Here is a 108,155-nt window from a genome sequence, read left to right as displayed (position 1 = left end):
TTCCCCTCCAGCCGCACTCAGAGCATAACATCCCCCACCTCCTTGCTGGATGTGCTGGCAACAGGGCTGCATGGGAGCCTGGCACAGCGAGTAGCAGCATTCTTCCCATGGGAAGGTCCTTAGAGCCGAGCGTGAGCCAGTGCTCAGACACGTATTGTGCTGTAAATGCTCATCACCTCCAGCCAGGTTCGTGGTGTGATGCTGTGTCATGTCACAGAGATTCCTCACTGAGTTCCCCATGCTCACCTGCTGCCAGGAGCAGCCCAGAGCAGGGAAGGGAAAGCTGTCTGGACTGCCTGGAATCCCCTCTGCAGCAGTCATTGCTCTGGGGATCTCTATGAGCCCAGCTCAGACACTTTTGTCCTAATTTTGCAGAACATTCAAGCCCCTGAACTCACTGCTGAGCCTGCCCCGCAGATCACCCAGCAGCCTCGCCATACTTGGTGCTCGGCATGACTAGGCACTGCGTGACTAGAGCTGTCTGTAGCGGGAGGTTTCCCCACAGCTCTCAGCCTGCTCACCTCAATTTCCTTCTCTGCTGTGGTTGTAGCCTCCAGGTGACAGTGGAAGGTTTCAAAGACAGCCATAGCCAGCCCAGAGCCTAGGAAATGCATCTCTGCCAAGCCCTCCACTGGGGAGCCTGCCCTGTCCCCTGGCCACGTCTGCGGGAGCTGAGGTGTGGCAGGGACAGCAGAATGGTTGGGGAAAAGTCCCTGGCTAGGCATCTCACCTGTGGGGAGGAGGAAGCCAGAGCAGAGGATGCAGGAAATTCGCCTCCATTCCTGTCAGTATTTATACGCTGGGAGTGGCCAGGGCCCCTCTGCACTGAGCACTGCAGAAACATATCCAAAGACATGGTTCCTGCTGCAGCGAGCTTAGCCCCAGCTCCCCTCCTCTCCAAGGCTGGGGCGGGAGCGATCCCCCCCCAGCTCCCTCCGTCCTGGACGGCACGGAGAGTGCAGTCGCTTTTAATCTCCACTCACAACTCCAGCGCTGGGCTCCTGTGGCCATGCTCCAACCGTCCCTCGCTGCACTCCGGCCGGCACCGTGCCCTGAGGGTCCGGCCGGCACCGTGCCCTGAGGGTCCGGCCGGCACCGTGCCCTGAGGGTCCGGCCGGCACCGTGCCCTGAGGGTCCGGCCGGCACCGCGCATGCAGGGCGGCTCCTGTGGACTTCTTGGGGCAGAGCTGAGAGCTGTGGACGTAGCACCAGCACTGAGGCCTTGTCCACACTATCAGGTTTTGTTGCCAAAACTGCTGTTTGTCGACCCAGACAGTGAGTGCGTACACACTGCGAGGCGACTTTTGTCGGGAAAAATGCCCCGTTTTGGCGGCAAAATACATCCACCCTCACAAGAGATTTACGTCTTTTTCCTCTACATTTTTGTCAACAAAGTGCAAGTGTAGACACAACGCTTGATTTCATCACTTTAATTAGCCTCCAGGAGGTGTCCCACAGTGCCCATCCTGACTGCTCTGGTCAGCAGTTTGAACTCCCCTGCCCTGCAGCCAGGGAAACAACTGTCTACCCCTCCCTCTTAGAAGCCACAAGAATTTTTGAAATTCCATTTCCCCTGGCTCGGCGTGGAGAGCTCTCATTGCATCTTCCTAGGTGACCATGGCGGGTTATTGCAGCAAATGCGCTCCCGCTTGGGCTACTGCAGAGCTGCTGGATCTGCTCAGTGTATGGGGAGAGGAGGCTCTACTTCCCAGCTGTACTTGAGCCATAGGAATCGGGACATCTATGGACACGTTTCTCGAGGCTTGTGCGAAAAGGGCTATGATCGTGACACACTGCAGTGCAGAGCAAAGATAAAGGAGCCAAGGCAGACGTGCCATAAGGCAAGGGAGGCAAACCGTCGCTCAAGTGCTTCACCTAAGTCCTGCCAATTCTATAAGGAGCTGGACGCTATCCTGAATGGTGACCCCATCTCCATCGCCAAGAGCCCCGTGGATACTTCAGAGGGCACGGAGGCGGCGGAACGAGGACATAACCCGGAGGATGAAGTTATTGGTGAAGAGGTGGAGTTAGATGAGGATGTGCAGCTCCCGGTGGGGCAGGCAGCCAGGAACTGTTCTCCACTCTAGAGGTGTCTAGCCAGTCTCAGCAGTCGTTCTTCAGTGAACAAGAAGAAGGAGATGAGACACCTGGTAAGTGGCTGTGGCTTGTGTAGTCCAGAGGTGGGTTCAGGGCATAGAAATGTGGGAGGCTGGCTGTGCTCCAGTGAGGTGGACATTTCCCTGTGTAGCTAAGCAGTACGGCAGAACAGGGTGTTAATCCACACTGAGCCCTCGTGGGAATCCTCCAGAGAGATCTCCAGGAAAGGTTTCCGGAGGTACTCGACCATCCTCTGCTAAAGGTTCCATGGCAAAGCAGCTTTGTTCCTTCCCCTATTGTAGGAAACTTTCCCACGCCATTCACTTGTGCAGGGACCAAAGCAGCACATAGGCGAGCAGCATAGGGAGCAGGGTGGAAGCCACAAGCATGGAGTAGATGTACCCTCGTTTCCCTGCTTACCCTTTGCAGTGAGATGTCTGCTAGCATTACCCCGCCTGTGGAAAAATGTGGGATAATTTTAGAATTTGTTCCCTAGAATGCTGCACCATGACCTTTTGCAAAGAGTGTGTGCTCTTTTCCCCATGTGGAGCACCCCCCCGCTCCCCATGCCAACACTCCCCATGCTTTGGCTGTTCGCAGAGATGTGTGCCTGGCTAGGGTCAGGGAGAAAGTGATGTCAATGTTGCAAAAGGTGTATTTAACTGAAATGTTTCATGCTCTGTGTGAACTTAATCCTGCTTCTGTGCATCATCCCCTGTGCTTCACCCAATGCAGCCTTGAGGGACACCCCACGCGCCCCGGCCGAGCGTCTCCACCAGATAAGAAAGCGCCCAAGATGCAGCAAAGAAGACATGTTCCGGGAGGTCCTGCAGTGCTCCAATGCAGAAAAAAGGGAATGCAAGGAGTGCTGGGAAGCCGAACGGCAGGATAGAAAAGAGAATCACGCGTTTGTTAAGGACGCAACTGAGCAGATGATGATGGTCCTGGAGGGGCAAACGCAGATGCCGAAGTCATTAATGGTGCTGCAGACTGAGCAGATCCGTGCGTGCCCTCCCCCACAGCTCATTCTGCGCTCAGTCCCGGGCCCCCCAACTCCGCTCACCCCGTCCTTTCCGGCACGCCTGGCTTCCCCTTCACTCCACCCCCTCGGACAACTTTCACAATGAGAGCCGGGCCTGCACGCGGTGCTGGAATCTGCCCTTCCCGGGTGCCTCCTCTCCCAGAGAGCGTCTGTGTGCTTGTGCGCGCTGTTTCTTCCGCAATAAAAAGGAAGTTTTATAAGGGTAAATCTTCTTCATTTTTTTTCTACAAGGTGAGCTTGCGGGCACTGCCAATACGTGCCTGGGCATTGTAATCACTTTATCACTGGAATATAGGCCCCAAATGTCACCATTGGCCCCTAGGAAAACGGCATGTCATGTAACATTGAAGCAACTCAAGCAGAGATAATAGCTCCCCTCTGGGCTCCTCTGGCAGCCCTGGGATCTGGCTGCTCAAAATCAGGGGCCAAGCCGTCTGCCTCAGCACTCCACCCCTGAGCAAACCGTTCGCCCTTAGCTTCACAGAGATTATGCAACATACAGCATGTAGCTAGGACCCTAGGAATATTATCCTCAGTGAGGTCCCACCTGCATTGCCAGCTTGTCTTTAATCTGACAAAGTCACATTCAACCGTCATCCGGCAACTACTAAGCCTGTTGTTGAACCACTCCCTACTGCTGCCCAGATGTCCCATATAAGATTTCATGAGCACGGCTGTAAGGGGTACACAGGGTTCCTCAGGATCACCGTGAGCATTTCGAAATCCCCCACTGTAATCATCTGGTTAGGAAATGAAGTCCCCTCTTGCAGCTTTCTGTAGAGGCCTGAAGATGCGTGTGTCGTGCACCTTCCCAGACCACCCCCATTGATGTCAGTGAAATGCCCACAGTGATCCATAAGCACCTGCAACACCATGGCGAAGCACCCCTTTCTACTGATGCCCCGTCAGTGACAGTGCTGCCTGGAGGCTCCTGGGCACTGTCTCGATCCTGCAACTTCAGGGTGGGGAGTGGTTGTCTGTGGTCCATGGGAGCAGGGGGGCGGTGACAGGGGGGCTTGTCAGTGCTGGCTGCTGTGTCCCCTGCCAGTGAAACTGCCCAGAAACTGCCCCCCTGCAATCCGGGGAGGGGAGGGGACATGGCGTGGTTTGGGGGGAAAGGGGCAGTTGTGGGGCAAGTCCGGGTGCGAGGTGGGAGCCGGCGGTGATGCCCTGTGGGGGGTGCAGGAGAAGCAGGGTGTTAAGGTGAGGGGTGGTGTGGCAGGGGGCAGAGGGAAGGAGGGGAGAGTTTGGGTTGAAGGTGGGGGTTGGCTCAGTGTGTGGGGGGTAGTAGAAGGGAGGGAGGTGACAGCACTGGGGTGAAAGTTGGGGCGTGGGGTGGGCAGTAGCAGGGAGATTGAGAGCCTTTCTTTGGGGGATAATTGTGTGGGGTGGGGACAGTAGGAGGGATGGGGCTGGGGCGGGGGCAGAGAGCCCACGTGTGAAGGCTGGGGTTGGAGCTTGAGGCTGGAGTGTAATAGCCTTTGTGGTAAAGTCTGTGCGTGTGTCTCAGCGGCCCTTTCGCTCTGCAAAGGACGGGCACCAGCCATCTTCCTCGCCAGTGTTCTGGGGGCATTATGGTACCAAAGTAGAAAATGCAGCTTTCAAAAAAATGTGTTTACGAAACATAACTTTGGGTGGTGGGGAGATGCAGGTGCGACTCCGCTGACTGCCACAGCCGGCCTTACTATGGCTCATCAGTGTGCGACCTCGCGGCCCCACGCAGCCCTGAGTGTTTAAACAGCAAAGATAAAACTAACAACCACCCCCCTTCCCCACAAACCAAAGGCAGCGGTATTCTGGGTACACGGATGTTAGCCCAGTTTGCTCGCTGTGGGCTGAGTGGGGTCTCCAGCAAGTGTGGCTTCAAAGATCTTATTTCGTTTGTGACTAAATGTTTTCATCCCACCCTGGCCACACCACCTTTCCTATGGCATCAATGACACTGTTACTCGGAAGGGGCCCAGCGCCACCACGTGGGGGCCCACAGAAGGTTAATCCGGCCCTGCTGAAAGCTGCTTGCCCAAGGGGCTGGGTGGCGCTAACTCGCATTCGGCCCCTGGGGCTGGGAAGGTTTATGCAGCGATTTTGGTTGTTAAATTCTGGCCGAGGGGGCTGCCTGGGACAGGCTGGTCCTGCGAGTGCCCTGGGGACAGCTGCTTGCTGGGGCTGTTGGGAACACACAGGTGATATCAGCAGCTGACTCCAAACCTGGTGGGGCCCAGCAGCAAACCCTCCCACTCCCAGCCTCTCCGCTCATGGCAGGAGCCAGAGCGTTTGTCCAATCATCTTGTCTCTCCTGGCCAATGAGTGTCACTGCACGAGGGACACGCCGAGAGGGTGCTGCACGACCCTGCCCCACCCATCGGCTTTGCCTTCCCACCTTCCCTTTGTTCTCTGTACAGCGCCGAGCACAGTGGGGCCCTGGCCGACGCCTGGGGCTCTTAGGTGCTATGGTAATGCTACCAATAAATAATACGTATCCAGCCCAAAGTGCGAGACACACTGCTCTGGGGAGCTGGCTGCAGGGCGCCGGGGAAGCCATTCCCAAAGGGTCGTGGCTCAGTTGCCGGCTGCATAAGGTCCAGTGCTGGTGCGCACCGTGTGTGTCCAGGCACCCTTCTGCCACAGGGTCCACCTCGCCGGGTGCCCCGGGGCGCCGCCAGTGGGGCAGGGGCTGTTGTCAAGGGCTGCCAGGGTGTATGGCAGTGCACGACCTAATGAAATACTGTAGAGTCCAAGGCCAAGTGTGAAACCCTCTGTCCTGGGGTTTCACAGCCCGGCCTTTCTCTGGCTGCTCAGCTGGGCTGCAGTGACTCATAGCAGATGAGGAAGGAAGTGAGGGTGAGGACGTCCTTCAGGGATGTTGCGTAGTGGGGGGGGCGGGTACACGGGGGAGCAGGCTGAGTGCACAGGCCACCACAAGCGCCCTGGCTTAACTTTCCCAGCGGCCCCTGCAGCCAGCAGCGTCCAGCGCACGCGGCCGCTGCTGAGCCGCCGGCAGGAGAGATCAACCCCCAGCGCGCGGGGCTGTTTCACTTCTCGTCAACAGATTTGGGCCTGGCAGGGGTAAAATGATTTTTTGGGCATGTTTTACCTTGGCAGTATCAGTACCGTGGGCCCAGCTCCCCAAAGGAAACAAGTGAAAGTTTGGCACCTAAATCCCCGTGGCTCAGCACCTGCCACTGGTTGCTGGAGGACCCTGGGTTTGCGAGGAGCCCTAAGCCGCACGGCTGAGGCACAGCGGGCAGGCGTTGCTCAGCCTCCAGCTACTGGGCCGTCAGCTCAGGTTGTAGCAGCATCTGCTGCCAGGCCTGGAGGTGCCCCATGGAGGTCCTGGGGGCTGGCCCCGATGGTGGCTGTCACAACACCCCTTATTGGAGAAGCAGGGGATGGGTCCTTGAGCCAGGATGTGAATTAGCTGCTGGAGCGACAGGTGTTAATAAAAACCAACCCAATGGGTTCAACCAGCCTGAGGCAAAGCCCCTTCTCCCTTTGATCTGCCCTCTTGGCTTGGGCTGGCCCCATAGAGCCTTCCAGCCTCGACAGCACTAACATCTAGGGTAAAGCACAGCAGAACCCAGCCCCTCTCCGGCCTCTGCCCTGTCCTGCAGGAAGAAGCAGAACTGGCCCAATCCCCCCTTGCCCACACAGCTCCTTGGCGAAGGCAGCAGGGACCCATGTCCCCTGCCCCCTCACCTTTAGGAGCATACTGAGGCCCAGGGCAGCCTGTGGTCACACGGCCATGGCTGGCTCCCTCCCCTTCAACCAGGCCAGCTCCCTCACCTGCACCCAGAGAACTGAACACGGCCAGCCCCCCTCCCCGCTCCAGCCTTCTTCCCCTGCCTCTGGGAACTGAGCACTCCCAGCCCCCGACCCACCCACCCTGGGGACTGAGCACTCCCTGCCACCCCCCCTCCACCACCCCCACCCATCCTGCAGGTAGGGTTGCCAGGTGTCCAGTTTCTGCGTGGCTCCTGGAAGCAGCAGCATGTCCCCCCGCCGGCTTCTACCTTTTCATGCCTCCACATGCCGCCCCCGCCCCAAGCACCAGCTCCTGGCCAATGAAATCTGTGGGGGCGGTGCCTGTGGATGGGGCAGTGCACAGAACTGCCTGGCAGAGCCTTTGCATAGGAGCCGGTCCCAGCTCGGAGCACCCTCCGGCACCCCAAACTCCTCATCCCCAGCCCCACCCCAGAGTCCGCACCCCGCGCCGGAGCCCTCAACCTCCCCACACGTCAACTCCCTTCCCCAGCCCAGAGCCCCTCCCACACCCTGAACCCCTCATTTTTGGCCCCACTCTGGAACCCCCCCCCCCAGCCCAGAGCCCATACCCACTCCTACACCCCTGCCTCAGACCGGAGCCCCCTCCCATACTCTGAACCCCTTCAACTCCCAGCCCCCAGCCCAGAGCCTCCTCCTGCACCCCAAACCCCTCATCCCTGGCCCCACCCCAGAGCCTGCACACCAAGCCAGAGCCCTCACCCCCTCCCACATCCCAACCCCTGAGCCAGCCCGGTGAAAATGAGCAAATGAGTGAGGGTGGGGAGAGCAAGTGACAGAGGGGAGGGATGGAGTGAGCGGGGGCGGGGCCTCAGAGAAGGGGCAGGGCAGGAGTGTTCGGTTTTGTTGAGTAGAAAGTTGGCAGCCCTACCGGCAGGGAACTGAGCCCTCCCATCCCCTGCCCCCGAGAACTGGGCACTCCCAGCCTTGCCCCAGGAAAGATCTCAGGATGGTGTCCCTTGGCGGCAGAGCTGCTGGGGGGGGGGGGGGGGGAACACTGCTGGTAGCCAGACAGGGAGGTTTGGGGAGGGGCAGTGGGTGGGGGGATAAACAGCCCAGCCTGAGGTGTTGGGCTGCTGAAGTTTCCAGATCGCAGGCCCTGGTTCTAACTGGGGACTTCAATCCCCCTGACATCTGCTGGGAGAGCAATGCAGCGTTGCACAGACAATCCAGGAAGTTTTTGGAGAGTGCAGGGGACAATTTCCTGGTGCAAGTGCTGGAGGAACCACCCAGGGGCCGTGCGCCCCTTGACCTGCTCTTTACAAACAGGGAAGAATTGATAGGGGAAGTAGAAGTGCTGGGGGAGGGAGAGCTCAGTGATTTGAGCATTGGCCTGCTGAACCCAGGGTTGTGAGCTCAATGCTTGAGGGGGCCATTTAGGGATCTGGGGCAAAAATTGGGGATTGGTCCTGCTTTGAGCAGGGGGTTGGACTAGATGATCTCCTGAGGTCCCTTCCAACCCTGATATTCTATGAAGTGGGTGGCAAACTGGGCAGCAGTGACCATGAGATGGTTGAGTTTAGGATCTTAACAAAAGGAAGAAAGGAGAGTAGCAAAATATGGACCCTGGACTTCAGAAAAGCAGACTTTGACTCTCTCAGGGAACTGATGGGCAGGATCCCCTGGGAGGCTAAAATGAAGGGGAAAGGAGTCCAGGAAAGCTGTCTGTATTTTAAAGAAGCCTTATCGAGGGCACAGGAACAAACCATCCCAATGTGCAGAAAGCATAGCAAATATGGCAGGTGACCAGCTTGGCTTAACAGTGAAATCTTCAGTGAGCTTCAACTCAAAAAGGAAGCTAACAAGAAGTGGAAATTTGGACAGATGACTAGGGAGGAGTATAAAAATATTGCTCAGGCATGCAGGAGTGAAATCAGGAAGGCCAAATCACACTTGGAGTTGCAGCTAGCAAGAGATGTGAAGAGTAACAAGAAGGGTTTCATCAGGTATGTTAGCAACAGGAAGAAAGTCAAGGAAAGTGTGGGCCCCTTACTGAATGAGGGAGGCAACCTAGTGACAGAGGAAGCTAATGTACTCAATGCTTTTTTTGCCTCTGACTTCACGAACATGGTCAGCCCCCAGACTACTGCACTGGGAGCACAGCATGGGGAGGAGGTGAGCAGCCCTCAGTGGTGAAAGAACAGGTTGAGGACTATTTAGAAAAGCTGGACATGCACAAGTCCATGGGTCCGGATCTAATGCATCCAAGGGTGCTGAGGGAGTTGGCTGATGTGATTGCAGAGCCATTGGCCATTGTCTTTGAAAACTGGTGGCGATCGGGGGAGGTCCCGGACGATTGGAAAAAGGCAAATATAGTGCCCACATTTAAAAAGGGAAGAAAGAGAACCTGGGGAACTACAGACCGGTCAGCCTCACTTCAGTCCCCGGCAAAATCATGGAGCAGGGACTCAAGGAATCCATTTTGAAGCACTTGGAGGAGAGGAAGGGGATCAGGAACAGTCAACATGGATTCACCAAGGGCAAGTCAGACCTGAGCAACCTGATTGCTTTCTATGATGCGATAACTGGCTCTGTGGATATGGGGGAAGCGGTAGATGTGATATATCTTGACTTTAGCAAAGCTTTTGATACGGTCTCCCACAGTATTCTTGCCAGCAAGTTAAAGGAGTATGGGCTGGATGAATGGACTATAAGGTGGATAGAAAGCTGGCTAGATTGTCGGCTCAACGGGTAGTGATCAACACCTCGATGTCTAGTTGGCAGCTGGTACCAAGCGGAGTGCCCCCGGGGTCAATCCTGGCATAGGCGCCGACTTCAGCTCCTGCCAATGGGTGCTCGACCCCCCTCTGCCCCCAGCCCCGCCCCCACTCCACCCCTTCCATGAGGCCCCGCCCCTTCCCACCTCTGCCCTGCCCCAACTCCGCCCCCTCCCTGCCCCTATTCCAACTCCTTCCACAAATCCCTGACCTGGCCCTGGCTCTTCCTCCTCCCCTGAGTGCGCCACATTCCTGCTCCTCCCCCTCCCACCCAGCATGCTGCCAAACAGCTGTTTGGCGGCGACCAGGCAGGAAGCGCTGGGAGGTAGGCGGAGGAGCAGGGACGCAGCGCACTCAGGTTGGGGGAGCTTGGCTGCCAGTGGGTGCAGAGCACCCACTAATTTTTCCCTGTGGGAGTGGGGCTGGGTTCTGGGGCTGGTTTTGTTCAACATCTTTATTAATGATCTGGATGATGGGATTAATTGCACCCTCAACAAGTTCGCAGATGACACTAAACTGTGGGGAGAGGTAGATACAATGGAGGGTAGGGATAGGGTCCAGAGTGACCTAGACAAATTGATGAGGTTCAACAAGGACAAGTGCAGAGTCCCGCACTTAGAACGGAAGAATCCCATGCACCGCTACAGGCTGGGGACTGACTGGCTAAGCAGCAGTTCTGCAGAAAAGGACCTGGGGATTACAGTGGACGAGAAGCTGGATATGAATCAGCAGTGTGCCCTTGTAGCCAAGAAGGCCAACTGCATATTGGGCTGTATTAGTAGGAGCATTGCCAGCAGATCGAGGGACGTGATTATTCCCCTCTATTGGGCACTGGTGAGGCCACATCTGGAGTATTGTGTCCAGTTTTGGTCACTGCACTGCAGAAAAGATGTCGACAAATTGGAGAGAGTCCAGCAGAGGGCAACGAAAATGATGAGGGGGCTGGGGCACATGACTTACGAGGAGAAGCTGAGGGAACTGGGCTTATTTAGTCTGCAGAAAAGAAGAATGAGGGGGGATTTGATAGCAGCCTTCAACTACCTGAAGGGGGGTTCCAAAGAGAATGAAGCTAGGCTGTTCTCAGTGGTGGCAGATGACAGAACAAGGAGCAATGGTCTCAAGTTGCAGTGGGGGAGGTCTAGGTTGGATATTAGGAAACACTATTTCACTAGGAGGGTGGTGAAGCACTGGAATGTGTTACCTAGGGAGGTGGTGGAATCTCCATCCTTAGAGGTTTCTAAGGCACGGCTTGACACAGCCCTGACTGGGATGATTTAGTTGGTGTTGGTCCTGCTTTGAGCAGGGGGTTGGACTTGATGACCTCCTGAGGTCTCTTCCAACCCTAATCTTCTATGCTTCTATGAGGGCACAGGGTCTGGCGAGCCCCAGGAATCACTGTGCTCCCCAGACTGCATTTGGCACCAGGCTCCTGTCTGGCGAGAGGCAGAGCGTCGCCTTGGTCTGCGATGCACAAAGCCCATGTTCCAGGTAGGGGGCCAAAGCCAAGCAGAGGACTGGGACCTAACCCCACTCTGCACAGGGAGCTCAGCCTCCAAGGTGCCTGGCCCCGCTGGCCATCCACCAATGGGCCCTGCTCCTGGACTTGGCTGCTTAGCCATTTCTTGTGAGGATGATGGAGGAGCCTGCCCCACACCACAGAAAACCACACAGGGTGGCCACAGCCTGATACCCATAGGCCATGGCTAGTTCCCTCACCTGGACTATGGGTGACCCAGGGCAATTCCTCCCTCCACTTGTGAGACAGAAAGGGTTGAACAGGGGTCTCCCCCACCAACTAGAGTGCAGGGCTCGGCTGGGGTGGGCCACCCTCAGCCCATGCTGGTGACGCAGTTCCACTGTGGATCCTGAATGGAAGAGTCACTGGGCCAGAGCAGGAGAGCGAGTGAGGGAACAGCTCTGGAGCTGGGTGGTAGGGCACGCACCTGGGAGAAGGGGGCCCAGATCCATCCTCTTGGTCCCAGCTCTTGCTCAGTGTGTAGCCAGCAGGGAACAGGGCAGAGAGGTAGGACATCCCATAGCCAGGTTCCTATGAGGTGTGAGATGCCTCTTCAAAGCGTTTCTCCCCCTCTGGCAGAGGGTGGATTGGATGCAGGCCCCCATGCCGGGCGAGTGCCCAAGTCACGGGACTAAACCTGGAAGGTGGGCAGCAGCAGCCACACTTGGAAGAGGCCACACTTGGAACAGGACCCAGGCCTGTCAGTGGCCCCGACTACACCTACCAGCTCAAGCCCACGAGCAAGAGGGGCAGCTGAAAACCTGTCATGCCCTGGGGCTCAGTGGCCCAGACCCTCCAGGGAGGCAGTGTGAATTTGGAGTAGTGTGGATGCAATTCGATGGTATTGGCCTCCGGGAGCTATCCCAGAGTGCTCCATTGTGACCGCTCTGGACAGCACTCTCAACTTGGATGCACTGGCCAGGTAGACAGGAAAAGCCCCGCAAACTGTTGAATTTCGTTTCCTGTTTGGCCAATGTGGCAAGCTGATCAGCAGAGGTGACCATGGAGTCCCAGAATCGCAAAAGAGCTCCAGCATGGACTGAACGGGAGGTACTGGATCTGATCACTGTATGGGGAGATGAATCCGTGCTATCAAAACTCCGTTCCAAAAGACAAAATGCCAAAATATTTGAAAAAATCTCCAAGGGCATGAAGGACAGAGGCTATCACAGGGACCCACAGCAATGCCACGTGAAACTTAAGGAGCTCAGGCAAGCCTACCAACAAACCACAGAGGCAAATGCCCGCTCGGGGTCAGAGCCCCAGACATGCTGTTTCTATGATGAGCTGCATGTAATTCTAGGGGGTGCCCCTACAACTACCCGACACCTGTACGTGGACTCCTGCAAGGGAGTCTCATGCAACAGCGATAAGGATTTTGGGGACGAGGAAGATGATGAGGAGGGGGAGGTTGAAGATAGCACACACCAGGCAAGTGGAGAAACCGTTCTCCCCAACAGCCAGGAACTATTTATCACCCTGGAGCCAATACCCTCCCAACCCGGGCTCCTGGACCTTGAAGGCAGAGAAGGCACCTCTGGTGAGTGTACCTTTGTAAATATAATACATGGTTTAAAAGCAAGCGTGTTTAATGATTAATTTGCCCTGAAGACTTAGGATGCATTCGCGGCCAGTACAGCTACTGGAAAAACGTGTCTGGGGATGGAGCGGAAATCCTCCAGGGACATCTCAGTGAAGCTCTCCTGGAGGTACTCCCAAAGCCTTTGCAAAAGATTTCTGGGGAGCACAGCCTTATTGCATCCGCCATGGTAGGACACTTTACAATGCCAGGCCAGTAGCACGTAGTCTGGAATCATTGCATAAGAAAGCATGGCAGTGTGTGGTCCCAGTGTTTGCTGGCATTCAGGCAACATCCGTGCTTTATCTCTTGTGTTATCCTCAGGAGAGTGACATCATTCATGGTCATCTGGTTGAAATAGGGGAATTTTATTAAGGAGACATTCAGAGGTGGCAGTTTCTGCTGAGATGTTTGCCTGTGTCTGAAAGAAATCATCCCCGCTGTTAGCCACGCGGTGAGGGGAGGGGTGAAGCGATCATCCCAGAGAATTGGGTGTGTGTGTGTGGGGGGTTAGTTGGGTCTGTGCTGCATGTTAACCTGAAAACATCAGCCCCTCCTTTTAAATGGCCAGTGTGTCTCTTTCAGTTTTACTCTCCCTTTTTCCCTCCCACAGCTGCAAAAGTTTCAACGCTGCCACTAGCATCTCTGTCCCAGAGGGTAGTGCAGATACAAAGTCGAAAAAAATGCACTCGCAATGAAATGTTCTCTGAGCTCATGCAGTCCATCCAAACTGACAGAGCCCAGCAGAATGCGTGGAGGCAGACAATGGCAGAGTCCAGAAAGGCACAAAATGAACACGAGGACAGGAGGGACGCGTGAGAGGACAGGTGGCGGGAGCAACAGGAGAGGTGGCGGGCTCAAGGGGAAAGGTGGCAGCAGCATGACGGGAGGAGGCAGGATGCAATGCTGAGGCTACTGGAGGATCAAACTGAGATGCTCCAGCATATGGCTGAGGTGCAGGAAAGGCACAGCCACCACTGCAGCCCCTGTGTAACCAACTGCCCTCCTCCCCAAGCCCCGTAGCCTCCTCAACCAGATGCCCAAGAACGTGGGGGCGGGCTCCAGGCACCCAACCACTCCAATCCAGAGGACTGCACAAGCAGCAGAAGGCTGGCATTCAATAAGTTTTGAAATGCAGTGTGGCCTTATCCTTCCCTCCTCCCCCACCCCTCCTGGGCTACCTTGGCAGTTATCCCTCTATTTGTGTGACGAATTAATAAAGAATGCATGAATTTGAAACAACAATGACTTTATTGCCTCTGCAAGTGGTGATCGAAGGGGGGAGGGGAGGGCGGTTAGCTTACAGGGAAGTAGAGTGAACCAAGGGGGCGGGGTTTCATCAAGTAGAAACAAACAGAACTGTTACACCATAGCCTGGTCAGCCATGAAACTGCTTTTCAAAGCTTCTCTGATGTGCAGCGTGCCCTGCTGTGCTCTTCTAACCACCCTGGTGTTTGGCTGTGCGTAATCAGCAGCCAGGCGATTTGCCTCAACTTCCCACCCTGCCATAAATGTCTCCCCCTTACTCTCACAGATATTGTGGAGCGCACAGCAAGCAGTAATAACAATGGAAATTTTGGTTTCCCCGCAGTCTAACCTAGTCAGTAAACTGCACCAGCGCGCTTTTAAACGTCCAAATGCACCTTCTACCACTATTCTGCACTTGCTCAGCCTATAGTTGAACAGCTCCTGACTACTGTCCAGGCTGCCTGTGTATGGCTTCATGAGCCAGGGCATTAAGGGGTAGGCTGGGTCCCAAGGATAACTATAGGCATTTCAACATCCCCAATGGTTATTTTATGGTCTGGAAAGTAAGTCCCTTGCTGCAGCTGTTCATATAGACCAGAGTTCCTAAAGATGTGAGCGTCATGTACCTTTCCCAGCCATCCCACATTGATGTTGGTGAAACGTCCCTTGTGATCCATCAGTGCTTGCAGCACCATTGAAAAGTACCCCTTGCGGTTTATGTACTGGCTGCCCTGGTGGTCCGGTCCCAAGATGGGGATATGCGTTCCGTCTATTGCCCCACCACAGTTAGGGAATCCCATTGCAGCAAAGCCATCCACTATGACCTGCACATTTCCCAGAGTCACTACCCTCAATAGCAGCAGCTCAGTGATTGCATTAGCTACTTGGATCACAGCAGCCCCCACAGTAGATTTGCCCACTCCAAATTGATTCCCAACTTACTGGTAGCTGTCTGGCGTTGCAAGCTTCCACAGGGCTATCGCCACTCGCTTGTGAACTGTGAGGGCTGCTCTCATCTTGGTATTCATGCGCTTCAGGGCAGGGGAAAGCAAGTCACAAAGTTCCATGAAAGTGCCCTTATGCATGCAAAAGTTTTGCAGCCACTGGGAATCATCCCAGACCCGCAACACTATGCAGTCCCACCAGTCTGTGCTTGTTTCCTGGGCCCAGAATTGGCATTCCACGGCATGAGCCTGCCCCATTGCCACCAGGATGGCCAAATTGCCGGGGCCCGTGCTTTGAGAGAAGTCTGTGTCCATGTCCTCATCACTCTTGTCACTGCACTGCCATCACTTCCTCGCCTGCTTTTGCAGGTTCTGGTTCTACACATACTGCAGGATAATGCGCAAGGTGTTTACAATGCTCATAGCTGCTGCGGTGATCTGAGCGGGCTCCATGCTTGCTGTGGTATGGTGTCTGCAGGAGAGCAGAGAATCATAGAATATCAGGGTTGGAAGGGACCTCAGGAGGTCATCTAGTCCAACCCCCTGCTCAAAGCAGGACCAATCCCCAACTAAATCATCCTAGCCAGGGCTTTGTCAAGCCCGACCTTAAAAACTTCAAAGGAAGGAGAGCAGAGTTGCAGGGGAAGTGGTGGTTGGATGACCAGTTTTGCAGGCCTACTGCAGCATCTGCTGCCAGGACACAACGGCTGAGCGAGCTGCACGCTTGCCGTGGTGTGGTGAGACACGAGCAGCCGAGCAGAGTGGCCGCGGAAGTGACCAATGACGATGGTCATATAGAGGACCTGTGAGGTGGATTCATAGCACCAGGAGAGCAGGAGAGCAGAATGGCCGCGGAAGCGGTTGTTTGAGATGAGGGTTTGCAGCCCAACTGCACTGTCTGCTGACAGCAGTATGGCGCCTGCACGGAAAGAAGGCGCGAAACGATTGTCTGCTGTTACTTTCCCGAAGGGAGGGGCGACTGACGACATGGACCCAAAACCACTCGTGACAAAGTTTTTGCCCCATCAGGCATTGGGAGCTCAACCCAGAATTCCAATGGGCAGCGGAGACTGCGAGAATTGTGGGATGGCTACCCACAGTGCAAGGCTCCGAAAGTTGACGCTAGCCTCGGTACTGTGGACGCACTCTGCCGACTTAATGTGCTTAGTGGGAACACACACAATTGACTGTATAAAATCGCTTTCTAAAAGATCGACTTCTATAAATTCGACCTCATTTTGTAGTGTAGACATACTAAGGAACTTGAAACACCCTCTTTTCCTGGCTGGGTTTGGAGCTGGCCAGTCAGGGCAGGAAGTGTGGCTTCCAGCCGTGGTGACTGATTAATGAACGAGGCACTGAGTTACTGTTCAGAGGAACAGTCCTGACAGCAGAGCGTTTGTTCACCTGAATATTGGCGGAAAGGAGATTTCAGGCCCATGGCTGAGGTTTGTTTGATCAAGACACTAAATTCATTTTGCGGCACAAAGAATTTTGTTTTTGTTGGCAGCGTGAGCTGTTTTATAAAGATGAGCTTATCCAACTGGGGAACCATGCAACATAGCTGACCATAGTTTTGACTCATACAAACAGCCAAGGAATAATCCAGAGGCATAAAGCTGGTCACAAAACTCATTCAAAGATTTGGAATAATGAAGAATTTCATTCATGGACACACCATCTGGAACCAGGGCTAAATTAGCTGTTTGCCACAAAGGGTTTGGGCAGTTTGAATCTCCAGCCTGGAGCTGTGGGAATTACTTTATGAATAACCAGCCTGACAAATGTAATCCTTTATTTGCAAATTATCCACATCCAGACTGTGATTTTTACAGCGTGTTTGTTATTTCTTTGTAACTGGTGAGGAAATCCTGTGGCCAGAGGGCTGCAAACCCATCACCCAAGTCAAATGTTTTTATGCACCTTGACTGGCCGGCAAACTTTGTAATCAAGAGAACAGCAAAAAATAAACAACTTTGCATGTAGCTAGAGGACCTTGGAGGAAGGATACCCATTCCCACACATTCATGCAAACGCGTGTTTAACGCAAACATTCATGACGATGGACTGGCACCAACCTGCCCAGCGTGAAATCGAATGAATGCTCACAAGCCCAGTTTTGCAGCATTCACCCAACACTCTGGCAGGCCACGGTGCAATGCGCCAGCAAGGGAATTTTAGGGTTGATTAAAAACAGCATTTTTACTTGTTAAACTTCTTGGTGGTGGAGAGGTAAATTTTAAAATGTCCCAGTGGTCACTCTGCCCCGGAGGTCTAGCTCCTTTGATTAGAGCAAGTAGGTCATGACTGAAATAAAGATAAATATGCCCAGGAACCTATTAAATGAACTTTCTCCATTGCTGACCTTGGGCCGAGCCAGCGCTCATTTGAACTGATGGGAGGACTCCCCTTGGCTTTATCGGGAGTGGGTTTAGACCCTGGGCTCTTCCTGTGGCCCGGAGATCTGGTTGCAAATTCCTCAGGCTGTGCGGCCCATGGAGCGCTGGTTGAGAGATGGTTTGTCCGGGACCCTGCTAAATGGGTTCCCTTGCCCTTGCAGCTGAGTGTTTTCCATTACTCTGGGAGTGCTGCACATCCCCTGCTCCCCATGAGGGCAGCCCCATGCCCTGCTGTTCCTCCTAACTGCCACATACCAGGGTGGGCTCATGTGTGGAACCTGCAGGAGTGTCCTACGGAGTCAGCGGCAGCCATGCACTCAGCTCTTTTTGCCCTTGGAGAGCAGGGTCAGGTTGGTAGTTTGGTGCTTTGTCCTCCCCTCCCCCTGGAAGGACAGCAGCTTTCCCTTTTCCTGGTTGCAAAACGCAGCTCCAGCCCTCAGGACTTCAGAGCTTTGCCTGTTGGTTACTGCTCGTGCCTGGCCCTTCAGCTGGGCCCATGGATTTGCCAGCTTCATGCCAGCGTCCACGCAGATGGCCAAGATGGCCTGGTAACGGCCTGCCTGCTCTGCAGGGAAGAGCTTTCTGCAGCCAGCACCGGGCGGGGGAGACCTGTCACCAGACGCTGGCAGCCTGGCGCCATACAGGAAGTGCTGCTGTGGGGTGCGCTGGTTCTTTTCTGCTCACAGGCGAACTTCAAATATTGTAGCTACTGCTGAGAGAGCGACCATCTAGCTGGGACCGGGGGAAAGGACGACGCCAGGCTTAGCTGAGCTGGCAACCAGAACAAGGCTGCAGGGTGGCCAAGATGGTGCCAAGCAGCCTGGGGTGCCAAGGAGCATGGGGAGCCCCCTCGCTCCAGTCGGGGTGGCATGGGAAGGGACACCCCCCACTATTTCCACCATTGTCTCCTTCCCCTCCACCCTCACTTAATGAGACAGGAGAAAGAGGCTCTAGGGTGTACCCGGAGTCTGCTTGAGGGAGGAACAGGGGCAAGGGAAGGATTCCCAGCAGGGCCTGGAAAAGGAACTGGCCCCTCGTGATGCAGAGCAGAAAGCGAAGAGCCATCTGTGGCCACCAACAACCAGAACTGCCACATTTGCCTGTTCCTCAAGTCAGTGTCCCCTGCGGGGCTGCCTAGACTGGGCAGGGCTACGGGAGGAGTCAGAGTAGACCCAGCGCACACCTTCCCATTGCACATCTTTCTGGGCTGGGGGAGGGAGAAAGGACAGGTCTCCTCCCCCTGCCCCCCCGCGACAGAGCTGCCAGACTAGACAGTCCAACTCTGCCATAGAGGGGGCTGGCGTGGCAGGGACACCCCCGCATGTCACGTGGGTGACAGATGGGGACATGGGGAAGTCAGGGTGGGGCAGGAGCCTGAAGGGAGAGGGCAGGTGCCCGCCTGCCCATCTTGTAGCTGCCCAGCATGGCAAGCAACTCTGAAGGAGGTTTGCAGAAAGCAGAGCGAGATGCTGGAGCCTGAAACCTTGGGAGGTTGCTGGTTTTCGGCCTGCTGAGGGGGACAGGGCAGCATCATGGACAGTGCCGGGCTTGAGGTGCACACATGCTCAGCCCATCAGCCAGCCAACAGCGTATACCTGAGGGCTTCTCCAGGGCTCCCAGGAGCAAGGGAGAGGCTGGCTTCAGGGTGGCCCTAAGCACAGGGCTGTCTCCACTCTATGAGCTGGCTAGGATCCTGCCCCTCTCCCTCCCAATCGGCCCCACGCTTGCCAAGGGCAGACAGATAAAAGTGACACCAGCTGCTTCGCTCCCGACACCGCAACCTGCCAGCTCAGTGAGCAGAGAGCACGCAGCCAAAGGCCTTGGCTCAACACTGCCCCCTGCTGAACACGTGGGTCTGTGCAGGCTGCCTTGGGAACCCTCCTGGCAAGGAAGTCCCTGGCTCCCTCTGAATGCTTTTGAAATATGAGCTTGTCTCTTACAGCGCCTGCCTGACACCCCAAGCTCCCCTTCCTTTGGCAGGCACCCCTCATACAACCATCTCCAACTTCCCCACTCCAGCCTGAATCCTCACTTCCCCACTGTGTCCCCCTTTGATCTGGCTGACCTGCAAAGCCTCACACAGGCTTCCTCCAGCCACCCCAGTGCCTCAGCCCTGGAGTGCTTTCTCCTTCCCTGCCCTGCCGCTGCAGGAGTGCGAGTTGCTCAGCCTTTGGATTTCTAGCCAGAGATGCAATAGCAAAGGGCCACATTTCCAAAGGATTTCAGGACAGGTTTCTGGGTGCTCAGCCCTTGCAATCGTGGCCTGCACCTTGGTGGTACTGAGCACATCTGTTGCTTTAGGTGTAGAGCTATTCCTGCCTGCATTGCTGCCACTAGACAGAGCTTCCACATTCCTGCCCAAGGAGGAAGATTCTTTGGAGCAGTTCCTGGAAAGACAGGGTCTAAAAAGCACGTATCAGATTAATACTTGGCAGAGCCACTTAGAGCAGCAGTCGCCAAAGGGCTCAGTGCACTGGGCGCACGTTGACATTCAGAGGCCCAGTCGCACAATGGGAGCAGAGCAGTCTGGCCTCAGTTGTGAGTGCTGTCCCCTGCTTTGGATACGTAGTCCATAAACTATTGCTCCTATGGCAATGAACACTCACAGGCTGGCCCAAAGACTGCCTCTCAAAGGCAGCATTGCCCAGGCTTTTGGGAGCTGAGCCCCTTTCAGGAAAACAAAGATTCATTTGGACAGAGGGTCAGAAAATGGAGAAGGGCAATTACTGTTTGAGAACACTCCATGATTGACACCATTCTGTGCAACTGGGTACAGGCCATGAGCCCAAGGCATAGGAGGCAGGATGGGAACAGCAATCAGACTTACTCTTCTCTCAGGGTGGAGCATTAGCCAGCCCTGCTAAGCTTAGGGCCTCCAACGACAAGGGCATTTTGCAGTGACAAAGACCTTCAATGCAAATGCCCAACTGCAGCAGGGCTCTAGGTTGGGAACGAACACACTAAACTCCAAAATGGCAAAATTTGCATTTAATTTACAATGTAGTAAAGGTTACAGGTAAAAAGCTAAACAGAAAGTGTGAAAAGGCCTATTACACAAATGTACAAACTTCTGTACAAAGCCCATGGGTTTCATGCCATCCCCTCCTTCCTGGCCTGTAATAGCCACAGAGCTCTGAAATAACGAGAGCTTGTACAAACCCAACGAGGAGAAGAGCTTCAAGACAACAAGCAGGAAAGTTCCCTTTCCCCAGGGAGATCTTGCAAAGAGTCACTTGTAAAATAAAGTCTGTTCAACTTTTACTTGCCCCAACTGGTCACATCCTAAAGAGTTGCCTTCATAACACAGACTGGCAGGAAAGAGAAAAATCCTACAGCCTAGGAAGAAGTAGAACTAAAAATCTAGGGAGGAAGTCTGTAAGTGGACTTTGGAGGATTTGGAATAGGAACTAAGAAGGAACACAAGCCATTTAGCATGACAACCTAAAACAATGTAACACACCATCATACCATGGAGAAATGACACCAGAAAAAGCTCCAGCATCTAGTAGTTAGAGCCAGATATGGTGGAGAGGGGGAGGGAACCAGCCAGGCCATAAGGGACTTCAACCAATCCTGGTTAGGGTAGTTACTATCTCATTTTTATGCCACAAACATGATAGAATGTGTCATTCTACAGAAGCAAAAATTACACTGATTTTGGAACATCTGTCCAGAGCAGTTCAAGGGTGTATGGCCAGATCGGATACATTAAAGGGCACCATATGTCTAATGGCCACACTAGTTTGCCAGGTAATTCCTCACAATGCACTACTAATGACCTGCCAGGGATGTTACGTCAAATGTCAGTGCACGTATTCTGGAGGAATTCCCAAAAATAATACGGTGACTAATTAGATGAATTGTTTTATCACACAATTTAAAGGCTCCTGAATAAGCCTAGGGCAAAGTATCGCTGCTTTCTCTGAAGCAAAATATTGAATGAACTTAAAATTTCTGTTTTAGAAACTACAGATTGGGAATACGCCTGCAAATCCTCGTCAAATTTCTCATTTTGTTCAACTGAAAGAAAACAGAGGTCAAACCAGAATGCTGTGTACCCAAGCTTGGAAAAGTGCTTCTGTTTAGATGAGGCAGGATTTTACATTCCACTGAGAAACTACCATCATTTCAGGAATCTGCTGCTTGTCTTTAACCCCTGCCCTCAGCTGTTAGCAGGGGAAAAGGACAACATACAGAAGACTGCACACAGTTTTATTCTTTAATCATTAAAACCCATGTAGTTTGCATGTGACCAACCCATGGCTGCTGGCTGGCTAGCTGCTCCTAATCACAGACCTGACACCTTGTATGATCACAAATCTTAAGGCGCTGTGTGTGTGTTTGTTTTTTCTTCAATAAAAGATATTTCATTTCAGCTGAAAGATTAAAAACCATATTTTAAAAAAACCCAAGTATCCTTATCTGTGTCCTTTGTAACACCTCAAATATCAGAGCAGAGGGTTTTTTAAGAAAAGAAGAGTTCACACTAACCATTTCTTTGCTGTTTGCCTTTTGTGTTTAACAGAGGGTGATGAGTAGAAATCGACTAGTCAGTTTCACTTTTATTTCTTGTCCATTTCACCTCCAGCTTCTCAAGAGCTACCCAGATGCTGCAGTGTTTTAGGTTGCAAGTACAAGGGAATGTTTACAGCCAAACTAAAAGCCTTTATGTGATTTTGTAACAGTAAAACAATAAAAGCCATTCCATGTATATTACATTTTGTAATGTTTTAAAGTTACACACAAAAGCCTGATTTAGTACTGAATTTAGGCCTGCTCCGGCACACTTACTCTTAAGGTAGGGCATACTGCCCTGAGCAGTCTAGCTGGAGCAAGGTTACTCATAGTAGTAAGCACTACACCTAGTTGATGTGTTTGCAGGATCAGGCCATAAATTTGGGGGTTGAATTACTTGACAGTGTCCCTTTAACTTATGGAGAGTAATGGCTAAGGGAAAAGGATGCTGGCCTTTGGATTCAAAAGGAGGTGGGAGATGTGTTTTTTACAGACATATAAAAATGTTTTGAAGACAGATCTTTGAGGGACATTTCACTCTTCCAATCTTGATATTACATGTGGTTAGGACACAAACTTTAAAAGACGATACTGCACGGGAACAGTTTCTCAAGTTCATCGCTCCCACCCCCAAACAAAGCCCATCTCAGATCAGTAGAGAAGGGGTGGGCTTCTTGCCTGGCCAGGCCTCCTTTGCATATTTCTTCTTCTTCGGTTCATTCACAGCTTCAGGATTAAAGACGGCTGGGTTGGGAGCAGGGTTCATGCTAACTGTCGATGGCACAATGGGAGTCAAGTCCACCTCTGGGGCAAGATTGGGGTAGGGCATTGGCAGGCCTCCAATGAGTGCTGTCCCATGAACACCATGCGATTGGGAACCTGCCTCACTGTGAGTGGGAGGCAGGCCACCATACAATCCTCCGCCGTAGGGGAAGTTCTGCATGCGCCGGGTTACAGACTCGTCCATGCTCAGCGAGCCTGGGTTTTCCATCCGTTTCTTCTGCAATTGGAGGGAAGACGGAACTGTTTAGTGAACGGTTCACAGCATGGAGGGCCAGAACAAGAAGCCACTTTAACTGGATCCCATCTAATTCTTTCACCTTCTCACACACCACAAACAGTCACCATGCATACCACGGTCCTATATGAAGGAGTTACACAGACAGGTGATCCTCTTTCCCATCACCCCAGCTGGCTTTCCTTTGGGGCTGCCACTGAAGTCACTCCCAATGCGCTCTCTGATGCAGAGTGCAGGACAGACTGAGGGCATGTCTACATGACAAACTTAGGTCGACTTAAGTTAAGTGGAGACAGTCACTGCACTAATTACTGTGGTTTTCCATGTCCACCACTACCCTCCTCCTGTCGCTGGAGCACGTCCTCCCCAGGAGTGCTGGCACTGACTAAACAGGGGCAGCGGGGGGGGCTGAGAGCACAGGCTCAGTTCTTGGTGAAGCTCCCCCCTGGGAGCCTAGAGGGCAGCCTGGCCTCAGAGCAGAGGGCTTCACCTGCCCTGGTGTGGGGTTCGCAGCAGGGAACCTTCCAGCCTCTCTGTCAATTTCACAGCTCCAGCATCAGCAAGAAATCGACAAGAATGACAGCCAACAGCGGATGTAAGTAATGCTGTGTCTACATCAGAGGTGGGCAAACTCTGGTCCAAGGGCCACTTCTGGCTCATGGGACCCTCCTGCCTGGCCCCTGAGCTCCCGGCCAGGGAGGCTAGACCCCGGCCCCTCCCCCACTCTTCCCCCGCCACCGCACAGGCAGCATGGCTTGTGTCCGCCCACCTCCCAGGCTTTCCAATAAGCCTGTCCTGCCGCTCTGAGCGGCCTGGTAAGGGGGCGGGGGGAAGATTGGATAAAGGGCAGGAGGTCCCATGGGGTAGTCAGGAGGCGGAGGCTCAGGGAGGGGGCAGTCAGGAGACAGGGAGCGGTGGGGGCCAGGGCGTTGGATAGGGGGAGCAGTTAGGGATGGGGGTCCCAGGAGGGGGCAAGCAGGGGACAAGGAGCAGGGGGGTTGGATAGGTCGGGGGTTGGATAGGTCGGGGGTTCTGAGCGGGTCAGTCGGGGCAGGAAGGGGTGGATGGGGGCAAAGGCCAGGCTGTTTGGGGAGGCACAGCCTTCCTTACCTGGCCCTCTATACCGTTTCATAACCCCGACGTGGCCCTTGGGCCAAAAAGTTTGCCCACCCCGGTCTACGTGGACACTATTGCCCTCACTACACTGATGCCTCTTGTGGAGGTGGAGTTAATATGTTGGTGTAGTAAGGCACCTACATCACCGGGAGCAAGGCTGTAGTGTCCACGCTGACATAGTTAGGTTGACATAAACTGCCTTACATCAACCTAACTCTGTAGCATTGACCAGTCCTGGGTGTTGAAAGCATCAGGTAGGGTTTAGTTTATGGAATAGACTAAACTTCCCATCTTTGCCTCCTGAGCTTGCTTGCCCAACCTGCCTGCGTCCAAAAGGCATGGCTGAGTGGGTGTGGTTTCAAAACGACAAACAGGGCCATCTCTGGATTATGACTGGCAGATTTTATGTCTTGCTTTCGATCACCCAGATCTTTTTCCAGAACAGTTATAATTAATTTAGAACGTAAGTGATCTTAGAGTAACTCAAAGTATTCCCATGCGCATTACTTTGTACTTGTCAATAGGAGATTTCATCTGCAATCACATTGTTAGGCTATTCTGAAATTCCTCAGTTTTCTTTAGTCCTGAGTATCCTACACAATGATGCCATCTGCAGACTTGCCCACTTCTTTGTTCCCTGCCTTCCCACAGAAAAAGTGAACGTACCAAACCTCACCAGTCCTAATATGGGACCTTCTCTGATACCCACGTTAACCTTTTCTCGTGTAGAAAACAGACCATTGATTCCTACTTGGTATTTTCTGCCCCTTAGCCAGCTTCTAATCCGCTGGCGGGCCGCGAGACAGTGTTTACATTGACCATCCGCAGGCACAGCCGCGTGCAGCTTCCTGTTTCCAACCAATGGGAGCTATGGGAAGCAGCGGCCAACACGTCCCTGTGGTCTGTGCCACTTCCCGCAGCTCCCATTGGTTGGGAATGGAGAACTGTGGCCACTGGGAGCTATGGGCGGCCGTGCCTGCGAATGGTCAGTGTAAACACTGTCTTGCAGCTTGCCAGCTAGTTACCCTGATGGGCCACAGGTTGCCCACCACTGCTCTAATCCATACAGTACTTTGTCTCTCACCCCATAACTTCTTAACACCAAAAAACAGCCAATTGATTTTTAGAAAAGCATTTGGGGACATTTCTATTGATCTTCAATTTTGAAAATGCTGCCTAAATTATGAACCTGAACAGACCTGCCAGTTTCCCTTTAATCCATCTGAACACAAAAAGAAAACACTGACAATTCCCGCACCCTAATGCATAGTATTTAAGACAATAATTCACGCTATAGATTACAAATTACAGATGAAGAGTTTTGGTTAGATTTGGAAGTTAGTTTGTACCTTAACTGGGACCACTGCTGTCTGTACCATGTTTCTGAAACGCCCAACCGAAGGGTCCACGTCCTCTGTAAGCGTGAGAAGAATTATGCTTTTAGTACAATGGCTACAAGAGAGGGTGTACACTGCAGTGTGCCCACGGCATGCAAGCGCATCTCTGTATGGAAGTGTCGTATCCACCTTCCCTTCAGAAAGCTGCAGTTCAGAAGCTGTGTGCACACGGGAGAGAAATTAAGATCCTTCAAACTGCTGGGGCCATCTAGTGGCAGTGGGCTCCCAATCTATTTAGGCTGGGAAGAGCTGGAAGAACTGTTGACGCTTGGGGATGGGGGTGTTGATATTCTGTAGGTTACAGTTGTTCCAATGGTTAATTTACCTTACCCACCTTCCTTCCAGACGGACTTTGTCAAACTTCCAGACAAACAAATTCAAATTGGAAATAAGGAACCTGAACAACTCATGTTAGCTGATGAGTGAAGTGGGATGTAAAAGGTTAAATGGTTTAAGCATTAGGCTTACCGTTAATCCCGCCCCCCCCCCCCCCCCCAGCCACCCATGCAGTGCTCAAAGCATCTAGGGCTAGATTTTCAGAAACACTCAGCTCCCACTTAGACACCGAAGTAGGAGAGCTCAGCACGTATGGTGTTGAGCTGTTGAAAAACTGGTGCAACTGTGAGTTTGGAGCCCTTGGAGGTCTGGCCGCTACCGCCTCAGGGGCTTTGCCTGGGTGCGCAGCAAGCGGCACAGGAGCTGTAGGGGTTGAGGGACCTCATGTGCCTCCCGGAAGACAGCAACAGTACTGTTTAGCTGGAAGGTGCCTCGGAGGGCACAACACCGATGTGGAGAAATGTGAGCGCTTCTCTGAAGGGCCAGTCCCCTTGGAGTCTCCAACTCAGATTTCTGTGTTTTTCAACTGACTGGCCGGCTGGCCATGGGCGGGATCTCCAAATATAGGATATTAGCACGCAGGCTCTCAGAGGGGTGTGGGGGCGAGGAGATGGAGGGGCAAGATACACATGATCACCTGGATTAATGATCTCGTCATCGTCGCTGAACGTCACTCTGGAGTTCTTCCGTTTTCTCTTTGGTCTCTGAATATCCAAGTTCCCTTCCTCTATGGTGAGCGTGGAGATTCTCTTGTTGTGGGCTGTGTTAAACTCTGTCAGGTTCTAAGGACACAATCAGGGAGGAAATGGTCAGTGCAGCTATAACGCACAAAGCTGCCATCTGAGGGCTGAGAGTTAACAGCAGAGCACAGCACATGGCTTAGCCCCAGCCTTAAACCTCAAGGAAAGAATGGGGCAGAAGTGCCAGCTGCACTGGTCTGTGTCCCTCCTGGCCTGCCCTCCACTAGCAGGTGATGGGGCTACAGCAGGCATGGCTTGTGAATGAGCAGCAGGGCCGGGGAACTGCCAGCGACCTGGTGTGGGTTTGGCTGGGGTGGTAGAACATGGGCTGTTATACAAGAGGTGCTGGAAAGAAGCATGAAAGCATCCTATCCTAATGGCATGAGATGGCCTGTGAGTGCCTGCCAGCAGCAGACACCCCTAAAACCATCTACAGCACCAGGGAAATGAGCACCCCAAGCCGACGGTGGGGAGTGCTATCCAGTAAGAGGCACAATGCTTCATGGTGCTCACATCAAGCTCGGTCTCCTCCTCTGGCAGGCCCAGCAAGCCCTTGAGCTCCTCATCATCACCACCCATTTTCTCATCTCCTTTAACTGTGGACGGCAGCGTCTGCGGCTTCTCTCGCAGAGTGTATGCCCGCGTAGAGGCACCAAATGAAACCGTGGAGTCAATGGGAATCTGTTGGGGTTTGTGAGGTTCCAAACGAATATGACCCAAGAACGTGCCATGTGCTGAGGAGAATATCAGAATGAAAAAAAAAACCAGACGGTCACTAGGGAACTGGAACACTGCCAAAAGGTCAAAACCCACGCGTGGATAGCTGGATAGATACATGTCACTGCAGTAATGCTATCACCCTAACATCCCATGCAGGGGTCAGCACTCCCCATATAACTAACAGAAATGACAAGCACACTTTGGTTTCAGGCTTCCTCTAATATTTCTAGTCACCCCCTGCTTGTATCCATCTGCATGGAACAGGCTGGAGCTCCCTTGAGTTCCAGATCCAGAGAAAGTGCCCTACACAGTGGAGATGTAGCTTTCTAACCAGAAGTAGTTAAAAAAAAGATTATAGTTTTGAAGTCCCTCTGGAACCTCACTGCCATGCCACCAATCTGATCCGCTCCAGAGCCTGGAAATGCCGTCACCAATCGCTGAATGAGGGAGGGGCACTGAGTGACACAAGGAATCCCTCTAGCCCCAGCTTGTGTCAACTTCAGAATGAGCGTTAATTCATATCCCAGATGGCCATCGTTTCCCCACATGGCAAAATGTGACTGGAAAGGAATATAGCTCTGGGGATGTTCAAGAGGGTTTGAGCATTGGGATGTAGTGCACTGGAAGTGTTACAAGGTCTCAGTCAATAAGAAGCTAACACAAACTCAATCCTCATGCATCAAACATCTTCAAAATCCAACCAGTCAAACTATCAAATCAGCCTACACCCGCTCCCTGGTTAAATGCCAAGTTACTTACTGCTGTTAAGGTCTATGAGAAAAACCCTCTTAAGATGTTTGTGATACACCAAGGCAGCATGGACCCGAGAGCAGGACTGGTGATCAATGGTAAAATCACACAGATCAGGGTTTCTCCCAAAAAGATAATATTTCTTCTCATCAATGATCAGTTTCTGAGGTAGAATATGAAATAAATAGCAGCGTTACCTTATCAGATTTATACAAACTCCCAGATCTTCCTAAAAAACATGGACTCTACAACAGAAGTGGGCAAACTACAGCCTGCGGGACCGTCCTGCCCAGCCCCTGAGCTCCCGGCCAGGGAGGCTCACCCCCAGCCCCTCCTCTGCTGTCCCCCTCCCCTGCAGTGTGCCACGCTGCCAGCGCTCTGGCCCGATGCTCCTGCCAGGCAGCGTGGACGGTGTGGCTGGCTCCAGCCAGGTGGCGAGCTCTTGCTGCTCTGAGCAGCATGGTAAGGGGGCGGGGAGGGTTGGATAAGGGGCAGGGGGTCCCAGGAGCAGTCAGGGGATGGTTGGATAGGCGTGGGAGTCCCATGGGGGCTGTCAGGGAGTGGGAGCAGTCAGGGAACAGAGAGCGGGGGTGGGGGGGAGGAGTTGGATAGGGGTCAGGGCATTCAGGGGACGGGGGGGGGGGGGTTGGATAGGGGACGGAGTCCCGGGAGGGGGCAGTCAGGGGACAAGGAGCAGGGGGAGTTGGATGGGTCAGGAGTTCTGAGGGGGGCAGGAAGTGAGAGGTGGCGGGGGCCAGGCTGTTTGGGGAGGCACAGCCTTCCCTACCCAGCTCTCCATACAGTTTTGCAATGCCAATGTGGCCCTCAGGCCAAAAAGTTTGCCCACCTCTGCTCTAGAACATGAAGCAAACAGATCAAAACCCAACACAATCACACAAATCTTTAGCAAACTAGTAGAGAAAGGAAAGACTATGCACGACATAGGAAGCGACACACGGTCTCAGCATATTAAAACCTGTTGGATAACATTTCAATGTTGTCTTGACCCACTCAAAGGAAATTCAAAGGAAGCTCTGCCTTATAGAAACAGAGCAACTGGAGATGGAAGAGACCAACTGGGTCCTATCCAGTCCACCTCCGAGGCCAGTGCAAAACACAGTTTTGGAAGGGATAAAACACTTTTTATAGCTCAGGGCTTAAACCAATCTAACTACTAGGTACTAGGATGAGGCCGGGGGAAGAGATTATGCCACATGTGCCTCCTGTAGGGTTTCTCACACCTTCCTGTGACGTACATGGTACTGGGCACTGTCAGAGACGGACCTAGGGACCAGTGCAGAATGGCAGGTCCTCTGTTCCTATGCATGATTGTACCTACATTGTGTTCTCCAGAGCTTTGTTTGGCCTAGTTGGTTTCTCCAGTGTGTTTTCATCCACAACCAAATCCACCTATCAGCCCATTTCTTCTGTTAGACATCTTAGCTTTTCCTTCTTACTCCGGTTCTCCATACTTATTGTATAAACAAAGTATTTTGTTTAAACTGGATTAAGGTTGGGCATGCATGGCATCCCCTCTATGTAAACCCTAAAAAAGCAAGGTACCAAGTTATGAGACACTATGGTCTAATGCCAATAGAGCAGAGGTGGGCAAACTACAGGCCGCGGGACCCTCCTGCCCAGCCCCTGAGCTCCTGGCCTGGGAGGCTCGCCCACAGCCCCTGCCCCGCTGCTCCCCCTCCCTCACAGCCTCAGCGTGCCATGCTGCTGGTGTAGTGTATTAAACTGCTCTGCGTAGGAATGTGCTACGGTAGCAGTTACGGAGCGCAATTTACTACACGACACCGGCACAACGCTCTGGGTGGTGCGGCTGTAGCGCTGCCAGCCACCGGTGCTCTGTGCTGCACGGTAAGGGGGCGGGGGAGTTTGGGGTGGTGGTTGGGGGCAGTCAGGGGCAGAGATTCCGGGGTCCTGCCCCCTCCCCTCCTCCATCAGGGAACAGGGGGAGGGGAGGGGGCAGGGGTCCCAGGAGGGTGGGGGGTGGATAGGGGGCAGGGGCAGCCTGGCACAGCCTCCCCTAACCAGTCCTCTATACAATTTCCAAAACCTGATGTAGCCCTCAGGCCTAAACGTTTGCCTGCGCCTGCAACAGAGTGTATTTCCATTGACAAGTGACATATCCCCGAAAGGAACTTCCTTCGGCCTGCAGATAGTAAGGAAACACTAGCCGCCACCACATTAACCTTCCTCATGGCATAACAAATTAGAACTTAATTAGAACTGCAGCAACATCAGCTGATATTCAGGGTTGACGCATGCATAGGTTAGGTGTGTGCTGTGCCTTATGGGGGAAGTAATTTAGATGATTAAGGGTCTGGATGGATTAAGATTTAAACTACAGTGACTCAAAAAGTCCCCATGCCCTTTTAAGTCATGGAACTTAGAAACCTCCAACTCAAACACTGGAAGATCAGGAAATGCTCACTTAAGGTGCTGCTGCACACCACACAACTCCGCCTCTGTGTGGACGCATATAGGAACATCACAGCACCCTGGCCAACAAAAGCTGACATTTTCCGTGTGCCCATAGCACCAAGCTAGGGTTCCTATTCATACAGTCTGATGTAATGGGCAGTGGGCTGCATGGCAACATCACAGTTAATACGAATTCATAATTATTTTAAAAAAATGTTTTTAAGTTAAATTAAATAAAATTAAGCAGTACTTTTGTTGCAAAGTCTAAAATAACCTGGTCAAACTAAATTGGTGGAAGTCACTGTCCAAGCACCTGGAACCAGAATTTGCTGAAGTGTTGAACAAGTTTTTGATGGCAGTAGTCTCTTCTGTAGGTTCAAAGATATTTTCTTCAGTTGAGTTTATTCAACTAGTTCAGTTCAATGATAAGTTCATTCAAAGTTAAGAAACCAATTGGGAGTTGAAAAAGCAGGAAAGCTTGGTTTCCCCTTCCAATCTATGACTAAAAACTAGGTTTAAGAGGATGAGATCTACTAATTCTAAAGTAATGAAGGACATGGAGTATTGTAAGCAAGACAAGAGAAGTAATTCTTCTGCTCTGCTCTGCACTGATTAGGCCTCAACTGGAGTATTGTGTCCAGTTCCGAGTGCCATATTTCAGGAAAGATGTGGACAAATTGGAGAAAGTCCAGAGAAGAGCAACAAAAATGATTAAAGGTCTAGAAAACATGACCTATAAGGGAAGATAGAAAAAATTGGTTTTAGTCCGGAGAAGAGAAGACTGAGATGGGACACAACAGTTTTCAAGTACATAAAAGTTTGTTACAAGGAGGGAGAAAAATAGTTCTTAACCTCTGAAGATAGGACAAGAAGCAATGGGCTTAAATTGCAGCAAGGGCGGTTTAGGTTGGACATTAGGAAAAACGTCCTAACTGTCAGGGTGGTTAAGCACTGGAATAAATTGCCTACGGACTTTGTGGAACTCCATCATTGGGAATTTTTAAGGACAGCTTGGAGAAAAACCTGTCAGGGATGGTCTAAATAATATTTAGTCCTGCCTTGAGTGCAGGGGACAGGACTAGATGACGTCTCGCAGTCCCTTCCACTTCTAGGATTCTATGGTGACCAGAAACAATTAGTTCCATTCAATAACTACAGATAATACTTCCTTTGTTTAATAAATCAGTTTTATTTGCAAAGCATGTTTTGATAAATGTTCTGATAAGAAAAAAATTTATGTAACCAGCACATTTAAGGTAGTTTTATTGAACTAATAAAAATACTTTAAAATGCTGTTTGTGTGTATTTTAATTGAATTTTCATCCAAATACAGCTTAATGCAAATTGCAAGTTAATAATTAATCTGTTAAAAAAGTATCATTCACCATTTTCTAATATAAAATGTGAAAATTAAGAATCTGAATAAATTTAAATTAAGTTACATAATTTCTTAAATGAGCATGCACAGATATAATTTATTCTCCTGGTCAGCAAAAAGAACCACCAAATTTAATGTAAAGGCTATATTTAGTAGCAAATCAACACATTTTAGTGGTTACCAACCAATGAGAATCATCCCTTCATTAGCAAAAATTAAAAAGTATAAAGGTAAAACACGATTCAAGTCAAGGTTTCTGGCTTGTTGATTTAAAGTCGCTTTGACTTAACCTACCCTGAGCAGCACTGATGTGGGGAGATGTGCTGCTGATTGGTGGTGCTCACACTGACTTGCCTTTTCTCCTTACTGCCACCTGCACAACCACAATTAGAGATGCTAACAATACATTAAAGATCTTAATACATTTTGATTGTTGTTCTGCAATTTAGCCAAATATTCCCCACCTCCCAAAGAATGTTACAAGGAGTAATGTCCCAAAGAGGGGCTGCATTAAGGTTGTATTGTGTGTGAAGCAGCAGCTCAACTTGGGAGACCGTCACTGAGCAGTTCCTCGTTTCCAAGTGCTTACGGCTGGGGTTCTGAAGTCCCATGTGGCTGAAGAGCACAGAGACCTAAAGGCCCTGTGCAGCAGCAGAATCCTCAAAGTTTCTTGTAAATGAATGCAGCTCTTCAAATCACTCAACTTAATTCCTCCAGCTCCTCATCATTTAAGTTGCTCTTCCTGCTCTTTTGTTTGTTAATCTTTCGTGTAATGTGGATGCCTAGAACAGATCTCAATATTCCATAGGCAATCTTCTCAGGCCTATAGTTGGAGGGCCTGGGGAAGGCAGACAACGTCTGTGACTAAGCACCAAGACACATGGTGAGGGACAAAGCCAGGAACAGGCATCTTGACATCTATTCCTGTGCCTCATCAGATACAAAATTGCACTGGGCTCATTTTCTTTGCAAACCTGCCTAATTAGCTGTCCATTATCACCTTTAGTCTCTTTCAGCATTACTGATATTCCGGTTTTTATTCTGTTTCAGATTAAATTTCCCCCTTATGGATTAACTCACCTTTTCCAAACTGAACCTCGTTTTGTTTTCTGCTTTTGTTTTTAAGCGCTCTATCCCATTTGTATTACGTATTTCTCTGCTCGCATGGCATTTGCGGCTTCTCACAATTTAGTATTCACTAATGAATGTTTAGCAAATTTCATGTGTTTATTCTCTTTTCTAGATCATTACCCAAAGACAAGGCACAATAGCAACCTTCAACTACCTGAAAGTGGGTTCCAAAGAGGATGGAGCTCGGCTGTTCTCAGTGGTGGCAGATGACAGAACAAGAAGCAATGGTCTCAAGTTGCAGAGGGGGAGGTCTAGGTTGGATATTAGGAAACACTATTTCACTAGGAGGGTGGTGAAGCACTGGAATGGGATGCCTAAGGAGGTAGTGGAATCTCCATCTTTAGAGGTTTTTAAGGTCCAGCTTGACAAAGCCTCGGTTGGGATGATTTAGTTGGTGCTGGTCCTGCTTTGAGCAAGGGATTGGACTAGATGACCTTCTGAGGTCTCTTCCAACCCTAATATTCTATGATATGTCCTCTGTCAACTCTACATGTTACCATTTATCATCATCCCTTACCATCAGGCCTGCAGCCAGTTTTCAATCTACACAATAGTGTTCATATCAGAGTCAATTTGAACAAATTTCTGAGCATAATTTCACGAGACATCATCAAATGCTTTGCCAAAACCCAGAACATATCACAACTTCTGCATTCTATTCACCCACCAATTGTGCCATCTGGACCTGTTGATTGGTATATGTTCACATTGTTCATATATTCCCTTACCTGCTCTTTGTAAACAGCAATTTTTACAAGGTCTTCCCTTATTTCCAAGTTAACCAAAACATAAAAGTTTGGACAAGACAGTTTTAGAAGAAAATGGCTCTCTTAGCCACCTCTGAAGCATTATTTGGTGCTTTTTTCCTCCACCACATACACTTCTAAGAAGAGCTCTTCCCATTCATATTAGCCTCTCTGGATAGTATCTTTTTGCTGCCCTTCTCTTTTTCCTGCAAGTCTTAATGGATTCTGGTTTGTTTGGTTACATCAGTGTTTCATAGAGGTTTTTCTCAAGACCTCATTTTATTTGAGCATTTCTTTGCAAAGCCATATTGTCTGCTTCTTGTTCTTTTAATTCTGAGGTCAGCTGCACTTTAATCATGGCAGGTTTTAGGATTCCCCAAATTTTTCCACCCCAATGGATTTATTGCTTCTTCCAAAAGTGTCTTACTCACTAGATTCAGTTCCCCAGGTGGTTTTCCTGAATTCAATACCTTTGTGGAGCTGCATTCTGTGATCCCATTTCTTATTATGGAGAGTCAAGGAGCTGGTGCTTCCTTGTACTAAGTTTCCCTTTTATTCTCACATTCTCAACGAACTCCCTCTTACTGGGAGAGCAGAACCAGACATGGGTATTTAAAGCCCTATTAGCACCGTATCCTGTGGCTTCAAGTACTGTGGAAAAATTCCTAGGTCAGTTCTTATTCTTACTTCTAGTCCCAAGGGGGTGGAGAAGTGTCGATGCAATTTCTCATGTACACCAGTACTAAGTGTAAAACGTTGCCATTCAGACTTGGCAGTGTTTGACACTCACTTTGCATAGGTGTAATGACTTCACAAGGCAGTGGCAAATCAATAACAACGAACACTAATTTTACAGCCTTTATCTGACCACGATGAAGGCTTGGTCTACACTAGGAAGTTAGGTCAGTATAACTACGTTGCTCATGGGTAAGAAAATCCACCCCCCTGAGCAATGCAGTTAAACTAACTTAAGTCCCCTACCCCCTGGTGTAGACTGCACTAGGTCAAGGGGACAATTCACCAGTCAACCTAGCTACTGCCTCTTGGGGAAGTGGATTACCTACACCGACAGGAAAACCCCTTGTGACAGACCCCAGCGTATACTCTGGACTGTTGAACAGTGGTGTCCCCTTAACTCTATAGCCTAGGGTGCCTTTTATAGTGCTCTGCTCTCATCTCCAGGTTGTAACTCTGCTCCTTTTCCTTCTCCTCCTCCTCAGCCTCTTTGGCTTTCAGCTCCATGGCTCGCCTGTGAGCCTCAGCTTCCAGTTGCCTCAGGGCTCCTTTATGGGCTTCTCCTAAAGCAGCAGCAGCTACTGCTGCTTCTCTCTCAGCTCTAATGCCTTCATTTTCAGTTTAATCTCTGCTTCTTTTAACCAATGCTTGCGTTCATTTGCTCTCCTTCAACTTCAATTTGGTCATATCCATCTTTGTAGCTGCTGTACCTTTGCTCATTTTTTATGCGTTTCTGTTCCTATTTCCCTTTCCCGAAATAAGCAAACAGAAAACAAAGCTGTAACCCTTCGATTGTTTTCAGCCACCACACTTGAATTTCACTTAAAATTGCTACACCAGTGCTTAAAGTGCAAACTTCACTCAGAACGACAAGCTGTGCATATACCCTGCTCCTCGCTGCACCACTGTGACATTCCCCAGGGTACAATCTGGACTGTTGAACAGCAGTGTCCCCTGAACTCTCTAGCCTGGAGTGCCTTTTACACTGCTTCACTGCCAGAGCAGCTACGCCTGGTCTCCTTGTGAAGCCTTCAGTATGTAAATTCACTCCCAGCTAAATACACAAGCACTCTGACCAGTCACTCAAATTACATATAGGGCAACACCCGCCACTTCTTAGTCTCAATCTTGTTCCCCGAGAAATGTGTCTTGTACTGTCCAGTACACTGCTGAACAATGCAAGCTCATAGAAAGTTCGTCATTTCAGCAAAGGAAAATGATAATGCACCAAACTTGTTATCCCAAATGGAGTTTCTCCACACACTTTAACACACACACACTGGTTAAAATGAAACAAACAAACTATAGAAAGATTTTAAGTGATAATGCATAAAAAGGTCAGTACTGGTTACAAAAGAAAATAAACACAGAAGCTACTTCCTAACCTTTAACTATCGAATGGCGTCTAAAGCAAGAGACTCTTTCACCACAAGTTGTCATAGTTCACAGTCTGGATTCTCTTTCAGCCAGGGACCACTCTGTCAGTTCAGAGTCAGGTGTCCGTTGACGTGATGAGCAGAGAGATAGGAGGAGAGGTGAGTTGGAGGTTTCTCTCTCTCTCATACCTGCCTCCCCTCTGTGAGGATCCCCCTCCCCCCATTGGGGTGTAGTGACACATCTACAAGGGACTATGTGAGGGCTGAAATGTTCCTGAGATGCAATGTAAGTTTCATATTCACACCTTCCCCCTGCAGGAGAATGGTTGCTTAAGCAAGTGATAAGTATCAGTAAAGTCAAGGGTGCTGTCTGGGGGTGCCAGTTTGTCTTTATCTCTGAAAAATGGTTTGTAAGTATTACCCAGACTTAAAACATTTCTCTAACAACCATACAGTAGAATATCAACTTCAGAGTTTTCTACTCATATTTCAATGGGATAATAATGTTCAGCGGATTAAGAGTTTTCAAATGATACCTCAAGGCAAATTTTGTACAAAGCAGATCATAATCTTGTAAGAGTGGTGACCATAACAGCATAGACGGTCACGCCCTCCTGCTGGCGTAGGCAGAATCTTCACTGAAGCACTACAGTGGTGCCACTGTGGTATTTTAAGTGTGGACAAGCTTAAAACTCATCTGTGCCTCTGAGCTATAACCCAGCGTGATCCTCTACCCGCTGAGCTTAATACTTCATGGCTTGTTTTAATATTGCACTTCTCAGACCCAGCAATCACAAGCTGTATCTCAGATCTCTACAGGAGAGCTGGGATCCAGATAGCTCGGTTAGTATCAAGTGCTCAGTAAATCTGTAAAGATTGAAGTGTTCTATAACCTAGCCACTAACTACAGAAAAACATGCAGAGCTTTCCAACTAGTCTAAACAACTGAACCTTAAAAAGGACAGTTAACTTAAGGTCATGTGTTGGGAACAAACATTTCTTCACCTTTACCAACAATACTAGATTAGAAAAAGTGAACATTTTTGAAATCCACTTTGCCTGTCACTATCTTTGCTCTTTTTACAGCCCTATGAAGTTGACCAATGAAAATCAGTGAAGTCAATTGCATTTTCAGGTTCTTGATGTCACAACACATCCAGCCTTTACTCATGGTACAGCCAGATGTTTTACATACCCGTGAGTGTTGGAATATAGGCCCTGCAGAACGATTGAAAGATGAAGATTTTTCACCTTGAAGTTGCTGGCTGTAATATATGGCTTATGGCAGAAGGGCAGGATAAGCGATTACAAGACCAGAAAGAATCGGAGCAGGGATGCCAAGGCATCCGAGTAGCACTTCAGAAGAATCCCAATGAAGGAATCACTTAAGGTGTTAAAAATCTGCTATTTGACTATGGTCGCGCTCTGCACTATACAACACATACAAGACATAATCCCTGTCCCAAGGATCTTACATTCTATACAGACAAACAATATACTGCAGACAATACTAGGTGATGAGAGATACATCAACAAAGAGCTTAAAATAAGTCTGAAGACTTACTAGGTTCTTTCACCACGCCACCCCCAAATTGGGTTGGTTATGTTGTACAGTAGAAAAAAATTGTGAACCCATAACTGGACTGTGGCTTGGGAAGAATACAATTAAATAAGTTCCAGAACATGCATTGTTAAAAGGGAAGAGAGGGTATTTTTGATAACAAAAATATGGACCAGCAGATCAAATACAATCTCCTGTGAGTCAGGGGCAATTTTCCCTTGCTGGCCAAAGATCCTGCAACATCGTATACTGTAAACCAGTGAACAATGACCCCCAGTTCCTCTGGTTCTCTTCACCAGACCTCAGATTCTTAATGCTCCAATTTCTTGCTTAGCAGCATTATTTTGGCTCCCCCTACTTTGTAACCTTTGGCTCCCTGAATGGTTTTGTTCCCACTGCTGAACTCTAGACAAGAGAGAAGCATTACTTTTATTGTAAAAATATTACAACGTAAACTATAGTAACAAACCCCTGCAATAAGCAGCTCAGAATCAGTCTAATACTACTTACTTTGCATTAAACATTTGGGCTCCCCAGGCATTAGTTAAATGAGCTTCTGCTTACAAAACCAGGCTCCTGGAGCACTTCTGACAAGGACTGCTGGTCAGAATCCGAGACCAGCTATACTAAAACCTTCAATAGCATATGTACTTTTAGGGGATAAGCAGACAACATTTAAGTTTAGTAAAATAAGGCTTTGCACAAAGTAACAGTTTTGGAAATATTTGCATTTATTTTTTTAAATTGTAGATGAACATAGTGTTTTGTTTGGGATTTACCCACATTCTAGAAAGATGAATTCAGACTCACCAGATGCAGAGAAGTGCTGTTAGGATGAGAGGAAGGGAGAACCTCTCTTATGAGGGGAGACAAACAAGCCAAGTTCCTTTAAGTCTAGCAAAATGAAGGCTTAGAGGGAATAAGGTTGCCTCTAAATACATTGGAGGGAAGGGGTAAACACAAGGGATGGAGAAGAGCTCTCAAAGCTAAAGGACAATTCTGGCACAAATGGGGATAAACTGGCCATGAATAAATTTAGGCTGGAAATTAGAAGACGGTTTCTAATCATCAAAGGAGTCAGGTTCTGGAACAGCCTTTCAATAGGAGTAGTGGGGGCAAAACACCTAACCAGTTTTAAGATGGAGCGGGCAACGTTTATTTACATGGACTATATAAATGGCTACCTCTGAGAGCAAGAGACTAGACTTGCTGACCTGGAAGGTCCCTTCCAGTCCTATGTTCCTAAACCCAATCACCATGCCACCATGTTGCTGACAGATGCACAGCACAGCTTCCTGACTGGGATCCAGTGCATGTATACAAAGGGGACTTCGCATTTCATCAAAATCAGTCACAAACATTAAGGGTTGTGGTTAAAGGCTGGGGGCTGGATCACTGTTAATAAAAAAAGAAAAGTGCGTGTCGGGGAAGAAAGGGTCACTTTGGGGCGCACAAAGAGAGGGAAGGGTCACTTCGAGGTACAAATGGAGGGGGAAGACTGGGAAACGAAGCAATGGAATTCAATTCCCCATCAACAGATGGGTTAAATCCAATCTCCTTCTGCATGCATCTAAAACACTTACTACATCTATTTTCATACCTCAATTAGTTTGTCTCCTTTGACTACATCCAGATGCAAGCCAGGGGGAGGTTTTCCTGCCCTGGAAAATAAGGAGAGAAATAAATATTGATGTGCAGTATTGTTAACATTGTACCATCGTTCTATAAATCCCAAACAAATCCAAACTGAAGCAGGTTTACTGTGAAAAATAATAGTCCCACAAGTGTCCTGTATGTGAGGTCCTAGATTTGTTTTGCTTACAGATAAAAATAGGTCTCCCTACTTACCGAGTTATTCAGTTGCCACAGCACACTAAGGTTCGATGGGCTTGAAACACTCACCAGAAACCTGCTAGCCATCAAAGGAAACCAACCAACCAGATAGATACAAGGACGAGCGGGGTAGTGTTGCCATTAACGTCTTCCTTGGATAATGCCAGGTGAGAAACGCAGCCAGCTCCCAGCTTCTGGAACTGGAGAGGGGCTGCGGTTCCTAACAAAGGCTGTCCCTGCACCCTGCTTGGAGACTTCCATCTTTTGTATTAACTTCTAGGTAGTAGATATCTGAAATCTGAAGCCCCCTGCCTATCCCTTCAGCTGCTAGAAGCAAGACAGTGGTTTCCCCATCCCTGCATTTTAAAACCTCCTGATTGTTGGGGAAACAGTGAGGGCACATCTCGGGTACTCTACTCCTCCTCCACTAGGAATATCTCCATTGCTTGCCTCTGGTGCTGTTCAGACGTTCTACATACCTCCATGATTCTCAGCTACATGCTGCCCACCAATTTCTGAATAGCTGGAGTGTAAGAGACCAGAGTCTCTGCTACTGTTGGGAAGCTCTGTACAAGAGCAGTGATGCTGGAGCATTGCCTGCAGACTTGGGAAAGAAATTTGTAATTGGAGGAGTTCTCCTCATGGATTACCTGCAGAGGTCAATGTTTTGGGGATGTGCTTCAGAACCCTCTGGAAAACAGTGTGTTGGGGGCTGTGTATGTGCCTTTCCAGATCCAAAACATTTGAAAGAAGTACACAAGAAATCACAGCCCTTATCCCTCATTTCCTTTCCTCCAAAATTTAGCAGAAAATCTTTGTATCAAAGACCTCTCTTTGTATACAGTCTGATCAGCCACTACCATAGCCTCCTAAAGACTCACTTCTGCTGTTATGCCTACAAAACAATGGCTGCTGCTCATAGCTAGGCAAATGAGAAGCTTTGATTGTCTTTTTCTATTCCTTCCTTCTCCTACTCTTTGCTCTTACTAATGTTACGCTTCCTGCCATTCCCCATCCTCTTTCTACCCGTAAGGGGGAAAAAAACAAACAAAAAAAACACAACCCCCCACTTACACACGAAAACACACAGCTAACAGAATGGTGCCAATTCATTGCACGTTCCTCTGCCCTTTGTACCTGAGGCTTTGTCCACACTCCACTTTCTTCATTAAAAGTGACATCGCTCAGGGATGTGAAAAAAAAAAAAAAACACGGAAGTTTTAATGACAAAAAGCACTGGCGTGGACAGCACTTTGTTGGCAGGAACTGCTCTCCCGTCGACGAAGTTACTGCCCCTTGTGGGGGTGGTTTCATTTGGTCACCAGGAGAGCTCTCTCCCGGCAACAAAGAGCGGCTACACGGCTTACCTTACAACGGCACAGCCATGCCGTTGTAAGGTGTGCAGTGTAGACTTAGCCTTAGATTCTAAGCCCTTCCGTATAGGAACCTTTTCCTACCGATATTTGTATAACGCCCAGCACAATGAGACCCTAGTCCTGGCTGGGGCCTTCTGGCACCACCAGAATAAAGGCATTTATCGTTAACAAGAACATGTGGAAACCTTACAATTCTAGTAGAATCTGACACTCACTGGAAAAGACTAGATCAGAACTCAGAATCTCAATCGAGGCTGCCAAGTTCAGGTTCCTAAGGAGACAAGGTGGGTGATGTAATATCTTTTATTGGACCAACTTCTGCTGGTGAGAGAGACAAGCGGCTCCAAAAGCTCTTCTTGAGGTCTGGGAAAGCCCCAGTGTCACAGCTAAATGCTAGGTGGAACAGGTGGAAAGAGGGGGTTAGTGGGTTATGAAATTAAACTAAATTAATAACTGGTAGACACTAAAAATCATGGTCTGAACAGAGACACTGGATTTATGGTTTCTTTCAACAATCTAACCCACCACCCCCTTTTTGTTTTAAAGATTGCAGAGGTGTTAATGGGCCACTCTATCTTGAATGGTCCCTTGCAATATGTTTAGTATAAGTAGCACAATCTGTTCCACCTTGCATTTAGCTGTACCTTTCCCAGTCTTAAAGAAGAGCTCAGTGTGGCTCAAAAGCTTGTCTGTCTCACAAACAGAAGCTGGTCCAATTAACACTGCACATTCAGGTTCTGTCAATCTCGATAGGGAATTCAGCCTGTTTCTGGTAAGACACAAGATCTGGAAGAGGTGGAATAGAACCAGAGACTTCAGTTAAGCTCAGAATCTGAGTACCCGCAACGCATGTGCCCTAGTTAAAACTACCAAGACCATGTGCTCTTTGCTGTTACACCTTCCTGACGACACTTGAGATTAGAGGTACAAAAAAGAAAAAACAAGGAAATTCCTGGCTGCAATCTACTAAGGTGCATCTGTGGGCAAGTCTACGTTACAAAATTAAGTCGACTTAAGTTAGTTAATGTACACCCACTGCAGTGATTAAACCGGTTTGCATGTCCGCACAAAGCTCCTTCTGTTGGCGGGGTGTGTCACCATCAGGAGTGCTTGCACTGATTTAACTGTGAGTGTGGGAAACTGCCAGCCCAAGCCCCAGGGTGGTGGGGCTCTCGCCGTCAACCACCTGGGGCTCACAGCCAGAACAGTCTGATGTAAGCAACGCCGGGTCTACACACTACATCGACCTAAGCACTACACCTCTCATGCAGGTGGGGTCATTGAGTCGGTGTAGCGGGTGACTTACATCAGCAGGAGCAACGTTGTAGTGTAGACACTTAGAGTTAGATTGACATAAAGCAGCTTACATCGATGTAACTCTGTAGCGTAGGCCAAGCCTGTCAGGCCATTTCTCATTTTTGCCTTTAGCGAAGAAGTCTAGCTGGAGCATGCCACCTCTTTGAATGATCAAGATCTTTCAGAGACCATTTATGAAGTGAGCTGTGGCTCACGAAAGCTTATGCTCAAATAAATTGGTTAGTCTCTAAGGTGCCACAAGTCCTCCTTTTCTTTTTGCGAATACAGACTAACACGGCTGCTACTCTGAAAACTACTAAGACTGTTTGCTAGAACAGTGTGTTTTCCAGGAAGATGGCCAGCAAGCCTTCCTGATACAAATACACCATTCTCAAAGCAGAACTCTCTCTTTGCAAAAGAGGCATGGGAAAGCTTCCCTTGATGACTGATATACTACATCAGTGTGGTGTTCTCCACCAGGATTATTACTGTTCTGAACATAGGGACGAAGTGACTTGAGGGTCAAATGAATTTCTCTTCAAACTAGCAAAAAAACAGAAGTAGTTTTGGCACCTTAGAGACTAACAAATTTATTTGGGCATAAGCTTTCGTGGGCTAAAACCCACTTCATCGGATGCATGCAGTGGAAAATATAGTAGGTAGATATATACATATACATAGAGAACAATAAAAAAGGTGTTGCCATACCAACTGTAATGAGACCAATTAACTAAGGTGGGAGAGCTGTAGCACCAGTGTGAACGAGGTGTTGCTTTACTGTGCTCTGATCAGCCTCCGGAAACATCCCATAATTCCCCTTATTGTTGTTTGGAATCAGCTGTAGGAATGAGGAAATGCCCTTTCAAAGTTCCGTTTCTGACAGCCTCTGTGTGTGTGTGTGGGGGGGGGGGAGGCAAGGGGGTCTGCTACTCTCTGAACTTACAAGACAGCATGCTGAAATGTTTCAGAGTAACAGCCGTGTTAGTCTGTATTCGCAAAAAGAAAAGGAGGACTTGTGGCACCTTAGAGACTAACCAATTTATTTGAGCATAAGCTTTCATGAGCTACAGCTCACTTCATCGGATGCTCTCTCCCCCCACATACACACAACACACTCCACTCCCCCATTTGAAAAAGCATGTTGCAGCCACTGGCATGCTGGGATAGCTGCCCATAATGCACCACTCCCAATGCCGCTGCAAGTGCTGCAAATGTGGCCATGCCGGTGCGCTTGCAGCGGTCAGTGTGGACAGACTGCAGCGCTTGCCCTACTGCGCTCTCCGACGGCGGGTTTACCTCACAGCGCTCTACACCTGCAAGTGTCGCCCTGCCCTCAGATGAACAAACGCTGCAGCAGGGGCTTTTGGAAACTCTCTCGGAGCTGCAGCAAGACTGCAGAGAATGATGCTATTCTAGTAATGACTGTAGCTTACACACTCTTAGATTCTTCCTGAGGGGAGGCTGAATGGGCATCTGGAAGTAAGAGTCTTGCTGAGAACCCTGAATCAATCCTACAGAGTCTGGAGGAATACTGGCGGCTCAGGGTCACCAGATGAAATCGAATTTTCAGATGCATTTGTTCAGAACGCTGAGATCTGGAAAGGGACAGATTTCCTTCGTTTTTGAGAACGAAAGTCATAGGAATAAAAGTCATAGGAATAAAATTCTTTCTGTAGGAAACACTGGATGAAATTTCATGGCCTGCGTTATGCATGCCAGACTAGATTTACTAATGTACAGCTCCCAGTTGAAGACGGAAAATGATGTCGTCCTTTAGAACTGTTCTAGAAGAGGATTCCTGAAGAAGGACGAGGTACCAATTTCAATTGGATAGGGTTTGTCTCCCATTATGACTCATTTGCTCTGTTAAGTAGTTGCCTCATTTTACACTCCTGGTGGGTGAAGAGATACCTGTGTGTAGCCTGGCTTGGTTGGTTCAACCTGTAAAGCATTTTGGCATTCTCCATGAAGAAAACTCCTATTGCCAAAGCCCAGTGTGCTCCACAGTAAAATTAATTTAAATCATGAGGCTTCTATGATATTCTGTGATATTCCAGGCCAACAGAGTGAAGATTTTACAACAGCATCAAAAATGAAATTGAAGTTTGTATTGTATTATTTTCCTATAATTCAGTCAGTACAATATTCCTTGTTAACTTGATTGGTTGCATTTATTTTATGCTACCACTGCATTTTCAATACGCTTCAGGTTTCTGTACTGAAAATACATTACTGCACTGTAGCAGCTGGGGGAAAGGTGCCAGGCCTGGCAACAGGGCAAGGCACAGTGCAAGTTTTCAGCATCTAGGGAGGCGGTTTGGGATTGTTGGCTAAATACACTGGCTGGAAAGAGATCAGCAATGGAATGGTTACAAGGACACCATCAATTTTAAAATCAGACTTCTATCTGAAAATTTTGTATCTAGAATCGTTAGAAGCAATCCCCAGTATCACTAACAAAGATTACTGATTTGTCTGTTTCACCGTTTGCTGCATTACTCAGAAAACATGGAGAGCTCATGTGGATTCTCTCTCAGGTTCAGCAACAAGGTGTTGATCAGCAATAGAAGCAGCAAAGCTGAAACTGAAACAGCAGTAGACAGGAGTGTGCGCACAGAGAAAGGTGAGGGAAAAAGGTCTGAGCCCTTACATGTTTAAGGTTGGTGCTTTCAGGCCCAATCAAGAGATGTTTATAAACAGAACACAGAAATTCTCAAAAATTGAAGGGATGCTAATTATAGCATGCTTTATTATATAGCTTAATTTTTTTAAAAATCAGTTAAAAAATTCAAGTTGACAGTATCCCTTTCACAATATTCAGACTCATCTTTAGGTTGAGTGTTAACACAACATTAAGATAAATGGGACAGTTCACACTTCTCAGTGCTATTATTTGAGGTTAACAACAGTACATCAGTAACCTGCAGTTCACCTTCGAAGAACTCCTTGCAACAATAAGGTCTTGTCTAGATTAGATATTTAAAAAAAGAAAAGGAGTACTTGTGGCACCTTAGAGACTAACCAATTTATTTGAGCATAAGCTTTCGTGAGCTACAGCTCACTTCATCGGATGCATACTGTGGAAAGTACAGAAGATCTTTTTATACACACAAACCATGAAAAAATGGGTGTTTACCACTACAAAAGGTTTTCTCTCCCCCCACCCCACTCTCCTGCTGGTAATAGCTTATCTGAAGCTATCAATGTGTATGATAATCAAGGTGGGCCATTTCCAGCACAAATCCAGGTACATGATACAGTTCTGTGGTGACCTAGAATCCTATTTTCAACGTCTCCGACTCAAGGAATATTTCCAACACACCTCTGAACAACATACTAATCCACAGAGACCTCCCTACCAACACTACAAAAAGAAGGATTCTAGGTGGACTCCTCCTGAAGGTCGAGACAGCAAACTGGACTTCTACATAGAGTGCTTCCGCCGACGTTCACGGGCTGAAATTGTGGAAAAGCACCATCACTTGCCCCACAACCTCAGCCGTGCAGAACACAATGCCATCCACAGCCTCAGAAACAACTCTGACATCATAAACAAAAAGGCTGACAAAGGAGGTGCTCTTGTCATCATGAATAGGTCGGAATATGAACAAGAGGCTGCTAGGCAGCTCTCCAACACCACTTTCTACAAGCCATTACCCTCTGTTCCACTGAGATTTACCAAAAGAAACTGCAGCATTTGCTCAAGAAACTCCCTGAAAAAGCACAAGATCAAATCCGCACAGACACACCCCTGGAACCCCGATCTGGGATATTCTATCTACTACCCAAGATCCATAAACCTGGAAATCCTGGGCACCCCATCATCTCAGGCATTGGCACCCTGAGAGCAGGACTGTCTGGCTATGTAGACTCCCTCCTCAGGCCCTACGCTACCAGCACTCCCAGCTACCTTCGAGACACCACTGACTTCCTGAGGAAACTACAATCCATCGGTGATCTTTCTGATAACACCATCCTGGCTACTATGGATGTAGAAGCCCTCTACACCCACATTCCACACAAAGATGGACTACAAGCCATCAAGAACACTATCCCCGATAATGTCACGGCTAACCTGGTGGCTGAACTTTGTGACTTTGTCCTTACCCATAACTATTTTACATTTGGGGACAATGTATACCTTCAAATCAGCAGCACTGCTATGGGTACCCGCATGGCCCCACAGTATGCCAACATTTTTATGGCTGACTTAGAACAACGCTTCCTCAGCTCTCGTCCCCTAACGCCCCTACTCTACTTGCGCTATATTGATGACATCTTCATCATCTGGACCCATGGAAAAGAAGCCCTTGAGGAGTACCACCATGATTTCAACAATTTCCATCCCACCATCAACCTCAGCCTGGTGCAGTCCACACAAGAGATCCACTTCCTGGACACTACAATGCTAATAAACGACGGTCACATAACCACCACCTTATACCGGAAACCTACTGACCGCTATTCCTACCTACATGCCTCCAGCTTTCACCCAGACCACACCACACGATCCATTGTCTACAGCCACGCTCTGCGATACAACTGCATTTGCTCCAACCCCTCAGACAGAGACAAACACCTACAAGATCTCTATCAAGCATTCTAACAACTACAATACCCACCTGCAGAAGTGAAGAAACAGATTGATAGAGCCAGAAGAGTTCCCAGAAGTCACCTACTACAGGACAGGCCTAACAAAGAAAATAACAGAACGCCATTAGCCATCACCTTCAGCCCCCAACTAAAACCTCTCCAACGCATTATTAAGGATCTACAACCTATCCTGAAGGATGACCCAACACTCTCACAGATCTTGGGAGACAGGCCAGTCCTTGCCTACAGACAGCCCCCCAACCTGAAGCAAATACTCACCAGCAACCACATACCACACAACAGAACCACTAACCCAGGAACCTATCCTTGCAACAAAGCCCGTTGCCAACTGTGCCCACATATCTATTCAGGGGACACCATCACAAGGCCTAATAACATCAGCTACACTATCAGAGGCTCGTTCACCTGCACATCCACCAATGTGATATATGCCATCATGTGCCAGCAATGCCCCTCTGCCGTGTACATTGGTCAAACTGGACAGTCTCTATGTAAAAGAATAAATGGACACAAATCAGATGTCAAGAATTATAACATTCATAAACCAGTCGGAGAACACTTCAATCTCTCTGGTCACGCAATTACAGACATGAAGGTCGCTATCTTAAAACAAAAAAACTTCAAATCCAGACTCCAGAGAGAAACTGTTGAATTAGAATTCATTTGCAAATTGGATACAATTAACTTAGGCTTGAAGAGAGACTGGGAGTGGCTAAGTCACTATGCAAGGTAACCTATTTCCCCTTGTTTTTTCCTACACCCCCCTCCCCCCAGACGTTCTTGTTAAACCCTGGATTTGTGCTGGAAATGGCCCACCTTGATTATCATACACATTGTAAGGAGAGTGGTCACTTTAGATAAGCTATTACCAGCAGGCGAGTGGGGTGGGGGGAGAGAAAACCTTTTGTAGTGGTAAACACCCATTTTTTCATGGTTTGGGTGTATAAAAAGATCTTCTGTACTTTCCACAGTATGCATCTGATGAAGTGAGCTGTAGCTCACGAAAGCTTATGCTCAAATAAATTGGTTAGTCTCTAAGGTGCCACAAGTACTCCTTTTCTTTTTGCGAATACAGACTAACACGGCTGTTACTCTGAAACCTGTCATATTTAAAAAAAGGCATTTTTAAAATGTGTTAGCTGTTAAAATAAAACTTGTCCAGCCCACATCTTTAATGTGTTAACTTCAAATCAGGCCACTTATTTGGGTCTCTAAATGTAGATTTAGGAGCCTAAATTTAGCCACCCCTTTCATAAAATTTTGGCCTACATTACTATATAGATCCCAGTGCCTGGCTTGTAGGGCATGGTGGAATTTCCTGAACTCTGAAGGCATTCATCCTCTCCAGATAACACTGTGACATCTCCACCAGTGAAAGCTTGACCTTGGCTCAAAGATACTTGTGAAGTGCAATTTGTATCTTTAAATGTTCCAGTTTACACCAAATTTCCTAGCAGTGCCTTGAGGCCCCAACTACTTGCTTCTCCAGACTTGCTTGCTGAAACCAACTATTCCCTTGCCAACTGCCTTCTGATGAACCGAAGTTTCAAGTTTTGTATCTCACACACACACACACACACACACACACACTATATTTCATACACAGATAACTGAGGTTCACCCTGCAGGATAAACACAACTCAGGGGTCACCTGAAACTTTTGGATAGTGAAGGATTCAAATAACCAGGAGTTCAGGAACACTGTACAGCTGAAGGCTGTTCCTGCAAATCCTCTCAAGCCAAGGGAGGCATAATTGGAGGACAGTTTGCCATGTTTCCTCTGTATACATATGATTTACATACCCAGCTTTTATAAACCCACCACTGTGCTTATGTCAAGACCTTGTGGTCCATGTTTCAGTCCAGAAGAAATTAAAACTAAGTTTATGACCAAGAATTTATAAACAAACAGGTGCCAGCATAGTTTATAACAAAGCTTTTAAACAAAGCATGAAATTCTCCATCTTTACTGCAGACTGGTACTTCAAGATCAGAAGAAATAAAAAAGTCCACCTGCAAGCAGGGCTCCTCCCCACAACGGGTTAAAGCACAAACACCAATGGTGGCGTGTGCCTGACACTCTGTATTACAAAGACCCCATTCTGAGTTACTTAGAACATGGCCGAACTTTAAACATGGGGGCTGAAATTTTACATTCTGGGTGCCTGCCACATGCTGAATTTTTTTTTTGAAAGTGTTAGTAAAAAGCTGTTTTCAAGAGAAAAGTTAGGCAAACCAACATTTTCCTGGTGCTAAAATATTCTTTCAGTGATTTAACTGAAGTTTTATTACCTGCATGCTTTGGAGGAGGAACCTGAAATGTGGCAGGGACATTGCTCGTGTGTCAGAGATGCAGCTTTTGCTGTTCTAGTGTAAATCTAGCAAATTTGGATGAGTTAAAAGCCTCTGAAAAATTGCAGTTCGCACATGCTTCTGGAGAGGTTTGTTAAAAGCCAGCAGCATTCTTCTCTAAAGATTCTGTCTGCACCAAGTATGCTCCATCCCCACACAGTTTCTGTGTGGTGTGGTAACTGGACTGAGCATGCTCAATACCAGAACTAAGGAAGGCGTTTCCTACAATTGCTTCTCCCACCCACTGCAGGCTTCTAAGACCAGATTTCAGTCCGTAATGCGTTTTTCATGACCATGAATTTGGTAGGGCCCTACACATGATAGATGGTGCTCAGGAAATGAGTCAGGGTTCTGCAGTGAATGTGCGTGGCCTGTAGGACCCCTACCTTGTTTATTGCAAATGGGAAGGTGTGTCGCAAAAGAGGCACGGGATTGAAAGAAGAGAAAGGATGGTCTCCTGGTTAAGACAGTTGAATGACACCCTGGAGAACTGGATTCTACACTTGCCTGTGCCACAGAGTCCCTATGTGGCGCTTAGCAAGTCACTTAAACAAAACTTTTCACAAGTGATCACTAATTGGGTTTTTCATTTTCTGGGTGCTGACTTGAGACATTTGGGCCCAGATCTGCAGAAGCGCTGAGCGTTCACAGCTGCAAGTGAAGTCAATGATCGCTCTCTGCTTTGAGCGTATGATGTGCTATAAATATGCTAAGTACACTGAAACATCAGGCCCAAGCCATCTGAATTTAGGCATCCATGATTAGCTGATACTTAACAATTTTGGCCTTAATCTCCCTGTACTACACCCCTATTTTATAGGTGGAAAACTAACACCATCTTGCCTCACAGGAGTGCTCCTTAATGATTATGAATCTCTCAGATACTATGACAATGAGAACGCTAGAAGAGCCCATAAGTAAATTAGTAGTTTTGTATTAAGTGCAAGGTTTACGTGGTGTGCAGTAAATAAAGCATGGGACGATACAAAGCGATGAGAAGGATAAAAAGCAATATTGAACAGAGACACATTCGGTGAGCACTATCCACTGAATACCGCTGGCGTCTTGTGGAAGAAATAATAGGTGGTCCTGCCAGCAAAAACTTGATCACATGCATACGAACAAGGGTCGGCATTAGGCTACAACTGGCATTTCCTGATTTTTGAGTGCTTGACTTTGCCACTTCAATGTTTTTACCATAGTTTTCTCCTAGGCAATTTAAAGTTTTACTAAGCACAGAACTCGAATGTATTGAAGAGAACAATCCTGCACTGTGCAAGGATGGTGGTGTGGATGACCAAACAGGCCTTTGCTATCTTTAGCTTCAAAAAGAACAAGACCAACCAAGTCCATAACGCGTTCACATCCTACCTGTGATTCCCCCGACAGTCTCCCCCTCAGCATAATGAAAAGAAACCACGGCCACTTTCAAGTTAACAGGCTTCTCACACTGCGCATGCCAAGGCCTTTGCTTACTCTGTCCCAACTCCCTATTTTTCTAAGATCGTGGGGAAGCGCGTATCGAGCACGCACCCAACGCCGCTTCGGAAACACGCCGGTGATTTCAGCCGCTACGTCCGGCGGGAAGCAGAACTCGCGTCTGAAGTCGCGGTGAGGGGCAGGGGCCGCCCGCGCTCTGCGCACGTGCGGGCAGGTGAGCAGCGGGGGCCGCTCCCGCAGCGCCCTGCGCGCCCGTGGGGGGAGGGGGGCGTTTATTCATGTTGCGGGTGAGGAAACTGAGGCAGGGCGAAGGAAAGCGCTTTGTCCCAAGCCGCAGCGGGAGGCGGGGGCAGAGCCCGGGCAGAGCCCGGCAGCCCTGCCGCAGCTCGGAGCGACCGGACGGCGGCACGCACCGAGCACAGACCCCGCACACCAAGGCTGGCGCCTTGGCCGGCAACCTGCTGAACGGGAGGCTCCGCCACGCCGCGGCCAAGCCCCCAGCCCCGGAGCACGGCGGCCGGGCCGGGCCGGGCCGGGCCGGGCCCGCTCCGCCGCCCGCGTCCCGCCCCGGGCCCCGCCGCGCTCACCAGCTCGGGCAGTCGAACAGCGAAAGACCGCCGCAAGAGTTCGCGTTCGCCGCCATCTTGGATATACCCCATTCAAGCGGGCCCGGGGCAGGCTGGGAATCAGGAGGACCGGCCTGGAGGCTATCCCGGCATACACCGCGCGCCGCTCCCGTCACAGTGAGAGTGAGTGTCCCGGGGGGGGGCGGAGTGTCTGGGCCCGGACTAGGGGCGGGAGGGGGCGGAGTGTCGGGGGAGGGGGCGGGGGGGGCGGAGTGTCCGGGCCCAGGCTGGGCGGAGGCTGGGAGGGGGCGGAGTGTCGGGGGAGGGGGCTGGGGGGGGCGGAGGCTGGGGGGGCGGAGTGTCGGGGGAGGGGGCGGAGGCTGGGGGGGGCGGAGTGTCGGGGGAGGGGGCTGGGGGGGGCGGAGGCTGGGGGGGCGGAGTGTCGGGGGAGGGGGCGGAGGCTGGGGGGGGCGGAGTGTCGGGGGAGGGGGCTGGGGGGGGCGGAGTGTCCGGGCCCGGGCTGGGCGGAGGCTGGGAGGGGGCGGAGTGTCGGGGGAGGGGGCTGGGGGGGGGCGGAGGCTGGGAGGGGGCGGAGTGTCGGGGGAGGGGGCTGGGGGGGCGGAGTGTCGGGGGAGGGGGCTGGGGGGGAGGGGGCTGGGGGGGCGGAGTGTCGGGGGAGGGGGCGGAGGCTGGGGGGGGCGGAGTGTCGGGGGAGGGGGCTGGGGGGGGCGGAGGCTGGGGGGGCGGAGTGTCGGGGGAGGGGGCGGAGGCTGGGGGGGGCGGAGTGTCGGGGGAGGGGGCTGGGGGGGGCGGAGTGTCCGGGCCCGGGCTGGGCGGAGGCTGGGAGGGGGCGGAGTGTCGGGGGAGGGGGCTGGGGGGGGCGGAGGCTGGGGGGGGGCGGAGTGTCGGTGGGGGGGGCGGAGTGTCCGGGCCCGGGCTGGGCGGAGGCTGGGGGGGGGCTGGGGGGGGCGGAGGCTGGGAGGGGGCGGAGTGTCGGGGGAGGGGGCTGGGGGGGCGGAGTGTCGGGGGAGGGGGCTGGGAGGGGGCGGAGTGTCGGGGGAGGGGGCTGGGGGGGCGGAGGCTGGGGGAGGGGGCTGGGGGGGGCGGAGTGTCGGGGGAGGGGGCTGGGGGGGCGGAGTGTCGGGGGCGGGGGCTGGGGGAGGGGGCTGGGCCGTAACTGAACCACCCACCTCATTAAAGCCAAAATGGAAATAACTTCGAAGCAAAAATAAATGGCTGGCGCACTTGTTTCCTTTTCCTTCGGGGTGGGGCCCGCTGTGTTTTAACTAAGGTTATTTGAACACAACGTCCGTGACAAGCGCGCTGCAGGAAGCCGGGGGCGGCGGTTCGGGCGAGCCTTGAGAAGGCAGCGGGGCTGCAGGTCGCGGTAACGCTCCGGAGGGCTAGAAAGGGGGAGGAGTGGAGAAGGGATTCTCAGGTTTTTATCCTCCCCGTTGAATGTACCTGGGCTGTAGCATGTACGGGGAGGCTAGTAGCTCCGGCCGGGGCAGGAGGGTTTTCCACTCCCGCGAAGGACAGCCAGAGGGGGTAGAGGTTGGGCTACACCCCACCGCCGGGGTAGAAGCTGGTGGCTCTGCCCTGTTAGAAAGCAGTTTTTAAAAAGGAACCTGGAGCCATCCCTGGGCCCAGCTCAGAATGGAAACCACGCCAGGGACAGGAAGAGGCACCGCACGGCCGCTGGGACTGCTACGCTCACCTGCAGCATGAGCAGGAGTTGCCTATTTGCTCTGGTGGGAGCTGAACTTCAGAACCTCCCCCCTACTAGTGGAAGGAAGAGGTCATACAGGAAAGTGAATAGGGTGGAATGGTACAGAGAAGGGTGAGAGCGCCTGTTCTAGGAAACAGTTATTGGGGGGGGCGGCAGCTGAGCTCCTGCTTTGAGTGCTATCCCTTCACTTCAGAAAGAGAGGCCTGTATTCCAACTGCCCCCTTGGTTAAAAAGCCAGTCTGGAGTCAAAGGTGCATGGGAAGTAACCCTCTGCCACAGTCCCACGGGAGAGAGCTTAGCAAGCAGCAGTCTCCGGGAAGATGGGTTGATAATTGCTCTCCCAAAGAACAAAAACAGTGAGTTAGTACCAATAGGCAGAAGGCTGCCAAGCACCAGACTCTGGTTACATCATCTGCAACCAACCACAGAAAAAGGAAGCTTGGATACTAAACACTTAAGTAGTAGCAAAGGCTACAGCTTTCTAGACTGTTCTGAAACTGCAGCAACCATGGCATATCCCCCAGTGTGGAAACATACAGAGGCCACTTTGAAAAGCAGCAGTTTGTTTTCATACATGGGCCCACCACACTGAAGAGTCACTTCCCAATCATCAATACTGCATAGATAACACACTGTCCATGGAGGAGGCAAAGTCTTGGATTGTTTAGTAGCAATACCTGATGATGTAAGGAGCAGCATGCACTGATGTCTCTTGCCTCTTAAGTCAGAAAGGGTGGGATGAGCTCTCCCAAGAGTATTTAGAAGACAGTGATGCTCTGCGGATCTTTCAATGTATATGATACAATCACAGAACTGGAAGGGACCTCGAGAGGTCATCTAGTCCAGACCCCTGCACTCATGGCAGGACTATTATCTAAACTGTTCAGTGACAGGCCAAGTTCAGTTTACTTTTAACTGAAGTGTAACTAACAGTTTCAGCATGGAAATCTTGTACACCACATAAATGTGAGTTATTGCTCACTTTAGATTACCTTTAACTACATTAAAGATCTAGCACTACAGAAATGAACAGTGGAAGTGCCATGAGTAAGAGTGGTTGGAATAAGAAAAGGAGGACTTGTGGCACCTTAGAGACTAACCCATTTATTTGAGCATGAGCTTTTGTGAGCTACAGCTCACTTCATCGGATGCATCCGATGTGCATCCGATGAAGTGACCTGTAGCTCACGAAAGCTCATGCTCAAATAAATGGGTTAGTCTCTAAGGTGCCACAAGTCCTCCTTTTCTTTTTGCGAAGACAGACTAACACGGCTGTTACTCTGAAACCAGTGGTTGGAATGAAGACAACCTTCTACCCTACCTAGAAAGGTCAGCTTCAAGAAACATGTTTTGAAGCTTTAGTGAATAAGTATCATTTTCTCCAGCATAAGGAGTTTGTCTACTTCAAACTGTATGAGAAAGACGATTGATCAAAGACTTTTTAAAATGTTTATTGACAGTTATTGGATGGAAGGATGGTGCAATAGTGCAAAAAATTGTGCAATTATGACAACACATTCCCTCTGCAGTTTTCACATTTAGTTTAGTATTTTAACTAAGACAGACATGGAATAAAGATTAAATACAAAATGGGCCAGTATGTTGCAGTTAACCACACAATGATGAGCTTTAGCTACAATCTTATTTTTCCATCAGTGCATTTCAGTTCAGAGCCACATTGAGGAATGGGGGTAGCAGGTAAGCGCTATCCAGCCCTATTACAGAACACTAAGTAGAACCAGAGATCTCTTCCACAGAAAGACTTAGTCAAGCAATACCCTTTGCCAACCTAAAACTACTACTGAGTTACTAAACCAAATTTTTTATCCCTTATGAACAGAAGGTTAAGAGTGTTAGATGTACAGGACTGGGAGTTGTTCACAAAACGCATACCACCTGCTCTAGTACCAGTTCCACACTGCTAACTAGTAACAGAGCTTTTCAAGGGTCATTTCTAAACAATTCAATTTGGCCTAATGCAAACTAGAAAGAAAGTTCAATAAACCCTTGGGCTCAGTTTCCAACCTTGAACGGCTCTCTCCACCACCATTAAAAATGTGAAGTTGTCACACTGACTAGTTAAAAACTAAATGGGTAGTTACAGATTTTAGGGTTGCCTATGCCACAGGGCATTTCAATAGCAATTTTTTAATTCTACACAAGTGGTGGGGGTGCCGAGTGGGAAGATTTAAGTGTTTGAAAACAGTAAGCCACCAGCTATAGTCTCACTGGGGAAGAATATATTGTTAGAGAATGTTATGTTAAATGCTGCATTATCACCACAAACACGGATGTGAAAAAACCCACCACCAAACATTAATAAAAACAGTTACAATTCTCTATAGACTAAACTGATCGGTCACTGAGCCCACTAGCGGTTCCAACTTCAGCACTCATGCATTTTAATCCTTACCATTCAAAGATGTAATGGTAAAGTTTCTTTAGAAGAATTAAGAGCTATGGCCACCTGGAGACTAATCAAACCATGGGGCAAATATTAGAGATTTTAGGAATTGGTGAGTCAAGGTAAAGTGAGAATCAGCATTGTGCACTCTTTGGAAGTAATTCCTATTTGCATCACTCCTATGAAGTCTAACTATACAGATAAACATGTTAGAAGAATTGTAGTGCCACTTGTCCAAAACAAGACATCTCCAATTACTGATCACATTCTTCGAGGTACAGTTGGGACGGAGTAATCACAATACAGAAAGCAAAAAAATACAAAATAGTTTAGTTACATAAAGCAATAGATTTGTACATAAACTGATAAATACTGTCTCCATTGTGCACTAATTCCAAGTACTAGTTATCTGCATGTTAGTTTCTAAATCTATTACTAGAGGACATTCTGGTTTGTGCTCTCTCAAGGTGGTCAATTCATTTCCAAGACTAGTCAGCCTGTTTTCCCAGGGGAAAACTCTGCAATGAAATTAGACTCCTTATGAGGACTTCATTTTGTTGCCTGCCAGGTAATGAGTCCTAAGATTACAGAAGCCACAGCAAGGCCAAGAATCAGGATGCAGATCTTCTTACGAGATTTCTTCTAATGAAAGAAATAGAACAAAAAATATTGACACTAAAACAGCAGATGACAGAAGACTCAATGAGTTTGGCTAATTACAGAGTTCTGGACAGGAGACAGCACGGAAAGTTGAAGCACAGCACGTGTAACCTGACTCAGGAGGAGAAGGGAAAAAAATTCCCAGAGAACAGATTACACTTTGTTTAAATCAGAGTAGGATAATGTGCTCAAACCAAAAATGCTCAGTACTAACAGCATAAAGAACTAGGAGGTAATGCAGTCAGAGCATGGTTGGACTCAACTCCTGCTGCTGGCAAACAAGAGTGAGCCGTACTTGAAGCTGGCTGAAACAATAGCGGAGAGTGAGCGAGCTTGTGTTTTAAAATGATAGAACACACCAGCACGATTTCTACAGAAGTCATACCCCTCCCAGCTGTTAGGATTCTTTGAGGGCATCAATAAGGCATGATCAAAGACTAACCAATTTACCTGTGTATTGCGCCTCCCCTTGTGTGCCTGAAATGGCTGTTACAAGAAGCTTCTTGGAACTATGCAAATGAATTGTGGGTGAATTCATCACCCGCAATTTCTGCTCTTTGAAGTAATGGCCTCTGCTCTCTGCGTTATACTCTATCCCCATCCTGACCTGGAGGCTTGTAATATACCCAGTCATGACCACAGACATGCAGCTGTTTTACAGTTTACCCACAGCAGCGTTGTAGAGTCTCATTTGCCTTGGGAAACTCCCTACTGTGTCTAGGTAAGCATGACCAACGCCTACAACGCATGCAGACTCTAAACTCTTATGTTGGAGAGTCCAGCCCTGGTGTTGGTGAAATTGTGAAGAAGTCCCAAGGCACAATGATATCGCAAGCTGCTGGATGGCGAGAGCAGCTGCTGTTCTGTTGGAGTGGAAGCTCCAATGCCTTAGTTCAGGCCGAGAACGAACAGAGGAACAGCTACCACCACTAGTACTGGCCCTTTTCCTTCCTCACAGCTGAAGCCAGGACCAGACCATTGCTGCTCCACTGCACCGTAGCCTCCTCTTACCCATCTCCATACGTCTCCTCCCCTGGCCCAAGCATGCCCAGTTCCTTAGCCGTAGTCTTCTCTACACAAGGGAGCAGCTGAAGCAAAACCGGAGTCCTGCCACAGGCTCTTGAACTGCAAGCGCGGCAGGCTGGAGGAGAGGTGCATGGCATCAAGCCAACCCTAGAGATCTAATCAAAGTGGCCAAAAAGCTGCTGAGAGAGATCTGGTGGGTCAGGAAAAAGAACTGATGACTATTCGGGTGCAAGAGGAAGAATGGACGAGTGGGTGGTGACCAAGTAGGCTGGGGGGGAACTGAGGAGAAAATGGCAAGATGATGCAAGTCAAGGCATGTGGCGGGACACTATGTCAAGGGGTAGGTGGGAGAGAGATCATCTGTTAAGTTTTTTGTGAATGGGGTTGTGTGTGTTCATATATATGTTAAGTATTGGGTAGTAAATTTTTGCCCAGGCTGGTAAACTCTCAGATTTACTGTATCAGTCTGAAGATCAGACTTGTGATGTTTCCACTGTAACACAATAACCTGCCTTTGCTAAGAAATGGTCTCCATTATCTTTTAATATGTGTTTTTGTTTAAAAATGCAGTATTGAAGACAAAACCCAGCAGCTACCTTCAGCTATTCTCCAGGTCTATGCACCCCACCTTACATCCCCTGCATGATGGAGCAGGCTGAGTAGAAGGGTCCCAAAGAGAACCCAACAGTTAATTTCTAGTATCTTATTAAACAAGCCAAATAGTACATGTGGCTGCATCTGTTCCTGGAGATGGAGTTCATTAGAAGAGTCAGTCCCACCTCAGCCCCTGCTAGCTGTGTGAGAACTTGCCTTACTGGTTGCAGGAGTGGGTATGTTTGCCTTGTTCCGTGCAATATGGTGATAGCACCGGTCAATATGTATGCTAGTGCCAAGCACACAAGAGTTTACCTGATAATAAGCAGCTCTCTGTAACTGTTCACTGGCTCTTTCCACGTGCACTTCTGAACTTTCCACATTTGCTTCTATGCTATCTACACAAGTGTAAAGGGAGAGAACTCAAGTTATATTAAAAAACAATTCAGAACTGCAGAATTAAAGATTAACAGATTATGCTACCATATGGCATTTATATAGAATAGCTGCAATGGTTTAAATCAGCCACTCTCAGTTTTTCCATATACATTGAATTTAAAATGTGGAATAAGTGTAGAATAAAGCCAGATAAAAGAGAGGAGTTCTATTTCAGGGCATCTGTTGGCCAAGTGTACTTACCAATCATGTCTCCTTGATCGTGAATCATCATAGCTAAATCCTTAAATATCTGATTGACATCCAAAATGTCTGCCTGAAGACAACAGTTCAGTCAATAACAGTTTGACAAGTTACAACAGGTATAGATTATATTTTTCCAAAGCTAGTTTCTTCTTTGCTTAAAGGTCCATCTCAGGAATACTGCCCAAGGCTTAACAGACTAAACACCCTCTATAAAAAAATTCTCATCTTTGGAGCATGATGGGTGCTGGAGGGACCTCCATACAGCCCTCTTCAGCTAGAAGGAGGGTCATAGAATATCAGGGTGGGAAGGGACCTCAGGAGGTCACCTAGTCCAACCCCCTGCTCAAAGCAGGACCAATCCCCAATTTTTGGTCCAGATCCCTAAATGGCCCCCTCAAGGATTGAACTCACAATCCTCGGTTTAGCAGGCCAATACTCAAACCACTGAGCTATCCCCCCGCCCAGGTCACTCACCTAAGCATCAGCATCTCTAGAAGGAGCTCTGAGCCCACTGAACTCCCAGCTCTCTTGATCCCTCCCCACAAACAGATGAGCCTAGAGCACATTACCTGGCCCTTTTATTTAGGTTCCTTTGCTAACAGGGCTGCAAATGATAGGCTCTAGAGCTCACCTCCAACTGCCTGATTGCCGTTTCCCTCTCTTTAATGAGTTCAAGGTCCTGTTCAGTTATTGCTACATCTTCTTCTTGAGACTGCATTTGATTCCAGTCTTCATTACTGCAGAAACAACACAGACTAAGAGCCTGTTCCTCCCGAGCAGCAGATACTTCCACTCCCCATTCAGGTCACAATGCCAATGAGTTATAGAAAGCTTCCTCCAGGGACAAAAACCAAATCAGGAGTGGATTTAAACCTTTAGTACAGGTAGATAGATTCTGGTATTATAGTTGTACTTAGAGACAAACTGGACTAGTGATGACAGGTTACGGAAAGGATGAAGATTGGGTTTTGCATGAGGATACTTCAAAATCTCAGTAAAGAAACTAAAAGTTGGTCTGTGTAGGAAGCTTTGTTCTAAAATGTAAGTATTCCTTACAGCTATATACTGGGAAACTTTGAATTTCCTATTGTGCTTGGGGCTGTGTATTGTTTATAAGGCACCCAAAGAACAAAAGGCACAGATGGAAGTCTTTATGGAAGGCAACCTGCAAGCATGTTGTTTTGAGTACTAGGCAGAGAATGCTGTGCCTGGGTCTGAGCTGAAGGATACCTACTGGATGCATGGCATTGGAGGTTAAAATAAAGCCCTTGGTATTTTAGTCCACTACCCTATCAAGAACAACTGCAAACAAAAAACAAACACCAACAGAGATATTAAAGCAAGTCAGTTGTCCCCACCCCCAAAATTACCTGCATCCTGGAGAGACAGCATTAGTAATATCATTGTGCAGGCTAGGCACTACTATGGACAAACCAGCAAGTGCAACAACACAACACCCTATTTTCACACATTTAGGATGAGAAGGTGTCCTCCTGCTTCTCCACTCAAGGGTAAATACTTTGGAAAGCTGTACCAAGATTCCATGTCCGAGTTAGTGCACAACCCTCCGGCAGTTTTCACTAGCTAATAAGTTTCAAGACTTCAGAGTGCCAAAATACATTAAGAGATGCTAATTATCTATGGGAGGGCCAACAGCCAACATGTGAAGTAGCCTAGTTTTGAAATAGTTAAATGTTTGGAAGCTGTGTACCACCACAATAAAACTACATACGGAAATGTTTTATATGGTGTAGGAATTGGGTTTCCTGGACTCTATGCACTGAGTTCAGTGATAATGCTGCATTAATGCAGTTTCTTGTATTGTTAATTACACATAGACAGAAGTGATAAAATGCACCCCAGGCGTGCAAAGGGTAGTTGTTACCTATCAAATGAGACCAGCTGCTCCTCTTTGAATCTCTCATCAGTCTGGAAGAGAGGAATGGCTCATTACTGTCACAAACTGCAGGCATCATGGACACAGGCAACCACAGCAAGGTAGGACTCTTACTATGTGGAGCTGAAGAGTTGTAACATACTAGTGTGAGTACCTTTAAGATACTTGCATTACTTTGGTTTTTAGACATAAGCTACAGGGGCACTGCAAGTCAGATGCAACTGAAAGAGCCCCCCTAAAAAGTCTGCTTAAGTCCTTTGTAATTGTTTGTCAATTCCTTTATCCACATACAAGAAGCGTATTGGTGCATTTACTTCTAGAGCCATCAGCCCATAAATAAGGGATTATGACAAACTTCAGCAAGGGGCCAGAATTACGAATCAATATTCCAAGAGGATTAGACAAAGCAGGGGAGGAAGTGGGCAAGAGGGATTGAAAAAAATGATTTGGTTGTCCATTTTATTAGGAATGCTTTTTAGTAATCACAGGGACTTACAAGAGACAGAGACAATATCACCAGAACAGGATTTAACCAACCATGGAGAGGAAGAAAATTGGAAACTGCACTGAGGAAGCAGTTGGACAAAGGGGGCTCAAGGGAAGGGGAAAAGAGATATGGAGAGTGTGTCTGCCAAGAGGCAGCTCAAGGACGGACAAAATTTAAGAGGTCTTTTTGGAGAGCTATAGGCCAGTGCTGACAGTCTTATTGCAGGCCTACCAGCTGTGCTTTGGTTCCCCTCTCCACATATCTGCACATACCTGACTTTCCTCCTCCTCCACTATTGTGAGCAGGCAAGGCACTGAGAGACTTTTGGCCTTCTGTGCTACAGAATACAAAGAGCTAGTACACAGACACTGCTCAGTGACAGTGCAGACTGACAGTTATGAAGTCTGCAGCCACGCATACATACAAGCTGATAGATCTCAGTAGTTTGGTGCCCACCTCCCTCAAAATACAAACATACACATTTTCGTTTGTCACAGAAGTCCAAAAATTTGAGTGAAAGGTGCCTTTGTAATAAAGACTTCAGAGCTCGCTGAGCTCACTATACAACTCCTCTTAAAATACTTACCGAGAGACGAGAGCCAGCCCGTGCCCTGGCTACAGTCTCCTTCTCCTTCTCAGACACTCTTCTCTGCACTGCCTGGAAGTTATTTAAGGCTGCAGAGAAGTCATTCATTAAACGCTCCTTCTGCAATTTCTGTTGGCGCTAAAGAATTGAAATAAGATAACTAGTTATTCAAATATCTACTGACGAGACAATCCACAAAGCACGGAACTTCAGGAGGCCCCTATCTCCAGTGTTCAGACAGATTACCCAGTCCAGCCCTTGCCAATGACAGATCATTCCCTACCGTGGAGTTCTCTAGTTTGCTCTAGTCTAGTTTTAAATTTAGAGAGCGAGGAGACTTTTCTGCAGACAATTCCAGAATCTAGTACATTGCAACCCATTATTCCTAGTCATACCACATATACTTCACTAAATCAGCCAGTCTCCTTAGGTTAACAAGCTTCAGACACCTGAAGGCTTAAGTCCCCTGCAGATCCCTCAGTAACTCATTTAGTCAAATTAGAAGAATTTAACCCCATCTTTTCCTGGTAAGGGAATCCTACAAAAGCTGGGGGATGATCAGCAACTTTCTTCACGTTCCCTCTACTTTGTCAATATTTCTTTTAATATGGAATAGTGTGTTCCCTATGTGGTTACAACAGAGCTGTACATGGGGACTGACCTTCCTGTTCCATAAACTGCCTCTGTATGCAGCCCTGGGCCTGGTTTACTTAAAATTTAGGTCAACATAGCTACTTCATACATCACTCAGAAGTGTGAAAATGTCACATCATTAAGAGCCATAGCTACACCGACTTAACCCTTGCTGTAGACGTGGCTAGGCTGATGGAAGAATGCTTCCGTTGATTTAGCTATCACTGTTCGGGGAGGTGGATTTAATACAGTGATGGAAAACCCCCTCCGTCGCTGTAGGAAGCGTCCACACTTCAGCACCGTAGCTGTGCTGCTGTTGCATCCATAATGTCGACAAGCCCCTAGCGTGCTGCATCATCCACAATACAAGATTGCATCTAGTTTGCAGCCTGTTATCCCTTCATCTCGTGGGATCACTGCTTTCCTTGTCTGTGTTTCAGCTTGTTTTTCTCCAGATTTATTAGCTACATTTCCCTCCAAGGCCAGTCTCATTTTACTTTTTCCATATTTCTCGTATTTGTTTAGTTTGGTTGATTTCTGTCCTCATTAGGGTTGAGCTCTTCCCTTTTTGGTATCATGCACTAGTTTCATTGAACGTGCCACGCATGCCCCTCTTCCAGCTCATTAAGGATGTTAACTAAGATCAGGGCAGATGTGTGTGGTACCCACTGAACAGGTTTCCTATAACTTGAAACAGTACTGTTTATCACCCAATTTATGATCCTTCAGTCAGCTCTTATCCACATTTCAACATTCCCATTAAGCAAATACGAATAATTTTTCAAACAGGTTCATGAGAAGGCATTTGATTCAGTAGCATAATCCAATAATGCCTGTTCAGACAGTTAAAAATTGCAGCCCTTTCTTCTGGGAAGAATCTTGCCATACTCATTCAGGCTTTCATGAACTCTTGGCTGGGTTGCTGCAAAGTAATTATTGGCACTTCCAGCAAGAGACATTCATACATTGCAACTATTACTCCATATGTAGGGCCCTACCAAATTCACAGTCCATTTTGGTCAATTTCATGGCCACAGGATTTTAAGAATCGTAAATTTCATGATTTCAGCTATTTAAATCTGAAATTTCACAGTGTTGTAATTTTAAGGATCCTGACCCATAAAAAAGTTGTGGGGAGGGGGTCACAAGGTTATGGGGGGCGGGGGTTGCAGTACTGCTACCCTTACTTCTGTGCCGCTGCTGGCAGGGTGCTGCCTTCAGAGCTGGGTGCCCGGCCAGCATCTGCCGCTCTCCAGCCACCCAGCTCCCAAGGCGCAGAAATAAGGGAGGCAATGCTGAATCCCTCTAAAATAACTCGCAATCCCCTCGCAAATCCCTTTTAGATTTGGACCCCCAATTTGAGAAACGCTGGTATCCTCCGTGAAGTCCGTATAGTATAGGGTAAAAGCACACAAGAGACCAGATTTCACAGGCAGTTACGCGTTTTTCATGGCCGTGAATTTGGTAGGGCCCTATTCATATGGCAGCATAACTTGTCAAGGACTTCTTGTCCACTAGACGGAAACTGAATTGCACATGTTGAATGACTATACAAAGCATGGATTTTCAGTCTTACTTACAATGGTATTTAAGCCTTTAAATAAAGGATCAGGTTGAGGCAACATCTGCTGCCCCATATCCACAGCAGATTATCCTGTAACGGCATTTTGAAGACAAGATTTTCCTTCACTGAGCACTCTTCCCATGGATATGCCTCAGCACATGAGCATCACCCCTGCAGTCAAGGCTCAAAACAGCATCCTTTATCACTGAATTTAGCAGGAGAGAGCTTGGGGCTTACCTATTTAAGGTTTATATTTTGTTTATTCCAGGCCTGTCTTCTTAGTTTCTAAGGAGATGTGTCACCTTTTGTTGTGTGTTAGAGACGCGAAACCTTTGGGCAGGGAATCTCATAAGATGACAGCTTCCCACTACCTTTCCCCGGAAAGGCAAGGGGATTCAAATGCACATTAGAATTATAAAGAGACTTGATGTTGGCCAACAAATGGTCTACTATGCAGCATTTTGGTACAATTTTGCATTGCCTATAATTTAGCTTCTTCACCACAGTCAGCTATCCCTTACAGCAAACAGTATCTGAAAAGCCATTTAGAAGCTAAGTAACAGTTCTGAATACACAGCCCAATTGTATTTTGATGCTATAGCACTGCCATAAGGCCAGGGGAGAGTGGGCGAAGGGCAGAGCCACCATATAGCAATACTGAGCCCCTTCTCCAAGCAGCTCTGCAACATGAGTGTAAGAATGGCTATATTGGGTCAGACCAAAGGTTCATCCAGCCCAGTATCCTGTCTACCGACAGTGGCCAATGCCAGGTGCCCCAAAGGAAGTGAACCTAACAGGTAATGATCAAGTGATCTCTCTCCTGCCATCCATCTCCACCCTCTGACAAACAGAGCCTAGGGACACCATTCCTTACGCATCCTGGCTAATGGCCATTAATGGACTTAACCTTCATGAATTTATCCAGTTCTTTTTTTAAACCCTGTTATAGTCCTAGCCTTCACAACCTCCTCAGGCAAGGAGTTCCACAGGTTGGCTGTGTGTTGTGTGAAGAAACACTTCCTTTTCTTTGTTTTAAACCTGCTGCCCATTAATTTCATTTGGTGGCCCCTAGTTCTTATATTATGGGAACAAGTAAATAACTTTCCCTTATTCACTTTCTCCACACCACTCGTAATTTTATATACCTCTATCATATTCCCCCTTAGTCTCCTCTTTTCCAAGCTGAAAAGTCCTAGCCTCTTTAATCTCTCCTCATATGGGTCCTGTTCCAAACCCCTAACCATTTTAGTTGACCCTTTCTGAATGTTTTCTAATGCCAGTATATCTTTTTTAAGATGAGGGGACCACATCTGTACGCAGTATTCAAGATGTGGGTGTACTATGGATTTATATAAGGGCAATAAGATCTTCTCCATCTTATTCTCTATCCCTTTTTTAATGATTCCTAATATCCTATTTGCTTTTTAAACTGCCGCTGCACACTGCATGGACGTATTCAGAGAACTATCCAGGATGACTTCAAGATTTTTCTCCTGATCAATTGTAGCTAAATGAGCCCCCATCATATTGTATGTATAGTTGGGGTTATTTTTTCCAATGTGCATTACTTTACATTTATCCACATTAAATTTCATTTGCCATTTTGTTGCCCAATCACTTAGTTTTGTGTGATCTTTTTGAAGTTCTTCACAGTCTGCTTTGGTCTTAACTATCTTGAGCAGTTTAGTATCATCTGCAAACTTTGCCACCTCACTGTTTACCCCTTTCTCCAGATCATTTATGAATAAGTTGAATAGGATTGGTCCTAGGACTGATCCTTGGGGAACACCATTAGTTACCCCTCTCCATTCTGAAAATTTACCATTTATTCCTACCTTTGTTCCCTGTCTTAACTAGTTCTCAATCCATGAAAGGCTCTTCCCTCTTATCCCATGACAACTTAATTTACATAAGAGCCTTTGGTGAGGGACCTTGTCAAAGGCTTTCTGGAAATCTAAGTACACTATGTCCACTGGATCCCCCTTGTGCACGTTTGTTGACCCCTATCAAAGAACTCTAATACATTAGTAAGACATGATCTCCCTTTACAGAAACCATGCTGACTTTTGGGCAACAATTTATGTTCTTCTATGTGTCTGACAATTTTATTCTTTACTATTGTTCCAAGTAATTTGCCTGGTACTGACGTTAGACTCACCGGTCTGTAATTGCCAGGATCACCTCTAAAGTCCTTCTTAAATATTGGCGTTACATTAGCTATCTTCCAGTCACTGGGTACATTAGCTGATTTAAAGGACAGGTTACAAACCATAGATAATAGTTCCACAATTTCACATTTGAGTTCTTTCAGAACTCTTGGGTGAATGCCATCTGGTCCCAGTGACTTGTTACTGTTAAGTTTCTTAATTAATTCCAAAACCTCCTCTAGTGACACTTCAATCTGTGACAATTCCTCAGATTTGTTACCTACAAAAGCCGGCTCAGGTTTGGGAATCTCCCTAACATCCTCAGCCCTGAAGACTGAAGCAAAGAATTCATTTAGTTTCTCTGTGATGACTTTATCGTCTTTAAGTGCTCCTTTTGTATCTTGATCGTACAGGGGCCTCCCTGGTTGTTTAGCAGGCTTCCTGCTTCTGATGTACTTAAACATTTTGTTATTACCTTTTGAGTTTTTCACTAGCTGTTCTTCAAACTCCTTTTTGGCTTTTCTTATTACATTTTTACATTTAATTTGGTGGTTTTTTCATTTAATTTTTAATTTAATTTACATTTAATTTGGCATTTAATTTGCAAGTTTCTGGTAAGAAGCTGGAGAAATCTGGAGCTGGAACAGGCCTTCTGTTTCCTCTGGGTATGTCAGCCTGCTACAAAACCAGCACCCATGGCTTTCTACGGCTTGCAGGATCCAGATAGCTAGGGAAAGTTTCCATGCAGGGTTTACCAAACCAGCAGTCTGCAGAGCACTTCCTGATGGCCTGCAGAGAGTTGGCTGGTCACACAGTACTGGTTTCTCTTCCATTTTTCCATCTACTAAACTACAGCGGGACAGCAAAAGATGCATTACATGGAAAGTGTGAGGAAAACCATGTACACAATTGCTGTATTTACCACTGGGATGTTAGCTTGCTCAATGGGAGGGAGAAGTGGTCTGTACTGTGGTATGCAAGGGAAGGGAGTCTCTTAAGATATGTTCCACATGACAGACTTTGAAAAATCCCAGTTCTAATAATACCTCCTGTATGGGAGAGGGAGAAATGTGGGGTCAGCAGACATTCCCTAGGGAGAGGCACAATCTGGAAATTCATTTTTGTATTTTAAACACATAGCCAAGGGCTGCCTGCTCATTTCTCTAACTGGGTCATTTACACTTCGGAATCATTACACACAGAGTGTTACAGCCCGCAGCTATGGATGCCCTCTGACATACTGCTCTTTCAAGTGGTGGTTCACTATGAGTTCTGCACTGTGGAACTCCTACTGCCCTGCAGCAGTGTCCACACAGGATATAAGTGTGCAGCAAGCTGGTGCACTGTAGAGTCACACCCTGGCTTGCTGTGCATTAACGTCCATTGTGGGCAAGGTCTAATTCAATGGCAGAGCCAGAATTAGAACTCAGAGGTTCCAGGATCATTCACCCATGGTAAACACATGAGACAGCTGCTGATCAGGATGCCAATGGATTAAAAACCCTCTTCTTTACACAAAGACTTCTTAGTTTACACTACACCAAGAAGCCTGTCACCATCACTGTGACAGAATGGTCACAGATCCAGGCTGTGTTCCAATCTCTTTTGGGATAAAGTCTCAGCACAGAAATCCATGCATGTTGAAAGTCAAACTTTGTGTTCTCGTTTGTGTCTGTAGATGGTGAGTGGAGACAGGGAGTGCTCAGTGCCCCGTTTTAAAGCATCCCTACAGTTCTGCTCTCTTTAGACAGAAGCCACCCTATCAGGTAACCTAGATTTGCTAGTTCATACTTATCCTGTAATGACACAAGTTAGTGTGTTTCTTTCTTAAGAAAGTATTAGGATTTTTTTTTCTTCCTTTCCACTAAAGCTTCACCCCCACAAACCTGTTCAGAAGCAGATAAGGGAAGTGGCAGAGATCCCAGCTCCTTTAGGTACTCATTTGTCTCCTTGGCGAGCCGGTTTGCAGAATGCTGTAACTGTTGTCTAAAATAAAAATACAAGCTTATGTAGTTTCCTCTGAATTAAGTTGCTAGTATAGTCACCAAACAATTAACAGTTGTCACCGTACCACATAAGGGTTCCAAAACCCTGCACATGTAAGCGGCACACTACGACAATTCAAATGATCGCAGCTCTATGTTTACAACTGTCGGGTTATCCCATGAAGTTCCACCTGCACTTATGACCCTAAATAATATTAGGAGTTCCATGCCAAGAGGGAAGAGAATTCTTAAGAGTCTGCAGAAGCTTATTAGTATCAGAATCAAATAACTAGAATAGTCTTTACCTGACAAGTCCCAAGGACCATTGCCTGGGTAAGGAGTTGCAGGCATTATAAACACTGCATAGCAGACAGCACCTTCCTGTGTTCAAGGGGACAGGAGGAATGGACTTCTAGCTTTTGTATTAGGGTGCATTTGTAGCTTCAATTTGCACATATTTTGTTGACATGTTACTTAAAGGGGACACAGTCTAGCTATATTAAAAATAGTATTTAAGGTCATTTCAGGTCTCCATCTGCTCTAGACCCCTACCAAACCTTGTGGTTCAGCAGTCACTTTAAGATGTTTCTTTCCTCCTTATTGCTGTAAGGCAGTGGTTCTCAACCAGGGGTCTGAGACCCCCTGGGAGCTGCGAGCAGATTTCAGGGGGGCCGCCAAGCAGGGCCAGCATTAGCCTCACTGGGGCCCAGGACAGAAAGCCAAAGAGCCCTGCTGCATGGGGTTGAAGCCCGGGCCCTGTGCCCTTCCACCTGAGGCTGAAGCCGAAGCCTGAGCAATGTAGCTTTGTGGGGGCTCCTGTGACATGAGGACCCCCAGGCAAGTGGCCTGCTTGCTACCCCATAATGCTGGCCCTGGCTTTTATATGCAGAAACCCCATTATTGAGGCACAAGTGGGCCGTGGAGTTTTTATAGCATGTTGGGGGGAGGCCCTCAGAAAGAAAAAGCTTTTCGGGGGGAGGGATAGCTCAGTGGTTTGAGCATTGGCCTGCTCAACCCAGGGTTGAGAGTTCAATCCTTGAGGGGGCCATTTACGGATCTGGGGCAAAAATTGGGGATTGATCCTGCTTTGAGCAGGGGGTTGGACTGGATGACCTCCTGAGGTCCCTTCCAATCCTGATATTCTATGATTCTATGAACCCTGCTGTAAGGGGCACAAAAACCCTGGGAAAATGGCATACATCATGAAACAGCAAGAATGAGAATATCAAGTGCATAGAACAGCTGCTTATTCAAATCTTTCCACTAACCAGCCAGGGAAAACATTTTTAGACAGAAGTGTAATTCTTTAAATGCTGACTGGGTCCCATTTGCTTTGGTTTCCAATTTTTGCTTCGTGGTTTTGCTTTCATTTTGGTGACCATGAACAATGATTACTCTGCCCATGGTAACGTGACACACAAGCCCTGGCAGTTGCAGGGTGGGGGAGAAAAGAAAATTGGCTCTTCAGTTAGTGGTTACATTGGGTGTACCATAGATTTACCTGTCATAGATTTACAAGACAGGTTTCTGGAACCTATGAATACTATTGTCCCAGTAAGTTAGGATGGTCCCAGAATGCTTTGCTATAAGAAGTCATGATCCTCTATAATATACAGCCAACCATAACCTATGGAAAGTCCTCAGTTGCACAAACACTGTTCTGCTTTAGCATACACAGACAGTTCACCACTGGAAACGCTACACATCATTAGTATGCCTACCGTAAGATCTACATTAAACTCATGTTACAAAGTTTCCAGACACATTGCTGTAATTTGTTGTGTCTTCTGTCCTAGGAAGGAGGATCTGGAAGGAATTCATTCATTAACCACCTGCCACATATACATAGAACATAGTGGTGGGTCAGAGCATAAGATGGGAAAAGGAAGGAAAGGGATACAAAAAAAAGCACAAGGCAATAAGTTCATTGCATGCCTATAAGACACCAAGAGGAAAGCTATCAACCATATAGTCCAATTGATGTACATGACAAAGCAGTCAGGTTTAGCAGAGTTTGTGTTGCCTCATTGCATATTCTAGCCCACAGTAGGTAAACTATAGTGGTGCTTGAGAAGTTAACTTGATGGTTGCGTTGACTATGATTTCCCTGCATTTTTGTACCAATACACTTGAAGTGTCACCCTAGGAAGCACTATTTGTTAAGCACCAATAATCCCTTCAAGTGAAAGCTGAGGGTTTTTCTATAACAGAACAACATTAACTGGAAACTAGATTAATTAGACTGCCACCAATGATTAGTTCTTTAATCCAGCCATTAAATCCAGATCAAATCAACTATGATCTAGTTGAAGCACTCAAGCATTAGCAGCTGTGTCCTGTTTATATTCTGAAAAAGTTTAGAATGTTCTGCACTTCATATGGAATATTACAAACATGTTCCATATCTAACCAGGCCTCTCTTATACATGGCAGCCTTCAGATTTGTACTGCGCAGCTCGGAATGACAACGCAGAGAGGGCAGGAAGAGAGGGGACTCCCTTTTATAAATAGTAACCTTGTTACTAGCAGAGTTGGCTGGAAAATGGAAATCCCATCCTGTGACAGATTTCATCTGACAAATTTTTCATCCCCAAAAGAGAAAAGTCAAAACTATCAGATTTTTCATGGGAAGGGATTTCCAGAAAACTCTGTTTGGGAACAGCCAAACCAGAAGCTTTTGCCTTTCTGTCTGGCCACCTGGAAGGCTCTTTGCCTACAGGCAGAAACTGAAACTGACTAAAGCCTTCCAGGCAGGCAGGCAGACAGTCAGCCAGCCAGGGAGCCTTCATTTAGATTTTCCTGATGGAGAGCTGAAATTACCCAAGAAAACTGAAGTTTCCCCCTGGGTAATTTGGGAGAAAAAGAGGGAACATATTCCATTGGAAAATCGTTCTAATGTAAGACTCCTGATCAACTCTAGTTACTAGGCAGTTTTGAAATTATTAGCCCAAGATAAACATGCCCGTGAGGGGATTACTTCTGACATTCCTTACCCAGGTCAGAATTGAAAACCTGCTACTTCTATGACTATAAGTGGTACAACCTGTACTGGTCAACGCTGAGTGCTGGGCACTGGTTAATTACCCCAGAAACCTCAGGAAGCGCCAACAGCTTCGGGCAGATGAGCGCCTGGGGAGGGTAGTGGAACCCTTGATGGAGAAAATGCCATCAAAAGGCAGATGAGCAAATTAACTCAATGTTTTTGCCAATGACATCCTCACAGGACAGATTGGGCCCTTCAGCTGTAGCGGATAACCTATAGAATCATAGAATATCAGGGTTGGAAGGGACCTCAGGAGGTCATTTAGTCCAACCCCCTGCTCAAAGTAGGACCAATCCCCAATTAAATCATCCCAGCCAGGGCTTTGTCAAGCCTGACCTTAAAAACTTCTAAGGAAGGAGATTCCACCACCTCCCTAGGTAAGATTCTACCACCTCCCTATCTAGGAGTGGCGCCCTGAAGGGCAGGCAGATGGAAGATCTCCTCTGCACTGGCAACTCCTGCAGCACAGCTGGTTCCAAACGTATCAACTCCCGTCCTTCCTTTGGTCCAAACCAGTGAAGTCAAGAGGGGGGATGCTGACACATGGGCAAAGCAGGGCCTCCACATCAACTGCCTAGACCATTGCAGCCACATCACATGGAAAGGACACTCCATCCTTGCTGGCAACATGGTCACAACATGGAAGGTGGGGTTATATGCTCTCACTTGATTGGCGTAGAGGAGGGTGCCACAGGTCACCTTCGATGGTGGGAGGAATCACTGTGTTCCATTGGTCAACCACCGCCCGCCACAAAGCCAGGCAGCCCCTGGACAGTCAGGTGCTGACCCGCCATGGTCTGTCTGCCTCATGGGGTGCATAGGGCTAGACCAAAAGTTGAAAGGCAGACTGAAACCTTGGTTTCTTATTTTTGCCAAATACAAGAATTTTCCAGCTTGGAAGCTGGAATGTTCGGACCATGTGTCCGGGATTTACAAATGATGACCTACAATACACAAGCAGCATACAGAAGTCAGCTTTGATAGACCATAATCTGTACAAACTCAGTGTTGACATTGCAGCACTTCAGGAAACCAGACTTGCAGATGCTGGTTCTGTCCAACAGACCAATTACACCTTCTTTTGGCAAGGTAAAACCAGTGAAGAAAATTGTTTGCACGGTGTCGGTTTCGCTGTGAGAAACAAGTGGGTAAAGCTCCTAGAAACACCCATTGGGAAGTCGGAGCGTATCATCTCACTTAAACTTCAGACGACCATCAGCTCTGTGAACATTATTAATGCCTATGCACCAACACTCAAATCTAACCTGAGGAGGATATATTATATGACTCTTTGCATCAAGTCATCAAAAGAATACCATCAAATGAGCAATTTTTCCTCCTTGGTGACTTTAATGTAAGAGTCGGTACAGACAACAACTCATGGCCAGATTGCCTAGACATTTTGGCATTGGCAAAATGAATGAGAATGGGCAAAGACGTCTTGAATGCTGCCCCCAAACCAAATGTGCATTACCAATTCGTATTTTACAGGAAAAGAGTGCACAAAGTGTCATGGCGACATCCACGATCAAGCCACTGGCACCAGTTAGCCCTCGTTATCATCAGGAGGAAAGATCTACCCTTCGTGCAGAACACTCATGCATTCCACAGTATTGACTGTGACATTGACCACTCCTTGAGTATTAGCAAGGTGAAGATTACAGCCAAGAAGCTAGACAGAGCAAAACCTAGGCCCAAGCCCCAAATCAATGCTGTTAACACTGCAAACCAGAGAAAATGTCAGAAGTCTGTGAAGACTTTTGAACTTAGCATGCATGCGAAATCATTACCCGAGGAGGTAGAGGAATCTGGGGAAGATTTAAGAACAATCCATGAAGTACATAAAGGGTGGTTACAAGGAGAAGGGAGAAAAATTGTTCTTCTTAACCCCTGAGGATAGGACAAGAAGCAATGGGCTTAAAGGCTGGTTTAGGTTGGACATTAGAAAAAACTTCCTAACTGTAAAGTGGTTAAACACTGGACTAACTTGCCTGGGGATGTTGTAAAATCTCCATCATTGGGAAATTTTTATGAACAGGTTGGACACACACCAGTCAGGGATGGTCTAGAGAATACTTAGTCCTGCCTTGAGTGCAGGGGATTGGACTAGATGACCTCTCGAGGTCCCTTCAAGTTCTATGAGTCTATGGAACAGCTTTAGCTACATTGGGAACACAGCCTATCTGGAACACAAGAAACCAACAAAGTACCAAAGTGAGACTTCAACATGCAAAAATTGAGGTACAGCAAGCAAGCAGATGTTTTGCAAATCATTACTGATCAAGGTCTGTGAAGAGATACAGACAGCCTCAGACACAGGAAACCTCAAAGTCATGTATGATGGCCTGGAGAAAGCTCTAGATCCCACACTGTCAACAAGGTTGCCACTCTCAAATTGCACAGCAGTGAAATCATTATAGATTAAAGCAAGCAGTTGTCCCGTTGGGTTGAACACTATTTAGAGCTATACGCACAAGAAAGGAACACCACCAGCAAATCACTAGACCAAATGCCAACTCTACAGGTCATGCCAGAGCTAGAAGTGGGCAAGTGGCAAGTCTCCTGGACAAGATGGCATCCCAGCAGAAATCCTCAAGTGCGGGAAAGACAGCCTATTACCATATCTTCTTCAGCTGCTACTTAAATGCTGGAAAAAAGGTGAGGTACCACAAGAGATGCATAACGCAAACATCATCACGTTGTATAAAAATAAAGGCGAAAAGGTGATTGCAACAACTACATGGGTATCTTGCTACTAAGCGCAGCAGGAAAAGCTGTTGCAAAAGTCATCTTAGTGCGCTTACAACAGCTGGCGAATCGTGTCTACCCTTAATCACAGTGCAGATTCAGGGTTGGAAGATCAACTATAGACATGATGATATTTTCTCTGCATCAACTCCAGGAAAAGTGCAGAGAGCAAAACCGACCATTGTACATTGCCTTTGTGGACCTAACCACACAGTAAGCAGAGCAGGTCTATTTGCAATACTAGAAAAGATAAGATGCCCACCAACCTTGTTAAGTCTTATACATTCATTCCACAACAACATGAGAGCACCCATCCAGTTTGACGGTCCACTTCAGACAGCTTTGAGATGAAAAGTGGAATAAAGCAAGAATGTGTTCTTGCCCCTACGCTCTTTTGAATCTTTTTGGTACTCTTCAACTGTGTGTGGACATGTTTAAGGACATGAAAGATGGAGCGTATAAAAGATCAGATTGGCTGGAATAGTTTGAAGAGTTTCCTAAGTCAAAAAGGTGCTAATCAGAGAACTTGTATTTGCTGATGATGCTGCCCTCATAGCCCACAATGAGGATCTACTACAAGAACTCATGGACCACCTTTCAAGTGCCTGTCAGGCATTTGCTCTCACCATCAGCATCAAGAAAATGGTTGTATTAGGAAAGGGGGTTCCACAAGATCCTTCGATTACCTTAAACGCAAACCAGCTAGTAGTCGTCCAAAAGTTCAGCTGTTTAGGTTCTACAGTGACCACCAACCTCTCACTTGAGGAAGAACTAAATGCTCGCATTGCAAAGGCTGCCAACACCTTTAGCAGACTAACTAAAATAGCATGGAACAACTCAGAGCTTGCCATCAAGACCAAAATTCTAGTGTACCAAGCTTGTGTCCTCAGCGCTCTCATGTATAATGGGGAAACATGGACAACTTATGCTCATCAGGAGAAAAGGTTAAACAGTTTCCATCTACGTTGTTTACACCGTATACTCAACACTAAATGGCAGGATAAAGTCACCAATGCAGAAATTCTTCAAAGGACAAATTGACCAAGTGTGACAGCCCTGCTCAAGCAAAGATGACTGCACTGGCTGGACCCTCTGAGTAGGTTGAAAGACGGATGCATACCCAAGGACATGCTATACAGGGAGCTATCAGAGGGAACAAGAACAATAGGATGTCCCAAGCTCTGCTATAAAGACACATGCAAGCGAGATATGAAGGAATTTGGAATTGATCCTGACCATTGTGAAATCTTGGCAAGTGATTGTAACAAGTGTCATTGTGTCCACCAGGGAATAGAAGCTGGCTCCTACAGCTTGAAGAATAAAGAACCCAGAGGAAGCAAGCAGCTCCCAACCAAGATACATACATTTGCAATAATTGCCAAAGATCATGCAAATCTTGGATTGGCCTATTCAGTCACATGAGACATTGTAAACCATCTACATCATAGCCTGCAATTCCGACAGTCTCTCATAGATGAAAGGATGCCAACAAGCCTTATCCAAGAGATTTCTTCGCACTGGAGTAAACCCAATGCAAATAAAATTGGTTATTTCTTTCATAGAATCTCTAATATGACATTCTATGGCCATTTAGTTCACCTCTGGGTGTCAATGCAGGATTCTTCACTGCACATTTTCTAGTATTTGATCAATTCTAACTTTAATGTCCAGAGCAACTGAGCTTCTTCCATTTCTTTTGGGAGATCATTCCATTATCAGGCGACCTCACAGTTGAGAAGGTTTTCCAGGTTTTCATTTGATTTTTCCTTTTAATAATTTCCTCTTATTACTCCTAAGTTATTTTTCTACCACTCTGCTGCTTACACCCTTCAATTATTTGTATGCTTCTGTACACCTGTAGTCATTGCTTAGGACATGTCTACACTACAGAGTTTTGTCAACTAAAGTTATGCTGCTTTAATTAAACCATTGTTGCATGTCCACACTGTGCTCCTTGTGTCGGCAGAGCACATGCACACTAGCAGCTCTTGCATCGACACAGAGCAGTGCACTGTGGGTAGCTATCCCACTGTGCAATTGGCTATCCCATCGTGCAATCCCACAGTGCAATTGGTGCTTTGGGAAGGTTTTGCAATGCCTCATGGGGCAGGCACAGAGTCACATGATGCAGGTTTCTTAATCCCATCATTCCATGGGCATCCTACTAGATTGCCAACTGCTTTTCATCTGAAGTGTGTGTGGGGGAGAGGTTGGGCGTGTGTGTGTGTAGAGACAGAGACAAACTGTATATTGGGAGAGTGTAAGAGAAAGTGGGGGAGGAGTGTGTATGTGAAAGAGACAGTGTGTGTTGGGGAAGTGTGCGTGCTGGGGGAAGAGTGAGTCTGTCAGCATGCTGTCTCTAAATTCAGACAGCAACCAGAAGCAGTCAGTCCTGAGGCAGGGAGAGGGAGATGCCACCAACATCAGCCCCCACCTCCATCCCCAGCTCAGCACAGCAGTCTCCCTCCCGCCTCCTACAGCAGCAGCCTGCTTGCTGCGGTGTTCCCAGTGCAGGGGAGAGCAGGATTCCACATTAACGATTTGCTCTTTGCTGCCAGAATGGAGCAGCACACTCAGCTGTCAGAACTTCCTGGAGCTCTGAAAGGGGAGGGGTGTATGCCTTTGTAGCTGGAATCCAGGGCAGCCAAGTTCATAACAATGAGCAGAGCGGTCACAGTGGGTATTGTGGGATACTGGGGGAAGCCAGTTATGGCAACAGAACGAACAGCTGCGTCTACACTGGTGCTTTGTCATTTTAAAATTGCTGAAAAAAGCTTTATGCCTCTCGTTGAGGTGGTTTTATTTTGTTGCAAAATAGGAGAGTTTTGCTGACAAAACTAGCTTTGCAATGCCTACACCTCCACTGTTTTGTGTGGTGTAGACAAGGCCTCAGACAATCTATGTGTAATTGCCTTAGGTCAGACCCTCCATCCCCTCTGAGAACGTTGGTTGTTCTATCTGAACTCCCTGTGGTTTGTCATCCAGTGGCGTATTCTTCTCTACAGTGTTTAAAGTTATATTAGGCATTTTGATTGCCATATCTTATTGCTGCTGATCATTCTCTTGCCTAGTCTTTTGATATTACAGGTGTCTCTCCCCCTTCAGAATATTATATTCTCATTACTTCTCCTAATTTAGGATCCAAGAATTTTGTTAGCGTGATATTTACTCTCTCTTCTAAATCATAAATGAAGCTTAAAATAGTTTCAGCTCCATCACAGATCCTGCTCTAATCTGCAGAAGCCTGAACACAGCTTGATACATGGCTGTTAATTCCCCTTGTTTATGACCCTTCAACCAGTTTTTGGTCCATAGCAAGCAGATATGAATGGCTTTTGACCCCAGTACAACTACCAAATTCCCTTCATCCACCAAGTTAGCCTTTTTGGGAGAACTAGAGTCAGTTTACGCCCTGCCACACCACACCCCGCCTCTACTGCCACCCTCCCACCATGCAGAGTTTTGCTCAGGATACTGCTCACTAACCAAAACAGACCCAGTCCATTTCCATCATCCACATGCACACTTACATGTTTGTTCAGCTAATACTTACAGGTTTTCCTGCAATTTGCTGGAGTCCTGTTTGGTTCCAAGCTGGCTCATCAAATTCTTTATCTGAGAAGCTGAGGAAAAGAGTTTACAATGGCTTGGTGATTTGTAAGGCAAGGCAAGACCATTTTAAAACAACACATTAGACTCCTTCTGGTTATTTTTCTTGAAGTTCCCCTTCTAGCTGCATTACCATCTCTCCCATAGAAATGTTGCTATCAAAGTTTTGTTGAAGTAAGGCTTGCCCACCTCTTTAAAATGGACCTGTACCTGTTGTCTCAATCTAGATGGAATAAATGGGCCAAAGATGTTAACATAACCCAGTCATTGTCCAACATTAAATAGTATTAAACAAGGTCTGCTTAGTACCATGGCAAATAGCATTAAAAACATTAAGGAGTCCGGTGGTTAAAAACATTGTAACCTTTTATTAAAGATAAAGAAAAGAAGGAAAAAGAGTGAACGCATTAGAAAAGTAAAATATTAAATAAGTCTTCCATTTTAACATCCCATGTTCCCTTTCCCTTTAACTGGAGAGGGTTGTAGAAGGAAACCCAGCCCCGCCCCCAGTTTGACAGTCTCTGTGAGGTGTCAGATGGCAATAACTGTCCTTTTGGGGAAGAGAGAAGGTAGTTGAGAGGGGCTGGAGTTGTTATTGCTGCTGTTAAAGTTCAATCCCATTTAATCTCAGGTGGTGCTGGGATTCAGCAGGAGCTGGTAGGGGTGGGGATGTCATCAGGGTCGCTCTCTCGGGCCTGGTCTGGGTATCTCTCTGGATCAGAACAACAAGGGCCACGTGTCCCACCAAATGCAGCCAGGAGGGGAAGCTTGCTTCGGTAACCCCCGTCTGTTGTTTTCCTCAAAATCTCTTTATTTAAGGACTCAAAAGGGAAGTGATGGGTAAAATAGCCAATCCCCTTATTTTGTACACCGATTAGGCCTACTAGTGACACACCAATTTTAGCTAATAAATTTCCGGTTCTACATCTCCTGTTTTTACCAAGCATGGTATCAACACACTCCTTGAATTATATCAATGTGGCCTTTTTTGTTTGGGTTGATTTAGTCTCTCTGGTTCTCTTGCACATTTATTACATTCTTTATTGAAAATAACTTGACCTACTTTCCATGCTAAATTTCTAAGCAGGCAAAAGTTATAGACCAATTGTCACAACAGACCTTACCCTAAATGCTTTTTGTTAGACCAAGTGGGGGTGTTTGAAGTAGTCTAGTCATTGATTTGTAGAATGCTTACAAGTGACTAGAGCTTTACCAAAGGGTTTAATAAAATAAATTTAGAAAGTCACATTTCTGAGTTTACCTGTTGATACAGACATCTAGTATTGCTATAAGAGAGAGGAAAGTTATTTCTCCATTTTGTTTACTTTAGACCAGTGGTTTTCAAAGGTATTTGACCGGCCCTCCTTCTTTGTGTTGCAGTTTATGTGCCCCTCCCCACCAAGGACACATACTGCCACCCGGCTCTAAAGGCAGAGCGGAGAGCAGCAGCTGCTGGCCAGGCACCCAGCTCGGAACACAGTACTGCACCAGCAGAAGCACAGAAGTTAGGCTGGCAAAGTGGTATTTGTCAATATCACTTTTCACACCAGACTTGGTGCCCATTGCTACCCTTACTTCTGCGCTTCTGCCGACAGCCCACCACGTCCAGGTGAGGGATTGTGGGGAGGGAAGGAGAGCCTGAGCCCAGGTGGCAGGGATCCCTGCCTCCCGGGTATGCACAACTCTTCTGCACAAGGCCCAGCCACCCAGGGCTGACAGCCAGAACTATAAAAAAAACAAAAACAAACAAAAAGCATACAGCCTGCGCCTCCCTTGACACATTCCCACGCATCCTTGGGAATTCTGCCCCACAGTTTGAGAACCACAGCTTTAGACAAAAAGTGCTTTCAATAGTCAGTTTCATTACAATTAATTTTTCCTGTGTGTGTTCGTGAAAGACAGCAAGAGGGGAGAGAAACAGTTACAAACACAAAAACATGGTTGTGAAGTTGCTGAAGTTATAAGGGACTCAGAGGCAGGTGCACAAGACTACTTTAGACCCTTTTTTTTTTAAATGGAGTAGTTTAAGTTCATGGTATACCTCTAAGCACTGTGGAAAACCTCAAGTAGCTACCCTTACCTATTACACCCAGCTCCAGCCCCCAGTATGACAGTTTTGGATATGAACAACAGGAGTCGTTCACGACTTCTTAGCAAGCAGTGTAAAAATCTGAATAAACTTACAGGACAGATATTGCCTTCATAGCACTGGCCTAATGAAGAGTTTGAATTGGACATTCAGCCAGTAAAATGATCTCTTCCATGCAGAGTTCCCCAGCACGGTTTTTCGCCTGTGATGTTACCAACAAAACATGCTTGTCATCAGTGGAAGCAGGAGACAGCAGCCACCGACTTTGGAGGAGTATGAGCATTTCTGGTACTCTAGAGGGCTGTTCTACTTGAGCTATTAGAATACTGTGTAGTTGCAGGTCATCTCTGAAAATGAGTGTCGCATTGGGAAGGAGGAAGAATTTTAGAAGATGTATGAAAACAACTTGCATTTAAGTGGGCTGAACACGATTCTTCCAGTCTACTTCTTCTTGTTGACTATTTCAGTTACAATCTTGTTACAATGGGATCAGAATGTATATGAACCCTGCCACTATTATCTTTTGAGAACAACTGAGAGTCAGAATGGAGAGTGACAAGTGAATCAATTCCATCATACCAGAAGAATGTTAGGCCTAGTCTACACAAAGAAGTTGCACTATTTAACTAAAACTGTTTGTAAATCAATTTAGTTTAATTGGTGTGACTTCTTCATTTGGATTGTGTCTTGGATCAAGTCACTTATGTTGGGTTTGGTCATGAGCCATACTGGAGTGTATTTAAACTACACTGATTTGCATTTAACAATGTCTTTTAATGTAATGCCTAGCGGCACATATAGTACAGTGTGGCTTTATGGAATAATTAAATACTGGAACTCAGAGCCTTGCCTGGGTAGCATGCTGATTTCCTGGAGTTCGATTAATTCTCACAGTACACAGTTGTGTAGTGAACTCCCCATGCACTAGGCTGAATACCTACCCGAAGGAGCCAAGCATCACAGATTTCATGCCAGAACAACTCTTGTGATCGGTCACAAGTCCAACATCTTCTAGAGAATCATAGAACTTAAAGGGACCTCAAGAGATCATCTAGTCCAGTCCCCTGCACTCAAGGCAGGACTAAGTATCATCTAGACCATCCCTGACAGGTGTTTGTTCAACCTGCTCTTAAAATTCCTCAATGATTGAGATTCCACAGTCTCCCTAGGTAGTTTATTCCAGTGCTTAACCTCTCAGAGTTAGGAAGTTTTTCCTAATGTCCAACCTAAACCGCACTTGCCGCAATTTCGTAGAATCATAGAATAATAGGGTTGGAAGAGACCTCAGGAGGTCATCTAGTCCAACCCCCTGCTCAAAGCAGGACCAACACCAACTAAACCATCCCAGCCAGGGCTTTGTCAAGCCGGGCCTTCCACCACCTCCCCAGATAATCCATTCCAGTGCTTCACCACCCTCCTAGTGAAATAGTGTTTCCTAATATCGAACCTAGACCTCCCCTACTGCAACTTGAGACCATTGCTTCTTGTTCTGACATCTGCCACCACTGAGAACAGCCGAGCTCCATCCCCTTTGGAACCCCCTTTCAGGTAACTGAAGGCTGCTATTAAATCCCCCCTCACTCTTCTCTTCTGCAGACTAAATAACCCCAGTTCCCTCAGCCTCTCCTCATAAGTCATGTGCCCCAGCCCCCTCATCGTTTTTGTTGCCCTCTGCTGGACTCTCTCCAATTTGTCGACATCCCTTCTGTAGTGGGGGGGACCAAAACTAAACGCAATACTCCAGGTGTGGCCTCACCAGTGCCGAATAGAGGGGAATAATCACTTCCCACAATCTGCTGGCAATGCTCCTACTAATACAGCCCAATACGCCATTGACCTTCTTGGCAACAAGGGCACCCTGCTGACTCATATCCAGCTTCTCGTCCACTGTAATCCCCAGGTCCTTTTTTGCAGAACCGCTGCTTAGCCAGTTGGTCCCTAGCCTGTAGCGGTGCATAGGATTCTTCCTTCCTAAGTGCGGGACTCTGCACTTGTCCTTGTTGAACCTCATCAGATTTCTTTTGGCCCAATCCTCTAATTTGTCTAGGGCCCTCTGTATCCTATCCCTACCCTGCAGCGTATCTACCTCTCCTCCCAGTTTAGTGTCATCTGCAAACTTGCTGAGGGTGCAACCCACACCATCCTCCAGATCATTTATGAAGATATTGAACAAAACCGGCCCCAGGACCGACCCTTGGGGCACTCCACTTGATACCGGCTGCCAACTAGACATGGAGCCATTGATCACTGCCTGTTGAGCCCAACGATCTAGCCAACTTTCTATTCACCTTATAGTCCATTCATCCAGCCCATACTTCTTTAACTTGCTGGCACATTAACACGTTGACTGTTCCTGATCCCCTTCCTCTCCTCCAAGTGCTTCAAAATAGATTCCTTGAGAACCTGATCCATGATTTTGCCGGGGACTGAAGTGAGGCTGACTGGTCTGTAGTTCCCCAGATTCTCTTTCTTCCCTTTTTTAAATATGGGCACTATATTTGCCTTTTTCCATCGTCCGGGACCTCCCCTGATCGCCACGAATTTTCAAAGATAATGGCCAATGGGGGAAATTGACTACAATGAAATTTACTACTGAAAGCACTTTTGGTCTAAAGTAAACAAAATGGAAAAGTAACTTCTCTGTCTGTTACAATAATATTAGGCATTTGTATCAACAGGTAAACTCAAGTGTGACTTCTAAGTTGATGGTGCCCCTTTATTTTATTTAAGGCCTTTGATAAAACATGTATGCCTTGACTATTTTGAGAAACTCTTGTGCTAGTCCCACACCCCATGTGCTGCTCTGTGTTGGCACTAGTCAGGAGTAATGATCTAATAAGGGGCATAGCAGGAGGAGGATTCTATTCTGTTTCATCCAGCTGGTCATGAAAAGAATTAAAGCAAGGCAACACAAGAGAAGAGACAGACAGGTGAATGGGTGGGCAAGAAAACAAGAAAAAACACACTATTTTTGTCTTATAGATATGAAGCGAAGTTAGGCAGCATGCCACCTGAATTGTGCCATCAGTACATATTGTTTATTGTACTGATTGTACAACAAAAATGTTTAAAGGTCTAGAGAAGGTGATCTATGAAGGAAGATTGAAAAGATTGGGTTTGTTTAATCTGGAGAAGAGAAGACTGAAAGGGGACATGATAACAGTTTTCAAGTACATAAAAGGTTGTTACAAGGAGGAGGGACAAAAATTATTCTTCTTAACCTCGGAGGATAGGACAAGAAGCAATGGGCTTAAATTGCAGCAAGGGCGGTTTAGGTTGGATATTAGGAAAAACTTCCTAACTCTCAGAGCGGTTAAGCACTGGAATAAATTGCCTAGGGAGGTGGTGGAATCTCCGTCATTGGGGATTTTTAAGAGCAGGTTGGACAAGCACCTGTCAGGGATGGTCTAGATAATACTTAGTCCTGCCTTGAATGCAGGGGACTGGACTAGATGACCTCTTAAGGTCCCTTCCAGTTCTATGATTGCTAAGGGCCCAGTCCTCCAAACCCTTACTCAAGATAAACTTGAGCTTAAGAGTGCTTCTGTGCAGAAATTGTGTTGTACAAACAAAAAATTTATAGCACTTCAGGGATGAATCCTGATCTGGGTATCTGGGCAAGAGGATAATAATCCTGCAATCCCCTAAGTGCAAGATCAGGCCACAAGTTGGCCACCTAGTTTGTCTGATGTTCTGCTCTCATGGAGTTAGCTAGCGGGATAAACAGCAAGTTGACAAGGGACCCTTGATTTTTCATAAGGAGTGAAAGGGCTACAGAAGGAGGGTAAGATTTGAGGCATCAGGTTCTCCCCTTGCTGGCCTGCAGTGGAAGCGGTTTTGTTTCACGTTTATAAATGAAACTGATTACTAAAATATTGAGCTGAGGGTTCTGCAATTTCTACTGGTACTTGATGAAAAGAGTTGTAAGCATGTTTGTTTCACTTTAGATAAGAAGTACATAAATTCTGTGCTAACTAGCAAGTGCTGCTGGTCAGGGGAAGCCTTCACTGTCTCATGGGAAGAAGAGAAGCAGACATCGTAATGGAGGGAAGTCAGGGGCTGATGAAGAGAACTTCCAGGAAAACAAGTCCCTTGGAAAGTCAGGAATGGCCTAGCTGGTGTTAAGCCAGAGGGTCACCATAGTGTCAAGGGATGACCAGCTGTTGCAGCAACATGGATGGGTTAGTCTGACAAAGCACACTGATGAACATGGCCAAATTACAAGGGAGCTGCTGTGGTTGATTGACCTCCTTCCTGGGCTGTGTTCAGTTACTTCAGGTCACTTAGATACCTGCTGCCATTTTTAGATTTTAGAAATTCCATATAACTGCTTCCAAGAGAGCAGTAGAAACTCTCCTGCAGACAACCAACTGCCTAGTAAGAAATACATGATTCCAATTAGTTATCTACATTTGAATTTTAATGCCAACATTCAGTATTTTCCTACACTGGGAAAGAGGTGAAGAGACACTGCAATGCAAAGAGAGACTAAAGACAAGGATGGAGAAGAAAATCAAGGGAAACAGCGAGGGCAACGTCTGGGTGCAGTATGAAGCAGCAGCAAGGGGGGAAGCTGCAGGAAGAGTTACTGACAAGGGGAGCAGGGCGGGAAGGGGATGCAGGGCCATGGGGGAGGCGGGGAAGGGGCGTCAGCAGCAGCACTTCCCACGGCTGGGATGGAGAGAACCAAGGCTGGCCAAAGCCCGGGGCCCTGGGGCAGCAGGAGAGGGGCCGGCGGGGGACCGGGCCCGAGGGGCTCAGTCGGGGGGGGGCCGGCGGCGAGGGGGGGCCGGGCCCGAGGGGGGGCTCAGTCCGGGGGGGATGGGGGGCCGGGCCCGAGGGGGGGCTCAGTCCGGGGGGGATGGGGGGCCGGGCCCGAGGGGGGGCTCAGTCCGGGGGGGATGGGGGGCCGGGCCCGAGGGGGGGCTCAGTCCGGGGGGGATGGGGGGCCGGGCCCGAGGGGGGGCTCAGTCCGGGGGGGGGCCGGGCCCGAGGGGGGGCTCAGTCCGGGGGGGGGGGCCGGCGGCGAGGGGGGGCCGGGCCCGAGGGGCTCAGTCCGGGGGGGGGGCCGGGCCCGAGGGGCTCAGTCCGGGGGGGGGGTGGCAGTGGGGGGAGGCCGGGCCCCAGGGGCTCAGTCCGGGGGGGGGGCCGGGCCCGAGAGGGGGGTGGCCGACGGCGAGGGGGGGCCGGGCCCGAGGGGCTCAGTCCGGGGGGGGGCCGCACTCACTGCACTGAGCGATGCGCTGCACGTTGGCGCTGCAGGTCTGGATGATGCCGCTGAAGTCCCGGGGCGGAGGCTGCCCCTGGGGGCCGCCGGGCCGGCGCGCGTCCAACGGGCCGTAGGACATGGCGAAGCCGGGCTGGGGCCAAGCGGTCCGGGGCTGGGGCCAAGCGGTCCGGGGCCGGGTAGCCGGGAGCGCAGCTGGGCAGAGCAGGGCCTCGCCCACCGCGCGTGCGCCCTAGCGCCCGGCACAGGGCACCGCCCTCCCCCACGTGGCGCATGCGCGCTCGCGGCCCCGTCTCCGCGGCCGGGTGCTTGGGCCCCATGGTTACGGGGACGCGGCGTGAGGGGGGGGCCGCCCCCCCGGAGCCCAAGGGCGGCGCCGCTGCCGGGCGGGCCAGCCAGAGCCTGCGCGGGGCGGGGCCGCGGGCGCGGACTCCTCTGGGGCGCCGGGCGAAGCGGGCCGGGGGGGGCGAAGCGGGCGCGGGCCGCCGGGGGGGTCGCTCTGGCCGGGGGGGCCGCCGGGGGGGGTCGCTCTGGCCGGGGGGGCCGCTGGGCGCGGCCGCCGGCGTCTCACGGAGCAGGCGAGAGGCGCGCGCGGCTGGCGCGCGGGTGGCGGGTGACTTGGGGAGATCCCCAGAAGTGGGGCCCCCCCGCCCGGGGGGCGCGCGCTGCGGGCAGTGGGTGAGGGGCAAGCGGCGCGGGCGGGGCCGGGGGACCCCCCCACCCTTCTGCGGGCAGCGCTCCCCAGGCGTCCGGCCGGCCCCTGCCCAAAGGGGGGTGCTCCCCATCTGGCCTTGTTCGCCCAGTTTGGAGGGGCTCAGCCTCCCCCAGTCTCTTACACCTGCTGCCCCTGCCCTCTCCAGCTCTGGTGTCCGCAATTCAAAAAGCATATGGATAAATTGTAGAGGGTTCAGGGAAGAACCACAAGAACGATTAAAGGGCTGGAAACGCTGCTGTCTAGTGACAGATTCCAGGAGCTCATTCTGTGTAGCTTGAGGCGAAGGTTAAGGGGGGACTTGTTTACAGTGTGAGTACTAACACCGGGAACAAATATTTGATAAGAGGCTTTTCAATCTAGCACAGAAAGGTATAACACAGTCCAATGGCTGGAAGTTGAAGCTAGACAAATTCAGACGGGAAATAAAGCTTAATTTTTGACAGTGAGGGTAGTAAATCATTGGAACAACTTAACAAGGGTCATGGTGAGTTCTCCATCACTGACAATATTTAAGTTAAGACTGGCTGTTTTTCTGAAAGGTCTGCTCTCAGAATTATTTTGGGGAAATTCTATGGTTTTTGGTATACAAGAAGTCAGACTAGGTTATCACAACAGTCACTTTTGGCCTTGGAATCTATGAAGTGGACCATACCAAATTCATGGTCCATTTTGGTCAATTTCAGGGTCATAGGATTTTAAAAATGGCAAATTTCATTATTTCAAAAAGAAAAGGAGTACTAGTGGCACCTTAGAGACTAACCAATTTATTTGAGCATAAGCTTTCGTGAGCTACAGCTCACTTCATCGGATGTATACTGTGGAAAGTGTAGAAGATCTTTTTATACACACAAAGCATGAAAAAATGGGTGTTTACCACTACAAAAGGTTTTCTCTCCCCCCCCACCCCACTCTCCTGCTGGTAATAGCTTATCTAAAGTGATCACTCTCCTTACAATGTGTATGATAACCAAGTTGGGTATTTCCAGCCCAAATCCTACTCTACTTGCTGACTTAGAACAACGCTTCCTCAGCTCTCGTCCCCTAACGCCCCTACTCTACTTGCGCTATATTGATGACATCTTCATCATCTGGACCCATGGAAAAGAAGCCCTTGAGGAATTCCACCATGATTTCAACAATTTCCATCCCACCATCAACCTCAGCCTGGTCCAGTCCACACAAGAGATCCACTTCCTGGACACTACAGTGCTAATAAACGATGGTCATATAACCACCACCCTATACCAGAAACCTACTGACCGCTATTCCTACCTACATGCCTCCAGCTTTCACCCTGACCACACCACACGATCCATCATCTATAGCCAAGCTCTGCGATACAGCCGCATTTGCTCCAACCCCTCAGACAGAGACAAACACCTACAAGATCTCTATCAAGCATTCTTACAACTACAATACCCACCTGCAGAAGTGAAGAAACAGATTGATAGAGCCAGAAGAGTTCCCAGAAGTCACCTACTACAGGACAGGCCTAACAAAGAAAATAACAACGCCACTAGCCGTCACCTTCAGCCCCCAACTAAAACCCCTCCAACGCATTATTAAGGATCTACAACCTATCCTGAAGGATGACCCAACACTCTCACAAATCCTGGGAGACAGGCCAGTCCTTGCCTACAGACAGCCCCCCAACCTGAAGCAAATACTCACCAACAACCACATACCACACAACAGAACCACTAACCCAGGAACCTATCCTTGCAACAAAGCCAGTTGCCAACTGTGCCCACATATCTATTCAGGGGACACCATCACAGGGCCTAATAACATCAGCCACACTATCAGAGGCTCGTTCACCTGCACATCCACCAATGTGATATATGCCATCATGTGCCAGCAATGCCCCTCTGCCATGTACATTGGTCAAACTGGACAGTCTCTACGTAAAAGAATAAATGGACACAAATCAGATGTCAAGAATTATAACATTCATAAACCAGTCGGAGAACACTTCAATCTCTCTGGTCACGCAATTACAGACATGAAGGTAGCTATCTTAAAACAAAAAAACTTCAAATCCAGACTCCAGCGAGAAACTGTTGAATTGGAATTCATTTGCAAATTGGATACAATTAACTTAGGCTTGAATAGAGACTGGCAGTGGCTAAGTCATTATGCAAGGTAACCTATTTCCCCTTTTTTTTTCCTACCCCCCCTCCCCCAGATGTTCTTGTTAAACCCTGGATTTGCGCTGGAAATGGCCCATCTTGATTATCATACACATTGTAAGGAGAGTGGTCACTTTAGATAAGCTATTACCAGCAGGAGAGTGGGGTGGGAGGAGGTATTTTTTTCGTGCTTTGTGTGTATAAAAAGATCTTCTACACTTTCCACAGTATGCATCCGATGAAGTGAGCTGTAGCTCACGAAAGCTTATGCTCAAATAAATTGGTTAGTCTCTAAGGTGCCACAAGTACTCCTTTTCTTTTTGCGAATACAGACTAACACGGCTGTTACTCTGAAACCTTTCATTATTTCAGATATTTAAATCTGAAATTTCACAGTGTTGTAACTGTAAGAATCCTGACTCAAAAAGGGGCTCTGGAGAGGGTCACAAGTTTATTGTAGGGGGGTCGTGTTATTGCCACCCTTACTTCTGTGCTGCTGCCTTCAGAGCTGGGCCCTTGGCCAGCAGCCGTCACTCTCCAGCCGCCCAGCTTGAAGGCAGCAGTGCAGACATAAGGGTGGCAATATTGTGACCCCCCCTTACAACACCTTTTTGGGTCAGGACCCCCAGTTTGAGAAATGTTGGTCATAGAATCATAGAATCATAGAATATCAGGGTTGGAAGGGACCTCAGTAGGTCATCTAGTCCAACCCCCTGCTCAAAAGCAGGACCCATCCCCAATTAAATCATCCCAGCCAGGGCTTTGTCAAGCCTGACCTTAAAAACTTCTAAGGAAGGAGATTCCACCACCTCCCTAGGCAACGCATTCCAGTGTTTCACCACCCTCCTAGTGAAAAAGTTTTTCCTAATATCCAACCTAAACCTCCCCCACTGCAACTTTAGACCATTACTCCTTGTCCTGTCCTCTTCCACCACTGAGAATAGTCTAGAACCATCCTCTCTGGAACCACCTCTCAGGTAGTTGAAAGCAGCTATCAAATCCCCCCTCATTCTTCTCTTCCGCAGACTAAACAATCCCAGTTCCCTCAGCCTCTCCTCATAGGTCATGTGTTCCAGACCCCTAATCATTTTTGTTGCCCTTCGCTGGACTCTTTCCAATTTATCCACATCCTTCTTGTAGTGTGGGGCCCAAAACTGGACACAGTACTCCAGATGTGGCCTCACCAAAGTCGAATAGAGGGGGACGATCACGTCCCTCGATCTGCTCGCTATGCCCCTACTTATACATCCCAAAATGCCATTGGCCTTCTTGGCAACAAGGGCACACTGCTGACTCATATCCAGCTTCTCGTCCACTGTCACCCCTAGGTCCTTTTCCGCAGAACTGCTGCCTAGCCATTCGGTCCCTAGTCTGTAGCTGTGCATTGGGTTCTTCCGTCCTAAGTGCAGGACCCTGCACTTATCCTTATTGAACCTCATCAGATTTCTTTTGGCCCAATCCTCTAATTTGTCTAGGTCCCTCTGTATCCTATCCCTGCCCTCCAGCGTATCTACCACTCCTCCCAGTTTAGTATCACCCGCAAATTTGCTGAGAGTGCAATCCACACCATCCTCCAGATCATTTATGAAGATATTGAACAAAACCGGCCCCAGGACCGACCCCTGGGGCACTCCACTTGACACCAGCTGCCAACTAGACATGGAGCCATTGATCACTACCCGTTGAGCCCGACAATCTAGCCAACTTTCTACCCACCTTATAGTGCAATCATCCAGCCCATACTTCTTTAACTTGCTGGCAAGAATACAGTGGGAGACCGTGTCAAAAGCTTTGCTAAAGTCAAGATACAATACATTCACTGCTTTCCCTTCATCCACAGAACCAGTAATCTCATCACAGAAGGCGATTAGATTAGTCAGGCATGACCTTCCCTTGGTGAATCCATGCTGACTGTTCCTGATCACTTTCCTCTCATGTAAGTGCTTCAGGATTGATTCTTTGAGGACCTGCTCCATGATTTTTCCGGGGTCTCCCCCTATACTATACAGATTTCACGGGGGAGACAAGATTTCATGGTCTCTGATGCGTTTTTCACAGCTGTGAATTTGGTAGGGCCCTATCCATGAATTAATGAATGTTATTGTGAGTACCCTCTTGCTGTTTAATGCTGTTAAATAGCACCTGGAAACACATACATTGTATATTGGCCCATGAGGAAATTCAGTTTTGGATGGAGTTGAGCAATTTAAATCAAGGTGATTTAAATAATTAATTCTTTAAAAAAAAATAGATTCATAGAAGTGTAGAACTGGAAGGGACCTCGAGAAGTCATCAAGTTCAGCCCCCTTCACTGAGGCAGGACCCAGTAAACCTAGACCATCCCTGATAGGTGTTTGTCCAATCTGTTGTTAATAACCTCCAATGATGGGGATTCCACAGCCTCCCCTTGGAAGCCTATTCCAATGCTTAATTACCCTTGTAGTTGGAAAGTTTTTTCTGATATCTAACCTAAATCTCCCTTGCTGCAGATTAAGCCCATTACTTCTTTTCCTACCTCCACTGGACATGGAGAATAAGTGATCACTGTCCTTTTTATAACAGCCCTTAACATATTTGAAGATTATTATCAGGTCCACCCTCAGTTTTCTTTTCTCAAGACTAAAAACATGCCCAGTTTTTTTAAACTTTCCTCAGAGGTCAGGCTTCCTCAATCCTTTATCCTTTTTGTTGCTCTCCTCTGGACTCTCTCCAATTTATACAGATCTTTCCTAAAGCATGGCATGCAGAACTGGACATAGTACTCCAGCTGAGGCCACATCTGTGCTGAGTAGAGTGGGAGAATTGCCTCCCGTGTCTTACATAGAACCATAGAATCTCAGGGTTGGAAGGGACCTCAGGAGATCATCTAGTCCAACCCCCTGCTCAAAGCAGGACCAATCCCCAATTTTTGCCCCATACAACATACATACAACACTCTTGTTAATATACCCCAGAGTGATATTATACCCCAGAATTATATTAGCCTTTTTCACAACTGTATCACATTGTTGACTCATATTCAATTTGTGATCCATTTGAACCCCCAGATCCTTTTCAGCAGTGCGACTGCCTCTCCAGTTATTCCCCATTTGGTTGCTGTGCATTTGATTTTTTCCTTCCTAAGTGTAATACTTTGCACTAATCTTTACTGAATTTCATCTTGTTGATTTCAGACCAAATCTTTAATTTATGAAGGTCATTTTGAATTTTAATCCTGTCATCCAAAGTGCTCACAGCCCCTCCCAGCTTGGTGTCAGCCACAAATTTTGTAAGCACACCCTCCACTCCATTATTTTTAAAATCATGATTTTTATCTGCTCTGGTTTTCAATTTACCTCTCTTTGTCCAGTTAGAAATATATTGGTAACTTTCAATTGCATAAAAGTGTAAGTTATGTACCCAGTTTTCCCACTCATTAAAAAAACATTTTAACAATATTTTAAAGAAAGTGCATCCAATATTTGAAGGAAGTCATATTTGCAATTTATTCAGAAAGTTTGAATTAAGGTAATATGATTAATGATAAATTTGAATATGAGACATTATCAAACCATCATTACTAATATACACTATTGAGACAACTCAGTGTGTGTATTTATTTGAGAAAGGCTCGTGAGACTACAATAACACTTTACTGTTTACAGGTGTATGTCTCTAACGGTAGATATCAAATCCTGGTAAATGTGTAGTACAGGACTTCAGACAAGGCCACAGACCTGCAAACAAATATGAAAAGGAGGACTTGTGGCACCTTAGAGACTAACAAATTTATTTGAGCATGAGCTTTCGTGAGCTCCAGCTCACTTCATCGGATGCATACCGTGGAAAATACAGTGGGGAGATTTATATACACAGAGAACATGAAACAATGGGTGTTACCATACACACTGTAAGGAGAGTGATCACTTAAGATGAGCTAATACCAGCAGGAGAGCGGGGGTGGAGGGGGAACCTTTTGTAGTGACAGGTTTCAGAGTAACAGCCGTGTTAGTCTGTATTTGCAAAAAGAAAAGGAGTCCTTGTGGCACCTTAGAGACTAACCAATTTATTTGAGGATAAGCTTTCGTGAGCTACAGCTCACTTCATCGGATGCATACTGTGGAAACTGCAGAAGACATTATATACACACAGAGACCATGAAACAATACCTCCTCCCACCCCACTGTCCTGCTGGTAATAGCTTATCTAAAGTGATCACTCTCCTTACAGTGTGTATGGTAACACCCATTGTTTCATGTTCTCTGTGTATATAAATATAAATATATAGACAGCCCCGCAACCTGAAGCAAATACTCACCAACAACCACATACCACACAACAGAACCACTAACCCAGGAACTTATCCTTGCAACAAAGCCCGTTGCCAATTGTGCCCACATATCTATTCAGGGGACACCATCACAGGGCCTAATAACATCAGCCACACTATCAGAGGCTCGTTCACCTGCACATCCACCAATGTGATATATGCCATCATGTGCCAGCAATGCCCCTCTGCCATGTACATTGGTCAAACTGGACAGTCTCTACGTAAAAGAATAAATGGACACAAATCAGATGTCAAGAATTATAACATTCATAAACCAGTCGGAGAACACTTCAATCTCTCTGGTCACGCAATCACAGACATGAAGGTCGCTATCTTAAAACAAAAAAACTTCAAATCCAGACTCCAGCGAGAAACTGCTGAATTGGAATTCATTTGCAAATTGGATACTATTAATTTAGGCTTAAATAGAGACTGGGAGTGGCTAAGTCATTATGCAAGGTAGCCTGTTTCCTCTTGTTTTTTCCTACCCCCCCCCCCAGATGTTCTGGTTTAACTTGGATTTAAACTTGAAGAGTGGTCAGTTTGGATGAGCTATTACCAGCAGGAGAGTGAGTTTGTGTGTGTATGGGGGTGGGGGGGATGTGAGAAAACCTGGATTTGTGCAGGAAATAGCCCAACTTGATTGTCATGCACATTGTGTAAAGAGTTGTCACTTTGGATGGGCTATCACCAGCAGGAGAGTGAATTTGTGTGGGGGGGGTGGAGGGTGAGAAAACCTGGATTTGTGCTGGAAATGGCCCACCTGATGATCACTTTAGATAAGCTATTACCAGCAGGACAGTGGGGTGGGAGTAGGTATTGTTTCATATTCTCTGTGTATATATAAAGCCTGCTGCAGTTTCCACGATATGCATCTGAGGAAGTGAGCTGTAGCTCACGAAAGCTTATGCTCTAATAAATTGGTTAGTCTCTAAGGTGCCACAAGTACTCCTTTTCTCGTTACAGTGTGTATGGTAACACCCATTGTTTCATGTTCTCTATGTATATAAATCTCCCCACTGTATTTTCCACTGCATGCATCCGATGAAGTGAGCTGTAGCTCACGAAAGCTTATGCTCTAATAAATTGGTTAGTCTCTAAGGTGCCACAAGTACTCCTTTTCTCCTTACAATGTGTATGATAATCAAGTTGGGCCATTTCCAGCACAAATCCAGGTTTTCTCACCCTCCGCGCCTCCCCCCGCCCACACAAACTCACTCTCCTGCTGGTAATAGCCCATCCAAAGTGACCACTCTCCTTACAATGTGTATGAAAATCAAGGTGGGCCATTTCCAGCACAAATCCAGGTTCTCTCACCCCCCCCCCCCCCCCGACACAAAAACACACACACACAAACTCACTCTCCTGCTGGTAATAGCTCGTCCAAACTGACCACTCTCCTTACAATGTGTATGATAATCAAGGTGGGCCATTTCCAGCACAAATCCAAGTTTAACCAGAACGTCTGGGGGTGGGGTAGGAAAAAACAAGGGGAAATAGGCTACCTTGCATAATGACTTAGCCACTCCCAGTCTCTATTTAAGCCTAAATTAATAGTATCCAATTTGCAAATGAATTCCAATTCAGCAGTTTCTCGCTGGAGTCTGGATTTGAAGTTATTTTGTTTTAAGATAGCGACCTTCATGTCTGTAATTGCGTGACCAGAGAGATTGAAGTGTTCTCCGACTGGTTTATGAATGTTATAATTCTTGACATCTGATTTGTGTCCATTTATTCTTTTACGTAGAGACTGTCCAGTTTGACCAATGTACATGGCAGAGGGGCATTGCTGGCACATGATGGCATATATCACATTGGTGGATGTGCAGGTGAACGAGCCTCTGATAGTGTGGCTGATGTGATTAGGCCCTGTGATGGTGTCCCCTGAATAGATATGTGGGCACAGTTGGCAACAGGCTTTGTTGCAAGGATAGGTTCCTGGATTAGTGGTTCTGTTGTGTGGTATGTGATAATCAAGGTGGGCCATTTCCAGCTGTTGACAAGAACGTCTGAGGAGGAGGGGGGGGGAGAAATAGTTTTACTTTGTGTAATGACCCATGCACTCCCAGTCTCTATTCAAGCCTAAGTTAATTGTATCCAGTTTGCAAATTAATTCCAATTCAGCAGTCTATCGTTGGAGTCTGCTTTTGAAGTCTTTTTGTTGTAATATTGCAATATTTTGTTGTAATTTGTTGTAATATTTTAGATCTGTAATTGAGTGACCAGAGAGATTGAAGTGTTCTCCGACTGGTTTTTGAATGTTATAATTCTTGACATCTGATGTGTGTCCATTTATTCTTTTACGTAGAGACTGTCCAGTTTGACCAATGTACATGGCAGAGGGGCATTGCTGGCACATGATGGCATATATCACGTTGGTAGATGTGCAGGTGAACGAGCCTCTGATAGGGTGGCTGATGTGATTAAGCCCTGTGATGGTGTCTCCTGAATAGATATGTGGACACAGTTGGCAACGGTCTTTGTTGCAAGGATAGGTTCCTGGGTTAGTGGTTCTGTTGTGTGGTGTGTGGTTGCTGGTGAGTATTTGCTTCAGGTTGGGGGGCTGTCTGTAAGCAAGGACTGGCCTGTCTCCCAAGATCTGTGAGACTGATGGGTCATCCTTCAGGATAGGTTGTAGATCCTTGGTGATGCGTTGGAGAGGTTTTAGTTGGGGGCTGAAGGTGATGGCCAGTGGCGTTCTGTTATTTTCTTTGTTGGGCCTGTCCTGTAGTAGGTGACTTCTGGGTACTCTTCTGGCTCTGTCAATTTGTTTCTTCACTTCAGCAGGTGGGTACTGTAGTTGTAAGAATGCTTGATAGAGATCTTGTAGGTGTTTGTCTCTAAGGGGTTGGAGCAAATGCGGTTGTATCGTAGAGCTTGGCTGTAGACGATGGATCATGTGGTGTGGTCAGGGTGAAAGCTGGAGGCATGTAGATAGGAATAGCGGTCAGTAGGTTTCCGGTATAGGGTGGTGTTTATGTGACCATCGCTTATTAGCACCGTAGTGTCCAGGAAGTGGATCTCTTGTGTGGACTGGTCCAGGCTGAGGTTGATGGTGGGATGGAAAGTGTTGTAATCATTGTGGAATTCCTCAAGGGCTTCTTTTCCATGGGTCCAGATGATGAAGATGTCATTAATATAGCAGAAGTAGAGGAGGGGCATCAGGGGACGAGAGCTGAGGAAGCGATGTTCTAAGTCAGCCATAAGAATGTTGGCATACTGTGGGGCCATACGGGTACCCATAGCAGTGCTGCTGATTTGAAGGTATATATTGTCCCCAAATGTGAAATAGTTATGGGTGAGGACAAAGTCACAAAGTTCAGCCATCAGGTTTGCCGTGACATTGTCGGGGATCCTGTTCCTGATGGCTTGTAGTCCATCTTTGTGTGGAATGTTGGTGTAGAGGGCTTCTACATCCATAGTGGCCAGGATGGTGTTATCAGGAAGATCACCGATGGATTGTAGTTTCCTCAGGAAGTCAGTGGTGTCTCGAAGGTAGCTGGGAGTGCTGGTAGCATAGGGCCTGAGGAGGGAGTCTACACAGCCAGACAGTCCTGCTGTCAGGGTGCCAATGCCTCAGATGATGGGGCATCCAGGATTTCCAGGTTTATGGATCTTGGGTAGCAGATAGAATATTCCAGGTCGGGGTTCCAGGGGTGTGTCTGTGCAGATTTGTTCTTGTGCTTTTTCAGGGAGTTTCTTGAGCAAATGCTGTAGTTTCTTTTGGTAACCCTCAGTGGGATCAGAGGGTAACAAATATGTGCGTGCTTAACTTTAAGTGCATGAATAGTCCCATTTCAGTCAGTGGGCTGTTCCTGTGCTTCAAGCTCAGTGTATATGTAGATATTTGCAGGATTATGCCCAAAGTTGTTAAAACACACATCTCTGAGAACAGAAGCCATATACAAGGTCTTTGTGAATAATGATACACTGGATGTTCTGACAAAGTGGGTGTTGGTGGGTGCATTGTAGCTGGACATTACAGAGAGATTTCCCAGACAGACCAACATTGTTTGTATAAAGAAAAGGAGTACTTGTGGCACCTTAGAGACTAACCAATTTATCGGATGCATCCGATGAAGTGAGCTGTAGCTCACGAAAGCTCATGCTCAAATAAATTGGTTAGTCTCTAAGGTGCCACAAGTACTCCTTTTCTTTTTGCGAATACAGACTAACACGGCTGTTACTTTGAAACCTGTCATTGTTTGTATAGGGAGCTAACTTATTCTTAGTAGTTAACAGTATTAATGAACTATATTATTATCTGTTTTACAGATCCCAGAAGTGTGGTGGATACTTTACAGAACATCTAGAAGGCATGATACTGGCCCCAAAAAGCTTCCAGTAAAGAAGGACATAACATGATAAATGGATGCAATACAAACAAATGATGTAAAGCTGTAGTGACACTGTGGCTGGTAAATCAGACTAAAAGGGAGAGAGGTCTTTTTTTACTATAAATTGGTAAACTATTTAAATGAGATTAAAAAAGTACAAGATACACTTTCCTTTGCCACTTGACAGTAAGGTGACATGACCAGTCAAGTCAGCTGTCTTGACATAAACAGATTCAAAATTTCAAAAGATCTAAAATGAGAGTGGAATTGTTTGCCTGGGATTGAGATGTATGGGATGTCCTGTGTTAGCTGCTCTTCTGAAAGGATTTCAGTTTCAGTATGGTACCTGCATTGTTGATAAATCCACACATTCCCTCCCTTCCCATGAAGGATAATGCCTTTCTTGTCTGGCAGAAAAAAGATCTTTTTGTTCTCTTTTGTGAAGTCCCAGCTCTGAAGAGGTGACAGACAGTCACTTGGAGACAGACTTGGCTTTGTTGTGTAAATTTCCAGCATCGATAATTCACACTTCACTTGGCTGAGAAGGAGCAGCTCTTCTCTGGATGCTTTTGTGCCCCCGAGATTTGTGCTTTTGAGGAAGATTGATAAAAGATGTTAGTTGCAAAGGCAGAGAAGTGTATGGATTATGAGCATCCCATGACACATTGTCTGTGTTCACCATAGGGGATAAGAGAGGCACATAGCTCAGATTTGGTGACACCTACATTTGTCCAGCCCAAATAAAATGATCTTCCAGCGTGAGCTGGAATAGCCAGTGGTTCCAAAAGATTTTCATTTTGTGGGCCATTTCTTGTGACAGGATCTTATATATCACCTCCCCTTCCAACCTCCCACTCCTGATCCTATACTTCCCTGGAGCAAAAATAGGGCTTGGTTATATTGGAAAAAATAATATTAAGACACTACTGAGTAGGGTCAGATTGGGCTGCTGTGCAACTGGGTCAGATATCTGTAAGGGGCCTCTGCATAGAGCTTATATGAGCTCTCTACCATTGGTTCCCTCCTGTGGGGAGCTCGAGGAACAATCCTCCCACAGGAAACTAGTGGGAGGGATGACCAAGAATAGAGGTGGGGAGGAGATAGATTGTGTGCAAAAGGAAGAATACACTGGAGCAGCTAGAGTTCATAACCAGTTCAGCTACCACCCATTAATAGCTCAAGGTTACCTGCTGGCATGCTGCAGTCATAAAATAATCTAGAAGATCTTCCTTCATAAGCCAAATCAATCAGCAGAATTGTTCCATGGAGTAAACTAGTGAATCAACCCAGAATGCCTGTGCTGCCCACCCACATCCAAGTCTCTCCTACTACAAAGAGCTCTGAGCCAACTTCAGAGACAAAAAAATCCAAACAAGAATGATCCTTGCTGATACAAAACTAACCCTAGCAGAACATGGTTCCTGTCCTGTCTGCTCAGATGGAATATGGACCAATCATCCAAAGAGGAGTCCTGGAAGCTCCGAGGAATGTCCTGCCTGTGCCCTGTGAAATTAGCCCTGTCCCTCCTGGCTGGTGAAGTCTAGTGAAGAGTTTCTGGCCCCCAGGACAAATGAGATAAAACCTCTTTCAAAGAAAGCATACTTCTGGATATGCTAAGGAATGCACTGGTGCATTGATGTCTCTGAACTTGAAGTCTATACTTAATGCCAACAACCTTACCAACACTCTCCCATTTCCAGCTTCCCTTTTCTTGACAAAGTCACTGAAGAGGTTGTGGCATCCAGGCTTGAACAGCGCCTGTATCCCCTGTTTCAGGGCAGGGCTGAGAAATGATCTGATTTTTTCACATCTGTCTTCACCACTGAGGATGTTGGGGAGATTCCTACATTGTTCCTGCTCTTTACAAAAATGAGGTACTTTCAAGATTTGTTAGTTGTTAAATACATTTGTTAGTCTCTAAGGTGCCACAAGGACTCCTCATTGCACTTATTAAAAAAAACAAAACAAAACACAAAGTAATTCACACTGGAGGGAAAAATTTAAACTACTCCTACACCTTCCTGGGTCCTAAATTATTTCCCCATGCCTGGGTGTCAACCTATATCAACTTAGGAAAGGGATCTGGGAATCACTGTGGACAGCTCAATGACAACCTCTGCTCAATGCACAGCATTGATCAAACAAGCAAGCCAAACTTTAGGATGCATAAGGAATCATAGAATCACAGAATATCAGGGTTGGAAGGGACCTCAGGAGGTCATCTAGGCCAACCCCCTGCTGAAAGCAGGACCAATCCCCAACTAAATCATCCCAGCCAGGGCTTTGTCAAGCCTGACCTTAAAAATATCTAAGGAAGGAGATTCCACCACCTCCCTAGGTAACGCATTCCAGTGTTTCACCACCCTCCTAGTGAAGAAGTTTTTCCTAATATCCAACCTAAACCTCCCCCACTGCAACTTGAGACCATTACTCCTTGTTCTGTCATCTGCTACCACTGAGAACAGTCTAGAGCCATCCTCTTTGGAACCCCCTTTCAGGTAGTTGAAAGCAGCAATCAAATCCCCCCTCATTCTTCTCTTCCGCAGACTAAACAATCCCAGTTCCCTCAGCCTCTCCTCATAAGTCATGTGTTCCAGTTCCCTAATAATTTTTGTTGCCCTCCGCTGGACGCTTTCCAATTTTTCCACATCCTTCTTGTAGTGTGGGGCCCAAAACTGGACACAGTACTCCAGATGAGGCCTCACCAATGTCAAATAGAGGCGAACGATCATGTCCCTCGATCTGCTGGCAATCCCCCTTCATATACATCCCAAAATGCCATTGGCCTTCTTGGCAACAAGGGCACACTGTTGACTCCTATCCAGCTTCTCGTCCACTGTCACCCCTAGGTCCTTTTCTGCAGAACTGCTGCCTAGCCATTCGGTCCCTAGTCTGTAGCAATGCATGGGATTCTTCCATCCTAAGTGCAGGACTCTGCACTTGTCCTTGTTGAACCTCATCAGATTTCTTTTGGCCCAATCCTCTAATTTGTCTAGGTCCCTCTGTATCCTATCCCTACCCTCCAGCGTATCTACCTCTCCTCCCAGTTTAGTGTCATCTGCAAACTTGCTGAGGGTGCAATCCACACCATCCTCCAGATCATTTATGAAGATATTGAACAAAACTGGCCCAAGGACCGACCCTTGGGGCACTCCACTTGATACCGGCTGCCAACTAGACATGGAGCCATTGATCACTACCCGTTGAGCCTGACAATCTAGCCAACTTTCTATCCACGTTATAGTCCATTCATCCAGCCCATACTTCTTTAACTTGCTGGCAAGAATACTGTGGGAGACAGTGTCAAAAGCTTTGCTAAAGTCAAGGAACAACACGTCCACCGCTTTCCCCTCATCCACAGAGCCAGTTATCTTGTCATAGAAGGCAATTAGATTAGTCAGGCACGACTTGCCCTTGGTGAATCCATGCTGACTGTTCCTGATCACTTTCCTCTCCTCTACGTGCTTCAGAATTGATTCCTTGAGGACCTGCTCCATGATTTTTCCAGGGACTGAGGTGAGGCTGACTGGCCTGTAGTTCCCAGGATCCTCCTTCTTCCCTTTTTTAAAGATGGGCACTACATTAGCCTTTTTCCAGTCATCCAGGACTTCCCCAGATCGCCATGAGTTTTCAAAGATAATGGCCAATGGCTCTGCAATCACATCCGCCAACTCCTTTAGCACTCTCGGATGCAGCGCATCCGGCCCCATGGACTTGTGGTTGTCCAGCTGTTCTAAATAGTCCCGAACCACTTCTTTCTCCACAGAGGGCTAGTCACCTCCTCCCCATGCTATGCTGCCCAGCGCAGCAGTCTGGGAGCTGACCTTGTTCGTGAAGACAGAGGCAAAAAAAGCATTGAGTACATTAGCTTTTTCCACATCCTCTGTCACTAGGTTGCCTCCCTCATTCAGTAAGGGGCCCACACTTTCCTTGACCTTCTTCTTGTTGCTAACATACCTGAAGAAACCCTTCTTGTTACTATTAACATCTCTTGCTAGCTGCAACTCCAGGTGTGATTTGGCCTTCCTGATTTCACTCCTGCATGCCTGAGCAATATTTTTATACTCTTCCCTGGTCATTTGTCCTATCTTCCACTTCTTGTAAGCTTCTTTTTTGTGTTTAAGATCAGCAAGGATTTCACTGTTAAGCCAAGCTGGTCGCCTGCCATATTTACTATTCTTTCTACACATCGGGATGGTTTGTTCCTGTAACCTCAATAAGGATTCTTTAAAATACAGCCAGCTCTCCTGGACTCCTTTCCCCCTCATGTTATTCTCCCAGGGGAGCCTGCCCATCAGTTACCTGAGGGAGTCAAAGTCTGCTTTTCTGAAGTCCAGGGTCCGTATTCTACTGCTCTCCTTTCGTCCCTGTGTCAGGATCCTGAACTCAACCATCTCATGGTCACTGCCTCCCAGGTTCCCTTCCACTTTTGCTTCCTACTAATTCTTCCCGGTTTGTGAGCAGTAGGTCAAGAAGAGCTCTGCCCCTAGTTGGTTCCTCCAGCACTTGCACCAGGAAATTGTCCCCTACACTTTCCAATAAAATGGAAACTATTCTAATGTCTCTATATAAATCAAAGATGCAGCTGCATCTGAGTACTGTGTGCAGGAGTGGTCAACCCACCTCGAAAGGGCATCGTCGAACTGGAGCAGGTTCAGAGAAGAGTTACAGGAATAATTAGGGTTCTGGAAAAACTCTTATGCGAAAAGAGATTGAAAAGACTGAGACTGTTTACTTTAGAAAGAGACAAATAAGAGAGGACTTGATAAAAGTAGATAACATACTGAGGACTCTAGAGAGTGCAGATCAGGATCTTCTGTTCTTCCTGTCTCATAACATGAGAACAAATGTTCAATGAAATTAAAAGGTGGGAAATTCAAAAGGAAATACTTATTCCACACTCCATGTAATTAGACTGTGGAACTCATTGCTACAGGAAATAATTGAGGCCAAGAATTTAGTAACATTCACAAAAGGACTGGATATTTACATGCCTAACAAGAATATTCAGAGTTGCTAGAATTAATTAAAACAATTTTGGTAGGGATGTTAAACTTTGTGCTTCAGGGCTTTAGTTGATCTCATCCCACATCTGCTCCTGCCAGGTTCTTACCTCTTTCTCTGAATCACCTGGTACTGGCCATGGTCACAGATTGGATACTGAGCTAGATGGCTCTTGGTCTGCTCCAGTCTGGCAATTCCTATGCTTCTGCCTTAGGACTTGTCTACATTTATTGGGGGATCGACGCTGCGGCGATTGATTTGGGGGGTCTAGTGAAGACTGGTTAAATCGACTGCCGATTACTCTCCTGTTGACTCCTGTACTCCACCAGATCAAGAAGAGTAAGGGGAGTTGACAGAAGAGCATCAGTTGACGCTGCGTATTGTGGACCATGTGGTAAGTAGATCTAAGCTATGTTGACTTGAGTTATGCTATTAACGTAAGTCAAATTGTGTAGCTTAGATCGACTTTCATGCATATTGTAGACATGGCCTTAGAAATGTGATGGGTAACAACACAGCCTCTTCCCTCTCTGGAGGTGATTGAGAACTTCAGGGCCCTGCATAGAACATTTCCTTCCCTGTAGGTCCTGTGTGCAAGGGGTAGAGAGGTCTGTACAGCCCACTCCCGCCCTTTGGAGGCAGAAAAGACTTTCACGGAGGAGCTTGCACAAGTGTGGCAGATGTGCTATCTTATTTGGCCCTCAACCCTGCAGCGTCTGAGCACCTTACAATCATTTATAGATTTCATCCTCACAACTCCCCAGTGAGGTAGGCAATTATCCTCATTTCACAGGCAGGGAACTAGGTAATAGGGGAGATTAAGGGCTAGATCCACAAAGACTCAGCACTGCAATGCGTAACTCAGGTGCTCTGCTACGTAGTGAAAACCACAGTCCTAAGTTAGGGACCCAGGCTTTCTGTACCATGCATGGGGAGAGTTAGGTGCCTAAGGATGGGATTCATGGAAGCCAGCATACTGAGTGGGGAGCCGCCTAACCTAGCCAATGGGAAATGCTGAGGAGGGGTTGAGTGCATAACTCTGAGCCAGAGGGAGGAGCTAGTCTCCGCTCAGGATCCATAGCCATGAACCCTCTCCTGAAGTTAGGCATCAGAGCCAGATCAGCCCTTTCTCACAAAGAACAAAGTGCTGGTGTCTTTATGTTCTCTAGCCCAGTGGTTACAGCAGTCACAGGGGATATGGGAGACCCAGGTTGAGCTCCCCAGTCCACCTGATGTCTTCCCCTCCTACGTGAGTGCCATAGCCACTGGGCTATGGGCTATTTTAGGGCGGGCCTTTCTCAGTTTCTCCTTTTGAAGTTATTCCACTTTGGAACTGACTGTGACCGTCGGACATCACAGCTGGGTGCAGGTCTGTGAGGGAGCAGTGGTGGCTGGGCAGGGAGCCCATGCAGAGTGACTCAGTGAGAGATGCTAACTGTGTCTGGCTTGGAATCCTACAAATGCTTATTTGCTTGAATAGGGATTGGGCCGCAGAGGGCAGTGCAGGTCTGAAGAGCCCTGACTCTTAATTAGATTGCCCAGGAGCACAAACAGGTACCGCTGTCACTCACCTTGAACTGTAACTGTTTAAGCCTCTTTACCTAGAGTATTTGCAACCTTTTCCCTTTCCCGCCAGCCCTAGTAAAAACCTTTCCCTTAGCCATGTGTCTGAAAGGGACCCACCAAGGCTAAAACCCACAAGGCCAAGCTGCTGAAGCGCCTACAGAGCTTGCCTCTGAGATGTGATACACTGGGCCTGCCATTACCTGTACAGGGTAATGACCCTGATAATTGGAGCATTGATCAGAACCTGAAATAGCTTGGGCTGGTTCTCTGCCCATTCCACATTCTCAGCATCCATACAAGCAGCCCAGATGGAGGCAGAAGAATGATTTTCAGGTCAGTTGTCCCCAACTCCATTTCCAGCTGTTTTCTGTCTACCAGTGAAATGAAAAGACAGTAACTGGACGGTTCTCCACCTTTGAACCAGGCAAAGGGATTCCCCATTTTCTGAGTGCAGACCTTGGGAACAAGGATAGGGGAGCTATTCTCAGCAACCTCTCTTCAGCCTCAAACAAAACATCTTCAGTTACAGCACTGTTACTCTGGATCTGGATGGATCAAGATTGTGGAGTTTAACCAACAGCCACCAAGTGGCAGCAGCATCCTGTAACAAGTGAAATTGAGTGAATGAGCCTCCCAGAGAGCTTGCACTGAATATTTTGTGAGTGCACTTCCTTCCTTTGTTTATTTGCTTTTGCTAGCTAGTTACAGAACATCACAGGCTGGTTATGAATACATGTATCAGATAAGCATTCGCTGTCAAAATCCCCTGCCTCCTCCACAAATACACTGAACCTATCTTCAAAGCAGGGCTTGATCACCAAATAAAACACAGTGTACAAAACAATCAGAGCTCTGTACAGGTCAGTGCCCTTAATTTGGGGACTACCCACTGCAAAGCAGGCAAAAGACTCCTTTCAGATGTTATGATTGCAAAAAAGGCCATTTCCTGTCTATGCCTGGCCATGGTGATCCAGGGCATGGTGATCTAGGCACTCGTGACCTCCAAGCTTGGTTACTGCATTGCAACCTACCTAGGGGTGAAATCACCAACCTGTGTAAGACTCCGATTGTTCAAACGCTGCTCTGCAGCCACTTAGCAATGCAAGTCACCGAAAGCATGTAACCATGCTGCTCCACTCCTTACATTGTCTCCCCATTGAGCTCTTGAGTCAGATTCAAGGCCTGATGATTGGAAATGGCCCAAGAGAACTAGGGGGCCTTCAATCTTTCTGTGACTGTAATTAACCTCAACAAGATGCTTCTCTGGAACAACTGATTTATCTCTCGCAAGGATGAGACCACCATGCCCCAGAGATGGTTCTGGACTAGGTTGCACCCCTCCCTGCCATTGGAACAAAATGTGAAGCACATTCCCCTCTGGCTTCCCTGCAATAAACACGCTGTTAAAAGAATTTCCCTATGGCTGGGGTCTGGGGGACTAGAGAAACAACCAGCCAGTGTGTTTCCTTTAAAATGTTCCAGATGCTCAGAAACTATGGTGTTAGAGAGCTAGATTAATAAATGAGCTTGATTAATGAGGGTTAGAGTGGGTGGCAGAGCAGGTGCCCGTATGATGTTCCTGGTCTAGCTGCTGGACCTTGTGTCAGGATTGCTGACTTCTATTCCCAACTCTGGGTCTGCTGCTCTGCGTGACCTTGAGTAGTCACTTCCCCTCTCTGTGCCTCAGGTTCCCCACCTCGGACTTGGGGATAATCCTACTGCCCGGCCTTTCGGGAGTGTTGCTTACAATTTGTGCAGCACTCAGAGGCTTTAAGGACAGGCCGGCCAGGAGTCCTGAGGATCATTGCTCTGACATGGCCTCAGCTCAGCAAAGGCCCTAGCGAGATGACAAACTTGTTCAAACAACCTCTGTAACGCTTCTGAGATCGTGCATAACCTGAGAGGCCAGCAGAGCAGAAAGGAAGGAGCTGATGGAATGTTGTGTTTCAGTGAGTCCCCTTCCCTTGCGGACTCCCACTTAGTTCTCATGAGAAGACGGGCCAATACTTTCCTGCAGGCCCAAGGGTAGCAGCCTGCGCTTGAGAACGATTAACTGACATTTCCGGATCCTGGCCTATTCCTCCCTGCTCAGAGTGGGACCTATGCCTGCCCCTGGGCACACCCCGTGAAATGGGGGGAAGGACAGTCGTGTTTGCTTGAAGACACTGAAGCAGCTGCAGCGCTTTGCATACTGAAAAGATGAGCAGGGCTTTTTTTCAGCTCTGAAAACTGTTTATTCTTCACCAAGCACTGACACGAGACCGGAAAGTGCCTGTTCCTGAGTCTGGCTATTTATAAACAAGAGCTGCCTGCTGCTGCTGCACCTTCTCCTGCAGGGGCCAGAGGCACTTGCAGAGTTTTCCTCTCATTGCCTTGAATTCCGCCAAAGACGTTTTGTTTTGAGGGGAAGAAAATGGAGCCTGATTACGATCTGTTCCTGGCATTCAATGAACAGACACATCTGAGTAATTCTTTGGTGTCAGTAAACTCCACTGAATATCTAATTAAGTCTTAACTATTTCAGCCTTGCCTTCAGCACTATTCACAACACCAGGGTGCGTGCGGAGGGTTTGCTAGACAGATTGCTCATTTACTGCAATCATTTGCCTTTAATGCATGAAACAGCTGTTGAACGTGTCAGCAAGGCCCATTCCTAGGAGTCAGAAGATTCTGTGGACCAGGGTTAGAGGCTACTGCTGTTTATTCACTGTGGGCTTCTAAAGTGGAGTCTATTAAACAGCCTGCAGGGTCACCACCTGTATACACTCAGATTGCAATGAAACGTGTGACGGATCTGGGTACGTGCATGGGATATGTGTTGGTATGTTTGTGCAGGCATCTATGTGCATACATATGTCTGTAAGTGAGTGTGTTTCTGCAGTTGTGTGTGTGTGTTTGTGTACATGTGCCGGGGCCAGTCGGAATCAGATACCTGGATGCTGTAGGTGCAGCTCACTGCAACGGGGGCTGAAAGTGGAAGCAAGGTAGAATGAGGCACCCTGCCTGTCCCGGTCCCTGTCTCACTGTGAGCACGTTGTCCCAGTGCTCTGATCCCTCCACTGACCCTCAAGCACCTTCCATTGCCAATCCAAAGGCCTGACTCTGAGAAAAAGGCTAAATGCTTGGGAATATATCCTAGAGTAACGACATTCTTCACCCCACAGAAGGCAGAAAGTGAGGAATATTTGACTTATGTCGCTCCATCACTGAGATGTCAGCTCTGAATTTTGAGGAAAAATCTGAAACTGGAGAAAATCTTCTGGCCAAATCTGAGGACGCTGTTCTGTGAACTGCCTGCACGGCTGTGTATCCTGGAGCGCTTCAGCCTCCCACACTGAACAGTGGGCACCTGCAATCTTACAGTCACCCCTGCTCTTGTGTGGGCGACGGATGCTCCACAGAACCTAGCGCAGAATCCGAGATGTTGGAGCTAGAAAAGCCCTCTTGGGTCCACTCTGCCTCATTGCGACGCCATTGCGAGCGGCTCTGGTTCGTGCGACGCCGAGGGGCCGAGCGGCTCTGGTTCGTGCGACGCCGAGGGGCCGAGCGGCTCTGGTTCGTGCGACGCCGAGGGGCCGAGCGGCTCTGGTTCGTGCGACGCCGAGGGGCCGAGCGGCTCTGGTTCGTGCGACGCCGAGGGGCCGAGCGGCTCTGGTTCCTGCGACGCCGAGGGGCCGTGCGGCACTGGTTCCTGCGACGCCGAGGGGCCGTGCGGCACTGGTTCCTGCGACGCCGAGGGGCCGTGCGGCACTGGTTCCTATGTTGTAGTCTCCTAAACTCTGTTCTCTTAAACTTTTCCAGGGCTGGCTCTTCTTCAACAGCTAATGAGACACAGAGAAGCTGGGGACTACAGGGGGTGTCCTTCTTTCGTTCCCTCTGCCTTTAGCTCACCTGGGTAGCACGTGATACTGGGAGCTGTAATTAGAACAAAAAATAGGCCTTCTACTGTAGCCTTCACAGGGCCTAATGGCCTGACACAGGGCTGGCTCTCTTGGGGATCACGAATGGGATAGCAGCTCTTTACCTCTTTCCCCAGGGGAGTGTAGCTGAAAGTTGTTTCCATTGATGGTGTAATGGGTCGATCATCTCAGGCCAGTGTTTGCTGGATAAGAACATAAGAACAGCCCTACTGGGTCAGTCCAAAGGTCCATTTAGCCCAGTGTCCTGTCGTCCGACAGCGGCCAATGCCAGGTGCCCCAGAGGGAAAGAACAGAACAGGTAATCATCAAGTGATCCATCCCCTGTCGCCCATTCCCAGCTTCTGGCAAATAGAGACTAGGGACACCATCCCTGCCCATCCTGGCTAATAGCCACTGATAGCTGTCCAGATTCCTGCTGGCATCGTCACTGACAATCCCAGCAGAAAGGCCAAGGGCTGGATGGGCCCTGGAGACTGAGTTCTTTCACTCTTAGTCATGGCCCTTCTAGACCAAGTTGGAGGCAGTCTGCAGGGAGGCTGCGGGGCTGCTGCCCATGCAGTGCCTATGTGGAGTCTGTGCACTTGAGGATGCCAGTCCGTCACTCCTCACCAGCGCTGAACATCAGGGAGATGGGAGCAACGGGCGTCAGCCTCACTGCAACGGCGAGCCTTTAGCACTGGGTTCCCCTCGCTCCCAAACCCTTAGATTTTGTCCAGCGAATCTGCCACATGGGCACTGGGGCGGGCTCTTACTGTTCTACTGTAGAACACAGCCCTAGGACAAAAGGCATTTGGCCCGTATAGAACATGGGCATTGTGGGTGGCCAGCTTCGTTCAGCCAAGACTGCTGCACCTCCCCAGTGGATGGATTTAATTCCATGCTTCTCATTTCCACTTTTTTTCTACTTTAGGCACCTACATTAACATGGAACTGCAGAGCAGAAGTGGCCTGATTTCATTGTACCATTGTATAAGGAAGAGCTGAAGGTTCTTGTCAAACAAGAAAAAATGCTTTTTCTCTGCTTCTTTTTCACCTTAGAAATCCTGAGGTTGTTGCATCTGCCCTGCCCTGTCGGCGCTGGAGGTCTCCTGGGAGTACGCAGAGCAGTGGATAAGAAATGTTCTCAGCTCTTCAGTGCTGAATCTTTAAAAAGGAACTTAGTTCCTTCAACTGCTCGTGAGAACTGTCAAGTTAAATGGGGGTGAAAAAGCAAATAAATCCAAGAGTGATGAACAGGGTCCTTGTCCCCATCGGGGAAGGGTGTTTTTAAAAGTGTTAGTGAACTCATTTTAACTAGCAAGTGTTAGAACCTAGTGTGGACAGAGCCCGTTGTATTTTCATGTGTTAGCTGGCCAAGGGGAACCCCGGGGCATTCAAACGTGGTACAGTATCTACAATGTGGTAGCTAATGTGTTTTCAAAAACCCACTGGTTTTCCTGGTCAAATATCTCATGAATGACAATCATGGGCCCTCTCAACTACCAGGTTTTACTCAGTGTCCTGTCCCCCAACTCCCCCATCTCTCAGAAAGTCTTCCTAACAAACCAGTGCAAACAGGACCTGCATTTCTACTGTGGCAAACAAGCAGACTAACTCACTCTGCAAGCAATAAATAAATAAATACACTCCCTTCAAGCCTTATCTATGCATCATACTAAAGGAAACCAGGGCACATGCCCAGCTCCTCCCTCTGCCACCCCTTGCAGAGGTCTCCCTTAAGGGACCTGAACCCCAGCGAGAGACTGCGGAAGACAGCTGGGTCTCAGCCATGGCTCAGTTATCACCTCATCACAGAGTGAACAGGGAGGGTGGGAAGGATGAAGGCCATTTGCTGTTTCCTGCGGCAGCAGGGAATTGATCATGTGGGGCTTGTCCCGCACATCCAAACCAGCCCAGAGGCTCACAGGGTTGTTCTCCAGCAATGCCAGCATGGGCACTGCAGACTTTTCCTATTTGCCACTCCAGCAGGAGTCTATGGCCGCTCCACCAAGACTTCCTGGGCAGCATGGGAGCATTGTACACAGCCAACCCACTCCTCTTCCCCAGGAACAGCCATGCTGCTCTCTCTGCCTGCAACACCAGACAACGCCAAAATTATGGTTGAATCTTACAGCTACCTAGCCACATATGCCCCTAAGTGCACAGAATTTGCAGTGTAATGCGTTCATGATACGCTGGTGCAGACTTTGCCCTTCTCTTTCATTGTTCCACATGGATCTCAAAGTACTTCGCAAAGTATCTTTGTTGGTATCACTCGGGAGTGCTGCTTGGCTCTGGAAATGCACCAGAATAACATGGAGGGATTCAGTGTCGCAGTAGCCGTGTCGGTCCCAGGATGTGAGACAAGGTTGGGG

The 108,155-nt window shown here is 47.8% G+C and overlaps 2 protein-coding genes and 1 long non-coding RNA gene across 3 annotated transcripts; 1 reads left to right on the top strand and 2 right to left on the bottom strand.

Annotated features, from left to right (window-relative positions):
• Positions 1 to 20,295: 20,295 nt before the first annotated feature.
• Positions 20,296 to 50,923, bottom strand: PPP1R8 (protein phosphatase 1 regulatory subunit 8). The gene is made up of 7 exons (XM_084652323.1): positions 50,773 to 50,923; positions 38,875 to 38,935; positions 27,924 to 28,077; positions 26,958 to 27,178; positions 26,342 to 26,486; positions 25,321 to 25,385; positions 20,296 to 22,837 (listed from the first exon to the last, which is right to left on the bottom strand). The coding sequence occupies exons 1-7, from the start codon at positions 50,826 to 50,828 to the stop codon at positions 22,484 to 22,486; spliced, it is 1,056 nt and encodes a 351-aa protein (XP_084508449.1). The 5' UTR covers positions 50,829 to 50,923; the 3' UTR covers positions 20,296 to 22,483.
• Positions 50,842 to 97,179, top strand: LOC311533158. Its single transcript, XR_014714517.1, has 3 exons — positions 50,842 to 50,934; positions 88,506 to 88,601; positions 95,250 to 97,179. It is a non-coding gene; the product is annotated as an uncharacterized lncRNA (long non-coding RNA).
• On the bottom strand, positions 53,922 to 84,046 carry STX12 (syntaxin 12). Its single transcript, XM_084652350.1, has 9 exons — positions 83,822 to 84,046; positions 76,450 to 76,519; positions 67,007 to 67,106; positions 60,777 to 60,914; positions 59,692 to 59,735; positions 58,438 to 58,543; positions 57,804 to 57,876; positions 57,480 to 57,562; positions 53,922 to 55,526 (listed from the first exon to the last, which is right to left on the bottom strand). The coding sequence occupies exons 1-9, from the start codon at positions 83,940 to 83,942 to the stop codon at positions 55,434 to 55,436; spliced, it is 828 nt and encodes a 275-aa protein (XP_084508476.1). The 5' UTR covers positions 83,943 to 84,046; the 3' UTR covers positions 53,922 to 55,433.
• Positions 97,180 to 108,155: the final 10,976 nt, after the last annotated feature.

Source organism: Lepidochelys olivacea, assembly GCF_965140295.1.
Source record: "Lepidochelys olivacea isolate rLepOli2 genome assembly, chromosome: 19".
Taxonomy (NCBI): Eukaryota; Metazoa; Chordata; order Testudines; family Cheloniidae; genus Lepidochelys; species Lepidochelys olivacea.
The sequence above is the reverse complement of the archived record's forward strand: the minus strand, read 5'-3'. Positions and strand labels throughout refer to the sequence as shown.

Coding starts and splice junctions, on each gene's coding strand:
- STX12 (XM_084652350.1), bottom strand. CDS start 83,942: ATGTCCTACGGCCCGTTGGACGCGCGCCGGCCCGGCGGCCCCCAGGGG. Junction 60,915..67,006: donor CCTTATCTGCTTCTGAACAG/GTTTGTGGGGGT, acceptor TCAATTCTTTAG/CGCCAACAGAAATTGCAGAA. Junction 59,736..60,776: donor GGGCTGGCTCTCGTCTCTCG/GTAAGTATTTTA, acceptor CCTCTCTTCCAG/ACTGATGAGAGATTCAAAGA.
- PPP1R8 (XM_084652323.1), bottom strand. CDS start 50,828: ATGGCGGCGAACGCGAACTCTTGCGGCGGTCTTTCGCTGTTCGACTGC. Junction 28,078..38,874: donor AAGGAGACAAACTAATTGAG/GTATGAAAATAG, acceptor ATTCTACCTCAG/AAACTGATCATTGATGAGAA. Junction 25,386..26,341: donor TGACGAGATCATTAATCCAG/GTGATCATGTGT, acceptor TCACGCTTACAG/AGGACGTGGACCCTTCGGTT.